The sequence below is a fragment of the Sarcophilus harrisii genome, chromosome X (genome assembly GCF_902635505.1).
Source record: "Sarcophilus harrisii chromosome X, mSarHar1.11, whole genome shotgun sequence".
Classification (NCBI taxonomy): Eukaryota; Metazoa; Chordata; class Mammalia; order Dasyuromorphia; family Dasyuridae; genus Sarcophilus; species Sarcophilus harrisii.
In genome coordinates this window covers 54827723-54970236 of record NC_045432.1, presented here as the reverse complement: position 1 = coordinate 54970236, position 142514 = coordinate 54827723, and the positions used below count along the sequence as shown (strand labels likewise).

The 142514-nt window shown below is 48.4% G+C and overlaps 2 protein-coding genes across 5 annotated transcripts in view; one reads left to right on the top strand and one right to left on the bottom strand.

Annotated features, from left to right (window-relative positions):
* RLIM (ring finger protein, LIM domain interacting) overlaps nt 1-16233 on the top strand; it is a 35166-nt gene extending 18933 nt beyond the window's left edge. The window contains exons 2-6 of one of the 3 annotated variants that reach the window (XM_031944953.1): nt 2515-2605; nt 2730-2783; nt 6910-7101; nt 8234-8317; nt 8856-16233. In XM_031944953.1, the coding sequence (XP_031800813.1) occupies nt 6933-7101; nt 8234-8317; nt 8856-10453 (1851 nt within the window). In that variant the 5' untranslated portion in view covers nt 2515-2605; nt 2730-2783; nt 6910-6932 and the 3' untranslated portion in view covers nt 10454-16233. Of the gene's footprint in view, nt 1-2514; nt 2606-2729; nt 2841-6909; nt 7102-8233; nt 8318-8855 lie in introns of all 3 variants that reach the window. The other 2 variants (XM_031944954.1, XM_031944955.1) reach the window with 2 other exon arrangements.
* Nucleotides 16234-38682: 22449 nt separating this feature from the next.
* SLC16A2 (solute carrier family 16 member 2) lies at nt 38683-139304 on the bottom strand. Of its 2 annotated transcripts, none has more exons than XM_031944888.1 (6): nt 138753-139304; nt 60469-60613; nt 55783-56230; nt 54823-54975; nt 49078-49306; nt 38683-44862 (listed from the first exon to the last, which is right to left on the bottom strand). In XM_031944888.1, exons 1-6 carry the CDS (start codon nt 139057-139059, stop codon nt 44642-44644), a joined length of 1503 nt encoding a protein of 500 aa, XP_031800748.1. In that variant the 5' UTR covers nt 139060-139304; the 3' UTR covers nt 38683-44641. The 2 variants fall into 2 exon arrangements, with proteins under 2 accessions (XP_031800748.1, XP_023362923.2); XM_023507155.2 differs by lacking the exon at nt 138753-139304 and adding an exon at nt 98444-98603.
* Nucleotides 139305-142514: the final 3210 nt, after the last annotated feature.

The window sequence follows — 142514 nt, the reverse complement described above, 5'->3', positions numbered from 1 at the left end:
GACACCCAGTGTTAAGAGATTAGTATTGGGTGGGGGGGTGTAGCTTCATATACATACATAGAAATTAAAGGATTCATTTAGCCAAGATTAGGATTGATGACGAAAGTTTCATAAATAAGACTGCTTTTCACTAGTTGAGGTTTAGAAAAGACAGTGGCAGTTATATATATGCTAGCAGTATTTTAATGCCTTCTTTTCTCATCTTCCTTGACTGTTCTGACATTTGAAGAACTGCTAGTTTTTGTATTGGTGAGAGAACTGCTATTTTGGAGAAAGAAGACATGCTTCTGGCTTGTTTTTTTTTAACCTGTCTTTTCTGGGAGGGAAAAATGTTCCCCTCCCTACCTGGCTTTAGAAAGAAAGGATAATGAGGGTGGTGAGTAGGTAGAAGGAAGAGTTTGAAAGAGAATAAGTAACTGATTTTATCAGATGCTCTGTGGTCTCTTTGATGTCAGTAACATTCAGTTCTTTGTAAGGATGGTGGTTCTGGAAACAGGAAAAAGTCCACACAAGCAGGATAAGATTAGATCATCTTCCTCCTCTCAGCAGTAGAACTGGAATATTTATTGGGTTATTATGCTAATGATAATTTGTGGTTTTGTTAGAATTAAGATCACATTTTTTTCTCCTTAGATCTTTCTTTGTTTTTTTCTTTTTTTGGGGGGGGGCAGTTGGGCTTTGGGTTAGTATAAAATGAATGTTTCTGTGTGACTTGGAATATTTGTGGAAGTCTCCTGCCATCCACATACCAGCTTCTACCTGTGAGTTGGAAACATTTTATCATGGTGGGTTTTTTATGTCTTTAGTTCATTTCAACTTGAATTTTTTTCAATTTAACTTTCTTGGTGGTCAGAGAGCAGCAAACCAGGAGTGCCAGACTTAGCTACCCTGCTCGTTAGGATGCTGAAGAACATCCCTGAATGTTATAGGCATTTCCCTTTGCCTCTGTCAGTGTTCAAGGTGGAGGAGTGCATTTAGTAATGTCGACCTGTTACTCTCTAGTTTGTATGGGCTGTGGAGGTTTCAGTGAAGGTCTTAGGAGCGTCATTAGCGTGCCTGCCCTCTGCTTCTCTTGGGAAGGAGTGCTAAATTTTGGAGTTGGTAAAAGGTACTACGGAATAAAAGGTAAAGGCAGTGGAGCATGAGTCAACCCATTTTACAGAGCAGGAAAATGGAGATAAAGGCATAAGATGAGAGTAATGACAATAAGAGGGGGCGTTTGGTATCGAGGCTGACATTTCACTTCTTCTTTTGGAAGCTTCATTTTCTTGACAAATACTCTAGTGGTTTTTGGTCTGTCTCTTAGGTAATCGGTACATCTGAAGGGAACCTTACAGATGACATCTAGTCTGTGTCATACAAATAAGGAAATTGAGGCCCAGGGAAATTTGGTAAATTGTTCAACCCCCACAGCTGCTTCAGATTGAGCCTTTTGACTCACAATCTAGTTTGATTTTTTTTTTTAAACAAAAACCTGTTCTATTGAAAAAAATAGCACAAAGTTATAGAAATACTTAGTTATCTTTTGGAGGAAACAGATGAGCGTCTTGCATGATATGTAGTCTTATGGAATGGCTTGAGAGAGAGATTCACTGACTCTTCCAGGGGGTCCCATCATCAGTGTTGTGTGTCAGTTTCAGGACTTTCACCTAGAACTTCCTGGTTTTTCCAGCCACTGCCATGCTGGCCTATTAAGTAGAAATGCTAATTAAGGCCAAACCATTCAAGTGTTACCATTTGGGTACTGAACAAGCCATCCTAATTGTCAGATAAGAATTTTTGCTTTGGAAATAATTAACATTTGGGTGCTTTAGAAGCTGGGAGTTAAAAGATGTTTCGTGAAGCTACCATAAATACATAACAAGTCCCTTAACCTCTGATTGCCTGACAAGATGGGGAGATGGCAAACCACGCCCGGTATCTTGCCAAGAAAAGCCCAAATGGGCTCACGAAGGGTTGGATGGGACTGAAACAGCTGAACGATAACAAAACACACGATCGGGAGTTGTGTTGAAAGGTTGAATCGGGTCTCATATGCAACAGGATTTCTACTTTTTGTGCCTTTTTATTATGTTAAATATTCTGTATGCGTGTATATACGTGTAACATGTTCTCGTAAAAGATACTCTTCATTTCTGGTCTAGCTATGTTTTTCTGTTTTCTATGGATAAAGTTTATATACTAAAATATTGAAGTCATCTGGGATCTCATCGTTTAGATGGTCTTTCCAATGCTACAGATTGCAACTCCTCCGTGTTTCCCCATCCTCGCTTGTCCGTCTGGGCCCTTCCAGAAATTTCTCCTGTAGTCTCTCTCAGTGTCTTGCCATTCAGAAGATACAAGTAGAGCACCCAAGCTATCCACATGGTTGTCTCAGTTCTCATTAACTCCTTTCTAAGCTTCCGCCGCAAGGAGAATATTGCTTGTCAATCTGTATTTGATGAGTTAACTTTCATGTTTTTTCTTGTGAATTTTTTAACAACTCTGACCTTTTCTGTTTTGGATAAATTCCAGATTTAGAACTTGGAGGGAAGAGAAGCAAAGTGCACAGTGTGTTGTGGCAGCTGAGTGATGCTAAGGTTACCTTGACTTCTTATTTTCAAAGGTAATTTCTTCCAGACTTTACAAATATGCTATGCTCTAAATGTTTGTTGAATTTATTTGTACATGTTTTCCAATTCTGTTTACTAAAGTTTTTGTTTTTATATTTCTATTCTGTTTTACAACAGTTTTGGCATGTTTCCTGAGTTTTGGAACTTCAAGCATATTGATAGTACTTTAAGGTTTGCACAGTAATTTACAAATTTTACCTCATTTTACTCCTACATCAACTCTAGGAGGTAGGTGCTGTGATTAGGACCCATACACCAAAGCAGGCACAGGTTAAGTGACTCTGCCAAGGCTAGTCAGTTTAGCAAGTGTCCCAGGCAGGATCTGAACTCAGGTCCTCCTGCCTTCAAATCCTGTAATTTGTTTCCTATAGCTGCCTCCATTCTGATCTCACTTCCTTCACTTCAGTCTTAACCCGTGAGCTGACTGTTCAACCATACGCCATCTTCTAACCTTGAATCCATTGCCCCTCTAGCCTATCACCAGTCATGCTTTGGAAAACCCTAATCCTAGATTAACCCCACCATCTGCTTTATCATTTCCTACTCATGTGCTCTTGAATGGCACTAGACAAATTCCTATGATCGTGCCATTTAGACCCATTACAATGCCCTTCAAACTGAGTTTTTACGTGGGATTATCAGAAATCTGAGTATCAGTGATTCAAGGCAATTCCGATAGACTTGTGATGATGGAAAGTGCCATCCGCATGCAGAGAGAGAACTATAGAGACTGAATGTGGCCCAAAGCATAGTATTTTCACCTTTTTGTTGTTGTTTTGTTTGCTTGTTTTGTTTTCCTTTGTGTTTTTTCCCCTTTTGAGCTGATTTTTCTTGCTCAGCATGGTAAACATGGAAATGTGTTTAGAAAAATTGCATATGTTTAACCTATATTGGATTGCTTCCTAGCTGGGGAGGAGGAGGGGGAGTGGAGAAGGAAAGGAGAGAGGAAGAAAAATTTGAAACACAAAGTTTTGCAAAGATGAATGTTGAAAGCTATCTCTGCACATATTTGGAAAAATAAAATACTATTAAAGAAAAAAAAAGAATCTGAATATCCCTTTGTGTTATGGGTGAGGTTTAATTCTTCATTTATGTCTTATAGCTTGTTTATACCCTCCATTTCTCTGAGTGAACCTCATTTTTAATTTTTGAGGCTTGATTCACAGCTAAACACGACCGCCAGTAGAATATTACTGTTACAAAGATGAAACCTTGTTTCACAAAAACGTTGGGTAGCATTAAGAGAATTTTGCAGGTCCTCAAAGGCAGTAATCTAGCAGGTTTTCATCCTAATTGATTTTGGACCCAACTCTTCATTGTCCCGTTTCTGTGCCTGTTGAAGTTATTGATGAACGGACTGGTGAATAAGCTCTGTATGTCTCAGAGTAAGGAAAATGCATACTCTTTTTTTTTCACACTTTATTTTTAACATTTGTGTTTCTTAAATTTTGAGTTCTAAATTCTCTGTCCCTCCCATCCCCTTCCTACTCATTGAGAAGGCAAGATGATATCAGTTATACAAGCAAAGTCATGAAAACATTTCCAGATTAGGCGTGTAAAAAAATAAAAAGAAGCACAGTGAAAGCAAATCTGCTTCCGTCTGTTCATCAGTTCTCTCTCTTGAGGTGAATAGCAGTTTTCATAATGAGTCTTTTGGAATTTTCTTGGATTGTTGTCTTGATCAGGGTAGCTGTCATTCACAGTTGATCACCATCACCATTTAGTTCTTACTGTGTACAATGTTCTGGTTCTGCTCACTTGACTTTGCATCAATTCATATAAACTTTATCAGGTTTTTCAGAACCCATCCGGCTCATCATTTCTTGTAGTACAATAGTATTCCATCATAATCATATACCACAATTTATTCAGCCATTCCCAGTCAATGGGCTTCTCCTCAATTTCCAGTTCTTTGCCACCACAAAAAGAGCTGTTAGAAATCTTTTTGTACACAAAGGTCCTTTTTCCTTTTCTTTGATCTCTTCAGGGTACAGATCGAGTAGGGATATACAAGGTGCATTCTTGATCCTTTTATTTTTCATTAAGAGGAGAGGAGCTGTTTAGATCCACCTCTTTTGAAAGACTAGGAGCTCTTTGAGGAGACTCTGCAACCTTCTTGTGTCTGAAGCAATCACTAATTTACTGCATCAGCCCTAAAGAGAAGGATGTGAAGGAGCTCACTTTCTGGAGAGAATGCTTCTTCAGCTTGGATTCTGGTGGAATTCTGTGACAGTAGTGAACAGCTTGAGGGAGCAGACATTTCCTTGTTTTATGCTTTGCCTGATATATGTGGCTCATTAAACAGAGTTGTCTCTGCCATTATCATTTTCCAGGAATCTTGCTTGGTTTTGATGTATGCATAGGGAGGGAGATACCTTTTGTTAGTCATCAAACAGGCCCAGTGGGATCTTGTATTATGTATCTTCCTTAGTTATGTGATGATTTAACATGCCTCCTGTGGAATATTGCTTAAGAAAGCCTGCCTAATCTTTTCAAATGCTGTCATCAAGGATGCCTTCGATGCATATATAGATTGTTACCAGAAACATTTATAGATAGGAAAGTAGACCTGTAGATAGGTGATTGTTGATTCTCTCTTAATTATTCTTTAAAAAGAAAAAAGTCCAGGATCTTTTTCATGCCTTTAGTATTTTTCCTTCCTTCAGCTACCTTGTCAATCCATAATCACCTCATCTTGGTGTTGTCTCCAGGTGTTATTCCTGTTTTCTTTAGTGCTACTTCTGCCTCTGAAAGTACTTAAAAGAAAGTGAAGAGGCCCAATGACTTGGTTTCACTGTTCTTAATAGTGATGAAAAGATGTTTTTGTCATCATCTTTGGAAGTTCTTTTCCATTTTTCTTCTATTTGTTATCCTTCTGTTTTCATCCTTAAAAATACTCTTGGGATGATTTTAATTAGTGTCAGATCTTTTGCTTTGCTTTTTAAAATTTGTCAACCTCCATTGCCTTATTTTTTTAAGCAGTGCTTCTTATCTTCTGCTATTCTTCTCTTTAATACAAACCTGTTTATATTCGAAATTGGTGTAGTCTTTGGTTGCCATATCTCTCTCTACCCTTGGAAAAGTAGGGCATGTGTTTGCTAACCGGGATGTTCTTTAGGCTTTTTTGGTTTGCTTTTTATGGCAATTGATTTAAAACGGTTATACTTCTACATGAAGTTATTGGAATCAGTATCTAAATCATTCTATTCATATCTTATATCTTATTATCAATCATTTGCTAGTATCTTTTTCTCATTGGTATTCTTCTGTCTTTTTATTAATTTTGACCTTTGCTATAACAAATCCGGGCCACTTCCCACATCAACAGCAAGTCATATCCTGTTCACATGCTGTCACTGTGGTTATTTGGCTTTCTATGTATTCAGCACCTTCAAATTCTTTTAATTTTTTATTATTCTGAACTTGACATCAACAACTGGCATAAACATTTCCAGATTCAACACTTGGAGCTTCAGGAACTTAAAACTGGTCCCAGTTTTTGAGTCAGCTGAAAGTCAAGTTATTCCAAAAAAAGATTTCTTGCTAGTTTGTTTTTTTTTTTCCTTTTCTGTAAAGAGAAGTTTTTTATCTCTAGTAGTGCTGATTGCTATATGATCTTGGTACTTACAAACTGCTTCCATGTTCACATGCATATGAATCTTTTTTCTTCTTCCAATTTGTTTTGTCAAACACAACTCAAAGAACTTCTCTCAGCATCTTTGGTAAATTAAAGGAAACTTTACAAAGAACTGTTAATTCCATGCCTGTCGGAGATTTGAAATACTACCCGTCCCCTTCTTTTCCCCCCTCCCCACCATTGTTGGTTGCTTGTAGATTGCAGGCCGATTTTAATGTTGTTTTAATCCAAATATAATGAAGAGGGAAGGTGGAGGAGAGCATAAACCAAACAAAATTGATTTTTGTATCATTCACAGTCTTTAGATTCTATAAAATGTACACTTTCATTAGCATGGAAAATGGCTAGCTGACTACATAGAAACCTGGCAAAATATTCTTTTAAGGTCTTACAGTTATTGAATTTTCCTGGTGAGCTTCTGTGTTTTCTGAATTCTTACTCAGAAGTTTAATACTTGTACTTGTCAAGGGTTAGCTGTTAGATAGCTGATTTTGTTAGTAAACTTATTTTCTCACCATCAAATCTTGAGGCAGATTTCAAAGTCATATAGAATATATTTACCTACCTGATAAATTCTGTCAGTATTAATGGTAGAAGGACAGGTTGATCTAAATGCTGTTTTCAAGATGAGCAACCTCTTCTCCTCCCTCCTTCTCTTAGATAATTTGCATTCATCTGCCACAATGGACAACTCAGATTCTAACGATAAAGGAAATGTTGACCAGTCTGAATCACAACGTAGACGTCAACTGGATCGATTGGATCGGGAAGAAGCATTCTACCACTTTGTGAATAATCTGAGTGAAGAAGATTATAGGCTTATGAGAGATAACAATTTACTAGGTACTCCAGGTATGTTATATGCAATTTTGAGAATTTACATGTATAAATTATTGACTTGAAAATGTTTAATTTGGTTTTTCAACCTGATAGTTTCTTTAACCATTATATCGCTGTATTTGAATATTTGCAAGAATTTGCTCCTGTTGTTCATAGAATCAGAAGTTTAGATCTGGAAGAGACTTGAAAGTCATCTTGCCTGATCCTCTTATTTTACAGATGTGGAAGTCACGGTCCTGAGAGTTTAAATGACTTGCCTAAGATCACTTGGGTTTATATGAATTGACTAACCATTGCTTTGTATTATCTGATCTTATTCACAGCTGTGTTACCACCATTTGCCATGTACTGACTCCCAATGAATGTTGCTTAATTATGATTTTACTCTCATCCTCTTTTCTGGAGAGTAGTAGTAATGTGGACATTGAATTTGGACACCACAGATCCCCGAGTGCTTTGATTCACACAAAGCATTGCTTCTTGAGATGGCCTTAAATTTCTAGAATCCCTCTTACATCGGTAAATACATTTACAGATGTGTACAGATTAATAATGTTGTTTCTAATATGCATAGCCCACTTCTGTGAATATGGTTAGAGTGAAATAAGTGTAGGTCTTACTTGAGTTTTAGCCTTAGCTATCTAGCAGCAAGTGATAGATTAAGCAAACAGTTTATGAGCAAAGTCTAGACTAGGAATTGATACCTTAAGACACAAAATGAAGGTGGCCCAATGAAATGAGTTTGTGGAATAAAAAGTAAGGTGGGAATGGGGAGGGGGTGGAGGTATGTGAGTTTCAAGGCAAAATTGCAAAAAGTCTTTGGCCCCTTCTGGCTTTGCTGATGTGCCCAGACCCTTCCCTCCAGTTGCCTCTCTGCTGTTGTGTTTATTAGCTGATTTCCCGGTCTGCCAAAATGACTTTCTTCCTTGGAGTATTTGCATTTTAATTATGGACTCTCAAGGTTTTCTAGACCCCAAAGAATGAAGTAGTATGTTTCCTTTATTCTCGGTCCTTTCCTTCCCCTTCCCCGCCCCCCCCCCCCGGCGATTTTTTTTTTAAGGTTACCTCAATCTCATCCCTTTTAGGATTAGCATTCATTGCTTCTCTTTCCTCTATAATTGAGCACTATTTTCAAACTTTTCAGGTGAAATAACTGAAGAAGAATTACTGAGAAGACTTCATCAAATCAAAGAAGGTCCCCCACAGCAAAACAATGATGAGAATAGAGGTATATAATATTTGGGGGAGATTAAGAAAAGGGGGGACTACTTAAGTATTGAGTAGGGGCCATAAATCATACGTAAAGGGGGACAAATGCATATGAATTCTCAGATGAGTGAAATATTTGCTGTGATGTTTTTAGTGGACTGGTCAGTGTAATTTCCCCAACTACACTGAATTTTCCCATTGCTTGCTAGTTCCTTTCCAAAGAACAGTTACTTCCTCTCAAACACATTAAAATATTCTGGCCTTTGCTTCTCAGCTTTTATGGTGTTTCCCTGCAAGTGGGAGGTAGGGAAGCTGAAGCCAGCAATCCATTTTTTGTTTCTGAGCTCATCCACTTGTTTACTGTGCTCAAGTTAGGTGCTAATACTATGCATGTAAATCACTATTATTCCATCAATGTGAAATCTACTGTGAATCTTTTAAGTTCTCATTTTGTTTTTTTGGAATCTTAGCAAAATTAAGGAGCAGCATTTTTTTTGATAGTTCTAATTTTTGTAGTTCCTATTTTTCTTTTTTTTTTTTTCTTTTTTTCCTTATAGAATCAACAGATGATGTCTCTAACAGTGATTCCATCATCGACTGGCTTAATTCAGTCCGACAGACCGGAAATACAACAAGAAGTGGACAGAGAGGAAATCAATCTTGGAGAGCAGTGAGCAGGACTAATCCAAATAGTGGTGATTTCAGATTCAGCTTGGAAATAAACGTGAACCGTAACGGGACCCAGAATACAGAGAATGAAAATGAGCCGTCCGCAGAATCTTCCAATAGAGAAGATATAGAAAATAATAGCCCAAGTGGCATGGAAAGTTCAGCATCCGAGTCATCGTTCATCAGACAGCATGGATCCGAGAGGAATGCCCTTGAAGAATTAACTGAAGAAATAACTCTTCCCAGAGGCCAGAGAAGAGCAAGAAGCAGGAGCCCAGAGCAACGGAGGATCCGAGCGAGGACCGACAGAAGTAGGTCACCTTTGATTTCAGTAACCGAGCTTCCCCGAAGAGGCCATCACAGTGTCACATCTCAGACTTTTGACCATGCTATGACAAGTGACGCTGAGGGGAGTTCCAGAACCAGACAGCATGTGACATTAAGACAACACATGATGGGAGCAGAACTGTCGAATGAAAATGCCATTTCGTTTTCAGCTTCTGAGATGAGAAACATCCCTCAGGCTTCGGGTTCTTCAGAAACCAGTGGCAGCAATGAATCTCTGGCTCCTGGACAGAGACCGCCAACTATAGTCCTTGATCTTCAAGTGAGAAGAGTTCGTCCTGGAGAATATAGACAGAGAGATAGCATAGCTAGCAGAACTCGCTCGAGATCTCAGTCAACAAACAACACGGTCACTTACGAAAGTGAACGTGGAGGGTTTAGGCGTACTTTTTCACGGTCAGAGAGAGCTGGAGTAAGAACTTATGTCAGCACTATCAGAATTCCCATTCGTAGAATCCTTAACACAGGATTAAGCGAGACAACTTCAGTTGCAATTCAGACAATGTTAAGACAGATTATGACTGGTTTTGGCGAATTAAGCTACTTCATGTACAGTGATAGTGATACAGACCCTAGTGGCCCATCCCTAAGCCCAAGTCTCGAAGACTCAGATCTTCAGAATGCAGGATTGGGTAGCAGTAGCAGCAGCGGAGGTGGTGTCAGTGCTAGCACTAGTGCTGGCGGAGGTCCCAGTAGCAGCAGCAGCAGCAGCTCCAGCATTGAAAGTTTAGAAACTAGCTCTGAGTTATACGATGGTAGCAACGAAGGAAGCTCATCAGGTGTTAGACGGGAAGGTAGAAATAGGGACAGGAATTCGGTTACGTTTGAAGAAAGCGGTTCTTTACCCTTTCTCAGTCTAGCTCAGTTTTTCCTCTTGAACGAGGAAGATGATGACCAACCAAGAGGACTCACCAAAGAACAGATCGACAACCTGGCCATGAGAAATTTTGGTGAGAGCGATGCGTTCAAAACCTGTAGCGTCTGTATCACTGAATACACTGAAGGCAACAAGCTTCGAAAACTGCCTTGCTCTCACGAATACCACGTCCACTGCATCGACCGCTGGTTATCGGAAAATTCCACCTGTCCCATTTGTCGGAGAGCGGTCTTAACCTCTGGAAACAGAGAGAGTATGGTCTAACTGAGATCTGGACTTTGAGCTAGCTGTTTGGCTGTTTAGAGCAATGGGCAAAAACCGAACATAAGATGTCACTTGTTTTATGGCCACTTTTTGAGTGGTGTTAAGTGTAATATCCTGGAGTGCATCTTTGCTTCCAATAAAATGTTCACCCCTTTTCCCAACTCCTATCTGAAATAAAAGCCAGCTACTTTAAACAGCAACATTTTAGGGCCCGGAAATCTGACTTCGAATATCAACAAGTCTTGATTTTGTTCAACATAATTTTACCATATTTTTGGTTTCTCTTAATTATTTTTAAAAAGATGTCTTAGAGATGGGTCCTCTCAGTTTCCATTTTGATCTTGAAAGATCCAGCCCCATCCCATCCAGGAGAGAGCCATGTGAAATGGAAGCCCAGGTTGGAATGAGATTTCATGTAAATTTGTTTTTTTACATTCAAGCTCTACCATCTCCAGCCATTAGTTTAAATTCACCTAAATCGATCGTATAATTTGTTATAATTACAGATTAGATGGGCATGTCAGTGTAAATAACACTAAAGGTAGGGTCTTCTAATTGTATAGCTGTCTCCTAAGCCAATCACTGGCACACACTGTAGAGTGAACTATGATAGTATAATTGGGATATTTATCTTGTTGTGGAAATAATAAAAATGCCTATGCTTGCTTAAATAAAAATCACTGGGGGGGTGGGGTTAAAAATGTAAGGCTTTTTTTGTAGAGGCTCAATACTCTTTCCAGTTCAGTGTTGTATTCAATGAAAATTTAAAAAGCACTCTGCTTAGATGTAAAAACGATGACATTTCAAATGAGGGCCAGTATCTGTAGAAACACACAATGATACAAAGCTGTATTTGTTACATATATGATTGTCAAGAACAACTTATCTAGAATTACTCTTTATATGAACAGCTATAGTAACTTGAAATGAGCAGGGCCAAGTTCAGAACTTAGTCCTATGATTGTATTCAAGACCAATAAAGAGCATTTTTGCAATGATTGAAACTTCAGGAATGCCATCAGTAAGGAAGGAAGTGATGGGTAGCTTTGGGTAGGAGGAAGGTAAGAGGAGAGAAAGCTCTGAAGAGCTTAACTTGCACTTGGTCAGGTGTAGTCATTCCAATGTGCCAGTTTTACACGAAGAGGTCAACACAGGCTTGATGCCATTTATTCTGTTTGAGTAGATGAAGGGGCTGTGTTGAATTTTCAGCAACTTTGATTGCGTTTTTGGTTTTGTTTTGTGTTGTTTTTTAAACAGACAAACAAACAAACAAACAAAAGACCACCAGACCACACAGGACAGAACTGAAATATTCACTCTTTTCTCAATGTTACAGGCTAATCTGCCCCAAAAGTGATAGTGGCGGTGCAAAAGTTAAAAATCATTTTAGCCGAATTCTAGTTGCTACAGAAACGATCTCTGAGTGGAAGAGCCTCGAGGTTTTGTCACTTCAGAGTTTTGCTATTTAAAATTTACAACATGCTTAGTCTATCTTAGTTATTGTCCCATTATGTATGTATACACACACACACACACACACACACACACACAATCTTTTGTTTCTTCCTTTAAAGTCCATTTAAGAAGTTAAGCACCGCTCCCCTCCCCCAGTTTGTTGAAGTGTTAATAATATTGGGCTTTATTTGATATTTAGAACTCAAATGTGCTATTCTGTCCTGTAGTTGAAGATTTCACTACTGAGATTCCCCTTCCTCCACCCGTTGGTGGTCTACCACTAGCACACAAGCACACCTGTAGCTTGTTTTCTTGGTAGTGGGGCAGGATGTGTGATGATGCCCAACGACTTGTATGGTGCCACGTGTGACCAAGAGATGCGCCCGAGATCTCTGCCTCGGGGGAAGCTCATGGAACGGGATTTTTTTGTTTGTTTGTTTGTTTTGTTTTGTTTTGTTTTTTACAAAGAGCGACTTTAAACGGCTCAAAATGGGATCGAGCTCCGTGTCCTTGGCCTAGTTCTAACCGTATGGGCTGAGGGGGCCAGGCACATTGAAATGTCCTTCAAAGTAAACAATCGAATCTGCTTTGGACATTATCTAGGTACCTTAACCAGCATTAGCCTGGCAGTTTACTAAGAATTTGTGCTGCTATTGCAATGAAGGTCCAAAAGATCCAAAGTCTCATTTAAAAAAAAAAATGAGCAGAGGTCATTTTTGTGCTGTATCCATGACCAATTTTGTCCTATGTTTAAAAGTGAAATTGGATGTTGACGTTCCGGAATTCCATTCCGTTCCGGAACGGAGCCTTGCTGCCTTTTCTGAGGCTGCGCAAGCCACTCTGCGAGTCCACGGGACTGGTTTTCTGATTGGTTAGAAGTGATCTTCCCTCGGAGCATTACATTACATCGCCCGGGGAAGAAGTGGGACACGGCCAACCTCAGCCGCCTTTGAACCAAACCAAATGCAGCACGTTTTAGGCATAGAAGCAGTTCTCGTTGAGGACAGAGCACCTCTAGCCGTCTATCTTTACCTTCTGTGATGTATTCTTTTAGCAAGTATTAAAGAAGCGGCTCATATAGAAAGTTAACACTAATGAACGTGGGTGTGGGAGCTGTTCTCCATAGGCACTGGAAACAGTTTGAATTTTTATTTTGCGGTAGAATGCACATGACGCTTCTAACACAGAAGCACCTTTTTTCAGAAGCACTCATTACTCTTCTATTGGATTGTGAATGGGGTTTGTGACTTAATTATAAATACTTTATTTTTTAACTTTACAAATTTGTAACTTATGTATCTTACTGGGAATATGGAGATTGACTTAAGCCCCAAACATTAGCTGGGGTCGGATCAGATGTACAGTGGAGAGCAAAAATTTATATATATTTTCCCAACTTGCCTATTGTTTTGAAGGGCCTGTTCTCTCTCTCTCTCTCTCTTTTTTTCATTGTACATCTCTAGTGTTAGTTCATTGCATAACAGCTCTCTCTCTAAAGTCTGTGTGCAATGTAGCAACAAGATAGAGGCAGCATTATATAGTGGATAGAGAGCTGGCTTTGGGGCCAGAAGCCCTGGGTTCGAATCCTTTTTGACACACAATGTGACCCCGGGCCGATTCACTTAACCGATCTCTCAGTGCTTAAAGCAACTCTCTATGACTGTTACTGCAGAGGAAGAGGGGGAGTTCCATGCTGGAAGTTCCCTACACCAGTGGAATTGGGTCTTGGCTAACCAACGACCACAACAAAACACCCCGAGAAATATGATTTAACTGTTAAGTTGGGGGGGGGGGTTACTGAAAACCAGAAAGTTTTCTGGAGTGTTTTTATTTTAAATAATTACAAATGTTTTGAAGGATTTTTTGTTTGGAGACTTAAGCAGTTGCTAAACTCAACTGAGATTTGTTAGTGTTAGGTTCTACAAGTGCAAGCTTTCTCAGTAACACTTAATATTGAAGCACTTTGAATAACTGCTCAGAAAAGTACACCTCCCTCACTCTTAAATGAGGTTCTGGAAGGTTTGCTTGGGGGGGAGGGGAGAGACAGATCGTTCCTGTCACACTAGTAACAAGATATTTAGGCTTTAGAATTTCATTTGACTCAGTAATCTTTAAGCTGTTTTCTCAGATGTTGACCTTTATCTGAATCTTTAGAAACTGGTCGGGTATTGGCCTTAATTCAAGTAATTTTTCTTTTATAAAACGTCCCTTCCTCGCCCCACCTCCCTCCGTCCCCTCCAAAATAAATAAAAAATCCTTCAGGTGCTTAGTGTCAAGATTTCTGAAATTTTATTTACTGATTTGAATTTGATTTCTCTTTACCAAATGGGGATGGCTTGAAGAAGACTATCTTTAAGCTTAGTCATAATCCAAATACCTGTCTCATAGGGAGGGTAAGGAACATCACGGAGCTATTCTCTCTATGGTCAGTAATTTATTTGAACTGGCTCACAGCGACACCTTGTGGCCAACATTTTATCAACACTTGCAACAAGGGAGGATTTTCAAGTCTCAAAAATAAGATAGGTTTTCTGCCTTAAAAAACAAAAAACAACCAAAAAAAAAAAAAAAAAAGCTGTTAAAGGTTTTTTTTTTCCCTTAAATGATTACCTGTTAAAAATTTACTAATTTTCCAGTTCGAAAAAGCCAAAATATGCCTGGCATGGACCTAACCGATGACTATATCATCTCCTTAAACATACAAGGCACCTATTTTTAAGGTATAATGTATTTTCAGTATTTTCTTTTGGTAAATAATGACAGTGCTGTCATCTACCCGTCTGTGGGGTAGATGTAACATATACTTGTAATTGGGGTGGGGGGTGACCTTTGGGACGATAAGGCAGCGAGTCGCAGCGATCGGCGATCGCAAAGATTTGAGCAGAAAGACGCACGCGACTCTTTTTAACTCTTTGAATCCTAAGCTGATGATGATTTGCTGCCTGCCCTTTCTTTAACTTTCCAGTTTTGAAATCAAGGGCCTTTGGTTTCACAAAATTGCTAAACAATTATCCTTAGCGAGTTTGTAGCACTTGATTTCAGTGAGAACATCCACCAGTTTCTGGAGTTTGGGGTCGGCCATCTGGTGCGCTCCGTGCCATCTCATCAAGGCGACTCAGAAAGCATTCTGTTCTTTAACCTTTTTGATTACGATCTCTTGTCGTTTCTATAGGCACCAAATCAAGTGTCTCGAATCTGTTCCCGAATACAGTTGCAGCGAGGATTTGTTTTTTGTTCTGAAAACGGCTTTCAGAAAGCACACCCGTAGGTTGCATTATAGCCACCTGGGTTGAGAGAGAAATGTGTGTATGTGAGTATGTATGTCTGTGTATATATATACACACACATCTATCCAGAAACACATGTATAACATACACGCATATATACCTATATATATATAAATATATACATATATATTTGATTGAGATGCAGAGGTGGTTAACAATCCTATTACGCCACACTGTGCCTTGGTATTTTCAAGGCTCGTCTACCAGTCCTTGTCTTGTAAACTTACTGCAGTACCTTGCAAGGTTCCCCAGCCTTCATTCTAAATAGTTAGCGCTCCTTTACTAAAGATCCTTATACTGCTGTGCTTTGGTGTGGGCTCCTGCAGAGCCCTGACACTTTCTCTCCTCTTAGCTCCTGTGTTCTGGTGCTGCTTTAGGGAGTAGGGTCGAGTCATACTCTCGAGTATCTAGTCCAGTAGGTGTGCAATTGGCTTCTGTATCTGCCTGTTTTATCTTCTTCGGGGACGTGCTGCTATGGGTAGATGTTTACTTGGGTCTATGTGACAAACCTGGGAACTTTCTGAAGCCCATGAGAACCTGGGGGAGGGGGGGGGGAACTGGGGAAGAACAACTAACCTGGCTTTGTGTCTTGTGTCCACGAAGCCTAGAAAATGTCTGTCGTGTGAAAACTAACCAGTGCTTGTCATCCCGCGGCTTCCCGACCTGCAGGAGAGGCTCTCCCTTCTTTCATTCCAGAAACAGAATGGAGCTCAGAATGAATCTATTTGGCTGCCTTGCTTTCCCTGATTTCTCGTTTTTTTCCTTCAGTTTGATCTGAACTCAAAACTCTCCTCCAGCAGATCTTTTGGTTGGGAAGTCCTGTGTTTAAATGAGATTGTATTGCATTTCCTTTTTTTTTTTGTACAATGTTTTAAATCTGTTAAAAATGAACTTGTTTATTTCAAAGCAAAACCCTGAAGGGCCATATTAAAACAGTTTATTCTTGATAGTTATCTTTTGGGAGGAGTTTATTTCCTATGTAAATGTCATACTGCAAATTTAAATTATAGTCTATCAATAAAATGCATGAAGTGATCATTTGTGCTTGACCATCACTCCTTGGGCTTTTAAAACTTTCTTTTCAAGGGGAACGTTCCATTTCACTTCAACAAATACTTGTTGAATGGATGAAAGAAAACATTTGATTGGATGTGATAGCCATTTTATTTCCTACTTCCCGGTTCGATTGCCTGAACTTTAAACAAGTTGAATTGCAGTACGATGTGGGCTTGAATTTTCTTGCTTCTCACTGGGGGCTCAGTGGGACAAAAGGGTAGGCTGGTACTGGTTTGTGTGCCCACGGAACTTTAGCTCTCTTTGTGTATGGTGTAAAATAAATAGTTTCAACTTCAACAGTCCAGTTTTTTTTTCTGATTTATCAGGGGTCTTGAAACATCTCTAGATGTTACAGAACCTCTAGAGCAGTGGTCCTCAAACTTTTGTTCTCCATATCTTTATCCTATTAAAAATGATTGAGGAGCTGTCCAAAGAGTTTTTGCTTATGTGGTTTATAGTTATAGACATTGATCACATTAAAAATAAAAACTAATTATGAATTTGTAGACTCTCTGAAAAGATTTCAGAGATTCCCAGGATGCTCTGGACCAGACTTTGAGAACCACTGCTCTAGAGTCTTAACTCTTGCTGATGTCTTCTCAGTAATGAGCTGAGTGAGGCCTGTGTCCTTTCAGGGTGTTACTTAGCCTTAGGATAAAGCTCTTGATTCCTCCACTTTGCTGTATACACACACCCATCCCTGTTCTCTCAAATGTGCCCACTGCACCTCCTGTGGTCCTGTAGCACTTTTTGGTGATTTACTAGTTTTTAGGGAGCATCGCAGGTGAGGAGGAGGGTGCTGGGTGGAGTTTTAGGGAACATCTATTCCAGACAGTTCTAACTTGGATTCCACAAACTTATCTTTAACATTTTGAGGAGTTGTTTTTTTTTTTTTTTTTTTTTTTTTTTTTTTAATAAAATTGGTTTCCCAGTTTGATGGGGCAAGTCATTAGAGTGCTAGGCCTGGAATTAGGAAGAACTGAGTTAGATACCAGCCAAGTGATCCCGAGCAAGTCACTGAACCTGTTTGCCTCATTTTCTTCAGCTGTAAAATGGGCACACACACTTCATTAGGGTTGTTGTGAGGATCAAATGAACTAATGCTTATAAAAAACTCATCACACTGCCTGTTAACATTGTAGGCACTATATAAATGCTTATTCCTTTTCCCTTGTAATCCTCGTAAGATTACAAATCCCTGAACTAATTTTACAGAGTAGGAAACTTGAGAACACAAGAGTATCTACCAAGGTCATACAGCTAGTAAGTGGGCGAAACCAGTATCCAAGCTCAGGCCCTCTGACTTCAAATCATTACATCTCAGCAGCCTTTTCATTTTGAGGCTGGGGGGAGGGGGTCTTTGATGGCCAGGGGTGCGATTGGTGGGGGGAGGGTGCTATACATTTTCTCTTTGTGTGACTGGACTTTTCTTTCACATCACCTACTCAAGAGGGATAGATTGTGTGTGTGTGTGTGTGTGTGTGTGTGTGTGTGTGTGTGTGTATGTGTGTGTGTGTGTGTTCAGCTAAAATTGGGCCACTCAGCCACCTATGAAAATCTACCTGGTAAACTGGGATAGGAACTGTGGCTCAACACTTATTTTTCCCAACAAGGAGCAATTGTTTGTTTCAAAACAGTCCATTGAGTGGTTTAAGAAGGTGAACTATTACACAGTTGAAGCAAGTCTCAATGGTCCATTATTGGTATCTAGACAGTGACTTGCTGAGCAGATGAGAACTGAGTTGGGGATCATGGAACTCTTTTCCCTTTGGAGCCTTCATCCCAGGCGGTTTTTAAAGCCTAGATTGCCAAAGGGGAAGAACTCGTCCTTCAAGAATACACACACCCATACACTTATAGGCGATGATTCCGAGACAAATACCACTTGGACAAAGAAATCGGTGATGGCAAAGCTGAAGCGTTACTCAAATGGTAAGAGATGAAGAGTAGCTCCGGTTGCCTCTCAATACCTGACTGTTCTTATTGCCAAAGAGAAACGATGGGAAGAATAGCTTTGCTGAAAATAGTGTTCTACTGTGGACAGTACAACCCCATACATCCTAGAACCATGAAAATGACAGCAGTGGTAGGTCACACTCTTAAAGGGTTTTTGCTTACAAGAACGGGCAAGAACTATGACTATTTGTCCCAATTTTATGACCGAGGGAACTTAGGTTATTTGCTTTTCCCAAAGCCACACATCTAGTAAGAGACACTCAAGTTTTTTGTTATTTCTGCCACATTCTGGGTCTCTATAAATGTAGTCAGAGGGATGAAACTCAGATGGGTTTTTGGAAGCATGTCTTCTGGGATTCTGAGTGAATGCTAGAATTCAGCTAGTTCAATTTAACGTTTTGGGTTTTTTTCCCCCAATTCAAGTATCATGCACAGTTGATATAAAACGAGTATGTTCTAGTTGGGGCTCACTCTTTAGGGAATGGCCAGTTACCTCTGTCCTCAGAGGGGATGAAGTGTCTCCTCTCAAGCTAGTGGCTTAAGTCCTTAACGATTGTATCTCCTCCACCGTTGGCCATCAATGTCTGGTGCACACTGACTTCATTTTTGACATTCCACACCTCAGCTCTTTCAGTTGCTTCTCCCTTCTTATTGAAGGGTTTGAGAGCGAAGCAGTACACCGTTCAAACAGCCTACCTTTCTAACGTGGTCCAGGACTTCCGGACCTTCCCAAGTAGCCCCCTTCTCTCAGCATGTCAGCTTGGTTTGGGCCAGATTCCACCTGTCCACCCCTTTGCTTTTCAGCTTCCTTTTGATCATTGTCTTCCCCTATTACACTTTGGACCTTGAGGAAAGGGACTGTCTCTCATGTCTGTCCCCAGAACTGCACAGTACCTGGCATATAATAAGTGCTTAATATTTCTTGAACTGAGGTATCTCTTAAGCAAGGCTCTATGCTGGGTGCTCAGGATACAAACAAGGTAATAACAGGAACCGCTCACATTTATATAGCACCTTAAGATTTACAAAGTGCATCACATATATCTTCTTGTTTGAGCCTCCACCCTGGGAGGTAGTTCATTCTCTTATCTCCATTTTACAGATGGGGAAACCGAAGCCAGTATCACACAGTATCGTACAGCTGGTAGAAGTCTGAAATGCAACTTGAACTTTCTGAAGTCCAACATTCTAGTCACAATTCCCATACAATCCCTTTTTATTGCTAGTACCGAGGTATTGCATGAGCCCCCTGCTTGTAGATCAGTCATCATCTGAAGCTTTTGCTACTGCTTTACTTCTGGGGCTGTGTAAATTGCCAATATAAAATTGCCAATACACACACACACACACACACACACACACACGCACACATATGCATACACACACTCATGTGTGCGCATACACCCCCTAAAGTGTACAATGAGAAAAGGCAGTCTGATGTCTTCTTGAGCTCTGAATTTTAAATCACAAGATCCTTTGGACATACAGTTTGAATGGTGGATTGATAGGGGAGATAGGAGTGGTGGCAATTAAATCAGAGTTATCGCTCCCTTTTCCTGAGAGAAAAAGCAAATGAAGGGACTATTTGGATCCAAATAGCTTTAAGTGAAAAAAAAAATCTTCAGTTTTATTTACAGTTTCCCTATTTCCCCCCCAAAGCAAATAGCACAGAAAGAGTTTCAGGGACAACTAGAAAATTAGTTGTCCCTATAAAATGAGTACAAATAGTTTGTGTCTCATTGTGAAACAATATTTAGTTCTTTTTTGAAAAAATTATTTTAAAGTCAAATAGAAAATAGGAAAAGAAAAAATTACTATGTGCACAGTAGAACAGAAGAGATGATTCAAAATATAAAGCAATAAATTTCCATTTCAAGAAAGCACATATAATAAATACTACATATTGTGCTCAGAACTATCTTTTCTTTGCTTCCTTGTAAGCTTTTCTTTTATTCTCTGTTGGGCACTTTTTTTAACTATTTTTTCCCTCCCCTGCCCTGGAAGGTTACAATTAAGTGTGGATATATACATCCATCTGTATTTACATACATAGATATTTATAATTACACACATATATACAGATATACATTCATATGCATCTATATAAAACTCTGCTTCTCTGAAGATGAGTAATATCTTCCTTTATAAGTCTCACAAGAATATTTTTTTAACTCCACCAATTCATCATTTCCTATACCTCAGCAATATTCCAACCTTATACTTTCTAGTTAAATAGTCTAAAACACTATTGATTAATATGGCTAATACAATGTATTTTTCTCTTTTGATTAAATTAAAATCTATTTTAGCTTTCACTTTGAGATCAAGATTCCTACCTGTGCTTTGTTTTTTACATAAGTTCTCTTGATCTTTATTTTTGTGTGCTTCTCTCTTATTTCCTGTCCCTCCAGATTTCTCTGCTTTACTTCTACATGCTACTTTTCCTTCCTATTATTTAACTTCCCCCCTTCCAAGGATCCCTCCCTTGTCTTCTCCCCATCCTTTCCCCTTGCCCTCTTGTTTCTATCTGAATTTAGAAGCCTTCTGAATATATATGTTGTTCTCTCTTATTTCCTTCTCTCTTTCCCTCAGCTTCTTATTTCTTTGTAAATTTAGAAGACTTAGTCTCTTCTAAATGTATATTTTGTTCTCTCTTTACCCCTGATCTGATGTAGCGGGGTTCTCTCTACAAATCCCTCCCTTATCCTGTCCACCTCCTTATTTCTTTACCCTCTTATTTCTTTCTGAATTTAGAAGACTTTCATTACTATATGTACATGTATTGTTCTCTTTAATCCATTCCCCATGTCAGTAAGGTTCCAGAATTACCAGCCCTCCTCTCCCACCTAATTCCTCTGTCAGTTCTTCCTCTTGTACCTCATTTGTACAAGATAATTACTCTTTTTTGCCTTTTCTGTGAGGTTTTACTCATTTTTTCACATACTCGGCTCTACTTGAATCTTTCTTTTGAACTATCTAATTACTAATGATAATTTTGGACAGTTTGCATTTCTATGTATAAAAAATAAACTGTCTTCACTGAACCAATGTAATTAGTCTTTGATGTTTACCTGATATTTGTCTTGGATCTTGCATGTCAATTTTTTTATTAAGTTCAGTTCTTTTTGCAACAAAATCCTGAAAGTCTGGCAGTTAAGTAAATGTCCTTTTTTTCTTCACTCAGGACTGTTTAATTTTGCTAGGTATGAGCTTTTCAGCCATAACCCCAAATCTTTTGCTCTTCAATATATAGTGTTCTAAGACCTGCTAGATCTAATATGATTCTAAATGTAACTCCACCATGTTGGAATTATTTTTTTCTTGTTGCTTATAATATTTTCCCCTTGATCTGAGGATTTCAGAATTTGGCTATCATGTTCCTTTAAGATTTCCTCATAGGATCTTTTTCTTTATTTCTTGTATTATTGTAATTATTCTTGTTTTCTCTTCTTGATCTGTTCTCCAGATCAGTTTTTCTTATGAGATATCTTACATTCTTTTTGGGGTTTTTTTTCATTCTTTATATTTTTTTTTGTTATTTCTTGGTCTCATAACTTTGCTGGCTTTCTCTTGCCCAATTCTAGTTTTCTTTTTCTTTATTTTTTATTTTTTTAATAATAGCTTTTTATTTCCAAGTTATATGTATGGGTAATTTTGCAGCATTGACAATTGCCAAACCTTTTGTTCCAATTTTTCCCCTCCTTCCCCCACCCCCTCCCCTAGATGGCAGAATGATCAGTAGATGTTAAATATATTAAAGTATAAATTAGATACACCATAAGTATACATGACCAAGCCATTATTTTGCTGTACAAAAAGACCAATTCTAGTTTTCAAGGAGTTAATTTCTTCCTTAAGATTCTAGATCTTCAGGTAGGTTAACATTGTAGAGGGAAGCTAAACCCGTGAATGACCTAAAGAATGAAGTTTTGACAACAAAAATTATTCTAGTGAAAGAAGAAAATATCTAATGAGACGCCATTGTACGGGATAGCGACTCCCTATTTCAAAGGTGTGTACAGAAGATGGAAACAATGGCAGATTTCTTAGAATACACACAAGAGTAACAATATCGGGAGAAAATGCCAGAAATCCTGACAAAAAAGAAAAAAGGCATGTTAGGTACAGAACTGGAGTAGCTAGATTTTCTGCATTGTGATTCATTTACTTGAGATTAAAAGCTTTAAAACAACTTTAGTTGTTCTGATATTGAATATTAAATTTACAATAAATTCTTTTTAAAATGGGTCTGAAAAAAAAGATTCTAGATCTTTTCCAGTTTCTTTTCAAATCTTCTTGGATTGTTCTTATTTTTTAAAAATTTTTTCCTCACTCTCATTTGATTTTTAAAGTCTTTTCAGTTCTATGTATTATTCTTTTGGGCAGGTGACCATTTGACATTACTCTTTGGGGAAGAGTTGTTTTTTTTTTTTTTTTTTTTGCTTCAGTATCCTCCTCTGAGTCTTCTCCATTTTCACAGTAACTTTCTATGGTTGTTGTTTTTTTCCTATTTTGCCTACTTATTAAAAAAAATTGTAGCAGATTGTTGGTGTAAACCCCCCCCCCCCTTAGTCTTAGTGTATAACAGATGGTGTGAATTGAAGCACACAACTTGGTCCTCCTTGCCCTACTGCTTCTGCACTCACTGGGTTTGTGTTGATTCCTTCTCATCCAGGGCTGTGTCTTAACACAGTTAGGCCCGGCATTGCTTATTAGCTTATTATCAGGCAAATTATCAATTTTCCCCAACTCAGTGGGGGCTCCTGACTCCCCCCATATTGTCTGGAAGGTGAAAATTCCTGTGGCTGGGGCCAAGGCTACTTCCCAACCCAACTAGTTCCAGGGCTCTCTACTTGCTGTTTCAGGGGACCTAGCCTGGAGGGGTTTATATGTCACATGAGCCAAATCTCCATCCAGGTATCTTTCTTTGGATCCTCTGAGCATCCCAGGAGGACCACTCTTCCTCCCCAACTCTTGTTGATTTTTACTGTTCTTCGTTTGCTCTGAGGCATTATTTTGTGTTGTTTGTGGGGGAAATCTGGACTGCTTAGAATTTTCTGGCCTACTCTACCATGTTCCCAGAATCCTCTATTTAATTTTAAAATCTTATCTTTTCTGGCCTCCTTTCTTCCATGAGTATGAGTCACCAGAGCGACTTGGGCCACGTCTGCTGGGCCAGGAGGTAGATTGAAAGGAAGGAATACAATGAAAAGACCAACCTGCATATGTTTCTGTGAGAAGAGACATTCACCTCTTTGGGATCCATGTCCACACTGGAGATCCATGTAGGGCAGATTTTTCCATAGGAATATTGAAGAGCTTTGTGTCCTTTTGAAGAGAGGCTGATTCATGGCAGGCTAATCCAGAAGCATTTTTCTGACTAGACTTAAGAGTGTGTGCTGCCATCTTTCTAGCCACCCCTAAATTTGTAATCCAGGCCTTGGAGAATTGGGAAAAAACCATTTATGTGGGAGTTAACTGGCATCATGTGGTTATGCTAAGTGTTAGCTAAGTTTGTTGATACATGTACCATCTTTCAGCGGGCAGAAGAGGGAGATCCAATGAGAAGCTTCAGGACTTAGTTTTCGGTTGGTGTAAGTGCCTGATTTTTATTTATTTATTTATCGGCTTCACAAGTTGTGTTTGGCTTCTCTAGGTGTTCATTTGGCAAACATCAAGTGTTCACTGTATACTAGGTCCTGGATATACAAAGACAGACAAAACCATCCCTATCCTCAAAGACTTTGCAATTAGTACCCAGCTTCTCCCTGCCCCAAAGTACTCAGAGCCGATGTTCTGACATCCGAAATAGCCACGTGTGGATTAACCCAATGCAGGGAAATCGCTTAGGAACACCTTGAATGATGCAATTTAGCCTCCATGGTACTCTCGCCATTGAGGTTCCTTTTTAGATATATACAATAGATACTAACATGTTTAAATCAGCTTTGGGGGTGGGGGTGGAGCCAAGATGGCAGAGAGTAGACAGGTCTTTGGCAGATCTCTTCTTAGCTTCCTTTAGAACTAACACCAGATCGGTTTTGGAGTGACAGAACCCACAAATAATTGCAGTGCAACAAATTTCCAGCGGGATATATATTTTGTAAGAATTTCAGGAAAAGTCTGTCTAAGTCAGGGTGGGGGGGGTTGGAATCACACAGTGCAAGGAGACCTAAGGCAGAGATGCCTCTGCATGCAGGGGCAATCTTGTGGGAGGCGATCGCCTACTCGGTCTTGGTTCAGAAGACCAGCAGACTAGCTGTGGGACCTCCAATGCAACTACAGAAGGCAGAGAGCCCTTGAACACTGGGGTAACAAGCGGGACTTGGCCATGCCCACCCAGCATGGGAAGGAAGCCCCAGCCCCAGCCCCAGAGCGGCTCGAAGCACTGTCACTTGTAGAGGAGGCTGGGGCAATCTTCCTTTTGGCCTGAGAACAGAACTCAACCTTTAGAAATTGGCAAAAAAAAAAAAAAAAAAAAAAAAAAAAAAAAAAAAAAAAAAAGAAAAGCAAAAAGAACTCTTACCATAGATAGCTTTTATGGAGGTAGGGAACAGGGGCTCTCAAACCCTGAGGACAGCAAAGGCAAAATGGGACCAGATGAAGTCCCAGAGGGTGATATGAGTTGGTCTCCAACTCACAAGCTCAGCCTTTGATGGCAGGTCAAAATTTCAGAATGGGAAGCAGAGAACGCCAGGTAGTTTTGTTTTCATTTTTGCTTGGGAGTGGAAAGCACACAGATATGGATACTGTTCCCTGATGATCACACTTCTCACACTTCTCTCTGGTGTGCTTTACCTGGGAGGAAGAAATTGGAGGGCATTGGAGGGCACCTACTCAAACCTCAGCATTAAGGAAAGCAAATATTTCCCAACAGTAAACATCTCTGTTGACATAGCTCCAAGAAGGCAAATATAATCAATCCTTCTATGTTTGTCAACACAGAGCAAAGCAGTAACAGCCCCATGGGAAAGTGCCCTCACCAAGGCTGAGGTTTTGGGGAAAAAACCATGTTCTCATGGCTTGTCTTTGCTGTGGGAATACACCCATTTTTTTTACACATGCCTTTCCCCACGGCCTTATAAGTAAGTGTGCGAAACAACTTCTTAGCTGCACTTTGTGGATTGGGAAATCAAGCTCCTAAAATATAAGTGAAATTACTGCTCTTTTGGCCAGCACTCCAAAGCCAGAGGCATCTATGTGATGAAGCCACGGCCCGGTCTGCAAAGCATAGCTAGTCGCTTGAACACTTGGTTCCCCTCACCTCCAACTCTATGGTTGCCGTAGGAGGAGCGGGACAGCAGATATTTCTGTAGACTGGTATCGGCACAACTGGAACCGAGTCTGGCTTGGTCACTGGGGGAACAGACGGAAGCAGACGTAGCACAGAAACATCGGGGGTGGCCCAATTTTGGGGGGCAATCTTTATTTTTTTTTATTTAATAGCCTTTTATTTACAGGATATATACATGGGTAACTTTACAGCATTAACAATTGCCAAACCTCTTGTTCCAATTTTTCACCTCTTTACCCCCCCACCCCCTCCCCTAAATGGCAGGATGACCAGTAGATGTTAAATATATTAAAATATAACTTAGATACACAATAAGTATACATGACCAAAACATTATTTTGCTGTACAAAAAGAATCAGACTCTGAATTATTGTACAATTATCTTGTGAAGGAAATCAAAGATGCAGGTGTGCATAAATATAGGGATTGGGAATTCAATGTAATGGTTTTTAGTCATCTCCCAGAGTTCTTTTTCTGGGTATAGCTGGTTCAGTTCATTACTGCTCCATTAGAAATGATTTGGTTGATCTCGTTGCTGAGGATGGCCTGATCCATCAGAACTGGTCATCATATAGTATTGTTGTTGAAGTATATAATGATCTCCTGGTCCTGCTCATTTCACTCAGCATCAGTTCGTGTAAGTCTCTCCAGGCCTTTCTGAAATCATCCTGTTGGTCATTTCTTACAGAACAGTCATATTCCATAATTTTCATATACCACAATTTATTCAGCCATTCTCCAACTGATGGACATCCATTCAGTTTCCAGTTTCTAGCCACTACAAAAAGGGCTGCCACAAACATTCGTGCACATACAGGTCCCTTTCCCTTCTTTATAATCTCTTTGGGATATAATCCCAGTAGTAACACTGCTGGATCAAAGGGTATGCACAGTTTGATAACTTTTTGAGCATAGTTCCAAACTACTCTCCAAAATGGTTGGATTTGTTCACAACTCCACCAACAATGAATCAATGTCCCAGTTTTCCCACATTGGGGGGCAATCTTTCAAATGGGACCACCCATGTGGAATCATCCCGACATGGGAGTGGAGTGGGAATAATAAGTAGGTTAACTTGGAGTGAGAGGCATAGGGCTTAGGACACCGACCACATGCCAATTATTGGGAAGGGAATGGAGAAGGGTGGTTCAGATTGATGTGCATTTCACTAAAAATCATATGGGATGCACTGTTTGGTATGTTTAACATAGGTCCCTGAGGCGCTATATAGTACCATCCCTAAAGTCAGGAAGATTCATCTTTGTGACGTCCAATCTGGCCTCAGACACTTCCTAGCTGTGTGATTGACTCTGAGCACCTCACTTTATCCTGTTTGCCTTAGTTTCCTCATCTGTCAAATGAGCAGGAGAAGGAAATGGCAAATCACTCTAGTATCTATGCCAAGAAAATCCCAAATGGGCTCACAGAGAGTCAAGAACGACTGAAAAATGCTTGAACGATAACAACCACCGTAGGTTGCTGATCCTTGACTTGAGTTGGCAAGAATAATACTCATGTTGTTGATAAAAACCAAGGCTTGCCATGTTCACAAAATGGCAGTTTGGTCAGGAAGCAGTTTAAATTGATTATGTGAAGGATGAATTGCTTATTCTAAGCAATAAGGGAGTGGACCTTTTTGTGACTAAGTTTTAGTGTTAATAATAATTAATGTTTATTTCCGTAGGATTGTGGTTTACGCGTTGGAGACAGTCCCCAACAAGATTGCAAGATTGTTCTCCCTTATAAGAGTAATAGCTAACATTTCTATAACCCTTTAAACTTTGCAAAATGTTTTTCAAATATCATCTCATTTGGTTCTCACAACTCTGAGAGGTAGTTGCTATTGGTCTCCCCATTTTATAGATGAGGAAATTGAGGCCGACAGAGGCTAAATGACACGCCCAGGGTCACACAGTCAGTAAGTGTCTGGGGGAGCAATTAAACTCAGGTTTTCCTGACTCCAAATCCAAGGTTCTATCTGCTAGGATTTGGGCTTAGCCCACTGGAAAAAATCTGAGGTATTAGAAAATTATAGAACATTAGATTTGGAAGAAACCTTAGAGATCTGATGTAATCCTCATTTTACAGATGGGGAAACAGAGAGATGTGGGACTTGCTAAAGATCACGCTGATCTTGGAGTCACCTCGCTCTGGTGATCCTTCCATCGCACGGCCTCATATCCTTAGGTCTTCTAGACTGAAGGTAGCAATGCAGGAAACTCCGAACTGCTGCTTCCTGAATCCCTGTAGCCCTTTTCTTGCAAGGACCGTTAGGACCCAGATATATGTTTGGGTTTCCGCTGTTTGGATGGGAAACGTGGCCCCCCAAAGTCCCTCGGGGGGCCACCTTCGGAACTCTTAATCAAGAAGTTCCTAAATATCCAGCTGTGGCAGCATCCCTCCAGATGTTCTCAATCGACTTCGCCTATAGCCCATGATGCGGCTGCCTTTCCCCGAGGTCTCCACTAGAGGGAACTATTGTCTCAGGAATAGAACAAAGGGCCCGGAAAACAAAACAAAACAAAACAAAAACCATCTATTCTGTAGCATTTCAGGGAGTTATTCTAATTGCTTCTGAGACCCCCCCCCCCCCCGGCTCCTGGTGCTGTTCTCTTTCCATTGCTAATTCTAGGATTTTCTCACCAGGGCATATGACAAGTTCTCAACTTTCCTTGTGTCCCCTACAGTGAAGAGAATGACGGGACATGTGGGTTCGTGTTCGAACTGAAATGATTTTCTAGCCATGATTTTTTATTCAAGTCTTTTCTGGGCCTGTTTTTCCCGTAAAATTGAGATTTGGCTAAATGAAATCTATAATCTCTCAACTCTAAGGTATTATAAATTTTTTGGAGGACATTAACTGCATAGTCACAGCTCAGTTTTATAGAGGATTTATGGTATATTAAGCATTTTACATACATTCTCATTTTAACCCTCCCCACAATCTGGGATGAATGGCTCTTCTTCCCATTTTCTAAATGATGAAACTGAATCTTGAAGGGGCACTTGTCCAAGGTCACAATTAAGTACCTAAACTGTACTTGAGCTTGTAAATTCAAGACTCAGTTCTTAAAATCCCAGCATCACATGAGTAGGGATGCTGCCCCAGCTGGGTATTTAGGTATCAGGGGTTCTTAACCTGATATCCATGGGAAATGTAGACAGATTTCAGGGGGGCTGTGAACTTGAATGGTAAAAAAAATTTGTAATCATTTTCTAAAAAAAAATGTCATCGTCATCATTTCAATCTGATCGGTTTTCTTTGTAACCCTATGAATTTTATGGCTTTAAAGACATCATTATGAGAAGGGGCGCGTAGATTTCATAAGATTGCCCGGGGAATTTCTGATATAAGGTTAAGAATTTATGAACTAGTCTGATCCCTTCATTTAACATTTTACTGACTTCTTGGTTTTAAAAATAACTTTGATTCCCAAATATATCCCTTCTCTTTATCTTCTGTCTCTCCAATAAGGTATCCCTCGCAGCCAAGAACAAAGTTAAATAAGAAATAAGCGAAATTAATTAACATATCGACTGAGTTTGACATTATAAATGTTCTGAATCCATTGGAAAGAGGAGGCAGCTCTGCAGAGGGAAGGAAGTTCCTTCTCTCATCTCTTCTCTAGGGCCAAGCTTGGTCGTAATCATACTGAATTTGAGGCTCTCTGTAACTGAAAGTCTTCAAGAAAAGTCTGGATGAACACCGGTTGGCCATGTTCAGTTGAAACTTCTTATTCTGTCAGTTCTGTACTGCGCTCCCGTGATCACAAATCCTCCGAGGCTCCGGCTTGGCAGCCCCAGAGCTGTACTATGCAGTTCCAGATCTTCCGGCTGGCCGTCAGGTGGTAGAAATGAGCAAGGCCCACTTTGGTCCCTGACTGTTGCCTTCTTCTATTGTAACAATCACTAGAGCAAGGTAGTCTCTCCTTGATGGATGTGGCCTTGGCTTGGAGAGCCACCATCACCAAGCCGGCATGCTCACTCTGTTAGTTTGGTTAGGGAGTTCTCCTGACATCAAGCCCATGTCTTCCCTTTTGCAACTCGGAAACACCTTATCCTTTGAGAATGCAAGAAAAGTTGATGACTGCCTCTCTTAATGTGTTCCTGGATGAGAATGCAGTACTTCAAATATTCTCGGATCAGGGCTAAGGCAGAGATATCAGCAGCCCTCTCTTGGCCACCGTCTCCTTTGACACATGAGAGAGAACTGGCTCACTACTGACTCACATGGAGATTCCAATCCACTAAAACTCCACAATACCGAGTCACCCTCCCCATCTTGTCTTTGTTGCATTAAATTTGGAGTCTTAGATGATAACTTTGCCTCTGAGAAAGATGACTTTTGTTTGCTCTCCACACTCTCTTTTTCTCCCTCTCCTCTCTTCCTCTTCCTCTTCTTCTTCCTCCTCCTCCTCCTTGTTTATCTTCTCTTCCTTCCTGGTTCTTCTTCTTCTCCTCTCCCCCTCTCCCCTTTTCTCTCCCCCTTCCTCTCTTCTCTGTCTCAGTTTCTTCTCTGTCTCTGCTCACATGCCTATTAAGTAGCAGAGCTGAAATTTGAACCCAGGCCTTCGTGATTCAAATGCAGTTCACTTTCCATTCTATCATACTGCCTCTGCTTGCTGTGCTCCCTGGAGCCGGATTCAGAGATTCTGAAGGAACTCTGGGTCTCGTGTTTAATAAATAGACGGTTGTATGGAGCAGAGAGCTGGAAGAGGCCAGCTGGTGACCTGAGGGGTCCCCTGACCCCAGATGTACTTCCAAGCAGCACTTTTTAGCATAGGAAACAACCCTGTTGCCCAGGGGTTGAGAAATCAGCACCCTTGACTCCGAGAGTCTTTTGGAAAGCCACGAGTGGCACTGGGATCCCAGTAGCCATGTGACTTCCCTTGGACAACCAGGGGAGCCCGCCAGGTTTGTGGGGAATGAGCCCCCGAGGCAGACCTGGGCACTTTGAAACCAGACAGAGCCTGGCCATGATGACAACTGAAAAGTCCCAGAGGGCCTCATGTGACAGAGGACCCAAAACAAGGCTGAAAACCAGGAAGCATTAAATCAATGAACGTGGGATTTATCACTATGGCAACAGTTTTGGTTCATCCTGTGGCTACTCTTCTGTAACTGCAACAGGATCTGGTCAGGGAGATAATTAGATATACCAGGTACAAATAAAATAATCCCCCAAATGACACTGGTAATTGGTGAAGGAGCCTATTAAGCCAGCCTTTGAAACCTGTGAATGTCTGGGCGGAGACTCCCAACAGACTGATCTCTTCAAAGGAGGGCCGTTTTAATCAGTGGTAAAGATGGTGACTGGAAGGGGAAGGAGAAATAAGTGGGGGCACAGACCTGGAGAGAAGTATTGCTGGGAAGCTAGTGAACCCCCTTCCCTTCCGCCTTACTTTCCACCTCCTTTGCTGTACCCCACAATTTGGTGACCTTTTGGCTGTGGCAGCTAGTGAGCCCCCGTTCATGCTCTTTGAGCTGAGAATCGAATTCCCCGAGGGCTCTGGAGTTGAAGCCCAGAGATGAGCGTCAAAGTGGCTCCCGACCAGCGGCAACTAGCAAATGACCCCCGAAGCTGACAAAACCCAAAGGGACAGTCACTCTGGAGAGCTCCACTGCTCAGAAATCTCCCTAATTGGCCTTCTAAGGACTCAGGATTGTGGAGCTCAAGGGTCAGAGCTTCAGGAGCCTCACTACCTTGTAGAGAGGACACCTGTCTCTGAACAGCATGATGGTAGGGAAAGAAAGAGGAAGTGAGATTTGGAGGACCTGGGTAGCAAGCTGTGTGACCGTGGGCGCATTTAACTTCTTTCTCCTCTTGAAAATAAGGATGTTTCATTAGTGGTGTCAAATTCAGAAACGGGGGCAACACAGGGAACCCTGTGGGCCCCATCCAGTATTGACCTCGTCGTCAAAAGTAACATTATCTGTGTTTTACTTGTATTTGGATTTCTTTTATTGACTATTTCCCAATGCCATTTTAATGTGATTCAGTCCCACCAGGGAGGGAGTGTCGTGGGCCCCCTGTGGCTAGCAGGCCCTGCACCGGCCGCCTCTGAGCTCCACAACCCGGAGTTCCTTCTAGTTGACCGAAGGCTATTGAAGGCCCAAGCGGGTCAGAGAAGGGTAATTAAGGTGAGTTTCCCCAAGCCTGGGAGCTTCGTCAGCATGCTGTTGAAGGGCTTTGGGATTTCACCAGTTACAGCTGTTTATAGAACCGGTGAACTAGAAAGGATCCTGCATGAGACTTGGAAGTGTTCAGCTCTTCCCTGAGGGCCAGCCACAGAAAGCACCCACTAGGGGAATGGGGAGGGAAGCCCATCCTCCCACCTGCCCACCTCCGGCCTCCGCTTCTACCGGCAACACCCAAGGCCCAGTGTCTCTTAAAACTCCAGCAGAGGAGAGAGTGGCAGATGACAGCGGTCCCTACTGACTCAGCCTTTGGCTGGCCCGGCACTGTTTGACCATTTCTGGAATGCCAAGTGAGGATGTGGGCCTCAGGGGCCCAGGATGAAGCTGGCTGCTCACCTCCCATGGGCCAGGCTGTAACTACACATTGATTATTTTTTGGTTTTTTTTTAATTAAAGCTTTTTCTTTATAAAACATATGTATGGGGGGGCAGCTAGGTGGTGCAGTGGATAGAGCACTAGCCCTGAAGTCAGGAGGACCCGAGTTCAAAGCTGGCCTTACACATTTAAAGCTTCCTAGCTGTTGTAACCCTGGGCAAGTCACTTAACTCCAATTGCCTTGGGGGAAAAAAACCCCACAAAACAAAAAATATGCATAGGTAATTTTTCAACATTGACCCTTGTAAAACCTTGTGTTCCAAATTTTCCCCTCTTTTCCCCACCCCCCTCCCCTAGATGGCAGGTAATCCGATACATGTTAAATATGTTAAAGTACATGTTAAATCCAATATATGCATACAAATTTATACAGTTAACTTGCTGCACAAGAAAAATCAGCTCAAGAAGGAAAAAAAACTGAAAAAGAAAACAAAATGCAAGCAAACAGCCACAAAAAGAGTGAAAATGCTATGTTGTGCTCCACATTCAGTTCCCCCTGTCCTCTCTCTCTGGTCACTACACATTGACTATTGATTGCCATTGATTTTGGTTGTCAGAGTCAGAAGCAACCCCTCCCCGATCTTGTGCTAGGAGCCCTTGGTCTGTCGAGTTCCCTGGCTCCCCTGCGTGGTCTGATGAAGCCAACTGAGCTCTTGTCTAAATTATATTTTTAAATGCATAAAATCTGAAGGTTTATAAAATAAATCTATGAAAAGAAACTTATTTCCATCTTTTAAAAAGTTTGCAGACCCGAGGTTAAGAACCCCTGTCCAATCTCCTCGTTTTTCAGAGGGAGAAACTGAGTCTCAAGGGAAGTAGTGATTTTCCCGGAAGTCGTGTCCCCTGGATTCCAGCCCAGCTGACTGCTTTTTCTGCTATGTAATATCTCCTTTTGAGATTAGCGAGGCAAGTGCGCCAACATTCCTGGCACCGACTGCTCCCAAGAGCAGAGGTAGTAACAGCTTCAAGTGGAGGCGCCCTATACTGCACACACTCAAGTCCGTTCGGGAAGCCTTCGGACTGATGCTCGGTGCATCGTGCAAGGTGATGTGTTGCTATATGCAAAGTGGGATGTAGCTGAGAAAGAATAGAAGGAGCGTGTCCCAATTGGCCCAGTCCTGTGCTCTCCTATCATCAAGAATCACGGAATGTCAGTGTCGGGAGGGTCCTTGCAGGAGGTGAGCTAATCTAATCTAGATCTGAACGAAAATCCCCGGATGACTGGGCTCAGCTCACTACCCAGCAATCACCGCCTTCATCTTGTACTTGTGAAAAGAATTTTTGTCAAGTGATTTGTCTCTTCCTGTTCAACTTTGCATTCTACTATTTTCCCTTTTTTTCTTTTTTTTCTCTCGTGGTTTTTCCTTTTTGTTCCAATTCTTTCACAGTATGATTAATGTGGAAATACGTTTGCCATGACTGTACATGTGTAAACTCTATGCTTGCCATCTTGGGGAGGGGGAGAGAAAAGTTTAGAACTCTAAATCTTACAAAGAGGAATGTTGAAAATTCTCTTCCCAGGTAATTGGAAAAAACCGTATTTAGTAAAAACTCCCCAAGCTTCAGGTTATTAGATGTGATCCCCATTTTCCAACTCCAAATCCAGCATCCTTTCCCCATCTCCAGCGTGGGGGTCCAGTGGCCGTCTCCGGCGGAATGGCCCCCTCAGGCCTAAAGCCTATGGTGTTCACCAACAGAAGCCTGTTTGTGGTCCCCTTTCCCGGACCTCTCATTTCTAAGGAGTATCGTGGACTTAGCTGCCTTTCTCCGGGGTGGGGAACATCCGGCCTTCGGGCCGTAAAGGGCCCCAGAATCATTTGCAAAGGCAACCGTGGGAGATGATGAGCTCAAAGCTGGGTACAGCCACCTTGAGTTCCATAAGCGGATCATTTTGTACGGCCCAAGAATGATGTCATCAATATCCAAACGGCCGTTGGCAGAAGGAAGGGTCCCCGGTGCTGCTCTGTGGCTGTTTCTTGCCCTCCAAAGACCAGCCTAGCGCACTGGTAGCCATTCAGATAGAAGGCTCCTCAAATGCAACCCAGCCTTCATTTCCCCAAATTCCTTCTTTTCTTTTCATCTTGAAAGAAGAACATCAGTCTTTCCTCTTGAATTTGGCAGCTCTTCTTCTCTCCTGCTCTCCACTGAGGCAGATCAGGACTTCAGTTATTACCACCCAGTCCCAAGCCTAAACCTGACCCAGAGGCCCACTAATTTCTGTGGTTTGTCAAGACAGCTCCCTCCCCTCTGGCTTCATGTGGGAGGCCTCAGAGCCTGGAAGGAAAGCTTGGCAGGCACATCCTAAGCCTATTGGGGCCGCTCTTGCCTTGATACTTTCCCCGGGAGTGGGCGATCTTGACTCCTGCTAAAGTAGGCTAAGTGACAGCACCTGGACAGGAAACAGATGGGAGGGCTCATGGGAGGAAAGCCGAGGAGTTGGCCTCAGAATATGTCCAAACTTGGGGGGAGAAATGGATGGTAGAGAAGGACCCAACTCCCTTGGCTTTAGGGCCCCCAAATTATGGGGTGATGCCACTGGAGGAGGGTTCAGAGAATGGGGCCATCTTTTGGCAAATGCTGCTGGGCTTTGTCCGGTTGCTGCCCTGTGCTTTCTTTCCCTATCGGTGGCTGATTCGAAGGGCTCCCCACCCTCACACACTTTGATCTGCCTGAACGCTCTGGTAGGGTGACGTTGCCTTGATAGTGACAACAACCTTGTTGACTCAACACCCTGCCCCACATCTCCTGGAGGCCGTGCCAGCTCCGCTCCCTTGGCAGGAGCCGCTTTCCCTGTCTGTTCGATGGGTTCTCCCCGAGCTGTTCAGGATGCCAAAACTCAGAATGGTACAGGGGAGAGGGCTCTCTGGATTTGGATCCAGAGGGTCTGGGTTCACATTATAGCTCTGCCGCAGTAACTTGATTACTGAGAGCCTCGGTTTCCTCCTCTATAAAGTGAGAGGGTGAGATCGGATGGCCTCTAAAGTCTCTCTTGGTTCTGAATCTGTGAGACTGGGATCCAGTTGAGGAATAGTATCGTTGGTAGCAAGCCAGTGGAGGCAGTCGACTCAAGGTCTCCTTTGGGGGCTCGTGGGAGAGCAGCATTAATGGAGAACACTTAGCACCAGCCACCGTGGCTTGTGGAGAGAGAGCAGATCCCCCTAAGGAGAGAGCTGCTTCAAATTTACTTGGCACTGGAATGAAGCAATGTCAGCACACCCCTGGGGCAACAGGGGGAGAAACGGTGCCTTCTGGACCCTCCAGACAAGTCTCTGGGGCTCCCCCTTTCTCTAAATCCTAGTTGTACTTCTTCTCCTACCCTGGCACTCTAGCCTTCAACTTGGAGAGGAGCAAGAGAATGGGGAAGGAGGGAGAAGGGAAGAAAGCTGGCTCCGTTCTGCTGCTGGGTAGGAGCCGGGCTCACCGTCCTGGCGGTCAGGGGGCTAGAGAGGGAGGACCTGGTCCAAGTGCGGACCCAAGTCACTGGGCCTCCACCGTTTCCCAAGTCTTTGTGAGGCTGCTTGGCTTGCTTCGCCCCCGGGTCGGTGGGGCCCATCAGGTTGGGGAAAGACTGCCTGTTTGGAGGTATCCCAGTGTTCCTTGCTGCTTGGAGCTGGGAACTCTACTCATGGAGGCCAGCTCCCCCTTCCAGTCTTCCCCAACCCTGCAACTGGTCCCTGCCCATGTTTGGAAGTGACTTGCCCAATGTCACATATAGAACTAGAAATGACCCTTGAGGCTAGCTAGTCTAACTCCCTCATTTTCCAGATGAGAAAACTGAGGTCTGGGGAAGTGAACAGCTTGCTCAGGATATCTGGAGGTAGCAAATCAAGCTGGGATTCTAACTGAAGCCCCTGTTTCCAAGTTCAAGGTCTTTTCCATTGTATGACTTTTTTCCCTCCTGCTTCCTAATTAATCTTGAAAATGATGTGCAAGACTGTGGCCTTGGTTACTGGTCTACTCTGTAAGGAGGAAAAAGGTATGAGAGAGAAGCATCAATAGGAAAATAGGTCAGGTAACCCCCTCCCCCTTCCCAGCTTGCCCCAAAGCTGATCATCAGGCTTCTGAAGGCACCTTGGGCCCTCCTACCCCCAAGTTTCTGTTTTTCCATATTCCCGAAGGAGGTGTCTATGTGTGTGGGTAGGTATCTGTGGCTCCCCCCCCCACATGGGAGCCACAGGCCGGGAATATGGTCTGGCTCGACTCTCTCCCCACAGGCTTGAAGGGGAGGGTGGCTAAGTGATGGGATTCATGCAAGTTGATTTCTCAAACTCTTTGCGAGACTGGCTGGCCCATTTCCCAATCGTGGAGGGCTGGGCCAGTCTCGGGCGGGCCGGACTGTTTTGTTGGTTGTCCTAGCTTTCCTTGCCAGCTAGACCTTGGGTTCTTCATCACTAGCTCAGGGGCCAGCAGGAGTGGACGGGACTCTCCTCCAGCTTCACACTTTTGAACATTCTTTGTCCTCTGCTGCTGAAGGAAAAGGCGCTACTGGCTATGTGGTGGCCACAGTTAGCGTCTGTGCCTTCCTCTCCCCTCCCCCATCTGTGGCCCCACCCATGCTCCCCTCACCCATGGAACTTTCACAGCAAAGGGGCTGTTCCCCTGGTCCCTCCTGCCCGTCATCATCCGTGGCTAAGACCAGGAAGCCCAAGCCCTGGAGCCTCCGCTATGTTGCCCTGTGAGAGCATTCACAGTGAGGGTCTGTGGCCTTTTTAGAGCAGAGCATCCAGAGCTCAGGGCTGTCCTCCTCTCCTCCACTCTGATCACCCATGGCTAAAACCGGGAGGTCCTCAACCCAAACATCTGAAGCTAGGATACGTTGACTTCTGGAGCGTTCGGGCCCAAGGTTTGCCTACTCTCCTACGGTCCCAATGTGTACACCACATTCATGGCTAAGGTTTATTGCCAGTAGGTAGCCACGTCTATGTGGGATGGCAGCATACTTTCATGAGTCTCTTATCCTCCTATCGGCCATAAAAGGACAGTAGGGCAAGTGATGGTATTCCTATTGGTGAGATGGGGAAACCGAGGCTTGGAGAATCTAGTCTGCCAGGTAGGCTTGGGAGCGCCATCCCATTTGTATCGCCAGCTCAACCTAGACAGGCATAGGCTTATGCTGTGTCTGTCATCCAAGATCCAGCCCAGCCCAGCATACCCACCCCCCCCCCCAGGCCCCAGCTTTGGCTAGCCTCCTTGGATGAGGGCTGGCTGCAAGTGTACCCTAAGGTCGAGGACACATCCCCTCTTCTCCCTCCTGCTCAGGACCAAACTAGGTCTCAAGGCCCTGTTTTGATCAAGGGGGAAGTGATTGCAAAGAGTGTTTCAGTGGCACACACTGGAGGAGAATGGGCAGGGGAAAGGGGTAAAGGTCAAGATGGGGGGTGTCTATGGAGTGAATGGTGCTGACTGGTGGTTTTTGAAATTACTAGAGTGGCAGCAACAGAAGGATGGGCAGGGAGCCCTCCTGGCCCAGCTCCCAGGCCCCTAAAATGTCAGAGCTGGGAAGGAGCTCGGAGGTCAGCCTGACCAGCACATCCCCTTTTGTCTTTGGCCCAGTTTATGCAGCTAGGGACCGACACCGACGTGCCTCCACGCTCTGTCTCCTAGACCAGCGCGCTCTCTGCCCTGTGGATTTCCCATTTCCACTCCTGGACGAGAGGGGTCTGGCTGGAGAGAGCACCCTTTGTACCTGGTATTGGTGGGGAGGGTCACGCCTCCCCCCAACCAGCCAAATTGCTGTCATCGACCCTTCTTGCCTTCTCCCTTAGAGCGGGAGCCGGAGCTTGTACGCCCCTGTACTCCCAAGAGCAGGGCAGCATTGTGGCCTTGAGCTTGATTTAACATTTTCTTTGAGATATGGGGTAGGAAAAAAAAGCTCTGGAGTCAGAAGGCCTGAGTGTAAATTATGGTTCCCATGTTTTCTACCTATGTGTCCTTTGACAAGTCCAGCTATGGACATTTCCCAGTCACGTGACCCTGGGCAAGTTGCTTTAACCTCTTTTTGCCTCAGTTTCCCTCATCTATAAAATGAAGGATTTGGGCTCAATGGCCTCCCGGATTATTATCTTGTGATTCTTAGACACTGTCTTTCTGTGTAATCTTCTCTAAAATGAGCTGGGATGGGGGAGGTGGGGGAGTTGGCCCTTTCCAGCTCAGAAGCCTCTGACCCAAGTAAGGAGAGGAGGCGTCGCCCAGCAGCTGCTGTCTGACGGGCTTTGTCATGGTCATCCTGCCAGCTGGAGACCAGCTGGGTGGGTTGGGGTGTGTGTGTGACTGTGATCCTGGCCCGGATAAAGAGCTGAAATCCTACCCTACTGAAATCTCTTTGGGACCCTAGCCCCCATACCCACTCCTCCCAGGCACGGGTCACTTGTGGCTAGGAAGATGTTGTCCATGTCCTTCTACCACCTCCACAGTGGACAGGCCGTCCCTCCTATAGTTGCCACCATTCAAGCCCGACCTTCTGGGCAGTGATCCCCAGGGCCCGGGAGTTATACCACACGGTGTGGTGATCTGCACTCGGCACCTCCTCGCCCTCAGTTGCTCAAGGCAGCTTCCTGGCCCATTGCGGTCATCCACCCCACATCCCACAAAGTTCAGAGAACCAGGAGAAGGATTGTCACGTTTTAATACAATACTTGAGAGGTGTAGAATATAATCTCAGAATCTTCTGAAGGGCGGCTCTTGGCTGAGGAAGAAGGCCAATTTGTGAACAGCTGGGTTTTGCAAACATGACAAAAGAAAGCTCAGCAAATTGTAACAGCAGATTGAAGAAAAGGGAGGAAAATACACATGGCTACACAACTCTGTTTCTAGGCAGTCCAGACGAGATAGCCCATAGAGCAGACCCCGCCTCGATGCTGCCGAGAGCTCCCTCCGGCTAGGCCCGCTTCTGTGGAGAAGGCCGGCTGGCTCAGAGGTGGAGATGACCCAGGATGGAGGGCCTGGGAAGGATGCTGATGTGAAGGCTGCACTCTGGCCTTTCCTGGAGTGGAGGCAGGGATGGCACTCTAGGGGAACCAAGCCCGAGTGGCCCTCTCGGTGGGGCCAGCCCAACAGCCTCAGGTCGGGTGAGAGGCAGAGAGGGAACTCTGGGACCACTGGAATCTTTCTGCCAGGCTTTGCTGGTGAGCAGCCAGCTGCCGGAGGAGGAGGCTGAAAGGAGGAGAAGTAGATAGGGAGGACTCTTGGGACTTCAGAAGAAGGCAACGTACTTTGGGAAACGGTAGGCCAGCTGGGCCTCGGGCAGACTCTGAAGCCAGTGGAACAGGGAGACTCAGGGGTAATTTCAGGGACTGAGATAAGCACAAGACCAAGAGCAGGCAAGCTGAAAAGTGATCTTGGGCCTGCTCTGGACCAAGACGTGCAGATAATAGCCCTGTCCGGGAGAATCCGGGCTTGGGCTCGGGCTCGGGGCCTCCCTCTGGCCTCAGTTCTGACTGCTCAGTGGTCCCTCTGATCTCCTGGCCTGCAGCAGTCCCAAGTCTGGGTCTGTCTCCCTCCCAGGGAGAGTCACCAGGCAGAAGAGATCTTCTAAGATACCAAGCCTTCAGCCAAAGGCATCATTGACCCCCCCCCCCCCCGAGGGCTGGCCCCTTTCTCATAGCTCTCAATGGAGCCAGCAACTGAGGCTACCATGTGAGGGAGGTAGGTCTGTTGCCTTCTTAGAGATGAAAGAGAGGAGAGAAAATGCTCATAAAAATTATGGGATTCACTAGCTTTGAAATCTAATGATTTGGGGTGATCAAACACAGACTGGGGCCCGGGGGTTTTCAGGGGGCTGAGGTGGGGGTGGAGGCGAGCGCTTGGGTTGGGGGAAGGCCAGGGAGCAGCCTGTGACCTCGGGTAGTAGCTGGGAGCCGGGTGTTGGGGCTGAGTAATGAGCCCCAACAGGCAGAGCTGGGGTGGGGTGGGGTGGGGGCAGAATTAGTCTGGCACCAGGGTCAGACAAGAAACCACATTACCCTGCAGGGAGAGTGAATTGGAGCAACCTCCCAAGGCTTTGCTTTTTTCTCAGCAGGGACAAGTAGTGGAGAGATGAGGCTGTCTGTCTCCCACCTTCCAGAAAGCGGCATCTCCTCTGTGCTGCTGGGGGGAGGGGATGGGGACGGGGATGGGGGGAAGAGAACAGCGACCGTGATCTCTCCCTCCCATCCGGTACTCCTTCGTTCAGAGCTTCGAGGCACTGAGAGCCATCTTGGCATCTTTCATCCAAGGGGAATACAAATAAAACCTTAGAGGCTGGCCATATTGCAGATGGGGAAACTGAGACCCAGAGAGGACTTGCCCAAAGTCAGACCACCAGTAAGTGGCGGATTCAAGTCCAGGTCTCCCGATTCCCTATCCCGTGCGGTCATATATAAGGTATGTTGGTGGATTGTCGTGAAGCTGGCCTCCCCCATGCCATGCCTCCCCAGGTGCCTCAAGTTCCATCATTGACAAATCATTCCTTAAACATCACCCTCCTCCTATATCCTCCCGATAGCCAATCCTCAACAGCTTTCAATGAGGGTGGGGGAGGTAGAAGAGAAAATAAATGCTTGATAGTTGAAATATTTTAAAAAGTCATTAAAAAAAACCTCGTAAGTGAACTGAAGTTGGCCCCCGTCTCTAGCCCTATGGAGGCCTTTATTTACAGACCCTCTTTTTGCAGGCTTTCCCAGGAGTGGCCATTCGGGCGCACCAAGCCTTGAGGCTCGGGGTGGCACCGGGATTCGGGACCACTGTCATAATTGACCAGTTCCAACAGCAGGCGGGAGAAGAAAAGGTCCTCCTCACCAGCGCGTGGCCCCCGCATCCGCCACCTGGCCAAAGGAAAGATGGGATGCTAGCCGCCCTAGGCCGTTCCATTTTTGAAAGGAACGGCTTTTTCCACTTGAGTTGAAAAGAAAGAATCCAATCCAAAGCAGCCCAACCCAGCCCCCTGCACGGCTCCATTTCCAATTTCCGCTCTGGCAGAGAATAAGGATTTGGGGATTTCAAACAAGACTGTGGCCTCCTTGGTCCCAAAGCCAAACTTCCTGCGTTCACAGGGTCAAGCCTGTTGCACCCTGGGAGCCAGCGTACATACCGAGGCAAAGTTTGCACATTTGTTTATTTGTTCCAAACTCCTCCAGGATTTCAATGTCCACGGCCCCGAGCAGCAGGCAGCGAGGTCTGCTTTGACTTTCTGCTGAGGAGACTCTGAAGGGCCATCTTAGGAGTCCCTCTAAACCCTTTGCTGCCCCTGAGACTTCTACCCCCATTTTGCTGCTCTCGGGTCCCGGCCTTCGTGCGAGATCCCAGCCACTCACTGGACTCCAAATTAGGATTGTGCTCCCGTGGCCAACTTCCCCCAAAGACTTGGGTCACTCACACGCATTTGGGAGGCAGAGGCATGTTATATCACATGGCCTTGGCTGATGCCGGCAAAGGGGGGGTTCGGCCTTTCTGTCGTTCATCTAGACAGGAAGGGGGAACTTAGCCGATCACCTGCAACAGGGGAAACTGAGCGAGGACTCCCGTTTCCCCATCAGTCGGCAGGGCGGCCACTGGGCCAGCAGAAAGGCCAAGGGGGCCAGCCCTCTTGGTAGAGGAGGGATCAGGGTGAGACTGTTGTCCGTGAGGAATCTGAGATTAGCAACAGCCATCACTGGTGAGGCCCTAGGTATTATAGGTACCAGGAAGTCCGCCTTCTTCCCAGGTGGAAACAGAATGCCTGTGACAGGAAGGAAGTCCCCAAGCACTCCAAACAAAAGCCCGAGTTGTCTCATTCCTCCCGTGCCCACCCTTCTACTTCAGCAAGGCTTAACAGGTCTTAGGCTTTGGAATGTCTCTGTTGCTACAGATTATAGGATTTGGGAACCAGAAGGGGCCTTAGAGATCATCTGGTTCAACCCTCTCCTTTTAAAGATGGAGAAACTGAGGCCTGGAGCAGAGAAGGGACTCCGTAAAGGTCACGTGGTGACAAGGCTGGGATTCACAGGCAGCTTTTTGGACTCCAAATCCAGTGTTCCTTCCATGATACTGTGCTGCCGGAAAAGGGGCGGGAAGGGGTGCCTGGCCAAAGGGGCCGAGGGCCCTGGACCGGGAAGAAGCGAGGCGCCAACCCTTGTCCTGGCCAAGGCCTTCCCGGCTGCCAGTTTGTAAAGTAAAACTTCATGGTTTGGAAAACAAGCTCAGTGTGGGATTGTCTCTTCCCCATGTTTGGTTGAGTGATTTTGTTGCAGACAAGCCAGGGTCCAGAAGGAAATCTGGAGGGGGCTCACGGGATCCTTCTCTGCCCTCGGGGCCCTGGAGGGCAGAAGGGGCAAAGGCCCCAGCGGCCCCCATTCACTGCCACGCTAATGATTCCCCAGAACTGCGGCCGGCCGGCGTGGGGACCCAGAGATGTACACATTAAGACACAAAGCCAGAGGCCAGAGGCCCAAGTGGAGAGAGGCTGGGAAGGGGCCCTAGCGTGGCTGTTCCAAGCCTAATGAGCGAATCTTCAAGTGGCCCTGATGGTTTCCTTTGTTCTCGGACCAGGGGCATTTCGGGTGGTATTTAGCAGGACTGCTGCCCAGGGCCCAGGCAGGGGCAAGAAGCTGGCATCTGCTTCATAGAGAGAGGCCTGGGCCAGGGCTGTCTATTCCTGGCAGCTTTTGTGCCTGCATTAGCTAGGGTCAGGCTCCCGCCTGGGCGCCCCTTGCTGCTGGGGACACGCCAGCTCCCTCATTTCACCTCCTAAACAGAGCATCCCAGAGGGCCCCAGTGTGGCGGTGGGGTCAGGATGGAGGCAATAGATTTTCCCCTGAACAAATGAAGGGGGACGATGAAAAGATGGTTCTTTGTTGTCTAATGAAACCTCCCATCCTCCTCCTCTGAGCTGCTCCAGACATTCCCTCCACGTGACTGGGACCTGGGCCTTTCTCCATAACACTGACCCATCGCTACAGAGTCCGAGGTGGGTTTCTGGATGGGCCTGACAAGCGGTTTAGAGTTCATGTGGTTCGATGCCCCCGTTTTACAAGAGGGAACTGAGCCTCGGGAGGGCAAGGAATCGGACCAAAGTTAGACTGCCCGACAAATGACCGGGGCTTTGGATTTTGTGTTCCTAGTGGAGTCGGTATAGGACCCGGCTATGAGCGCAAAGTGACGTACGAGGGCTCCTTGTGGTAACTGAGGGAGGGAGGCACAGGGACCGAGGGGCAGTGTTTCTGAGGTCGGCTTACACTAGAGGAGGTCAGCTGTCTCCTGGGTAATGGGCTGAATCAACTATGGGCCTCCCTCTGCTACATGGTAATGGAATGGGAGGGACCAGCTTGGGGACGAAATGAGTGATAATCGCAACACTGGGCAGAAGTTTTGGAATGAGGCTAGCAGGGGCCTGGGCCTGCCTCCGCCTTGTGCGGGCCAACGTTCAAAGGTTTGGAACACCCAGGACCCCCTTACTTGCCGAGTGTCCTGGGGGTGGCAGATGGAGGAGCTCCCCATAAGCCCAGGGATTGTTGAACTTGAGATGAGAAGCGACAAGGCGCTCCTGGAGGACGGCCCTCTCCCCACCCCACCCCAAACTCAGATCCCAGCGTCGGGAGGATCCATGAGGATCAACGGACAAAGAATAGAAATATTACCTGTCCCCACCCTGCCCCATCCTCACCCTGGGAAAATAGGGTTTGTGGAATTCAAAGAGTGAGAACTGGATGAAATCTCAGAGATACAAGAAAGTCCAATCTCGCCTCGATTGGGATATGGGAGAAACAAGAAGAATCAGCCTCTACTGCAACTGATCTTGGTCCACCCAGAGCCACGTATGGCACTGAGTGGATTTGGCGCTGGTGGGATGGGATGGGATGGGACAGGATGGGATGGGATGGGGCGGACCACCCCGTACCTGGAAGGGCACGGCCTAGCACCTATAGCACAGTTCCTGGCACTTAACAGATGCTCATTAGTTGGATGGATCACTCCCCTGTCCCAGCACCCTGTAAGAAGAAGACACAGAAGAAGAAGGGATGGGGGGAAGCAAAGTAACAAGAAAAGGAAGAAGGAACTGCCTCCAAGGGAAAGGGGAGACACAGCCAGCCAACCATCAAAGCCCTCCCATTGGTATGGACAGAACCACTGGTAAGGGACTGCCAATAGCTGGGTGAGAGGTATCACTCAAAGTCACGGGCTACTGGAGCCATCAATGACAGTTGAATTTGCCGCCTCCCCACTACTCCCAAAGAGAGATGGACTGTGGGTGACTAACCTGTCAGCACTTGGGGGCCTGGGTCTGCCCCAAAGGCTCCTGGGACCAGAGGGACCACTACCAGAAACTAGTTTTCACTGGTGACCTCCAAGCTGGGGCCAGTAGGTTATAACCTCCCCACCCTCACTGGGAGATCAGGAAATCTCTGGGGTGAGTTCAAAAGGCAAGAGAAAAGCTACCGGAGATGCTGCCCATCTCCTGGTGCTGGAAAGAAACAAGGCATTAAGTGGGGAGAACTTGGCTAATGAACACAGAGCACCCAAAAGGGGTGCAGGAAATGCCCGTGGCTGGGTTGAGGGAGAGGTGCTGGAGGTCAGAGGGTGAATGCCAGGGGAGGCGGCGATGGGGGCAGGACATTAGATGTGAGCCTCTGTGGCAGGGGCCCCGGGCAGCAGATCTCCATTCATGATGGTGTCTGAGGCCAGCATCTTGTCCTTGCTGGAGTCCATCTCCTGCTTCTTGGGCATCTTCCGATGGAACAGTGGGACAAAGAACAGGATTATGCCTCCGATGATGGGTGGCACGCCGGCAAAGTAGAAGGCCACGTGGTAGTTCTCAAAACAGTTGTGGAGGAGACCTGCAAAAGCCAACAGAGATAAGACTGTCTGCCTTCCAGGTGCCCACAGGAACCATGTCTCCTGTTCAGATTCTACAGGAGCCAGGGCTTTGGCAGGAAGTGTGACTTGGGGACCTACAGGATTTAGAGGATACAGACTATTGGAGCTAGGTGGGTCCCAGGAATGGGGAATGTCAGAGCTGGGAGGGAGCCTGGAATAGGGAATGTCAGAACTGGGAGGAAGGGTGGAACGGGCAATGTCCGAGCTGAACAACTCGAGGACACGGAGCACAGATAATCAGAGCTAGAACAAATCTTCCAAAGGGGCAGTGGCAGTCCCTTTTAATTTCGGTCCTATCTGGCCTGAAAGCCCATGGATTCTTGATGAGGCCTATGGAAGTGTGACTGCTGGTACTTGTCTCCAGGTAACAGAATGTTCACAGATGGCAGGGATGAAGGCCAGATACTAACAGTGGCTCGTTAGCTGGGAAGTGATCACACGTGTCCCTCTGTCATGGCTCCTGAAGGCTACTTCCCTTAAGTAAATGAGTAGCCTGTGGTAGCTTTGAGGCCAGCTGTGGGCAATCTGGTCACTAATGGTAGCCTCTATTCATTGCCTGCCCACCTTCCCCCCAGCTTCCAAGATATAAGAGCTGCTCTTCTCTTCCTCGCTCTTGGAGCTGAGCTGGAGTTCAAATCTGACATCAGGTACTTTTAGCTGTGGGGTACCAGACAAATCACCTGATTGTTGTCTGCCTCAGTTTCCTCAAAGGGGGGGGGTAAAACCAGCATCCCATTCCAGAGTCATCGTGAGCATCAGATGTGATACTCTTTGGAAAGTGCTTAGCACAGTGCCTGACGCATAGCAGGCACTCACTAAGTGCTCGTTTTCCCCCTTCCTTGGGAGAGGGGCAATGGCCTAGTGGGATCAGATTAGATGGGGTGATCGCAGCAGGGCCTGTTTGTGGTGAAGAAGGCCCTTGCCACCTCTCAGGGCCTAGACTCTTTCTGATACCCTTCAAGAAAGTATCTGTTAGCAAAATAACGGTTTGGTCATGTATACTTAATGTGTATCTAATTTATATTTTAAGATATTTAACATCTACTGGTCATCCTGCCATCTGGGGGAGGGGGTGGGGGGTAAGAGGTGAAAAATTGGAACAAGAGGTTTGGCAATTGTTAATGCTGTAAAGTTACCCATGCATATAACCTGTAAATAAAAGGCTATTAAATAAATAAATTAATTAATTAAAAATAAAGTATCTGTTAGTCCTGACTTAAAGTGTAAGCTCTCAGGCGGGAACAGTGGAAGGAGTGAAGTGAGCCGGCAAATCTTTGGGCTTTCCAAGTCTAGAGCACTACCTACTACCCCACAGCTCCGTGCTGTGTGATAGTATCCTTCGGACTTTTACAACCTCTGCTCTCTGTTCTAAGTTCCCTTCTGGCCAAGACCTGATAGTTAGAACATTTGTATTCTAGCCTTGACCGCGACCTTTTTTTGGGGAAGGACCCTAAGCTCTTTCGTAAAATAGTGGCCCGAATGAGCACATCTTTGCCACTTCTGCTGGCTTGGATTCTAAAGGCCCTCCCAGTCTGGACCCTCCATAGTCTAAGGTCTTTGGGAGGGGCTCTGCTTCTGTGGATTAGTGGAGTGAGAGGGTGGCCCTAAGACCACCCCTAAGGTCATTTCAGACTCTGCCAGGGGGATTTTAAGAAGGTCCAGTTTCTTCTGCCAGGGTGTTTCCACTGCAGGATCTCCTATGCTGATTTACGTCACCAGAAATGCCCCCTTTGGATCCCAGGGATGGGCCCGGGGGAAATTCTGGGGTACAGCTGCACATCTCTTCTTAACCCCACTCGAGATCACCTGCGTTAGTTCCGGTTCACAGCCTGCCACTAATGAGGCAGATTCACCAGCCTTGTCCAGAGACTGGGAGGTTGCCCCGAGTCTCCATAATCCAGAGGCTGTGGCTGCCCTTCATCTCCCTAGATTAGCTGTGAACTTGGCCACTCATTCATAATGGAATCAGTGGATACAAGACCTATGAATGTACTGGTCCAGAGGGCATTTAGTTGCATCCCATCCTCCCTCAGGTATATCCCCGAGGATCTGTGGTACACAAAGGACCTGTGATTTCATCCACATGGACATACTCTCTACCCACATACATCCTAACCCGTATGGAAATAGAGACACACCTAGCTTAGGGTGACTCTAGTACCTTGTACCAGGGTGTTGACATTGAGAGGGACCGCTGCTGCTGCTTCCCGTCATTCAGCAACATAGAAGTAGCTTAGCTTAGTACCCAGTTAGAGTAGTTAAAATAGGAAGCTGCTGGAGGCCGGCTTCCTACTGCTTTCCCCATGTTAAATTGCTTGTTTGGCCCCACCTCACCCCACCGGCTCCGTGCCCCACAACATTCTCAGTGGCCTTAGCAGCAGTCGGCTATTCCTACTCCGTATTTTCCTCTTCTACCTCCCTTCCCCGAGTGGAGGCTATGGTTCATGCTGCTTGCCCAAGTGCAAAAATTACTGGGTATGGCTCTGCTGGGTCGGTGGTTCCCATCTGGGCAGTCATTCAGACCTGGCAGGAGCTGGCATCAGTGGCAGGCTTGAGAGGAGGTTGCTATTCAAGTATCCCTAGTCTAACATGGCTCCATCTGCCTCTCTGTCTAGTATTGCATGGTTAGTAAATACGACCAGGTTCCCTCCGTCTTTCTCCACCCTCCTCCCCATCCCCTTGTGCTAGTTAGACATTTAGGTGCAATAACCAGATTTCCTCTCTATCTCTGACTTTGTCTTTGTCCCCTGTGATTAAATAGTATTGAACAGAGGCTTCCTCGAGGCCTGCTGCTCTACAGTCAGTCCTTGGAGAAGCAGGGAGCTCATCTCCGTGGGGGCTCCCTGGCTTCCTTTGCCAGTGCAGGTCTCGAGGTAGCCCTACCTGAGGAGATGATCGAAAGAGTTGGGACAAACCCCAAACACATGGTCCCCGATGGGCTGTTTTCTCCCTCCGAGCCTGTCGGTACTTCATCAGACTAACTCTCCCATGCATCACCTACAGGCTGGAGCTAGGCTGGAAGTCTCCCTGGCTGGGGAGTAGTGGATGGTCCTCGGGCTCTCCTGGCACAGCCTCGGAGATCCCAAGGTCACCCTCGAGCGAGCTAGGATGGGGCCTTTTAGTTTTTTTTTTTTTTTTTCTGAAGCGATGGGGTCACACAGCTAGTAAGCGTGCAAGCATTTGAATTCAGATCCTCCTCACTGTGGGGTCGATCCTCTAGTCACTTTACCACCGAGCTGCCCCTTAGGATGAGGTATTGGAAAAGGGCTTTATTTGAACAAGTTTTGGGTGTGCCCAGGTGTTGGAATCTTTACAAAGTGTTAAGCCATTGGAGTTGATTTGATCTTTAGAAAGAGATATTTTGGGCCAGAACTTGAAACAAGGTACTAGGTGGAACGGATAGAAACACTGCTTGTGTTCTCACCTCTAGAGAGCTCATAAGTATCTAAGTACTCAATGGAGTTCACGTGTTTGGGAGGATGCAGGGCTTAGTAGGGCTTAGTCCAAATTCACACCTCCCTTAGGGCCAGAGAGCACTCTGGGAGATAACCCAGAATCCCTCTCCCTCCAGAAGGCGGAATTAACCTTGGGAGATCACATATATAGGGAGCTTTTGAAGCTTGAGCTTAGTTCTTCTTGTGGGACTTAGGAGACCGAGCACTCTGGAAGAAATCCTACAAGCCCTATCTTTGAGGCAGTTGGAGGAGAGAGCTCTTGGAACCCCCAAGCCCTATCTTTGAGGCAAGAGATCCATTGCATCTTCCACCTTGGTGCTGGCTGGAGGCTGAAGAAAGCAGAGGCAGAAGCCAAGGACAAAGCTGCAAGATCTCTTGGAGCCAGGCAGAGAGTTAGGCCTCAACTAACCGGGCTATTTTGGAAGGAGAAATAAACGTTCGCATTTTTACCAGCTGGCTGCATTTTGGAGTAATTATTGATTGTAACTGAAACTAAGGCTGCCTCCAGGAAAACTTTCACACCCAGGGTCAAAACCTGTGCCCTGTGATCTAAGAATTCTTAGAATTCTAACACAACTTAACTCAAAGTGGCGGGATCACTAAAGGTTTCCCCAGCATGGCTGTCTAAGAGCACACACCACAGGAAGAAATGGCACTAGACACTCAGCTGGGCCGGGAAGCTTCCCCTCACAAGCACTCTCTATGGGTGGGCAGCCTCACCTGCTATGGGGGGTCCAGCAGTCATGGGCAGTGCCATCATGCCCAGGAGGTAGCCAATGGCCTGAGATGCCTGCATGGGCCCAACTAGTTCAAAGGCAACGGGCGCCATGATGGTGGTGAAGAAGCCGTCACACAGGCCAAGGAAGAGGCAGACTACCACGAGGCCGCCAAATCCCTTACACAGAGGGATCATCATGCACATTAGGCCCAGGAGCATAAAGGCGATGACCTGGAGAAAGAAGGAAGGAAGGAACTGGGTCAGTCAGTGTAGAAAAGTTAGGGTCAGATTTAGTCCCTGCCAGATTAGCACCAATCACCAAGACCTTCCTGGCTCTGATACTCTCCCAGCCCTAAAATCCCTGGGCCCAGACTTTCCACTGGGTTCTAAGGTTCCTCCCTAGAATGGGAATGTGAGATCCTTTGAAAGATAAACGAGGAGGAAAGAAGCATTTATGAAGCGCCTAGTATATACGAGGCAGTGGGCTCATTACTTTACAAACATTATCTCATTTGAGCATTAGGGTTACTCTGGAAAAAACGTGTATTTCCTGTGGGTTGAAAGATGGGGGGGGGGGCCTGTTTTTTGAGGCAAGTTAGCACAGCTGGGCTTTAGTGTGCATTACGTCAGGACGTGTTCTTTCCAGGATATATGGGCTGGCTTTCTTGGCTTCTAGAGCAAGATGGCTTGAGTACTGGGAGCCCCCAAAGTCTGGCCATCTTTGTGCCTTTGCTGCTTTTGCAGGAAACAAACCCAGGAGATTTGGCACAAGCAAAGTGTGGCCCAGCAGGCGTTTTTGGTCAAGGCACAACCTAGCCACAGCGTGCCATCTCAGGGCCTATCTTGGGGAATTTGAGTGGGATTTTCTCCTTCTGGCTTTGGTGAAGGCCGGGAGCCTACTGTGGAAGCCAGTGACCAGAAAGACCCTCTGGGAGTTCCCAGTCGCTCCCAGGAGTCCGGGACCATGATGGGAAATGGGAAAACTGGTCAGTGTGCCGTTGTTCTGGGGCTGAACGGGGTGTCCCCCAGAGCAAAAGCTAAGATGGGGTGGCCATGGCCCCACGGTAATTTGTGTGTGGGGGAAAAATGTGAAAAATACTCGGGGGGTATTAGAGGCCTGATTGTTTAACACAATATGAATGAAGAGATGCAGTTGCCAAAAAACGTGAAGTTTTTATACAACGTATAACAGAGAGGGACGGAAATGGAGAGGAGAGTGGGGAGAGACAGAGACACGGAAAGAGCCGCACCCAGAGACAGAAACAGAGATACACAGAGCCAGAGAGAGACGGAGACATGGAGAGGGGATCGGCCGATGCTCAGGTCACATCTGCTGGACCGTTGCCCACTCTGGGCATCTTATTCTGGGCAAGCTAGAAGATGTGTTTCTGGAGGAAAACACCCTGGCCAGGGAAAGAAATGGCCGCCGTGCCATTGGGTGCTATGGTAGATGAAGTGGGTGTCTGAAGGAAGCTGTTCTTCTTGGGTCCTGAGGGCAGAGATGGAAGTGCTGAGTTCTAATTCTGAGGTCGAATAATGTAGGGGACAGCAGGGACCTTAGGGTCCCATTCAGATCCCGGTTCAGATATTCTCTAGCTGTATGATCCCGAGCACCTCGCTTCACCTCCCTATGCCTCAGTTTCCTCAGCTGTAAAATGAAAGAGGTGATGCAATGGTTTTTAAGTTGGCTTCTAGATCTGGGTCGGTGATCCATGGAGAAGAAGATTTTAACTTAATACAGATGAACAAGCTGGCACTGGAATGACATAGCTTGGAAAAAGGAGTGAGCTCTGTGTCCCAAGAAGTTCTTGAGCAGAGACTTTCGATTGACTTTCAATTTGACATCCCTTCCCTTTAAGCATTTTACTAAACCTCCTCCTGTGCCAGGTGGCACATCAGACTGGGAAACTGAGACAAATCAAGAAACGACCTTTGTCCCCAAGGATCTGCCCTTTGCTCCTTTGCTTTTAGGGAACACTTTTAGAGGCAGAGTGGTGCAATGAATAGAGCCCAGAACCTGCAGTAAGGAGGACCAGAATTCAAATCCAACCTCACATGCTATCTATGAGGTCTGAGCAAGTTACTTGACCTCTGTCTGTGTCAGTTTGCCCATCTGTAAAATGGGCACGATAATAACATCTACCTCACGGAGTTGTTAGGAGGATAAATGAAGTTCGCAAAGACCTTGGTCAACCTTAAGTTGCTGAGTGCTACTACTGTCCTCATCCTCATCATCCATCATCATTATCATCATGGGTAGAGAAGATTCAGATAGCTGCTACAGTTGGGTACAAGAACTCTGAGGTTCCTTTCGCCAAAGAGAGGATTGGGATTGTAATTGCCCGCCTCCTTCTTAATAAGGGGGTACAGGGCAAATGGGTGTGACTGCCCCCACCCCGAGAATAAAAGCCGTTTTCATCCCATATTTTGGGGTCTGCTTAGCTAGCAGAGAGACTGAGGGTCAAGTCCCCAGTCATCCGTGCAGTGCCAGCTAAGAGGGGTTCTTTTTTGTTCTATTTCTTCTTTTCTTCTCACATGGCAATAGGGTTAAGTGACTTGCTCAGGGTCACCCGGTCAGTCAGCGTGGTCAGTCCTCCTGACTGCAGCTGGGCGCGCTATCCACTATGCCGCCCGGCTACCCCCCCGCCCCCCCCAAACGCTTTTTCTAAAGCTGGGAGGGAGGAGTCCGGGGCTCTCCCGGGCAGCGGAGGCCCCCGCCCTGAGGCACTTAGTAAAAGTGCCCAGTCCGTGCCTGGCGGGCGCCGAGCACCCCGGAAGAGCCGGGCTGGGAAGCGGGGATCTCCCGGAAGAGCCCCGCCCTGTCCCGAGGGGACCCCCTCTTGTCAAGGCCTCGGCCTCTGCAGGGCTTTCTGGGCCCCTCCCAGCCCGGATTCCGGCGGCAGACCAGGTGAGAGAACGGGCTTGCCTATCAGCCAAGCCCATTAGGTCAATTAAGAGTTAATACCATTATATAACACAAAAGGCCTCATTAACTGACTTTAAAGAGTGTAATTACTGGCCCATTGTGTTTGGCTGCCTCTTAACATCCTCCCGGAGGCCTTGCCAAGGTTCCGAGATGAAACATCCCTCTTGGAACGGGCGGAAAGCTCGGTTCCAGCCGAGCCCGGGATCTTCCCGCGGGCACATGTGGTCCGGACCGCCCCGGGCGGGGGAGCCCCGGGGCCCCGCCCCGCCCCCAAGGCCGAGGAGCCCGGGCGCTCCCATCCCCCACCCCAGACGCCTCCCTCCCGGAGGCCTCCCTTGGCAGAAAGGGGGCCGGGATGAGGCGCGATCGTGGCCCAGTCCCTTCCCTCGCTGGGGCCCCGTGAGGAAAAGGAGAAAAAGTAGCCCCCTGCCTCCCGGGATCGCCGGCAGGCGAAAGGCCGGCAAACCTGGAAGTGGCAAAGGCATCTGGGGCTGCTGGGGGCCGGGGTGGGGGGGTGAGGGGTGGGGCTAACTAGGATTTCTATGGTTAAAAGCAACTTCTGCTGTGGAGAGTCCCTCCGGCCGGCCGAGCAGTTTTGCAACTCATGCAAGTGATCTGAGATCCAAAGGTTCTCAATCCCAGGGCCCGGAAAAATTTAGGAACATAAACTCCTGATTTTTCTCCACTTGGACTCTTTTCTTCAGTTCACACACTGCCAAACCCAGCTCCGAGAAGGGGGCTGCCGGAGGGGGCAGGGACTCCCCGGAGGGGGCCGGGACGCGAAGGGTGAGGAAGGCCCCCACAGGCTCGGGACCCAGAGCTTACGCCGTCTGTGGGCTGGGATCTCAGAGCCCCCGAGATCCCAGAACCCCTGAGCGGCCTCTAAACTCGCCTTCCTGGCTGCGAGGAGGCCCTGGCTACACAGCCTCTCCGATAGGATGGAGAAGAGCATGGGGCTCCAGCCCTTAGGTTTGTCTCAGAATTGATGCTCGCCATCCAGCGGGGAGGCTTTCACGTTGGGGAGAAATGAGTTCTTTATTAAGGTGTTGGGCAAGTCCCTTTCTTCTGCGCAATTGGATTTCCTCTCTAGCACGGGACGGTGGCAGTTAATAGAATTAGGACGATGATCAGAGCAATCATCATCTTGCCATTCTGGGGGGGGGCGCGTTGTGAGACTCCAAAGAGCCTCGGGGAGACCCTATTATTCTGTGGGGCGGATGCGGCCTCCCAGGGAGCTCTCTTGTCCTAAGGGACTATTTCTCCATTTAGCAAAGGTTTTTTTTACGGTTTCCTTGCTCGTTTCTCAGAACGGTCCATGATGGGATTTCTGAGCTGTTTCAGAGAGAAGAAAACTAACATGTGGAGATGAGCCATGGCTCGGCCAGCATGGCCCAGGCAGGGGATCTCAAACTGGGGCCTTTGGACTCAGAATCCAGGGCTCTTTCTATTCCAGTGGGTGAAGGGGGCGCTGCCGGGCAGCTCTTGGGAGTCCTGTGGGAAAAAAAAAGGCCCCTGGGGAGCTGGTGCTGGGCTACAAGGAAGGGGCCACCACCTCCCCACACTGCCGGGAAGCCGAGTGGCTCGGCTCCTCCCGAAAGGTCCCTCTCCAGCCAGCCCGGCCAAGGCTACTCCAACCCCGACGTTCCAATTCAGGTTTCCCCCCGGGAGACTAGGGAACGTCTATCTTTTTCTGGAGACCCCTCAACAACCTTGATTTGGGTTCAGAGCAAATGATTCCCAGGGACATGGGTATTGGACTGCCCACCAAGTCGGCAGGAGGGAGGATGGGAGGCCCGGGCCTCCCAGCCAAACCCTAGGCATGGAAAGAACATTGAGAACTTGGGCCTGCAGCAAATGGGAAAACGGAACTGCTGCGGCCCACCCGATGGTCAAATAAAGGTCCGGTCGGCACTGACGTTCACTGTTCTGTCTTGGCCCCATACTCCACGTTTCAAGGCTCCTCTCTGCCGTTCCATGTTCTAAACCTTCCCCACCCCTCGCCTTCCCCCCCAGCCCTGATATTCCCTGTTCAATCTGTGCTTCCCAATGCTAAAACCCTTTGCTGGTTCTTAAATTTTCTATTCAAAGGCCCCTCTTACCTCTGACATTCCATGCTCTAAGGACCGCTGCTCGGACCCAACATTTTCAGGTCCAATAATACCAATTTTGTTTGCCATCTGTCTACCATTTAAAAAATTTCAGAGTTTCCCCCCCATTTTGTTACCTGGACCTCCACCAAATCCTGCCAGGAAGTACAACAGGGATTTGACTCCCATTTTACAAAGGAGGGAACTGAGGCTCTGAGAGAATACAACTTGCCCACACTCACATGGGTAGAAAGTGTCACTGCTGGGATCTTAACTTGGGTCCTCCTGCCTCCAACCAAGATTTCCATGATCACTGGGGAGTCAAGGCAACTCTGATCCTTGTGCCTTCAGTCCCCCCAAATGGGAAGACTGATAATAGTAATTATTAACAATAACTTTCTTTGGAAGAGCTCAGAGAGGCTCATTTCATTTTTACACGCTCCCTGGGAGGTAGGAAGATAGCAATTTGTTGCCTCCACTGACTAGCTAAGATACCACAGACCTTGAAAAGCCCAAGGTCTGCGGCAGAGCCCAGAACCTCCCGCATTTTGATTGGAGGGAAGCTCTGACTGTTTAGCCACAGACACACTGCCTTGCCTTGGAGTGTGTGGGAATCTCCTCAGAAAAAGTGTGGGGGTGTGGGTCATCCTAAGATTGGGCTCTCCTCCCCTCATCACCCTTGTTCCTCCCAGCCCGCCCCGATTCCTCCTTGCTGGGCAAGGTCAACTGGGCACCTGTAGGTAGATCTTCTTTAGGCCGGGAATGGAGTCACTGATCCGGCCAGACACCAAGCGTCCGATGCCCGAGGTGGCCCCGATGCACACCAAGAGGACCCAGGTGTCCTTGATCATCTTCTCCCCGGTAAACTGCTTTTCCACGTACTTCATCTGAAATGAACAGCCCGGCCCCGGCCCCGAGGAAGCCACGGTGAACTGGTAGGCACATGTCCCGCCCGGCTTTTCAGGGGGAGCATCCTCATCTCTGGCCACCTTACGGCCTGGCACCAAGTCCCCCGGACTTGTGGATTCTTTAGCGGAAATGGCCTCATCAAGGGAGAGCTTCAAAGCAGGAGCCTGTTCTGTGAAGCCCTGCCTTGGTCCCGCTCTGCCACCCCAGCCCTCGGGCCTCTGCTTTTTTTGGATGTGCTTGGGGAAGTTGGCCCTTGGCTCCATTTTAAGGCATGCACAGAAAAAGGGAACCCTATGTGGTGCCGAAGGTGGGGATACTCTGGTTATTCCTTCCGATCTCCTTCTCCCTCGCCCCTATTCTTCTTCCCCTGGGATCCTCCAACCTCAGCCGTGGCTCCTTTCTCTCTGTGAATCTCAGAACTGGCAGCCAATTCAGATGCCATCTGAGTCAACTTGTCCCCGAGCAGGGTTGCCCTCGAATGCATCCGGCCTCCCCCTGAAAATGGCTAGTGAGGGAAAGGACCTCGCGACTTCCAAAGGCAGTTCCTTGCCCTGTGGGCCAGCTGATCATATCATACCCAGTGCCTCGGCTCCACCCTCTCTGGCCCCATCCCCCCCTTCTCCTCGACAGCCTCAGAAATCCCAAGAGACGGGGATTTGTTCTTTGCTCGAACTCCACTTGTTCCCCTCCTAGCCCTGGCTCCTTCCCTCCGGTCCAACCCGGGACAGCGCCCTGGCTCTGCCAGCCTGAAGGGAGGCTGGTTGAGGTTTAGGGAGACGGCTCACCAAGTGCACGTAGGGGATGAAATAGCCCAGAGCTGCCGTGGCGATGCCGAATGCCCAGATGCGGTAGGTTCTGTGATAGAAGACCCTCATGTTGCAGTAGTTGGTCAAGTGGCCCAGACACTGCTGCCGGAGGCTCCGGCCCACCTTGGCCCGGGGATTGTGGGTTGTGGGCAGGAGGGGCCGGTAGGTCAGCGACAGGAGCATGAGGACTAGCATGAAGATGCTGAGCACCTGGAGGGTATGTGCCAGCTGGATCTTGTCCCCCAGGATCTTCATCAGGAAAGGGAAGGACATGGAGAAGAGGCTGCTGGCAGCAGCTACCACCCCGTTGGCCAGCCCCAGGCGCCGCTGGAAGTAGTGGCCCAGGATGACCAGAGAAGGCTGGAAGGCAAAGGAACTCCCACAGCCAAACAGGATGCCATAGGTGAAGAAGCGGGCTTCCAGGGAGCTGGAGAGGAAAAAGAAGGGCAGTCCTAGGCATCTTGGGCTTCTCCAGCTCTGGGGCCATACACTGGCTTCCTTCACTCCTCCTCTTTTACCCTCTGTCCTTTCTTTCCTCCCTTTCCCCCTCTTTCCCTACCCAGAATCCAAGGGGCCACTGGCTGCTCCCCTCTCCGTTCCCACCCTCACGCTGAACACAGAGAGGACGAGGAGGGTCAGATGGTGATGAGGAAAGCCTTCCTTTTCAGGGCTGGAGACTCTGACAGGAATCTCAGCCCTGCTACTACCTAGCTATGTGACCTGAAGTAGAGAAATACCCTAAGTTTTCCTGATTTCTCACTTTTGTTCTCCTTAAAAATAAGATCCCAGTTGAGCAGGCAAGGTCAGAGTTCCCACAAGCTTGGAGAAGTATGACCTTGGGGAAGGGCAATCGGAAAGTCATTACTGAGGCCATTGAATTTTGCCACATTTTCCAGAGGAAAAAACTGAGGCTCCAAGAGGTCCGTGAGTTGCCCCAAATCCTACAGCTAATGTTTTAGGTAGTATTTGAATCTGGGTCTTTCTTACTCCCAGTCCAGTGTTCTAGCCATTACGGGTGCTGTCTCTCACAGAGCTGGGGTCATTGGTGAGCATCAGGCCAACTTGGAGCCCCCTGTGTTCAGGCCACCTGGGATTTGCTCAGCAGAAGCCATTCGATTTCCTGTGACTTGGGGGCAGTTTAAGCCAACAGAGCTCAAAGCCCTCTTCGATTCACCACAGCCCACTGTGGAGACCGGCTTGGCCATCATCCCTTTGCTTCTAGATGAGCCTGGTCAGCCTGGTCAGATGAGAATTGGTTGGGATTTTTTAGGCCTTTGAGGGAAAATTGAGCAACCCTTCTCATCTGCCTACCATTGGAAATTTAGCCTTCACCCCCAGACTCTGAAGTGGAAGGAACCTTAGGGCCACTGCCCAAAAGAAGAAAGAAGGAAGAGGAAGAGGAAGTAGCTGGGAGGGTTTCCATACCAACCATCACCGTGGCTCTCTATCTCCAAACATTGCCAGGATCGGGCCCTTGATGCAGGCAAAGTGTGAGAAGGAGATAAAGCCAAATGCCACCGGGCCCCTGTGGATACTGCCAGAGTGGGCACGTCAGCCAGGAAACCTTACGATGGCCGTTTGCCAAGTTACTAAGATAAAAGCCCAGAACTCTGGAGCTCAGTTTGCTCAGTGAGTACATCGAGGAAAAGCGAGGGGGCATTCTGGGCATTGATCGTGGTGACAGAGGGTATTCAGACCATCCCCGCCAGCATCCCCAGTCCTGAGGGACAAGACACCTTGGTCACCGTTTGGCAGACTTAGAGAGCGGCTAACGTGGATGGGAAGAGCCCCCAAATTGATCCGGAGCTGCTCCCGACTCAGAACGGTTCACGGCCTCCATCACCACTCCCCCCACTTCCTTGCCTTCTGAAATGACTGAAAATTCTGAGCGATACAACAGGAAGGACAGGTTTGGGCCTCCTGCTAGCAACCGAAGCTACTTTTCCATGGGAAGTGAAGCCAAATAACCTGGTCATTGGTGTGATGGAAAAAACATGAGTTTTGGACGCAGAGGACCTGGGTTCAGATCTCACTCTGCTACTTATTGCCCACAAAGTGAAGGCGTCGTATTTCATGGCCTCTGAGGACCTGAGCAGCTCTGACACCCCATGATTTCTGGCTCTGATGATGCATGTGTTCACAAGAAAAGCCAAGTTGTGGGGGCTTAAGGGCAAGATAGCTCCAAATGCAAGTTCTTTCATGGGGCAGTCCCTGCCATTGTACCCCACCCCCATTAGTGAACCCATGTGGACTGGAAGGGAAATGGGATCCTTATGTGCCTAGTTTGTTTACACTTTGCTGGGTCTTACAAAACAGCTCAGTGGCGAGCAGCGGAGGGGCCCCTCCTCCATCCTGTCAATGCCCCGGGCATGGCATTCCACTGGGGCACATGAGGCCGGATGCTGCAAGGGTCCTGAGAGGTGCAGGCAGCCGCCCCGTCTCCGGGGCGGGCTCCATGGGGGGTTTCCCCTTTTTTTCTGTCCCAATCTGATGGGATGGCGCCAAACCTTTTTCTGCCGGCCGAGTCTGAGCTTTGCTAGCAGGTCGAGTGGGAGCTCGGGTGGGTGGCCGGAAATGTTAGACTCATAAAGAAAGTTGGCTCGCCCTCAGAGAGCCCAGGACCATAAAATAAATGTTGTTTTTTTTTTTTAAAGCGATGACTCTTCTTGAGGCTACGAGTGCCAATGCCAGGTACCCTTCTGGAAAGAGATCGGTGGGGATGGGGAGATGAAAGACAGTACGCTACAGTGGCAAGAACACTGGATTTGAAGTCTAGAGAGCTGAGTTCAGATCTTGCCTGATGCTTCCTATCTGTGTGACCTTGGACAAGTTTTTCCCTCTGCCCAAACTGGGCCTCAGTTTTTGCCTCTGAAAAAACTGGGGTTTGGATTACACAATCACCTGGGTCCTTTCTGGCTGCGATGCCTCTTCCGACGCCCCTTGGATATTTAGCTCTGCTCACCTTTCTCTTGCATCACCGCCCCCATCTCCTCCATCTTCAGGCAGGTCGAGTCTCACATCGGCCCAGATTGATAAGGAATCCCCCTGATGACCCCACTTTCCACAACCCGAGGAAAGACTTGCTGATTGACTTCTTTCCCCACTCATACCCACTGGAGAGGGAGGATTTTGTGAGCCAGGAGGCACCTCTATCTCTCGGGGGGGGGGCAGATCCAGACTGCTTGGGGGTGACTTAGGGTGGGGGTGAGTCACTTTCTACAGCTGATGGACAGACCGGGATAGTGACAGGCTGCCACAATGGGAAGAGATTCGATTTCATCCTTTTGTTTGGTCCCAGGGGCCAAATTAAGAGCAATGGGTTTAGGTGGCAGAGGTTGGTTCTGAGGGAAAACTTCCTGCCAATGAGAGCTGTTCAGGAATGGAAAAGCCTCCCCCCCTTGCCTGATTTGTGGTATTCAGGCTTTCTGTTCAGCCTGGATTCGGTGCTTCTGCAGGAGTAGGACAGATGGGTTCTGTGGCCTGATCCCAGCCGGGCATTCTGCTAAATATTCCCATCTCTTCCTCTCTCCTACTGAAAACTGGCTCGGGCTGGCTCTGGTTCTACCTGGACCCACATCATTCAAGCCTGGAGGTGGCAATTGGAAACAATCTGAAGGAGGGCCACGGATATAAACGCACCTTGAGGTGAGTTCACCTCTTCATAGGGCTGATCTGTCCTCAAGAACAGGCTCAGAGGCAGAGAAACTGAGTTCCAGTGGTAGCTCTGCTACCTTCTGCCTGTGTGATTGTGGGCCGCTCCATTTCCTCTAGGAATGGTTTCCCGGCCCCCTATCGTAGGAGGATGATGATGACACAGAATGGGGTCCTAGAGGAGGCGGTGTGGCCCAGTGGAGAATCCTGGCTCTGGACTTTAAATTCTAGCCTTGCTCTGGCTGGGCCGGACAAGTTATCTTACCCACCAAGACTTCGGTTTCCTAAGTGTAAAAGTAAGGGATCTCTACTACAATCGCGAGGCCTTCATCTACAAATGTCAATAACTGTATTTCAGTGCAATCATCTTCCTTTGTAACCCAATGTACTTTCTTTTTATGCATTTAAAAGCCCTCTTTGCTAAGGGAGGCCAGAGGCCAAGGGTCTATTTCATAAAGGAGGTTAAAACCCCCAGGATTAGAGAAAGGCCTCTAAGATTCTTTCTGGCCCATGATCCTATGAGTCTGCCTCCTATCCCCTGAATCCCACCAACTGACTCCACGGGCACTCCCGGGAATACCCACGAGGGTAGAAAAGGAGAAGTGCCACCTTAGGCTGGCATGAGCATGGCTGGCAGCCTTTCCTCCCAAGTTGGTAGTTTTCTTTATCGGAAAAGGAGGACAACTTTCTTCTTAGACCCTCAGTATGGGCTTGGAGTGTCAACGTGGTGTCGGATGATACAAAGAAGTTAGATTCAACTCACTCTCTGTTAAAATGGGAATAAATACATTTGCTAGTCACCACACAGGACTGGCCAGTTTTGAATGAGCCTTAAAGCAATAGAGAAGTAGATCATTTGAGAGCTACATAAAGGTCAGGGTCCACGGGAGAACCAAGGACAGGGAAGATGGGCACCAAGTCGGTGACTCCTTGTACGGGCCAGGGAGGGCAAGAGGGCAAGGGGGAGGGGGAAGGGAAGGGACACGGACTGGGCTTGGGCAACCATGGTCTTACTTGGTGAAGGAACTGCTGAGGAGGCCAATGAAGGCGACAGCTGCCCCGGCCGTCGCTGGGATTCTGCAGCCCATCCGGTCGGTGAAGATGCTCACGATGGGGGAACACAAGAAGATCATTCCCATAGCCAGGGCTCCAACCCACGCTGTACAGAGACACCAAGGATAGTGAGACCCCCTGGATTAGGCGAGTGCCTGTTGGTCAGCTCCAGTTCTGAGAGCATCTCCCATATCATCACCCAGGCCATCCCCTCCCACCCCGGCCTCCCTAAGAGAGGCCTACCCGTGGCCACATAGTGACTTAGTGACCAGGACGTGGTCCTGGTCCTCCAGCTGCCAGTGCCCGAGAACCCAAACTGTCAGGATATTCCTTCCAAGACCTTTCCTACCAGTTCTTCAGGGGAAGGAGAAGCGGAACATTAGGAAGGCACTATGGGACAACGAACTTGGACGGGGAGACTGAGAGCATGGACTCTTGTTGCAATGCTCGATCACTCTCGAGATTGTGGGAAAGTCAAGACGTCATGGGATTTGGAACTGGAAGTTACCTGAGAAATCATCTATGTTCGGTTTCCTCATTCTACCAGTGAGGAAACTGAGGCCAGGAAAGATTAAGTAAAAATAAAAAGGAGAAGGTTGGCTAGATGACCCCAAGGCTAGGAATCCTCTTCTCCTCAGACTGTTACCACCTCTCTGTTCTCTCTTCTCCAGGCTACATAATCTTAGCTCCTTTAACTTTTCCTCCTCGGTTAATTGCCAGCCCTATAATTATCTTCCCACTTTCTTCTGAATGTGTTCCAAGTTTGCAGCAGCAGTAGCAGCAGCAGCAACAACAAGAAACACTACTCTGTTACGGGTAGTGGGATCGATCTCCTTTGAGTTGTGAGGGGTTGGATGAAACGGTGAAATACTGGGATTACTTTCTGGCCCCTCAAAACTCTGCTCCTCCTTGCAGCCTCCACAGAATCATGCTCCAACTAGATTACCCAATGGTTAGTGCATGCTGTTGGGGTGAAATAAGCTAGAACCCCATGAGGGCCAGTTTCTTTGATTCTGCTTCCTTGCTCTCCCCCCCCCCCCCACCCCAAACACTTAGCCCAAGCCTGGCTATCTTGCCAATGAGTATGGTAGGCCCCTGGAGAGACCAGGTGAGGGAAAGAATGGCCAGACTGTTTGGTTTAATGGAGAGGTTCACCATATTTGTGTTTTATGTTTGATATTTTCTAAACATAGTCTTAGGCAAGTCACACTTCCTCTCTGAAGGTCTCAATTTCTTTGTCTATTTTCAGTTTCCTTGTCAACCCTCTACAAGAGGGTTGAACTAAATAATCTCTATTCTGGACATTTCCAGTCTGTATCTATAATTTGATGATTACTAGAGTAACTCCATCCATGGTACTGAGAAAAGTAGTCCCCTGAGATGTGTTTTTTCATTGTTTCCCATAATTCCCTCCAAATTCAGAAGAAAGGAGATTTGCAAATAAGCAGCCCTATAGGATGACTACTGTGGAGTCTCCAGTTGCTAGCGCCCTCAATCGCAGAGATTGCTTTGGACCTACTTTTTCTATGTTGTCATGGTTTATCTGTGTATGTTGTTCCTCATTAATCAAATGTAAGCTCCCTGAGGAAAGGAGTTGGGTTTTCTCAGTCTTTGTATTCTCAGCATCTAACACAGGTACTGGCACATAGAAGGTGCTCCCGTTTGCTGAAAGGCACCAATAACTTGGGTACAAAGGACAGTGAGACAAGGGAACACGAAACGCTCAAATCCTAACATATTATAGCTGGAAGGAGCCTCGTTTATCATCTTCAACCTTTCTGACTCCCAAGTCCAGCCTTGACAACACTTCCTCTCAGGACTATGAAGGTGGGGGTCCAGGTGATAGGTAGGAGGGAGTCTGAGGGAAAGATCCCTTTTAGCTAGAGAGGGGGAGTCGGGGAAAGCTTCTTGGAAAAGGCGACATCTGCGTTTGGTTTTGGAGGAAGAACTTCAACAGGTGTAGACAGGTGTTAGGGTGAGTCCCACTGGGGACCTGTGTGAGTAGTAACAACCAGGACAGGCGATGGAGAAGAGTCTAATGTGGCTGGATCTTTTACTTGGTGAAGAGGAGCTAGGAAGAGCAGAACCAGATTGTGAGGGTTCTTGAATAGCAAGAATAAGAAATGATACTTTAATAAGTTGTGGGGGGCCTTTGAAGGAGCCAGATTTCCAAGGCTTGCCCTGACAATTAGCTCTCAAATGACACGTGGATTTGTTACCGGGTAGAAAAGCACTTTAAAAAATTCTCTTGCCTGTTAGAGTGCAAAGGTCATTGAACTTAGAGTCAAATCCCAACTCTTCTGCTTAATTACTGTGTTCCAGAGCAAATAAATGGTTTCCCTTCTCCTCAGTTCCTCTATTTCCTTCACTGTCAAATGAAAGGAGCAGGCGAGATTCTGATCTTCCTTCCTGTCCAAAATCTCATGATCCTTGCTTACTTCCAGCTCCCAGTGCCTTCCCTCCCCAATCAACCAATTTCTGAGGGAGGGCCTCATTCTTTGAGAACGCATGTTCTGCCCTGTGGAACTCCCCCCCCCCTTCTCTCCCCTTTCCCTTCCCCCTCAGGTCTTGAGGATGAGCTATAAATATATTCACACATGCGCACTCTCCAACTCTTTCATCCAAGTACTTCAGAGGAGACCCTCCTCACAGCCGGGGCCCCCAAGCTCCTCTGAGGATTGTCAGGGAAGAAGGGGGAACCCACGGGAGTTGACCCAATGTCTGCATTCCATAGGCACCCCTTTCCCTCTTTCCTCGGCTCCGATTAAGGCTCTGGGGAGCAGTAAACATGTCCCACCAGCCCTGCCTGCTTCCTTACCCATGGGGCTCCTTGACACACACACAGACACAGACATACACACATGCACAGAGACACAGACACACTCACACCCCTTCTTCCTCAGGCTCCCAGGCCAACGCCAGTGCCTTTGAAGTTTCTGGGGAGACACTCTGAAAAGAACCCAGGGATCCAGGAGGGGAGAGATAACAGAGACTCCCTCCTCCATCTCCCCCGCTAGGCTGCCGCCAAACGACTCTCCAAATTAATTACGGGCCTTCAGGAATCGGTGTATTCAAAAGCATTCTTGTCATAAGTGGGGGCCCGACGCACAGGCTCACGGGAGGGAGGAGTGGAGCAAAGCCAAGGATAAGGGAGACAGACCGGGAGGGGGGAGGAAGGAAAGGAGAAGAAAGGAAGGAAGGAAGGAGAGAGTGAAGAAAATAAAGATGGAAAGGGGGGGGGGTGAAATAAGGGAGAAGGACCAAGACAGGGGAAGGCAGGAGGGAGGGAGGAGGGAGAGAAGGAGAGAGGGCAGAGGGAGGCGGGGGTGGGCTGGAGGGCGGCGAGCGCTGTCCGGAGGCCCGGGCTTAGTAGCAAGGTGGGCGCAGTCCAGAAAGAACAGCTAATAGGATTAAGTGGTCAGGCACCAAGTGCAGCCATCCGAAACAGCTGTACCCAGCATCGGGGAGGGGGCGCCCCCACGCCGCCTCCGGAAAGTGGATACTGTGTCTCTTACAGTGTCGGCTCCCCTCTGCCAATCCCCGGCCCCCAGGAGCCTGGAGGGCTCTCGGGAGAGACGTTTCCAGGTGGCTGGAAAATAGTAGTGGGGGACCTCGAAAGCGCTGGCAGGAGCACCCCGGGGGGCTTGTGGCACCCATAGGCCCACATGGAGAGGCTGGGAGCCATGACTTGAGGTTTTAGTTTGTGTTTGGCTCACCCTTGGGATCCTGAGCCCGGGAGAAGCCGTGGGATGGGGCGTGGTGAAGAGGGCACGAGTTGGGTATCAGTCATTACAGGACCTGGATTTGAATCCCACCTGTGCCACTTTCCAGAGAAATCGCTTTCTCTTTCCAGTTTCCATCTCGCAAGTGTTAGAGCAGGTACTTTTTCAGAGCTTTAGGACCCTTAGAGACCAACCCCCTTTTTCAAAGCAGGAAAGTAAAGGCTGGAGGCTAAGTGATCTGGGACCAAGTCACAGTCCAAGGAGCTGACTAGGACCCTAGACCACCGAAATCTTCCAGTGGACAAAAACCCTCTAGGTCACAGGAGAATCCTTCTGCCATGTGGGAGTACCTGGAGCAGAGAAGGCAGAGTATAGAGTGTTGGTTCCAGAATTGGTGGAGGGCTTTGGAGGTCTGTAGGAGACAGCACAAGGACTCGGACCTGTCTGTTCCTCCCTCGGCTCTCCCTAAATTCACGCTGCCATTAGCTGCTGGACTCCAGGCTCAAACACGGGCTGCCAGAAGGGATCCCACGCAGAACCAAGTATGCTTTCATACAAAAACCCTGGACTTGAGTCTCCTCTCTTGGTTCACAGGCCAAGCTGTTGAGTCATCCCAAAGTGGAATTAGGCAGTGGCAAGCTCCTCACGCCAGCAACAGTGAACATACAGGCCCTATTCTCCCCCCAAAGATGACCACTTTGATCACATAATGGCCCTACTCAACCTTCTGAGTCCTTTTCATTTCCTTTCATCCTTCTGCTCATCCACATCCCAACCACCTTTCACAGCTCAGTGGAGACCAAGCCTCCTCTGGCAAACATGGCGATGGAGTTTTTCTCTGCCAGGTTATCAAGCATCTTTTAACTGCTAAATCTCCCAGTCTTTCTGCAATCTTATTCTTTTTGATTTCTTTCAGGCTTTTGACACAGTTTACCACCATTTCTTCCTACTGAGATACCTTTTCAATTGACTTTCATCTTGGTTTGACTCCTCTTTGCTTCCTCTCAGTCTCCTTTGCTGAATCCTTCTTTTCTTCCCCCTTACTAAAACGCTCAGTCCTTAGCCCTCCTCTCCTCTCTCTCCACTCCCTTCCTGGCGATCTCATCAGTTTCCATGAGTCCAATAACTAACTCTAGACAGATGACTTTGAGATCTCTATCTCTAAATATCCAGACCCAGTCTCTTTCCTGAGCTGCAATTACACATCACTTGGCCATTCTGGAGGCATATCAGATCCACCACGTTCCAAAGGAAAATCATAATCTTTCCTCCCAAATTCATCCCCTTTCCAAACTTGCCCATTACTGCTGATGTTAGGCACCATTCTTCCAGTCACTCGGCTTCAAAACCTCAGGATTTTCTTGATTTTAGATACATGATTCTTCCACCCCCACTTGGGATATATTCCATCCACCTTAATTCCCTTCAGAGCACAGCTCAGGGGCCATTCCTACAGGAGGCCCATCTCCATCCTTTGCAGACGCTGGCACTTGGCCTCCTTGAAATGACTTTATATGTGTTTTGTGTTTAACATATGTTTAACAGGTACACTTAAGTAAGTTCCTTGAGGGCAGGGGCTGTTTCATTTTTGTCTTTGCATTTCCACCGCCTAGCCCAGGGCTTTAATAAATGATTGCTAAATTAATCGAATGAGTATAGGGGAAAGTGCCCTGGGCTGGGAAGAGAGAACATTTGAATTTTCAGAATCAGTCAATCAACATTTATTAAGAGCCCCTTCTTTGCCAGGTACCATGCTAAACATTTTCTCTCTGGGTCTCCACTTCTTCATCTGTATAATGGAAATGTTAGAAGAGATGAGTTCTATGTTCCCAAGCTTTTCTTCCAATTCCATCGCAGTTCCCCGTTCCAAGGCCCTTCCAGTTCTCCAGAGTAGGTGTGAGGGAGAAATGATAAAAAAGCCCAAAGAATTTCAGAGTTGGAAGGGCCCCGGGAGGCATCTGGACCAATCCATGGCCACACACGCATCCACCCGTCGAGTGCTCATCCGGCCTCTAACTGGATCTGCCATTACTTCCCCAAGTAGCCCATTATTCTATTCTCGGCCAGCTTCAGTTAGATTTTCTTAAGTGAACCCTCGATGGTCATTTCTCTACCTTCCCACTGCCCTCTAGGACCAAGCAAAGGAAAACTAATTTTTATCCAAATGATAACCTTTCAAATGCTTAAAGATAATAATTCCATTTCCCACTCCTCCCCTGTGCTGCCAGGTAACATCTTCATCCTATACCTTGATTCTCTAGTGCTGCGACTTCATCCATAGCCTCTGTAACCCATCTCCAGGCTCTGCCCTCTATTATTGAATCTCATACCTAAACCTGCAGAACGCCAGACCTGGGAGGAACAAGGAGGTTTCCAATGACTTATACGAGGTCACTCGGTAGAGAAGGATAGAATACTTGGATCCTGTTTCCAGGCTGTTGTCCCCGGATGAGAACGAGGGAACAATTTGACTGGAAGGATGAAGAGTTAAATGGGCCTGGAAAGATACTTGGGAGCCAGACTGTAGAGCGTCTTAAATGCCAGCCTAAGGAGTTCGCCTTGTATCCTAGAGACAATGGGGAGCCACCGAGGGGTTCAGGGTGGGGGGGTGATGTTGTTACACTTATGTATTTATATAATATTTGGGCAGCTGTGTGGAGGATGAATTGGAGAGGAGAGAGACTAGAGTTCAATCGATTAGTTAGGAGGCTATTCCCATAGATCAAGGAAAAAGTAACAAGGCTCTGAATTAGGGTGAAGGTAGTGAAGGTGGAAAGGAGTTGAATATATCTCATGTAAGCAGGTTGACGAATTAATTCCGGTGAATTAAGCATTGCCTTCCTCGCCTCTCTTTTAAAATGGCAAAGCCAACCCCTAAGTCGGCAAGAGTTTCTCCGGTGCATTGCTTTCTGGCAGAAAGGAGAGACATGCAGCAAAATAGGGACTGGAGGTGAGAGAGAGGGGAGGGGAGGAGATGGGAGAGAAGGGTCACCAAGAAGGGACCCGGGGGCTCTGCGACAAACCTTACCCCTCTCACAAGTGGGTAGCTGTCACAAATGGGAGATCTTGGCACTCGGTCTAGGTCCCTCTCTGGGAAGAGTGAGCCTGGGCAATTGAGACTCGGTTTCTTCATCTGCAAAATGGATTAAGAAGTCTTGTCCCATCTATTCCTAAGGGTGGTAGTGAATGATGCTTTTGGACGCCTTTAAAGAATCAGAAGAGTGCCCATCATGCTAATTATGCTCCAGTTCTTGGGGGCTAGGCAATGTCAATGCTCTCAGAAAAAAAAAAGTTAATTACCTTTGAATTCCAAGGCCTTAAGGACTGCAGCTCTCTCACCCCCCAGCCCCCGGTGCATACCTTTGTCTTAACTCTCCTGGTTACATAATAGAAAATGATCCTGAATGTTTCTTTTCTAGGAAAGGAGACAAAGAAAACCTAATAGTTTTAAGTGAAGGGCTCCAAATTTCCCTTGGTATTTTCATTATTTTCAAGATTCTCAGAAACTCAGAGTTAAGACTCTCTCCACCTCGGGGATTAGCCCCAGTGCCAAGGTTTTTGGACCCCCTTCTGACCGGGCCCCCCCTACCTGGCCCCTCCTGCTCGGATCCCTTGGCTGGCCCCTCCTGAGAGGGAAGGAGGGCCCAGAAGATGTGTGTGGATTTGAATGGGGAGGAGGGAACTTTCTTCCCTAGCCTGCCCTAGAAACGGTGGGGTCAGTCCCCTTTTAGATTCCTGGTTTACAATGCTAGCAAGGCCTTTTGCTTTGAGTTGGAGTGTTTTATTCTCTGACTTTAGGGGGTAAGTCTATAGAGAGGCCTGGGAAGATGGGAAAAGTCCGGGGAGGCAGAGACCTTGAAGGCCAACTTTGGCCCCTATTCAGTTTCCCAGAATGAGTTTGTGAGGCACATTTTCCCAGTAATCTGTCCTCTCGTGGCCCCTCACCGAGACTCAAGCCGTCACCCTCCAAATCAGAGTTTAGTGTCAAACCATGCCGATGAATCCCTCGGGGATAATAAAATGATTGGGGATGGTCAGATGGGTCTTTATGATAATATGGCAGCTTTTTCACATCTGAGGTTGAGCTCCTGAAAAATTGTATCCCTGTTTCCATTTGTATCCCCGGTGCTTAATAAGTTCTTTACACATAGTAGGCACTTAAAAATACTTTTTTTTATCCATCTATCCATCCATCCGTCCGTCCATCCCAAATATCTGTTGAGTCCCATAACAGTCTTGTGAGGGATGAGTGCACAGACTGATTGTTCCCTTTTATAGATGTGGAAACTGAGGCTACAAAACTAGTCATTGATAAGCTCCAGTCTTTGGTTCCAAATCCAATTTTCTTTGCGGTATATAACACGGGACACTGGATTAGCAGTCACAGAATATTAGAGATGAAAAGGGCTTCAGAAGGCATCTAGTTCAACCCATGACTGAATGAAATTCTCTTCCAAGGCATGCCAACTAATTGGTTATCCAGGCACTGCTTGAATACTTTTAGTGACTGGGAACTCACTACCTTATCCCCCTCCTCATCCATTTCACTTTTGGACAATGATGATTGTTACTGGGTTCTCCCTTGCACCAAATTTAGATCTGGTCTTGGTTCTGCCCTCTGGTGCCAAGATAAACAAACTTCGCCCTTCTTTCAGAAAATATTTCTTCAGCCCCGGCTCTGAGCTATCTCAGTGCCAGTCACCCACCATGTCACCTCTCTGAATCCTGCACTGGTGTGGCTGCAGTGGGGCCTGTGAAACTCCAGTTGTGGGGGGTGGGGGTGGGACGGTTTCCTTAAGAAGTGTCTCGATTTTGGGGACTGTACCAAGGCCAGCTGGGAAATGGCAGCAACAGATGGGTTCTGGTAATGCAGAGTGGGTGGGAGCGGGGGCGATTTCTCAGAGCGTCAGCCTGCCATCAGCGATGGCGCAGTCTGCCAGGCTGGGAGGTGGAAACGGCAACGCTAGCAGACCCACCCCCTCAGCTCTCTCCTGCCTCTCCCCCCTTCACCATACATAGCAGCTGTGTGTGTGATGAGCGGGGGCCCCACCTTCCCCCATGGGAGGAGATGGACAGGCCTGGTCTGCTCTTCCCAGACTCCCACATCCAGCAGCGGCAGCTCGATAGCATCAAAGGATGCTGTGCTTTGGAACTGGGAGAGACCTTAGGGATCACTTATACCAACTCCATTTTACTTAAGAAAGGATCAGAGGTCCTGAGGGAGCTAACGCTGGGCTCGGGCATATCCCCAAGCATCCCATGTTCCTCCAGCCACCTCCCTCTCAAAGTCACGGTAGCCATCACCTTGCCTCCAGGCCTCCCTTCTCTGCCATTCCAGAGTAGCATTTACTGCCCCTACCATTTCCATGGTACTTATCATGGAATTCTTGTGATACTGAAAGGCATCATGGTCTCATAGAAAGAACATTGGGTTTAGAGTCAGTCACCCCTTCTGCGACTTGGGGCAACTATCTTCCCATTTATGATCCTCAGTGGTCCCATCTGTAAAACGGATGAAGACGGTAGAGCACGCTGATTCTCAAACATTTTTGGCCCAGGCCCAGCAGGGCGTACATAGGCCCGAGCACGTGCTTACAAGTAGAAGCTCCATAGAATTGGTGGCACCCCCTAGGAAAGGAAGCTCAATGGGCTTAGCTGGCTTTTGTATCTATGGTGAGACTAATACTTCAAACAGGCATCGGGCCAGCCCCTGAGCTGACCAGGAGAGAGTGAGTTGGGTTGCCTTTTTGGTGACTGCTTCTTGATACCGAAACTCGCGTTTCTAACCCCAGTGTTCTCCCAGTCATACTAGGAAGTTGTGAGTCTGGGAAGGCCACGAAACCTTGAAAGGTCAACAGTGCCGTTGGATTGGCTCGTGGTGGCCGTAAGGAGGCTGGGCCCATCGTCAGTGACGAATTTGGGGCAAGAAGACATCAAATATTTAAGGACGAGTGTAAGTGGACAACCAGGGGGATCGGTCATATGTCAAGAATGACTGGCCACAGATGGCTAGCTGGAGCAGTGTCCTTGGAAGAGATGAATGTGTTGGCAAGGGGGCAAGGAGGGAGATCTAGGGTGGATTTCCTGGGCCATGGGCAAGAATCACACAGGGTGAAAAGGAAATGGGGTGTAATCTGTACTGGTGAAGGCATCTCTGAATCCCAGAGCAAGAAGGGATTTCACAGGCCATCTAGCCCAAGCAATATCTGCCCAAAGGCGCCTTTTACCATTCCCTAAAGAGCTGGCACCTAGCCTCTGCTTGAAGACATCTAGTAAGGGCCAAATCTACAGTCTCCCAAGGCAATCTCTTTCACTTTGGGCCACCTCATCAGGAGGTTTTTTGTGGATAGCAAATAATTGACCTCTTTGCAATCACCTCACATGTGACTTCTCTCAACACCCCTCAGGTGCTCAGTCGCTGTCAGAGCTGGGGTTTGAAACGGAGGCTTCAGGGGTTTTGGATCGCTTGTCCGAGCCCCCTAAGCTTCTCCCCATAGAAGTCTTTGGATTCTGTCAGCTCCTTGTCCCTGAGCTCACGAGATGTTCTGCATTTGGAGCAAGGCCTTTTTCAAAGAACTCCCAGCACTCCCATTTATCATCTCATTTGATCCTCCCAGAAGCCCTTCATTTAATAGGCCCAGAAGCCCCATTTTCAGCCTCCCACGCTCTGTCAGAATACAGGCCTGTTCCAAATGGTTACCTAACTTCTTTCTTTCATTTCCACAATACTTTTCAAAACCCTGAATCCCAAAGAATAATGGGGCCTCTGGCTGCAAACACTCCACTCCCCTACTTTCTTCTTCCTTGGCTTGCTAATAAAAATAAAACCAATTCCTGTTTCTAGGCCTCTTGAAGGTTTACAAAAAAAAAAAAAAAAACAACTTTCCTTACCAAAGCCATGGGAAATAGTTGGTACAAGCTTTCTTATCCTCATCTTTCAGAAGAGGAAGATGAAGTTTAGATCAGAACAATAGCTTGCCCAGGATCCTGCAAGAAGCAACCTATTTGAACCCAGATCCAGCCTGCCAATCAGGGGCTTCTTTTTGCTCCAGTTCACCCCTGCCCCTTTCCTTACTTGCCAGTCCCTGGAATGTTAGGATTCTTCTGGAAAGTTGTTCCCCAAATTCCTCTTTGCTCATCTGCTGGTCTAATTTTTACTCGTTTTCTCTAGGACCCAGCCTTGCCATTTACTAGCGGGGTGGTAAGTCACTGGAGGACTTCATGGAGGAGATGAGAGGTTGGAATAAGTGTCTAAAGTCTCTTAAAACTCTACCATCCTCAAACTGTGCATACCCTTTGACCCAGCAATGCTACTACTGGGCTTATACCCCAAGGAGATACTACAGGAGGGAACGGGCCCTGTATGTGCCAAAATGTTTGTGGCAGCCCTGTTTGCAGTGGCTAGAAGCTGGAAAATGAATGGATGCCCATCAATTGGAGAATGGCTGGGTAAATTGTGGTATATGAATGTTATGGAATATTATTGTTCTGTAAGAAACGACCAGAAGCAGGATGAATACAGAGAGGATTGGCGAGACTTAAATGAACTGATGCTGAGTGAAATGAGCAGAACCAGGAGATCATTGTACACTTCAACAACGATACTGGATGGGGATGTATTCTGATGGAAGTGGATTTCTCTGACAAAGAGAAGATCTAACTAGGTTTCAATTGATCAAGGATGGACAGAAGCAGCTACACCCAAAGAAAGAACACTGGGAAATGGATGTAAACTGTTTGCATTTTGTTTTTCTTCCTGGGTTATTTCTACCTTCTGAATCCAATTCTCCCTGAGCAACAAGAGAACTGTTTGGTTCTGCACACATAGATTGTATCTAGGATATACTGCGACATATTTAACATATATAGGACTGCTCGCCATCTGGGGGAGGGGGTGGAGGGAGGGAAGGGAAAAGTCGGAACAGAAGTGAGTGCAAGGGATAATGGTGTAAAAAATTACCCTGGCATGGGCTCTGTCAATAAAAAGTTATTATAATTAAAAAAAACAAAACTATCATCCTAGCATTCTAGGTCCAAAACTGAGCTTTCAGCCTGTTGTCCCACCGTGCTGAACCTCAGCTCTCTTAGCTGTAGAGTAGGAATGATGCCATCCAAAGTACCTATCTGACAAATAATTTTACAGAAAAGATTTTGTAGACCTTAGAGTGCTAAGTCAATGTCGGCCATCATTTTTCCTTTTCTTTCTTATGTTTTGACTGTGGGCCTAGCCTACTCACTGTTTGGGGGGTTACCAGAGGAATATTATAACCAGTTGTGTTAATTTTCCGTTTTGGGAGTTCAGAAGAGGTTGAAAGGCCCTATGCCTTCTGCAGGCCACCATTCTCCAAAACACCCTCACTCTATACTCTGTTGGGCCCTCGCATACTTTGGGACTGAGCTCACTGGGGCAGGGCCCGGGGCAGCCCAATGACCTAGAGACACCCTGGCATGGGTAGGAAGAAAGGATTGCAAGGACATTGGTTCTCAGCTTTCCCTGGAACAGTCTTCTCTGCCAATGGGCATGGATTTCATCACCTGCCTCAGGCTCGCTGGAGAGCCACAGAGACCGAGCTGGGCCTATACAAAGGGAAAAGTCCCTTCCCTCCAACTTAGCCATGTTCAAGGCTGATAAAAGCACCTCAGTCAACTTGGAAGAGCTTCTTTGACCACTAGCCTTTGTTAAAGGGCTTCAGTTATGCCCCCTCCTAGAAAGTCATAGGGTATAGAGCTGAAAAGGTCCTCGGATGAAAAAAAAACCAGGAAGCCCCTTCCCTTGGCTCCAAGTTGGGCTGAACACCCTGTAGCGCCTGGCACATTAGTAAGGGCTTAATGAGAGGTTGTTGACTGATTGACCGAAGGGGCTGGGGCCAGTTTCCTTTCCCGTGTTTCAGGAGGGATGGCAGAATTTCCAAGCCTGTTATCACAGCCCTGTTTCTGGACACACCTAACAAAGGGCCTCTGGTAGACGAGAGAGGTTCAGGGATTGTTCAATGCCTCAGGCCCTCTTTCAGGCTCCAAAGGCACCAGCCAGTCTCTGACAGGGAGCAGCTGCAATTCAGATACTTCCCAGGGTACTTGGATCCCACATGTTGCAGCCACATGGGAGCCCATGGACTCGGCTTCGGGCCGAATCCCTTGTTGATTAATTAGGTAATTATAGTCAGAGTGGCCAGAACTTGACAAATCTGGCCCATGGGGGTGGGGGCGGGATGTGGTTGTTTCCTTTGGAAGGCAGTGGGGTATAGTGGGGAGCTCTTGGATCTTAGACTTTAGCCAGTCCATGCCTCTTCTGGTACCGAGCAAGAAAATGTGGCTGTGGCTGGAGGTCAGAAGACTCAAGTTGCCCCCTCAGCACGTGCGTGACCTGAGGCAAATCACTTCCCCTCACAGATCCTCAATCTCCTCATCTGTTAATAAGGTGGGGCAATCGTTTTTGCACTGCCCAACTCACTGGGGTGTTGAAGGAAAGGACTTTATAAACTACAACGCCCTATGGAAATATCAGCTACAATAGCCATGACGAGGGCGATGGCTTGGGTTCATATAGCGCCTTAAAAAAATCCTTTTTATCATGAACTTAAATATCAACAAACATGAACATTTCCCTATACAACAAAGAGCAGAAGAGGATTGTATTCACTTGGCATCCTTCTTCAAAGAAGCCCAAGTATTTTCATGTCTATTATCTCACATTCTCTCAACAGAAGTGGACATCCCCATGTTACAGATGAGGAAATTGAGGCCCAGAGAGGTGACATCCAAGATCACACAACAAAGTTAATGGCAGAGCCAGGAGTGAGACTCAGGCTTCCTGGTTCCCATTACAAAGTTTTATGAGCTAGATCATACAGCTTCCTGTTTCCGGAAGTCTGTCTTACAAATGGAGGGTGGCTCAAAGCCTTGCTGCAGGCTACATATACAGAATAAAGGTGGGAACTTGGGACAAAGGGTTGAGGTAGATGGAGATAAGGCATTGCCTAGGAAGGACTCCATCTGCGATTTTTTTTAATTTACAAATTTTTTTTTAGATAACAAGTATTTATTTTCTCTCCCTTCCACCTCCTTCCCCTCCATTGAGGGGAAGAAAAAAAGCTACCTGGAATTTTGTTCTTGCTTTTCCCCATTCTCTTGGAAAACAAAAGGATCTCAGAGAGCTGAAAACATTAAGCTGCCTCAAACCCAGATAATTCTCATGGGGTTTCTTTGCCAGAGATCTCCCCGAAATGGGTTTGGGGGCCCAAGATTCCAATAAGGGTATTAAATGGGAGTTACTGGGAATTTCTAATCTTGAATCAGATAGATGTCTGGCACGATGGATTCCAACTCGGTTCCATACCCAACAGATTCAAAGACAAATTAAATCCCTTCAGGCTTTACTTAGCTGGCTGGCTAGCTGTTCCGAGTTTCAAAAGAGTTTGGTCCTTGGAAGAGAAAACTCTCTTTCTAGAGAAAAAAAAGACAACCACAGTGAGCATTCTGGGAATTGGCAGGTTTCCCTCTCTCTGTAAGGAGAAAGCAGCTGAGCTTTTCCTCCTAGTCAAATACCGTGTACGTAAAGGACCTGCTTCTTTAAAAAAAAGTAGAACTCGGGCTTTTCGGTTCTATGCAACAAGAGAGATGGGACAATCAATATGCTTCTTATGGGAAGGAAGTAACATCTCAGCTGAATTCCCTAGCTGAAGCCAGAAACCAGAAGGTGGAAACAAAGAGAGCCCCACAAATGCCAGGGTAACGGAGGGATGTCAAGCGTTCATCACCAGACCAACAGAACATTTTCCGGCAGAGAGTACATGCCACTAGGAGCCAGGCGGTCACTGAGCATCTATTAAGCATCCGCTGTGAACAAAACACTATGGTTACGTGCTGAAGATCCAAAGGAAGATAGAAACAGTTCCTGCCCTCAAGGTGCTCAATTTCTAATTGGGGCAAGAACATAAAAGTAATTTAGTCCATACAAGATAAATATAGGGTTAGATGGATGGTAAGCTCAGAAGGGAAGGCACTTGTAGCTACAAGGATCGGGGAGGCCAGGGAAAGGTATCCTGCAGAAGGCAGAATTTGAGCAGAGTCTTAAAGAAAGCGAGGGGAACTAAGAGGTGGAGGTGAGGAGAAAGAGCATTCCAGGGATGAGAGACAGCTTGTGCAAAGGCACGGAGGTGGGAGATATAGGGCCCTCTGCAAGGAAGAGTTAAGTAGACTGGATTGCGGAGTGCATGGAGGGGAGCAAAGTATAAGAAGACTGGAAAGCTTGGAAAAGGTCATCTATGAAGAGTTTTACCAAACAGGGAACTTTATATTAGATCCTAGAGGTGTAATGACCAGTCTTAAAAGGAGCTCAGTGATGTGTGACTAGAGCTCGGGAAAGAAGCTGGGCCTGAATTGTGTCGTCTGAGGAATCCTTTGCATAGAAATGGTCACTGAAGCTATGGTGGCTGATGAGATCAATTGAGATAAGTATAGAAGCAAAAGAGAAGGCCCAGGATAGAGCCTTGACTGGAAAGCTGTTAAATATTTACCTTATTTAAATAAAAATCTATCTCTGGGTGGTTGAGGTTGACCATCTTTCTAGCCTAAGAGATCCTAAGACATCCCATCAAGGTCAAGACAGGAGTCCATTGTGGGGTAGGGTCAAGACCCAAAAGAGTGGTCTGTTCTTGAGTTCCCTCTGAATCCATCTTGGGCCCTCACCTTGTGTCTGACGGGGAGCAACTGGCCCATGCCAGGGTCATGTCTGACGCTGTCTCCATCACCCAATAGAAGAGCCCTGCAGCTGGTTAGTCGTTGTCCCCAGGAGGGCAGGCAAGGACAGATCATAACCTGACCAAGGCAGTCATATGATCCGAACTTTCTCCCCCACCTCCTCCCGACAGGTCAGGGTTGCTGACTGGTCATTACACAATGGCTCACTCTGTCCTGAATGTTAATGATTACAGAGAGGAGGGGATTCACCCCAGCCTGTGGCATCTGGTCCTCCACAGCAAACTCCAGCCCTCCAGGAGACAAGGCAGGATTGGGCTTGAGCTCAGCGTACCCACTCTAGATAAGCTTCCATGGGGCACGGGAAGCCTGTGGAGGGGGAAGAGATAGAAACAGGAACATATGTAGCTAAGCCCATCGACATCCAGTCCCCCAAAAGAGTGGGTCGTGGTAGCATCAAGAACAAAAGGAATATCTTTCTCCAATATATCTTCCATATTCCTACCTCCGTTACACTAACTATGCTATTTTCTATCAGAAACCTTTCATAGCTCTATATTACCTACTTAATTAACCTAGAAACCAGGGCAGGGAGGTGATAAGGTAAACAGAATGCTGGATCTAGAGTCAAGAAAAGCTGAAATCAAATCCGGCCTCTAGGTACTTACTAGCTACGTGACCTTTGGTGAGTCACTTAACCCTGTTGACCTCCAGTTTTCTCATCTGTCAAACAAGCTGGAGAAGGAAATGATGAACCCCTCAGGTATTTTTGCCAAGAAAGCCCCAAATGGGGTCATGGAGAGTTAGATCCTACTGAAAGAAAATTAAAATCTAGAAACCCTTGACTCTAGCATTCGAGGCCCTCCACAATCAAGCTCTAGTCTATCTGTCCACACTTATTTCCTATTCCTTTTTTCCCCACAAAATCCACGTTCTTATCAAATTGGAGATTCCTTATTCTTGTTCTGTTCTCTCTGAGCTCTGCTTTTGTTCATGTGGTTCCCTTGGAATAGACTCCCCACCAGCCCTCAGTAATAGTCTGTCCCTTCTAGCCTTAATTCATATGTCCACAAATCCTTCCTTGTAGTTTGGCATCAGAAAAGGCTGTCCTCCCTCCTGTGGCACTTTGGGTTTGAATGAGTGAATAAAAAAGAATTTATTAAGTACTTATTGTGCCAAGCATTAGAAATCCAGAGAGAAAAGTAGACCCGATCCTTGTCCTCAAAGACCTCACGTTCTACTGGGGGACACAACCCGCAGGAGAGCTCGGCGGCTAGGCGGATGGAAAGTTTCCAGGGTCTTAAGGGAACCACAAATGCTGAGGCCTTGCCTTTAGGGTCATTTCCACTGATAAACCAGTTTCTGATGTTGAACCACTGGACAATGCTAAGGCCTTGAGCATTTCTCTCACTCTTGAACCAGGGTGAGGATACCAGGCACATGTCACATAGTAGGTACTTAATGAGTTAAATTGAATTGAATTGAAGAGGGCCCAGAAAGTCAGAGGCTGGGAAGCTCCTGGGGAGCGGGGGCCGCCAATCTCCTCTGAATACGAATATGATGTACTTGGTAATTCCCCACACCCCAGTCCTCTGTTAATAATAATAACTAACCTTTCCGTGACATTAAGGAAAAAGCATTACCATCTGCTTTTCCTCTGTATCCTGTGGTCTAAAGGACTTTGGCATTTGCCTCATAGCTGAAAGAGCTTTTCTGTGTGTCCACTGTGTACAAGTTCCCAAGAGCAGGGATGCTCTTACTTTTCTATCTATATCCCCAGTGAGCCCTTGGTATAATGCCTTCTTTGCCCACAATATTGTTCTTAATAAATGCTTTTTCATTCACTCATTTCCCCTTGAGGCCTATAAAGTGTTTTCCTCACCAGAGCCCTGAGGTGGGGAGTGAAGGTCGCCTCATTTTACAGAAGAGGAAACTGAGGGGAAAAAGGGTGACGTCACAAACCTGTCAGATGACAGAGCCTGGATGAGGACTCAGGTCATCCTTCCATTGTATCTGGCTCCCTGGGCCCATCTGAGCTGAAGCACTTCCTAAATAAGGTAGTTGGGAGGAAAAAACATCTTGCTGGCAGTCCCCATCAAGGCAATGATGAGACTGGGTTCTTCCCATTGCACTGCCCTGGCTTTCCTCTCGGCTCTGTTCCTCTGGGATTCTGGGCCCCGAGCCTTAGTACACTTCCAATAGGGTAAGCTCTGAGGACACCCTTTAAGGGCCGATTTTATTTCAGAGTGATTATTCTGTCAGGGATCTGCAGATGAGGTAAACAGTCGGGCTCCCCTGTGTAGCTGTGGTAAAGAAATTCCTAGACATTCTAGACTCTCAGGCCTGGGCTTGTCTTGGTTGGGTAGTCTTGCCAATGGGTTCAGGGCCCCAAAGAAATCAGGAGGTAACATCAGAAAAATCCCAGAAATCCTTGTTCTCCTGCTGGGAGCTCTGAGGTGCAAAGACTAGAGCATGAAATGTTAGAGGTGGAAGGTTCCTGAAAATGTAGAGGCAGCAGGTTCTTGTCTTGCTGGTCTAGGAAGGCAGAACCAGGAGCAGTATGGGATGTGGGGAAGACACCGAGGTAAGACTCTGGTTCCTGTGGGTCATAGAGAATGGAGATGGTGAGGAAAAGGGGGTACAGTAATTTTAAGATGAGCCCAATAGCACCGCAGGATGGGCGAGAGGAGGAAGGCCCTGAAGTTGGGGCAGGGATGCTGGTGGGAAGTGATGAGGGTGGTGGTGACTGAGAAGAATTCCAGAACAATCACTAAGATTGAATGGGCAGGCCCTGGATGCTACATATTGGGGATGAGAGAGGGAGGAGAGTTTTGGTCTTGGAAGCAGAGCCTCAAACCCTGGGCCCGGTAATTTCTATCTGCCCCGGACTTGTCTGGGCACCGTCACCTCACCCACCTCGGCACACCTAAGCCGAGGCTGAGGGACCAAATGACAAGTAGCCACTGAAAACTCATTTGAGGCTGTAGAACTTCCTTAAACTGGCCGGCTCAAGAGGTAGGCAGTAGCCACTGCCAATGGGCCAATGATGCCATCTGCCTCTGTCCCCCTCTCCCAAGGCCGCAGATCGGATCGGAGTCAAGAGTCTGGTTTCTCAAACTGGCCCTTATACTGGGGCTGCAGAAGTGAGTGTGTTCTAGATCCCGTCTAAAGGACTGGAGTAGGCCTAGGAAGTGTGGGCCTTTCCCAGGGATCTTTGTCAGTGTTCCTAAAAAGTTCTGCACATCCTTGGGGAGAATTTCGTGAACCGGGCTGTGCTGTAAAGTGTTGAAGAGAATATCAGAGAAGTAAAAGGACTGACTATAAAGTCCACTTCTTTGAAGTTTTCCTGAGCCCTTTTTCGTTCTGGCCAAGGGGCCGGGGGCAGGCCACCTTGGGTTCTAGACTGCCTCTGAGGATGCTTTAAGGCCAGAGGAACAGGTACTTGGAGAGAGACTTGCTCTCTCCCTCTCAGTGTGTGGCATTCCCTAGAAGGGGGCAGGGAGTGAGGCCTCCAAAGTTCTGGGGAGGGAGAGCAGAGAGAAGCAAAGCAGACGCTTTCTGTTGAGACATGTGCTTTTTGGAGGGGGTGTCCTTGGCCTTGCCAAGGCAGACTCCTTCGGAAAGAAACGCTCGACACAAAAGATTAATTAACAGGTTGGGCCTTGGTGTCTAGCAGGAGGGAACTGAGCTGGATTCAAGCAGAACTTTCAGAACGGAGAACCAGGCTACAGCAGGCTGGGGCAAAGATGAGGCATTGTGTGAGGTGGGCACCAAGTCCCATGACCCCTCTCCCCTTTCCCCTGTGGCTGGGAGGCTATATTTATCCATAAGGGAGCAGGAGAGGTGTTTTTTTTTCCAAAGGGAACATGGGCACTGATTTCCTGAGTATTCAAATCTCCTGGCCCTGGACCAAAGCTCTTTCCATAAAGAACAGGAGGGCACGATCGAGAGTGGTGGAGGCAGAAATGGACACAGCTGATGGGAACATCAGGTTCTTACCACCCTAGGGACCCTTCCTAACTCCACACGTCATGCTCATCAGCCTCTCCGTGCTGTTGCTATCGATACGTCAGTTCTGACTAGATTGTGTTGTCCCCTAGTCTGCCCGCTCGCTATCACACCCCCTCATCTTGTCCCCATGCCATCTGCCTTTTCGAGTCAGGATCTCCAACTGAAGATGAGCAGGAGGCCAAGGAGAAGGTCTACAGGGAGGTGAGGTTGAGACGTTTTGCTCTATGGGGGTAGCTTTAACCCAAGCAGTCCTTGACGTTCCTCATGTCACCAAAGCTAAAAGCATGGTCTATTGGGTGTTCTCTTCACATTTCATTCAGGAGCCTGGCAACTAGTAAATTGCAGCAGAAACAGCACTGGGGTCAGAAGGTCTGGGTGCAGATCTCACCTCTGTTGGCAGCGGTGCTGTCGGGACCAATGACATCACAGGGTGACGTCTTGACTCGCTCGTACGCTGGATTCAAGTGAGGCAGAATTACCCAACGCTGTCGGCCTCACTCTCTCTTCCTGTGTCACTGAAGTCGAGCAGCAGGACAAAACTCGGGGCAACTGTGGTGATGGCTCGGGACGCGATGGGGTCTTTGATGTTTGACTAAGCTCTGCGGTCTCCACGGTACATGCTTTAGTCGCTTTCATGGCTCTTGGAACTAATTGTTCTCATCTGTCTCTTCTGTCAGGGGGGAAGTCGTCATACGTTTGGGGAAGACATCCCCCTAACTCACTGAAAGCTTTGAGTCCCATTGGTTCTCCTTGGCCTGATTTGGCCTGTCTGCTGCCCCCCGCTTTAATGGGGTGTGGCTACTGCCCATGCTACCAGGTAAAAGTTGGGGGACAGGGAGACAACCAAAGTATTTACTCATCGTGACCTCTGTTATTCGTTAGCTGTGTGATCTCGAGCATTTCCCCCTTTCTAAAAAAGAGGGGTTTGGGCTACATGGTCTTTAAGGTCCCTTATAAGGTGAAAGCCTGTGATCCTGGAAGTACCTAATCACAGAGGAATTTCAAGATCATTAATTCCAAACTCTAATTTTTTTTTAATAAAAAAAGACAATCGAGGCCCAGAAAATGGAAATTATTAGTTTAAGATCACCCATCCAGCAGCAGGGATACGACCTCTCCCCAAAAGCTTGAAAAATTCCCAGCTAACTCGACTAACCTATGCCCTAGCTGGCCTGAGAAACAGCTGGAACCAGATGCAGAACAACTGGCAAATCACACGGCTAAAATGAAGTACTTCCTGACTTACTGTAGTTTTCCTTTTGAGACCTTGATGTGCTTTCTAACCGAAGGAATAGGGGATGCTTATTTCTGGCTTTACCTCCTACACACATAAAAACAAAAGGTGTGGCCCAGAGAGAGCAATGGTATTGGCCAGTGACCAGTCAGTCCCCGAGGCCACTTTAAACTGGATTACAAATACAGGTCACAGGAAGGAAATGCTTCTCTTGGGCAGAGAAACGGAACGGAACGCCATAAGGTAGAGGCCTTGCTGGCTCCCTGGCAGGCCCCAATTCCAGCCAAGTCGAGAAACACCCATGAGGCCCATGCCGTGGGTCAGATGCGGGGCTGGGCCTTGCCAAGCTAACCCCACAAGCACCCACGCTCTGGGCCCTGTCCTCGAGAGGCTTCCGTTCTATTGGGGAAATCAAACACGGCAACGGATAAATGCGGGCATGATGACTGGAGGAGGGAAAAGAATGCTCATCAGAAGGCCTTGGAAAGGCCTCGCTTCAGACACAGCTCCGGGTATGAGGCTTCAGGGGAGCTAAGAAGAGTCTCAGCTGACTTGGCAGAGCCTTCTAAGACATGAGGATGGCTTAGGCAAAGGTGTGGAGGAAGGAGATTGAACACTAGGGAGAAAAAATAGGGAACAGGTCAGTTTTGCTGAAACGGCAAGTGTGTGAAGGGAAATAACATGGGATAAGCCTGGAACAGTATGGTGGCTACAGGCTGTGAAGCTCTTTACGTGTCAAATGTGGGAATTTGTCTCTTCCGGAAGCTTTGGGGGCACAAGAATGACATGGCCAGCTTCGTGCTTTAGGCTACACTTGGGTAGAAGATGGGTTATTAGGGAAGAGAGACTGAATGTAGAGTCCAGTTAGGAGGTGGGTGGTGGCGGCGGGTTTTGAGCAGGAGAACAGGTTAGATATAAGAAAGGCTGATACAGAATTGAGGAGACATGACAAGTGATTGGCAGTGGGAGAGAAGCAGAGAGAGAGAAGAAAGTTAGGTGGTGAATCTGGTGATTGGAAAAATGGCAGTCCCCACCACAGAAACCGAAATGTGGAGGAGGCTTGGGGAGACACCTCACGAGTTCTGCTTTGGATCTGTTTGAGAGATACTCACGGGACATTCAGAGGGAACTGTCCAGTAGGAAGAGAAGGAGGCTGGCTGGCTAGATTTCAGTCATCTTCCTAAAGGTGATAACTGAACCTGAGGAAGTCACCAAGAGAGATGATCTAGAGAGAGACGAGAGAGGACATCTTGGGTCCTCTTTCTTCCCTCCCTGGGAAAGGATGCCAAATTTGAATTCAAGATTCAGACCCGTCTCCCTGAGGGCTCTTTCATTCCTTAAGGCTGCTGTGCTCCAGGTCTGCTTGGGGAAAGAAGGAAAGGCCTGATCTCTGCTGCTTCTGTCTCCGCTGCCATTCCCTTTGTCTGGTTTTTGGGTCACTTGGATTCTCCTAGCTGAATATTCATGGCAAGGTGGAAAGATCTCTGGATTGAGAGTCAGAAGAGTGCTCCCTGAATCCCAGCTCTGCCATTTGCTAGCTATGTGACTCTACACAAATCATTTTCTACCTCTGGGCTGCAGCTTCCTCATCTCTGAAATGGGTAAATAGTTGTACTAGCTACCTTGTGGGATTGCTTTCTGCTTGTGAACTTTCTAGAACGATTCAAATGGGAGATGTTATTGGTTCCTCACCTAGGCCTGAAGAGCTGGGCTAATTTTTCTGTGACCTTCAGTTCCTTTTTTGTGCAGTATGTGTGTGTGTGTGTGTGTGTGTGTGTGTGTGTGTGTTGGGAGCGGGGTGGTGATGAAAGATTATACCAACTGATTTCTAGGATCCTCTTCCTCTCCAATGTTGTAATCTCTCACAGAGTCCAATAACTTACTTCTTAATGATGCATAACTTAAACGATTAGTCCTAAAGAAAAAGGAGGCTGGGGTGAGCCATGGGGATGCTAAATTATTTACAGGAAGGAGTGTGCTCCTTCCCATGTCAAATTTTCTGGATGAGCACTTACATCTTGGAAATGGACGAATCGCAACTTGATTGATTGTTCTGCTTACTCATCTAGACTTAAGTGAGTGAAGGAGATTATGTTAATGATGCAGTCTAAACTTAGAAGTATGTCATGGGTACAGTCCCCTTATTCTTCTCCTCCAGAGCCAGTTGTTAAACATTTTACTAGCAGACCCCTGTTAGAGAACAGCAGGGGTAGATGAAATGGGAAACAGACAAAACCTTCTACTTTTACAGTGAGACAGACAAGACCTCTTATGGCGGAGTGGAAAAAGCTGAAATGCTGTGGGGATTAAGAGAGGGGAAGGCTGGAAGGGATCTCAGAGGACATTTGGCCCCATGTGTACCCAAAGAGCAATGACATGTAACTTTTAGAGCATTTAGAGAGGTGTCGCCTCTTTGGAGCATCCTCATCGAATACTCATGCAGCCTGTGCTTGAATACCTCTAGTGAGGGGAAGCTCACTACCTCCAAGGCAGCCTCGTCCACCTTAAGATCTAAAATTAGGGAGAATTGGGGGAGGATTTGATTCCCCTGAGCTGAAATTCATCTCTGCATTTTTTTCTTCATTCCACCAAGCAGAAGAAATCTAATCCTCTTGCAACGGAGGCTTTTCAATTTCTTGAAGACAATTCTCACGTCCCGAATCTCGTTTTCTCCGGGCTAACTGTCCTCCTTTCCTACAGATAATTTGGAATTCCCTGATTGTCGAGTCCCCATGATGCTGACTGATTTCCTCTGGAAATGCTCCAGCTTGTAAAATTCGGTGCCTGGAACCGAGCCCAGGAGCAGGCTGCCCAGGACATGGGACCCAGGACCGTGGCCCTCTTCGTTCTTGGAGGTCAACGTGACTAGGCCGGGAGACAAGGAGCAGGCAGGCCCGGAGAACCCGGGGAGCTGAGAAGCAAGGCAGGGGAGGGGGTGGGGAAGGCAGAGGGGAGAAGACAGTGGGAGGCCTGGGCTTGGCCAGGCAGACAGCTGTGCTAGTATGACGCTGAAATTACATTTCGAAGTCATTAAAATTAGTAATGGGGGGAGGGGAGGGGAGGGAGACGAGAGTCATATTTCCAAACAGTCATGAAACTGGAAGATCTAGAATATGTTTGCGGAGGGGGAAGAGCACAATTGTGAACCCCATCCTGAGGCCCAGGGCAGAGGCCCGGAGGGTGGGGGGCATGGGCTGGCCGGAGAGCTTTGGGGCAGCTGTGTGGGTGGGGAGCCAGGCCTGTTTGCCATTACTCTCCATGTTGACAGCCTGCTGTCCACCCCATTTCCCTCCCCCTGTCTCCACAGTGGGGCACAGCCATGAGACCAGCAATACATGTCTGAGTGGCCCGTCCCATATGGGGGGGGGAGAGCCAGCATTCTTTCCTTTCCTCGAGGCGTCACAGAGCCTTAACCAGAGCTAGAGCCAAAACTCCAGCTTCAAATCCTTTACCAGTAACTCCCTTTGGAACCTTGGCTCATTTATTTGAGCTCAGTTTCCCCATCTGTAAAATGTGGCTATTTGCCCAGCTGACTTCCCGGAGGCATTTTTTTAAAAAAGCAAAGCACTATCCATAAATGTAAGCATTACCCTTCATTCATATTCAGCAAACAGCTGAATTTACAACTGGCTCTGGATGGAGGGTCCTGGGTCAGATGCTGGGGAAAACCTAAAGGTGGGTTAAGATACACACAAGTTGCTCACAAATGATAAAAGTCCCTTCCCTTCTTTAAACCTTAGTTTCCCTGCCTGTCAGATGAAGACCTAGGAATATGTGACCTCAAAAAATGACCTCCCTTTTGACTCTAAAGACAATGATTCCAGGCCATGTTGACTGATAAATATTAGAAAAAAGAGAGGCTACACAAGAACACTATCAAATGATCTGAGTTCGGAGGAGGGAGGGATCACTTTCAGCTAGGGGAAGAAAGACACTCACTTGCCCAGGCCGGCTTGATTCAGCCCGGATTGACAATGAGTCCTTCTCTTTCACTGGCTGACTATGGCCGCCTCCTTGTGCTATACAGCAGTCACTATTATCTCGTCCGGGCTGCCATTGCTTTCTAGGGGGACAGATGCTTTGTTTAAGCCGTGGGAGATCTGCTTCTTTCCCTGGCTTCCTTCTCGGATGCCTAAGCTCCCGAAGGCTATGGCAGTGGGGCTCCAACCAGAAGGGTTTGAAGTATAAGGCTGGCAAGGCCAGACCTAGCCTGGAGCAACGAGGGTTTTGCTTAAGGCATCACATTGGGGAGGCACCCGACGACGTGCTTCTTCTCCTACCACCTTGTCCATTGGATTACCAACTATTACCTGGTCTGCTGTCCCACTGTAGCCAGCACCACTCCCCCTCCTTTGCGAGCCTTAGCTCTCCTTCGTCCCTCCAGTTGTCCTGCACCTCCCTTTCTAATGGGCTCTCCGGAACCTTCCTCATTATCCCTGATCTCTTCCCCTCACGTTGCTTCTAATGTTCTGTAAAACCTAGTTTTCTCCCAAAGACACCACATCTCTTGGCGCCATATTGAAAGCTGGATGCTCCTTCCTTTAAAGTCTCTGACTACCCCAAGGGCCAAGAAAAGTACCTGGGGTCTCCTTGTTCCCTCTGTCACTCTCGGACCCCCATTCTACCACTATGACACATCAATAATGACCTCTCTCCCCTTAATTTCTCTCCAGTCTGTCCAGTTCCTTGTCGATACCCTCCATGGAGCTTTAGGTCCCTGTTCCCTCTTCCCCAAAACTTCAGTCCCTGGTTCACAACCTTCTGCACTTCAATTCTTGAGAATTCTCAACCTCTTAGAATATTCTGGCCTCCCAATTTCCTCAGTCTCCTTAACTTCCCTGGCCTCTGTTTCCTGTCTATCACAAATCATGGGGGGGACCATCACACCATCACTCTGACCCCAGTTCCTCTTGAGCCTACTGCCTCCAGTCTCAGAATCCCTCATTATGGCTCTGGGGCCTAATCATTGCCAATCTACCTCCAAGAACCATTCTTTATCCAAGAGAGGCCATTTAGGAAACAATATCCAAAGGTACGGAGGGGGGTCCCCCTGATGAGGTCAAACATGCTCAGTATGGAATACAAAGCTCATGGTAATTTTTTCCCCCCTCCATCAGTGACAAGTTCTTTCTTCCCCTCACCAGGATCAGAGCTATGTTGTGGCCAAATCACAAAGAAGCCAGAGGCTGGGCCTTCTTTTCCTAGCTCTTTAGTCTCATCCACCTCACAAGTGAAATACGGTTTTGTGACTGTCTGCCCAAGTCAGGGGCATGGAGGAGTCTAGAACTTTGAGGAACTTTCTGCCTCCTAGACCGGTCCTCTAAACTAACAGAGAAACAGGCTTTGAGTCCAATAGAGCTTCCATGTGAAGGTTACTGTATAACCTGCTCCCCACTTCTTTCCCTACAATGCCTATTCAATGACCCTGAAAGTTTTCAAAGGCCCCATTCAATCCATTTCTCGAGATCTGGCCTCCTGGGCCAGGCTCTTGAGTACCCAGCTAGACCTGGCACCTGTCCCAATTCCCCAAGGAATGTTGGGACCTCCCTGGGTCTGGGATCCTGAGGCTGAGTGGGAGGTGGGGAGGACATTGAGAAATTCATTACACAGCGAGTGCCCTTCTGCAGGTTGGGCACTGGAGGGGGCAGGCTCAGCTGCCAGCGCCCCAGAGGACAGATATCCCAGAGGCCCCACTGGCACCGGGCCCACAGAGCCTTGGGCCACACAGAGCAATGTCATGGCAAATCACTTGAGGCAGGGAAAGAAGGGGTCTCAGATCAGCTAGTCCTGTCTCTTCACTTTACAGAGGAGGAAATTCAGGGCCAGATAGAGGAAGGGATACGTCCAAGTGAGTTAAGGGGCAGCAGGGCCAAACGGTGGAGTCCTGGGAGATTTTCAGTGGTGACCTTTCTGTCTCCCTTTCGATTTGGAAGCATTTGTCCAGGACCTATCGAGTGCCAAGTCTTGTGCTTGGCACTGAGGGCACAGAGATGAAAAGTGAAATCACTTCTTCCCTCAGTATCAAGGAAGAAGATGTGAACTCTCATAGAGTTTTTTTAACCGTGGTACTGACATTCCACTTAAATGACGTGTGCACAGTGGAGGTCAAACAGAAGGGACAAGGGGCATCTGAGCCGAGTTTTGAGGGAAGGACCGGGAAGGGGAAGACTACAGTAGGTACAGGTAGGCCGGGGTGCATATGATCCGGGCCTATGCAAATCCAGGGAGTATGAGACGGAGGAAGGGCGACGGGGAAAGGGTCCATCAGCAAAGCCAGCGTCAGCATAGGCAAACGAGCCAGTGGTCTCCACACGTGACCGGCAATGGGTCTGCGGCTTGTAGATTGCAAGTCTCAGTATCCACAGGCAGAAAGAGAAGAGCCCCCAGACCCTGAGATTGAGGATTTTGGAAGCCCCAGGGAGTAGCAATCATCAAAGCAGCTTCACTGCCTTTTAGAGATCCTAGGAGATCCTAGACCCAGGGGCCCCAAGGCCACCTGAGACACTATAGAGGGTGCTGAAGATCCAGTTCTCTGACCTTCAAAGACCGAGAGGGGCTACCACTGGGAGGTGGAGATCAACACAAGAAGCCAGCAAACTGAGTGAGATCAAGCAGGGCTGACCACCCTACTCAAAAGTTCACTGGGGACAAAACCTAGTCTAGACACAAAGCCCCAGTTCAGGAACTGAAGCTGGAGAGATGAGTGAATAAAAGAAAACACCAACCGGGACCAAAAGTCCTTGTAGACTCGGCGGTCCCCCAAAAGAAGGCGCCATTAATTCTATAACAAACGAACTTACATATTCAAAGGAAAAGTGAATTTTCTACAAGGATGACACAGATAAAATTTAAGAAATTATACAAAAGAAAAAAGCTCTGCAAGAAAGAATTGGAGAAAGAGTAGACGGCTTAGAAGAGGAAATGGAAAAGCTTACCCAAGTAAACTTGGACACCTGAAAAACTAGGCCAGGGCAAATGGAAATCAATGACTCCTTGAGACACCAAGAAATAATAGATCAAAATCAAATGATAGACAAAAAACCAGAAGACATTATAAGAGTTTGGATTGAAAAAACGAACTGACCTGGAAAACGGGTCAAGGATAGGCAATTTAAGAATCACTAGATACCCTGAAAACTGTGATTGAAAAAAAGAACAACCAAAAAAAACTTTGAACATTTAAGTCATAAATGAAAACTGCCTAGATCTATTAGGACAAAGTGAAGATAGAAAGAATCCATTGATTGTCTCCTGAAAGGAACTCTAAGAGGAGAAATGCCTGTAATGGCATAGCCCACATCCAGAGCCCCCCTGTTCTTTCATCAGAGAAAAAGTACTGTAAAACATCTAGAAAAATCGTGGATAGTCAGAAGACCCTGGTTCTCATCTCATCTCTATCATAGTCTAGCCCTGGAAACTGATGTCAAACACCCTCAGGGCTAGTTGCTTTTTCTTGAAATGAGACAACAAAAAGCCTTGTGGTGCAGTGAGTGGGAAAGAGTCCTGGATTTAGGGTCAGAGGGCCTGGGTTCAAATCTTGCTACCTATATAACTTTAGGCAAGTCCTTTCTTCCTGGAACTCAGTTTCTCCATCTGTAAAACAAAGGGGATGGACTAGGTAACCTAGGATCTCCTCCAACTCAAAATCCGAGCCAGCAAAAGGCAATCCCAGGCCTCTCCACTGCGGGACAATCTAATCACCCCAACAGCAATTTTCCCTCCACTCCCATGATGGTAGCCTGGAAAGTCTGATGTTCTCTCTCAGGATGCAGCTGAGCTAGAGTAAGGCTGGGGGCAGGGCTGATGTGTACGGAGCATCCTTTGGTGGAACACCAGCCATTTTATTCCTGCGGGGAGCTGTTGGGACATATGGTGACCCAGGTCAGCCAGGGCAGGGAGGGGACTATCTCCTGACTGAACATCCGCCCCTTGGAGTGCTCCACTTTGGAATCAGTAATGTACTTCCTGTTTTGAAACACTCTCTAGGCCCCTGAATCTCAGGAGAGCACATCCTCATATTGTTTCTGTCAGGATGGGGACCCACAGGAAGCTTTACCTTTTATTAACAACCCGAACAGTCTGTTCTGAGGCAGCCTGCTGTCCGAGTGGGACACGGCCCAGAAGGCACACCCAAGACTCATCCTTTACTAAGCATCTGGACTCACACGATGACTCTAGTGGGTTGGGCCACCAAGAACACTTGAAGCACACAGAACCGACTACGGGTCTCCTAGCGGGCAACTTGTCTCTCATCCTCAGGAAAAAAAGAGAAATGGATAAAGGCAGAGAGCCCTATGTCTGGGGCAGACAGCCAAGAGCTCAAACTCAATGACAACTTTTGTGAGGAAAATCCAAGAGAAGACAGGGCCCCACAGTCACAGGCCACCCGGGTGGGATCGCTCACTCGGCAAGGACTCTCCATGTGCCCGGCACTCTCTGTGCTGAGCTCGGGGACACCCTCAAGTAGCTTCTGTTCTAATGGGGAGACAATATGCAAATAATGATATGTGCAGAGTATATAAAGTATAAATAGAAAGCCTTCTGAGAAGGGAAGGGGGGAATTTGAGTGAAGTCTTGAAGGGGGCCCAGGGGAAACTACGATGCAGAGAGATCAAGTGGGAGAACATTTGAGGATGGGGCACAGCTAGAGCAAAGACAGAGTGGGGAGATCGAGTCAGGAGAGTGAGCCAGGTTGGGCAAAACTCACTAGGGATACAGCTCGTTGGGGGGTGGTACAGAAGCCAACATGCTTCCCGGGCACTTCCTCTTTAATCAGTCTTGCTGACTAGATGCTAAGTGAGCCCAGTTACTTGTTGGTGAATGTCTCTGAGATTCTCAGTGGCCTTGAAATATGAGTGCCCCGGAGCCAAACCTTGCTCTCCCCAAGCCCCAGCCAGACAAAGTTTGGCTTGGCATCCAAGCTCCACCGCTCGCTACCTGTGTGGCCAGAGGCGGGTGCTTTTCCCTCGTTAGGCCTTGATGTCTCTGGAAAATAGAGGTGGGACCAAATGGTCTCGGAGGTCCCTTCAAGTTGGAAATCCCAGGATCACACTTCTAAATCCTTAAGTGGGAAACAGGAGGTGAGGCAGAAGGCCAGTCTCCAGTTCCTCTCTGCCTCATTTCTTTGCACTTAAGTCCTTCAAGCTCCAGTGCCGGCTCCCCCCATCCAGCATCTGTCGACTCTAATGCCCCATGGACACTGATCACATACTGATCTGTATGGATATGCGATCTCCCCCATTAGCATGGAAACTCCTCGATGATAGGGATTGTTTTTGCTTTTTCTCTGTATCTCCACTGTCTGGCACATAGTAGGCACTTAATCCGTGCCAAAGTTATTTTCTGACTAATTTGTATTTCTCTTCTATTCCTTTGTATTTACAGGTCTTCTTGTTTAGAATATAAATTCCCTGAGGATAGGGACCATGTTTTGTCTTTTTGTTTGTATCCCATCCCCTAGCACATAGTAAGTGTTTTTAAAAAATCCATCAACAAGCATTTATTGAGTAACGTTTATATATTTCTTGGCTCTCCACTTGACCATAAGCTCCTTGAGGATAGGGTCATAGGATGTAAAAAGGAGAAAAGATCTTGACCATCTACTCCTACACCTTAATTTTCCATGTGAGGACACCGGGATACAGAAAAGATGGGCGATTACTCAAAGTCACACAGCTATTCGAGTATAGACAAGGAATTAAGATTCCAGGGCTCTTTCAAATGCTTTTTTATATACCGCATAGACTACCATATGTTATATTTCCTTGCACCTCCATCCCTCCCCTCCTCCTCCTGCCATGGAACGATGCCTCAGAAATAGGTGTTCAAGAAATGCTTGTACATGAAGATGACGATGTCAAATTTTAGTTTGAGAGGCCCTGGCCACTAGGAGAGTCTAGGTGGAAGCAGAGAAATTTGGAGATGATGTCGACAGTCCTAGGTCCTGGTCTTGACTCCATTTTTTCTTAGCCATGTGATCCTGGGCAAGTCCCTTATATTTCTCTGAACCTTAGTTTCCTCATCTGTCAAATAGGGATAATGGTTTTTGCCTCACAGGGACTATTTTATAAAGTTAAAAGCACTTGAGAAAACAGGAATGGTCCTTGTCAACTAGTCACCCAACAGACAGCCTGCCCTCGCTCCTGTAAACTATTTGACTGGTTCGGTTCTTCTTGGACATCCCTTCCATTTTTATCATTGTCTTTCCTGTAAGGCTAATTCACCATGTTGAAATGGGGCCACCATTTGGTCCAGTGCCAGGGTCCCAAGAGGGCATGGGACTTGCCTCTCCTATTGGGTCAATCAGGTGATCACTTCTCTATGGCAAGAAGTTGGAGGGGGGCTGTATCATAGTCGGGCTGAGAGGCTGGGTCCCTTCACCATAAGACTCTGGACAATAAGGAAATTGGAGAATGTTAGAGCTGGAAGACATCTTTGAGAACGTCTAGACTAGAGCTTCTTAACTACTGTTGTGTCCCGGATACCTATGGTAGCCTGGGGAAGCCCAAGAGACCCCTTCTTGGAATCACAGTTGCAAATGCATCAGACAAAACATGAGTAGAGGGTTCCAAAGGAAACCAATTCAAATGAAAGTTACCAAAATCTTAGAAGAACACATTTACAGACCCGTGGTCCAACTTCTGCATTTTATAGCGGAGGAAACTGAGGCCCAGAAAGGGCTAGGCCACAGCAGAACTGACATCAGACTCCAGGTTCCCTCAGAGCACAGCCATCCAGGAACGAGGACCAATGAATGCCCCAAGATGCACAGCAAAAGCATTTTTGCCCTTCACTCATGTCTGACTTCTCATGACCCCATTTGGGATTTTCTTGGCAGAGATACTTGTGTGGTCTGCCATTTCCTTCTCTGGCTCATTTCACAGATGAGGAAACCGAGGCAAGCAGGACAAAGTGACTTGCCCCAGGATCACATGGCTAGGAAGTGTCTGAGACTGTATTTGAATTTGGGCCCTCCTGACTCCAGGCCTAGGGCTCTATCTCCTGAACCATCTGGCTGTCCCCCATAGGCAACCCCAAGCAGAGGGCAAGATGAAGTGAGGGAGCTGAAGAGCTGTGTGTTTGGAACTGGAGAGAGAAGCTGTGATGACCTCAGATCATGTTTTTCGCTTTCATCTCTTTACAACTCATAAAGGTGGCACATCTGGGCTCTTTTGCTCCCAAGCCAGACCCATCTGGGTGTGGTTGGTCTTCCCACCCCTAACTCTTTGGGAGAGGCAGCCAGAGCGCCCCCGAAGCAGACGAGGATGTCCGGTTATTCCTGGTCAAGAGGACCTAAATAGTTCTCATTCCCAAAGGGTTGGGAGGGACCTGGAGAGGGGAAGTTCCGATGTTTGTAGGCAGCTCGGTCTGTGCCTCCCCACCCCTGTCTCCCACCTCAGGTCCCCATTCCTGTCTAGAAGGGCCCTTAAGAGCTCGTTAGAGGATCAAAGAATCAGAACAGGAAGGGCCCTTAGGTCATCTCATTGCAACTGTCTCGTATGATAGACAAAGAAACTGAGGCCCAGAGAAGGCAAGCCGCTTGCCCCTTGCTCCTAGCCCGACGCTTGAGCTCTGGGTCCCGCCACCCAGAGAAGGGCTCGGCGGTGAGGCCCCCAGCCCTGGTTAAACTCCGGCACTATTGAGACTGGTAACTCGCGGCCCTTCAAGGAAACTAATACTCCCATCAGCCCCAAGCTTTGCACGTGGGTCCATTTCCAAGTCTGCCCCGGAAGCCTTGGAAAGCCAGGGCCTCTGAAAGCCCTTTCACCAACCCCGTCCCCACTCTGACAGCTGTTTCCACCCCACGCTTCCCACTGTAAGGCCAAATCCGACGCTCACAGTGGGCTGGATACTGGCTGAAGTCAGACACCCCGCTGTTGCCATCTCCCTTGACTCAAAGATGGTGCAATAAACCTGGAACACACTGTGCCGGAATCCATTCCCCACCCACCACCCCTCGCTAATATATTCACAGGCTCACAGAACATCAGAGCGGGAAGGGGACGGAGGACGGCAGAGTCCGACAACACCGTGGAACGGCAAGCCGGAAGCGTTGGAAGGCGACGGCGGTGCCCGGTTTGAGATCAGAAGACCTGGGCTTAAAAACTTGGCCTGGTATTTGCTCTCTAGCTACTTACCCTTGGGCAAATCATCTCCCTTCTCTGGGCCTCAGTTTCCTCCTCCATAAAATGAAGGTGTTGGACCGACCTATCTCTAGGTTACGACATCTCTCGCTTTCCAGATGAGGCCCAAACAAAGGGAGAGGGGGCAGATGTTGGCCCAAGGGCCCCCAGATTGTGGTGGAGACAGTAGGTCCGGTCCCAGGATCCAGTTCTCCTTTCTCCCTGCCTGGAGCCCTTTCTGCTACTTGCCTTTCCCCCCTTCTCACTCCCACTCCCACCCCAAGCTTCCCTTCTCTCTGGCTAGAGTCCCTAATCTCCACACTGTTGGGAGGGAGGATTTCTGCCCAAAGCCTCCTGGGGAGGAGGCAGGAAAGATGGAGAATCCAGCCCCCAGGGTGTTCAGGGAAACCAAGAGCCAAGGCTTTGAATCACATCAAGCTTTTCCAAATCCCTTTATTTTGATAAAGATCCCAAGACTCCAAAGCCCCCAGCAGGATGTTTGTGCTCTTCAGTGGCAGCTCAGCCCAGGCAAGAGGCGAGAGGGAGTCGGGGAATCAGAAAATTACCTCCTTGTAAAAGTAGGTCACCATGTGCGTTGCCTAGCACCGCATGCGAAGGGCCCGCCAAGCCCATCCCGGCACCAGTGGCCTCTTTCAGCTTGCCCTCCTAGGACAGGGGATGGATTTGGAGGCAGAAGACCTGGGTTCGAATCCTGAGCGCTAGCTGTGAGCTTGGGCAAGCAGTACAGGGTAAAGAGTCACAGGACCTCTGCATTCTGCTACTGACTGCCTGTGTGACTTTGGGCAAGCCTCTCCACCTTGTTAGGCCTCGATTTCCCCAACTGTAAAATAAGGGAGAAGTTGAACTAGATGGCCCATGAGGTCCCTTGTAGCTCTAACTCTATGGGCCTGAGACTTATGGGGGCTGGATTCACTAGCTCTGACAAGCTCTCCCAATGGGCTTCCCTCCCCGGCAGTGAGGTGTGAAGAGATGCTCACACACTCTTGTAAACACTTCTCTTTTGGCCTCTGAGAGGACTAGGAGAAAAAGCTCATGGAGGAAGAGGCAAAATGGTGTTGGATTGGGGAGACTTGCAAGGGTTGTTATAGGAGATAGAAAACAGCTGCTCTCTTATCTTAGCAGAGGCCCGATTAGGAGAAGAAAACCTTACCATGGAGAAGGAACGGCTGAGGTTAAGACATAAGGTCTCTGGCCAAGCATCTTCCCCTCTTCTACCTCCGGAGCATCCCCCACACTTTAGCCAGGATATGTTTTTAAAGCTGAGATCTGGGCGTGTCACTCCTTGGTTTAAAAACCTTCAATAGCTCCCTACTGTTGCCTAAGCATAAAGTTCAAACTCTCCTACCAGGCATTCAAGGCCTCACATTATAAGGCACCACCTTATCTTTCTAGCCTTATCTCATAATTATTCCTCTCTGTGCTACACTCCCGACACCCTGGCCAGGCTCCCAGTCACTCCCGACAATCCGGGGGGCAGCCCCCAGTCCACTCTTGGCAGCCTGAACAGGGCCCCCCCCCGTCCACTCCCGCCTCCTTGCCTCTATTCACGGCACTGCCTGTACTTAGCCCTCATACGCCCTCTTTAGCTGCTAAGTTCCAAGCCATCCTTTGAAGCCCAACTTGGATTTCACCTCGTCCAGAAAACCTTCTGGAAACCCCTCCTTGGTAATAACTTGACCCCTCCGATCTCACCCAACCCTTGGCCTTATCCAACTCTGAGGGGCTTACCATATGTGTGTTTCAACTGTCTGCGTCTGTGTCCTATCGGCTCCAGGAGGGCAGAGAACCGGGCTTAGCTGAGCTTCCTGTGGGCAGCTAGGTGGCACAGTTAATAGAGCGCCGGGCCTGGAGGTGGGAAATTCTGAGGTCACATCTGGCCTCTGATACTGACCAGCTCTGTGATCCTGGCTGAGTCACGTAACCTTCTTTGCCTCAGTTTCCTCATCTGTAAAAATGAGCTAGAGAAGGAACTGGCAATCCACTCCAGTATCTTTGCCAAGAAAACCCCAGTTGTACGTGACTGAAAACGACTAAACAAGTTTTCTGTGTCTGCCAGTGAACAGCACAGCATTCTGTATACAGTAGGAGCTTAATACAATTTTAGCATCATATGTGTGCTGAAGAGCCATCATTGAACTCCTGCTCCTTAACTGCCATCAGCACCGGTTCTGCCTTCCCTCTTGACTACCCACTTGGTTTCGAGACCTTGGCCTTGCTCTGGCCCACAGCAAAACAACTTGGCCCTTGTGTTGATGTCCTCACTCTTTCCGTCCTGATGTGTGTCCAGTTCTCTCTTGGTCTCGGTCCCCATATTTAACCAGGCCTGTCCCGTTCCAGCCCAGAGTCCTGACATCCCCCCTCTTACTGCCAGACCTGAGGAAAACCGGCCAGGTTTCTGTCACTGGCGAAGTATCCTAACTCTGCCCTATAACCGGGATGCTAAGGGGAGACAGGAATGGGAAGGGATGAAAAGGAAGGGGAGAGGGAAAAGTGCTGAATTAGGAGTGCGCCCTTGCCTTCTGTCCCAGCTCTGTTCCTTGCTCTCTGGGCCATTTGGCCAGTCCTGTAGCCCTGATGGTAAAATGGGCGATTGGGTTTGATAGAGTCTAAGTCCCTGAAAATCCAAGATTGATCTTACGGCTGGAAGTGTGGTTGGGGCGAGACACGAACATAGAGGGTCTGAGACCTTAATGCTTAAAACAAAGGGAAAAGGCTCACGGGGGACACAGGCCGATCTACTGAAAAACCCACCGTCCTCCGGAAGATCCTCAAAGAACAGCTACCCCAGGTGATACTGAGTTCACCCAAAAGACCCACCTACTTTGTCATCAGCATCCGCCCATAGCTGGAAAGCCCATAGCTGTTGGTTTTCTTTTCTTTTCTTTTCTTTTTTTTATAGCCTTTTATTTTACAAAACATATGCATAGGTAATTTGGCTGTTGGCTTTTGAGCCAGACAAAATCTGGAACATGGCTTAGTCCACTGGCTCTAAGTGAGGAAACTGAGGCCCGGGGGGAGGAAGGTAGAAGAGCCTGAGATCTGAAGCCCTTTCCTTTGACTGTAATCATTTGGGAGCTTTTTTCACTACCCTGCTCTTGAAAACTTCCCTGTAATCCACGCAGTGGTTTCCCTGTAGAGCCCTTCAGCTCTGACTGTCCCCTTTCCGGGACAGAGGGAAGGCTCTCACATGGCCACTGAATGGAGGTGTCCCAGGAAGAGGAAGGCCAGATGGGTGGAGATAACAGAACAGAGCCCTAGGGGCTGACTTCCTTCCTGCCCTCTGCAAATAGAAGGAGTTCTACAATATTCTCCCAGGCTTCTCGCTTTCTAAAGCTTTGATTTCACATGAAAAACCACACACGCACCAGTCGGGGAGACTGTACAAGCACATTCTTGGGCGCTGACTCACGGGTTGGGGTGGCGGAGGCAGCAGGGGGTGGTGGTGCAGGGGGAGCAGTGTCGGGAATCTGAAAAGACCAGCAAACAAATGGAGGCTGGCGGGAGACTATTCTATGGGAAGAGGGGAGGCCACGCCACTGGCTTTGCGCTCCCAAGGGAACACCTGGCCATAAACCCAGGGCCAAAAAGGAACCAGCCGGCGGCCTGAAAAGGACATCGGGCTGCCCTCCATCCCACTCATGCCGCGTGTCTTAGGGAGGCCCGAGGATGCGATCAGACCCAAAGAGTGGCGCACTGGCACTCAGGAGACCAGGGTCGAATTCCCAGCCTACTTCTTGCTCCCCGCATTAACCTCGATCAAATGATTTCTCTCGTTTCCTCTCAGTAATCACCTAATCCCTGAAGTCTCTGCCATTGGAGAGAACTGGTGCACTTCTGCCATGACCTCCTCCAGAGTCTCCTTGTGGGGTGGAGGGCCCTCCCCACTCAGGAAGACTCTGCCAGTTTCTACCCAATCAATGGCTTCCGGAACCACGGTGGTGACATTTGTCTGGGGCCCAGCCGAGCCAGGAAGACTTAGTTTATCCCCAGTGAGTTGGTCCATCACCAGTAGGGTGACTACTTTGTCAGGAATTCTCTGGCTCACAGTAGCCGGGCCATTTTAAACAAAGCAGAGTTCCTTAAAGTCAGAATATTAACTGTTCCAAGGGCCCTTCTGGAGCGAACATTTTACAGTCTGCATTCTAAGGGTTCAAGAGTGCTGTTGGACTCGGAGTTAGGAGAGACTTGGACACAAAGACCGCCTCTGATGCTGACTAGCCGGGTAATCATGAATATGTCACTTCGATTCCCCGAGCCTCAGTTTCCTCATCTGTAAAAGAGAGAAGCAGAAGCCCTAGCATATCTGTCTCTGCCACGGTTGTTGATGTAAAGCTCTGCTACAAACCCAAACCTACTATGTATATTTTGGTGTCGGCCATAAAGATCACGACCTTGGTGCAAAAGGTGCTCCAAAGTGCATGTGTGCTCACCCCTGGGCATCTCTGTGTAATGCAGCTCTTCCCTTGGGGGCCTCCAGGAGGAGGAAGAAGGCACTAAGGAGGCCAAAACCAGGCCACAGATGGGATGGGATGATGGCATCCGGAAGGGATCCGGAATAGGGTTGAGGACAAGCTGGGGGAGGGGGGCAGGAAGGAAACTGGACTAAGAGGCAGCAGGACCCAGGGAGGAAGGCAGCAACCTCATGAATCACTGCCCACAATACTGAGAAGACCTTGCAAAATCCACTGCTGCCTCAGGTTGGAGGAGGAGGTGTGTGTGTGTGTGTGTGTGTGTGTGTGTGTGTGTGTGTGTATGTGGAAGGACAGGGGTGGCTAGGAGCCAGGGAGTGTGTGTGAGGGGGGCCTTCTCTGTCCCAAGAGCAGGGCTCGGCCTCCTGCCAGCTGGAGAAAGGCCGACAGGCACGGGAGGTAGAAGCTCTTTCCTAGCTTTCCTTCTGCAGGCTAAGGGTGGCAATGAGCATCGGGAGAGCCACAGAATGGCTTGGAAAGGGGCAAGATGGGAACTCTAGATCTGCCTCAAGGTCTACCACTCAGGAAACTACCATGACTCCCTAGTGCCTTTAGGATCAAATATGAACTCGACTATTTGCCGTTTAAAAGTTCTTTATCATCTAGTTCCCAAACTACCTTTTCAACTCAGTTCTGCACAAATTCCCTTTCTGTACTTACTGGTCCAGTCACGCCAGCTTCTCGTTCCGCTTCTCGTACCATCTCCCATCATCCATCTCTGCCTTTGTACTTCCTGGAACGAACACCCTCGTCACTTCCACCATTTAGAATTTCTTACTCTCCCAAACTGGGAAGGTGGGACACAAGCTAAGTCTGCCCTGCCGCTGGTACCATCCTCTCAATTCCTTTATGTGTGTTCCAGACACATGTACGTACAAAATCTCTCACTTCTCAAGCCATGAGACCCTAAAAGTAGCAGAGAAGGTGCCAGCCCGCCTCAGGAAAGGGACTGGGAATATCCTTCACCAGTTAAATCACAGGGCCGGGAAACAATTGCATATCCATATGGGGATTTGTAGCATGTCTTCCATGATAGAATGTAACCTCCTTGAGGTCAGAGAGAATTTCTTTTGCATATCTGGATCGCCTGGGACAAAACTGGGTACCTGCTGGGTACTTAATATATGCCTGTTGATTCATTGATTGGGCCGGGGGCTTCCAACCCGAGTTCTGCTTTTTTTCTTTGTTGTTTGTGGTGGTGGTAATTTTTTTTTTTTGCAAGGCAACTGGGGTTAAGCGACTTGCCCACGGTCACACAGCTAAGAAGTATTAAGTGTCTGAGGCCAGATCCGAACTCAGGGCTCCTGACTTCAGGGCCACTGTTCTATGTCCTGTACCATCTAGCTGGCTCCGAATATATCTTCTCCTCTCTAGGGCTCAGCTCCCTCATGTGTAACGTGAGACGTTGGACTAGATGATCTTGGAAGTCCCAAGTTTAATCTTCGATGATCTATGTCATTCCTAGCTCCATGCTCCCTCCCAGCCCTGACATTCCATGTTCTAAGATCTTTCAGATGTGATATTCTCTGTTCTAAGGACCCTCCTGGCCCTGGTTCAATGTTCTAAGGTCCCAATTCAGCTAGAACATGTATGGATGTCGCAATATTTCAACTCTAATGCTCTCCATACTGTGTTCTAAGGTTCCGCCCAGCTCTGACACTGAACGTGGTAGAGGTTCTAGGCTTCTGTTGGGGGGAAGGGGAGGGTAGAGTGGGCTTGGCCTCTGGGACCATGACACATGCTGACCTTGTCCTGCAGAGGGAAGGGAAGAGCGTTGCCCTTCAGAGTTGTCCAACGGGCTGCCCTGGCTTTGGGAGTCTGGGTATAACCCCAGGGTCAGGAGCCAAAGTGAGATGGGATTTCTTTTGTGCTCGCTTTTCAGGGTCACTCGTGTGGAGTTTTCTAAGCCAGTGAAACCCCGGGGCCAGCCTTTGCCTGGGAGAAGGCCCCAGGAATGGGCTTCTGCCACTGCCGCCTCTTATTATAATTCGACTTCCTAACCCATAATCACAATGACCTGAATTTATCAAAGGTTGCATGCCAAGGATCTCCAAGCACCTCACCCACATTCTCTCCTCCGAAGCCGTTATCTTCCATCTTGAAGATCTAGATGACTGGCCCTAGAGCCCACAGAGGGATGGGATGAAAAGCCATTGTTAGAAGCCGAACCCTCCAGAGTCCCAGTGAGGGCCAGGATTTCCGCCCTCTCTGTTGCCCTGGAAGGGTGGTGAGAAGGATGCCCCACCTGATCTCACTGAGGTATCTAGCCTAGTCTAGCTGGGGGAGAAGTATGAGACAAAAGACATACCGAAGGAAAGTGACTTGACCAACGTCTCTGCTTCTTTCCTCCTCTGTGACCCAGCCTAGCATAGAGCCGAGTACACAGTATGTGAGCCATAAACACTTGTTGATTGATTGACTGATGAAATATAATCCCTCCTGTTTTTTATCCCCTCGGGGCTTTATCGTCTGTTTGCCAGGATGACAGCTGGCTAATCTGAGAAACCAATCTGTGCTAATAGGTTAGTAGGTGCCGAGGGCCTAATGTGAATGTATGTGGCTATGGCATTGCCTTAATTTCCAAAGAGCTTACTTAAGTTGTAGGCTTTCCCATTTTCCAGATAAGCTCATTGAGGTCTAATGAGATCAAGGGCTCTCCTCTCCTCCGATCCGATCTGTCGTCGCGACCCAAGTCATTGCTCCACAGCACAACCTCCGATCATGGTAGTCTCCTACCCGCCCGACATCCCTACCCCCTGGGAAAAAAATCCACACTCCTGAACTTGGCACCCAAGATCCTCTACTTCGACACCCCATCCCTATACTTTTCCAGCCTTATAATATCCAGAATCATAAAATGTTAGCGATGGAAGGGAACCTTAGAAGTCATCTAGTTCATCTCTCTCTCTTTGTGAAAAACCGAGGCCCAGACCTAACTTCAGGTTACGTGACATCCAGCTCTTCTGACTCTTCAGTCTAATGTTCTTATTGCTAGAGCACACCACATACTATGAGGCCCAGCTCCCGGCCTGAAGTGATCCATCCCTTTTTCCCTGGAACGCTCATCCCACCTCGTTCGAGCCCGTCGACCCCTTCGCTTTCTGTTTGGTACCATAGTAAATTGTGCTAATCTCTCTCCTGGCTGCCTGGAAGAGTGCCCGGCTTGATGTTTCACCCAGCCTTGCCATTTTTCTTCTCATTGCCTTTGCCATTGTACCTGACCTGTTTCCAACTCCTCAGGAAATTAAACTGCTAATGGATTCTGGGCTCATGTCACAGTAGATGTCCAAGGGTTAATGTCACCCTCTCCCTTAACACATGGATCTTGGATTTATTTGCTGAAAAGAGAGAGACTGGGGAGAAGGGGTCGGACCTTTGAATGGCCTTCGTCCTCCATCCATGGTAGGGCTGACCTTGGGCCATGAACTTTGGGACTCGTGACAGAGCTGTCATATGTTTCTTGTGAGAGTTTGGGGCCTGGGCCCAAGTGACCCTGACCTCCTGGATGGGCTGTGGGACTCAGGGAGAGAGGAAATATGGAGAGAGTCACAGTTTTTCTTAAGCACCCATTATGGGCCTGAACTTGTTACAGGTGAGATGGGGGAGCCACTCAAAGTCTAAAATAAGGGAAGCAGGTGGTGTAGACTAGGGGCCAAACACAGGAGTTGGAAGAGCTGAGTTCTAATCCTGCTTTAACCATGTGACCTTAAGTAAGCCATTTATCTTTTGTGCTTCAGTTTCCTCACCTATAAAATAATATGTTGAGATCAGATGGCCTCTAAGGTCCTTTCCAGGATTAACAATGTATAGAATTTGATGCCTTTGTTACTGTTTGAGTGGTCGGCCCCATGCTTCTGTTAGCTGAGACCGATCAGATTATGCCGAGGGAAACTTCAAGGAGGATGCGTTGAGCAAGGGATCCTTTGGGTTGCCAGTTATGATGGAGTCAGGGAAATCAGGCTGAAATATGCATAAGAATGGTAATAAGTGGGATGTTTAAATGGCAGCCAGGCTATTCAGCATCCCTTCTCCTTGGCTTAGGGAAAGAGTACAGGACTAGAAGTCTCTCAGGTTCTCGTCCTGTACAGGCAGACCTCGCTTTATGACTCCCCTGACTGGCCAATCCCATCCCTCTCCACGTCTTTGGGCCTTCCCATCTCCTGAGATACAACAATATTGAAACTGGGCCAGTGAATAACCCTACACTGGCCTCAATTAAGCATTCAAGAGCGAGGAAAAGTCGATCGACTCGGCAAACTTCATCTTTGTCTTATTTTAAGAAATCGCCACAGCCGCCCCGACCTTCGGCAGCCACCACCCGAGCAGTCGGCAGCCGTCGGTGTCGACTCGAGACCCTCCACTGGCAAAAAGATTGCGACTCACCAATGGCTCAGATGATTGCACTTTTTAGAAAGAAAGTATTTTTTAATTAAGTATGTGCATTGTTTTTTTTTTTTAAGACTGAATGCTGTCACAAACATAATAGACTACAGTACAGTGTACTGTACTGTACAGGTACAGTGTAGACATATCTTTCATATGCACTGGGAAACCCAAACATTCTCGAAATTGGCTTTATTGTGGTGGTCTGGAACCAAAGTCACAATATCTCCAGGGATGTGTGACCCTGACCAAGCTGTTTCCTTTCTTCAGACCTCAGTTTCCTCCTCAGTAACATGAGAGGCTTAGATTTGAGGATTTCCAAGATCTTTTCCAGTTCTGGTATTCTGTGTTCCCCGAAGGTTCATGTTCTCTGTCTCCAAGCTTTGACCATCTGTGCTCTAAGACCCCCGCCCTGCTCCTGGCTCTGAAAATCTCTCTATGCTAAAGTCCTTTCTGATATTCTCTCTGTTGTACATCCTCATTTCAGGTCTGCCTTTCTCTGGGTCCCCCCACTTGTGACATTACGTGTTCAAAGATCCCTAAATCCTATGATCTCCTGGATTCAGATCCTGGCTCTAATGACCACAAGTCCTTTTCTCTTTGTGGACCTCAGTTTCCTTCTCTGTAAAATAAGAAGGTTGGCCTCTATAGGCTCAACTCTAAATGGAGGCTCTTTTCATTCATCTGCCACAGTGGCTCCACACAAAGCAGGCACTGAGATTTTTTTAAGCTGCCGTGGAAGTCATGTCTCTCCTATGAGACCCAGATGAGGGAGAAGTGGAGTTTTATCACTGTTCCACATAGAGGCAGCACTCCTCTGGCCTCTCCCCCACCTGGTGGCACCGGCCTTGGCTTTCGGGAGGCCTGCCCACTGATAACATCGTACTCCTGTGCCTGCCAGCACTCATGCTAATTGGAGCCAACGTTCATCCGCTCCTGTGTTCGATACGGGGCACCTCCAAGCCATCAGAAGCATCTCATTTTAGCAGTCTCAATCTCTTTCCGGAGCTCCCCAGATACAAGGATTTTCCAGTGCCCAAGGCAGCTGTGCCTGATGCCGAGAGCAGTTTGCCCAATCTGGGTCCTAGGGTACCACAGACTGCCCGGTATAGAGGCCAGAGATCTGGATTTGCATCTTGACCTTGACGCAGACTCGTGGTGCCATCCTGGGCAAGTTACCTCTTCTCTGAACCTCCCCTGGCAAATGGAGATAAGTCTCTGTGTACCGTCATGTAGGTCACCGATGTGAACCATTGCAATCGGCATCAGGACTGCCCACATCGATTGCTTAGTGCTATCTAGAGAGGCAAAGTCATTGTGGTCATAACCTTGAGTCTGCTATGTTCTCAAGATCTGACTATGAGCAAGTCATTTGCCCTTTGAGTTGCAGATGGGAATCTGTAAAATGGGGATTATAAGATCCTCACCACTTACTTCCTAGAGTGTTGAGAGAACCCATGAATAACTCCATTTCTGTAGTATGAAAGATTTCACTGGTACTTTCCTCCCAACCCCAGGCACTCCCACTGTGAGTCTGGCATTACCCAGTCAGACCCACTCATCACTTCGATTGTTTCCTGCATCGGAGCACTCAGAGTGGGCAAGATAGAGAAAAGCCCACATTTGTCCTCCTGCTGGTTCTCCTCCTCACTCCACCCTCACCCGGAGCCAAACTCTTGGCCCACAAGAAGCAGACAGTCATGCCAGCAGGGGCATGCCGGGGCCCATGGGCCTGTGATGAAATTCGGGCCTGTGACGCAGAGGATAGGTTGCGACGTGGGTGTGATGGAATGGCCCAGGGATTGTGTGCCCCCTGGCCCCAACCTACCCTGCCGTGACCCAGGTCTGAACTTTCTTCCGCATCATCAGACCGAATGGGCCCTGGGGTCCGGGGTACCAGTGGAGAATGGAGACCCGGGTTTGAGTCTTGTTTGGGTTTGTGTGTTTAACAAGGTTGGGGAATACACGTCCTCATGAGAAAAGACACGGTTTGAAGAGATATAATAAAGATGCTGCAACAGAGAGAATAAGGAACAGATCGCATCTCTATTCTGTACAGGGCCAAACTTTAATCAGGGCTATTTTCTCCTTAATCAAGCCTTTTCTGTTTCTGAGGGGGAAAGAGCAGTTTTGAGGGCTAGACAAAAGGTCTGGAACCTACCTATTACCTATTACCTATTACCAGTTTCTATATTGACCAACTCACAAGGTGGTTCCTCAGTTTGCTTCTCTGTGAAACAATCACATTGACAACTTCTCCCTGATATCCTCTGTTCTAAGGTCCCTCTCTGACGTTTCATACTGTAGATTCTCTCCGGATGCTAAAGTCGCTTCAGGTTCTGACACTTTGCAAATCTATCACACTAAATACATAGGTCAAAACCACATGTACTTGACACAGGCAGTCCTTGAATCCTACGCTGGTTTACATTGTAAGCAGACATGATAAAACTTGCATCCATAGAAAGAATATTATAATCAGAGGTTCCTGACGGAGGGGCAAAGGACCACACACGTGAAAGGTAATCTGCGCTAAGTGAGATTCTCAAGGCACTACCTGGTCCCGTGACCACGGAAGCTTTCCAAAGTGGGGAGGCAAACCAGAGAAACAGTGAACAACCACGCAGACTTTAATGTGCTCCAGGATTCAACTAAATGCTACCAAGGCCCAAGCAATTTTTTTATTCTCATATATCAGAAGGCAAAGGAATAACAACAGGGTGTTCACAGACTTCAGAAAGGCTTCTTGGGGAAAACTTAGGAGCAGCTAGTCAACAAATCGGAGAACGTCAAAGCCGGAAGGGAGCCGAAACGTGATCTCAAACCCAGGAAGAAAATGACTTGTCCAAAGTCTCGGTGCTAAAGCCAAGATGGGAGCCTGACTCTCAAAATGATGCTCGTCCTACCTTGCCCAATGGCCTCACTGTATGTTGATAACAAGAACTCATTATGGGGAAGGCTGGATCAGTCAGATGTTATGGGTGGCTGGTGAATGGGAATTCTGGGGTAATGAAGAAAACTTTTCTGAGGGAAATAAGTACTGACAGAGTAAGACCTGCTCACTCATAAAAATGAAACGGAGCCCAAGATCCTACATCCTGAACACTTGAACCCAAAATGAAGAGGAGGGAAAAGGCGGGCTGGATTCCTGTTCTATCCCAAATCTCACTGTGCAATGGCTCAGGGACAGGGACCAACCTTCCATAAAATAAGTTCAAGAGTCAGCAAGCCAAAAAACCCTTCTTAGTCGTTTTAATGCCCTTGGATCCTTCCCACCTGGTTATTCACGGTTATTCCCTTCTCTTATCACCTTCTTCACTGGCCGGTCCCACCGCTGGCCCGCAATTGGAATACTGGTAGTCTTGGCCCAGGAAGAATCCCAGAACCTCTTAGTTTGAATGGCCCACATCTAGTCCTTCCCATAATTAACAAACCCTTCCTCCATAACATCCCCAACAAGTGCTCATCTAGCCTCCCTGCTTGAAGACTTCCAGTGACAGAGAACTCACTACCCTGAGGCAGTCCATTTGACTTTGGACAGCTGTGATTGGTAGAAAGTTTTTGTTCCTTATCCCAAGCCTAAATCTGTCTCTAAATCTAAATCTAAATCTGTTTCTCCTACTACTCTTGGTTCTTTCTGATGGATCCAGGCAGAGTAAGGTCAATCCCTCTTGTAATATGACAGACCTGACAGGTATTTGAAAACAACTCTCATGTCCCCCGAGTTTTGTTTTTCCCAGTTCCTTCGACTGATGTGGCCTACTACCCATGTGACCAAGCATGCGAGTCACTTATCTGGGCCTCGGTTTGCTCATCTGTAAAATGAAAGTTCTGGACTTCTGAGATCCCTTTTAGCTATGAGCTCATTTCCGTGAGGGTATTTCTTGGGGGGGGATTCTAAGTAGGAGGAAGAAGGAGAGGCTAAGTTTAGGTGGGAAGGGTATGGCCCAAGGGCAAACTCAGCCGCCAACCCCAGGAGTTCCCCTTCTTGGGATAAATCAAGGCCCTTTCAGTCTGCCTAACCACAGGCTGCTGGCTCTGGGCCTGTTCTAGCAGGTGACCTAGTTAGAGGGGTGTGTAGCTGAGGGAATCAGAGAGCTGATGAGCCCCACCGGGAGTTACAAAGCATGCCAAGAGGGATCCTGAAAAGCAGAGCAAGAATGCCCTTGGGCGCCCACATCTCACAGGAAGGAGAAGTCACTTGCTCGTGGGCTCCACAGAAAACTGAAAGCCCATGGCTGGGGCTGAATGGGGAGTCTCTTCGGGTGGGACCCAGCCAGGGGAGCAGAGGGCAAAGAGGCCTGCATGCGCACCCCGAATCATCTGAGGTGGAGCTTAGAACGGACGGAGAAGGGCAATGCTGGGAGGGAACTTGGAATGAGAAATGTCAGCAGTGACAGGAGCTTAGAGCAGGGAATGTCTGAGGTGAAGGGGACCTTGGAACATGGCATGTCAGGGCTAGGATGGGGAAGATCGGGGCTGGGAGGAACCTGAGATCATCTAATCCAACCTATTAATCTTCCCAAGGAAGAAACTGAGGCCCCAAGAGGAGAACGTGATTTGGCCAAACTTTCCCAGTAAGTAAGTGATGGAATCAGAGTTTGAGCCTGGGTTTTCTGACTTCTAGCCAGGGCTCATATTCTGCACCAGGACAAGAAATGGCAGGATGCTCTTGAGCTCTATACCCAGGCTATCTTGAAGCTGGAGCCTCACTACTCACGGCTCCCAGAATAATCCTTTAAAAGCAATTGCAGGAGGTGAGAGGTGAGGACGAGGTGGGGGGGAAGGCAGGGGGCCAGGCTTGGGCAGGGTGAGGCCCGGCCTGCAAGAGCAAGAAGCATGTCTGATGGGGTGGGCGTGCAAGAACAGCTCCCAGGGGCTGGCTTGGAGCTGGATAATTGACAGGGGGAGGCATTTTTCAGCAGCTGTCATTATGCTTCCATTCAGAGTTGGTGAGGCTGGCATGACAAGAACAGGGCCCCAAATCCCCAAGACAAACAAACCCAAGCCTGGCCCTGGTCCTGGCTTGGGGTTACCTGCAGCTGCTTAATCCGCCTTGCACAAGGCTGATTCCCCCCCAGCTCCCAACTCAGGGGAGAAAAGGGTGAAATCCCATAACCGGAACCAGTTAGTTCAAAAAAACTAACTTTCCGGTTTACAAATGTTCCCTTCTCTCCCTGAAGCTATGCTTTGTAGGAAGGGAGTGTAAGCATCCTGTCCAGTTCATAGAGCAGTTCACTGAGGCCCAGGAATTGTCTCGGGTGCCAACTGGGCTTCATGGAACCCAGATCTCCTGAATGAGTCTGCTTTTCTCTAGTTCTAGCTTTGCTCCGCTTCACTGACTGCATGAGCCCCCCTGCCCCACCGGCTCATGGACTGTGACCTGTGGGGAAATTTAGAATCAGCTATTTACTTTCTTATTTGACAGAGGAGGAGACTGAGGCCCAGAGAGGAGAACCGACTTGCTCAAGATAACCCAGAGAAGAGGAGGAAGAGGCCAGAGCAGAAGCCAGATCTTCTGATTTCAAAGCCATGGTTCTTTCCCTTCCCTTATGTTGGGTTATAGGCTGACAAGCTGCTCTCTGCCCAGTCTCAGAGATGTAAATTGGACAGGAATCACTTCTGCTCCCAAGTTTAGTCCCCAAGAAAAACTGAGGCACAGACACAAAGGTATAATTCATACTGGCAAAAGAGACCGGTAAAGACAAGCTCAGATAGAGGTTGTATGTGTATGTGGGGAAGGCTGATTGGTTGTTGGTCGGAGCAATAGAAGTTTCTGAAATGAAATGATATTGGTGGGTTGGAAATCTTTTGTTTTTTTATTTAGCAAATAAGGAAATCAACACAGGTGACTGACCGGGGAGTAGGAGTCGCCATTATTAGTGTCCTTGGCAAAAAGCAGCAAGAATTTCCTTCGTCAAGCTTCGTGCCATCATACATTGATAGGTCCTGTCTGTGTGGCCAAGAGTACGTAAGGGAGCAACTAGGGCCGGTCACTCACCAAGGGGAAGAATCAAGCTACCAATCTCAGTACCATCTTTGCTCACTCTGTCTCATTTCCCCATAGCCAATCCAGCATTTTGACCTTTGCAACATCTATTTTTTGCACCCCCTCCTCTCCTCTGATTCAGCCACCTTCTGGTGCGGACCCTCCAGCAAGAGCCTGACAACTCCAGTGGCTCCGTACCCTCATCTCTCTTCCCCTCAACTGTCAAAGTGATCTGAAAGCACAAGTCTAAATACATGGCTCTCCCCACCCCGACTCAGCAAACTCCAGGCACTCCCTATTTCCCCTGGGATCCAATACAAAAATCTTCTCTGACTTTTCCATTCCTTCACCACCTGCCCCTTTTCCATTCCAGGCTTCGTACATCTGGAGCACGGTGTACGTGCTCGAACCACATATCCCGAGATCCAGTGCAATGGTCTGCTCGCCTTTTCTTAAAACGGGTGCTCCATCTCCAACTCTAGACATTTTTGCTAGCTGACCCAATGCCTGAGATGTTCCCCTTCGTCACCTCCAGCTACTGTTGCCCTGTAGATCTCTGGGAGGTGCTTCTCTGTGGGATGGCTGGGAACCGACTGTTCCCTCCTTGCTCTCCCACCTTCCCAGATATGGCTTCTCCAGCCTTTATCAACAGATTTCTCTTGCTCGCCTCATGAGAACCATCGGAAAAGACCAAAGTGTTGCCTTTAACTGAAAAAGAACCTCTAGTGACTTCTGTGCCTTTCAGAAAAGCGGCCCTCCCCTTCTCTCCTGAGCCAAGTGTTTCTGCTACTCACTAGCTACCTAATGAGCTCCTCCGGGAGTTGGTTTCCTTATCTGAAGGCAATGTGGGAGCATTTGAAGAGAACTGAGGTTGGAGTCCAAGGCCTTAAGTTAGAATTCCAGCCATGCTGTGTTACCTTGGACACACTCCCAGGGCTTTCTTATCTTCTGGTGCATTGGAGGGAGGCCCCTTGTTGACATTATGCTCACGTCCTCTGGGTTCTTCCAGCTCCCGAGTTCCCATTCCCATAGAACATTAAGGTTTCCAAAGTTTCCTCACAACAGCCAGAAGATGGGGGCTGTGAAAATATCACCCTCCTTTTGCAGATGAGGAAAGCGAAGCTTTGAGAAGTTATGTAACTCGCCTAAGGTTGCATGGCTATGAAGCATTGGAACCAAGATTTGAATCCAGGTCTTCCCATCCAGAGTTAGGTCTTTCCCTATTCACATCTTGGCATTCGGAAAGTGCCGAGAGTACGCGGTTTGGCCCCTGCCGGATGGCATCCCGCCTCCTCCCGTCCACGGGAGAAGATGGATGGGCCATCAAAGCCAGAGCCAGGTGACAGTACGAAACGAACTCATAATTTATGCCTTCATCTGGTGCCCCTGTCTCCTCTTCCCAAGTACCTCAGGCACCCGGGATCCTCTCCTTAACTCTCATCACCTCTCTTCTGTGGCCAACGGGAATCCCTGTGGACCAATCTCGGTGTGGTCACAGAAGGGTGGGGGGGGCAATCATCTTTCCAGTAAAAGAGCTCTGGCACTATTCAGGCCAGTGGAGAAATGGTTGACTTCACTCTGTAGACAATGGCTCCCATTTCTTGGGCACTTTAGAGTTTCTGTGGCACTTTGCTCAGTGTTTCCTAAGTTTTGGATTCTATATGTATTTCTATCATGTCACAAGCCCATGATATTGGTGAGACAAGGACTATAGTCACATTTTACTGAAACCGAGACCTGGAGATTCCCCATCTTGTTTTACTATTACTTGTTCAGAGTCACTGAGCTAGCAAGAGAACTGGAATTAGAGAATGAATGTGAGCCCATGGTCTACATAGGGCCTGCTTGTCAGCATAGTAGGCAGAATAGGGCTCCCAGAGAGCTAGAGTTAGAGAGGAATTCAGGGGATCCTTTGTGCCTAGGACCGTGCAATGTCATTGACCTGAAGGCACTCAGAAGTATTGGGGGGATGACTAAATTGGATATTGGCTGATGGGGTCACCATTTCTAGCAGGGAATCTGAGGAAGTCAAATAGGAAGAAGGGGCTGATGAAACACAAATTCCCCCACAGGCCAAAACGTTGGATGAGGAGAGGCAACATGAGAAACAGATGAGCTGTAGTTGGGCCATCTGTGTTATTTGGGCCTTGGCCTCTGACTCTCGTGTATTCCTTGTGTTTGTGTTGCCTGGAATCCCGGGTACATGCACGGTTTCTGCCAGCTGTGACTTTCTCTGGTAGACCAGGAAAAGGTGGACCTTTGGAGGTGCCACATCGCCCAGGATGGGGGTGGATGGGAAACAATGTGCCCTCAGGACAGGAAGAGGTGACAAAGGATGTCTGGGCAGGGACGAGGTACGGGGAGAGAACTTCTTAAAGAAGCCCAGCCAGTTTGCAGGTGTTGCCTCCAATCAGCTGGCCTGGGCAACTCCCTTCCCAGCCTTGGCCAGTATCTGCTCGAAGCAAGCTGGCTAACCACATGGCTCCTCGGAGTCATAAGACCTAGAGCCCCCAGGCCCTACCCAGCAGTCACTAGATACCCCTGCCCATGGCCCGGACTTCCCTTCTTCTCCCAGTCCATGAGTCATAGCAGTCAGCCCTCAGGTTGTACCAGCTTCTGCTCTGTGCCAGGGGTCAGACTGGCCTCTGCCTAGTCGAGGAAGGACTGATGGGGGCGAGGAGGGGATGGTCTTTCAGGAGGGTCATGGATAATCGAGAACAAATAGCCACACGGGCCCGATTTCTCCAGCCCTGCCGTCTCCGCAGCCCCCTGTAGGCATGTGAGGCAGGGACGGCAGCTGCCCAGGGCCCCTCTTACTGGGTTTCCTCATTTGCCAATACCAAGGAGACGTTTCCTGTTTTTACATTGGGAAAGAGTTACACAGCCCAGGCCCAGAGCCCAGAGCTGGCTCTTGCCTGAGGTCCGGAAAGCAGCTCACCTAGGACCTGGAGCCAGGAGCACAGGGGAGCCCAGCTCCAACCCAAGAAGGGGGCAGTTCCTCTACCCCTATGCTGGGAGGGAAGAGTTCAATGGGAGAGAGAACAGGGCTAGGGGCCAGGGCTCAGACTTAGCGTCATATTGGCACCTTCTGGGCTCCCTCTCTGAGCTGCTTGCCACATGCCCAGCCTTGAATGGGACAGAAGAGAATAAATATGGTATCACAGGACTGAGAGCCATTCAGGAAACTTGCAGACCATCAGGTCAAACCCCATGGACAAAACTGAGTCTCAGACATGGAAAGATACGTTTCCAAAGCCACACAGCAAACCAGTGGCAAAGGATGGAAGGCAAAAAATGTTTGTGGCGGCCCTTTTTGTAGTGGCAAAGAACTGGAAACCGAGTGGCTGCCCATCTGCTGGAGAACGGCTGAATAAGTTATGGTATAACAATGTTATAGAATATTACAGCTCTATAAGCAATGACCAATAGGATGATTTCTGAGAGGTTCAGAGAGACTTATATGAACTGATGCTGAGGGAAATGAGCGGGACCAAGAGAACGTTGTACACAACAACAAGATTATGTGATGTCAGTTCTGATGGACATGGCTCTTTTCAACAAGATTCAGGCCAATTTTAATAGACCTGGGATAGAGAGAGCCGTCTGCATCCAGAGAGGGAACTATGGGACCAAATGTGGATCACAACACAGCATTTTCATTTTTTTGTTGCTTTATTGTTTGCTTGCCTTTTCCCCTCATTTTTTCCTTTTGGATCTGATTTTTCTTGTGCAGTATGATAAAGGTGGAGATATGTATAGAAGAACTGGACACATTTAACCTGTACTTGCTGTCCAGGGGATGAAGGTTGGGGAAGGGAGGGAGAAAAATTTGGAACACAAGGTATTGCAGGAGTGAATGTTGAATATGGAAAATAAAACTCTATTATTAAAAAAAAAAAAAAAAAGAATGATAGACAGGAAGAACCTTGCTTGGGGATGCTGGGAAGAGAATTCCTGCTTTGGCCAGTGGGTCCAAGTGGATGCCCTCCGGAGATACATCCAATTCTAGGCTGCTCTGAAAAGGCTTTATTGACTGTGAAGAACTCGTAGTCTAACCCAGGAGATAAGGTTAATCACAGGACCTGCCAGCTGATCCACAGATGGAACCATCTGTCTTGCTTCCTCCTATTAGAACCTGAGTGCCTCCAAAGCTGGGACTGCTTTCCTATCTGTATTTCCAGCATTTACACAGTGCTTTGTACATTGTGAGCATTGGCTAAGTGCCTTTTCATTCCTTTATTCCTCCAAAAAAACTTAAAAGCTGGAAGGGCCAAAAGAAGGGAGAGATTAGGGTCGGCCGATGCTGTCAGGGAAGGCCTCGTGGAGAGGAGGCCACTTGAACTGGGCCTTGAAAGATAGGGATGGATTTGCATATATGGGAAAAGGGAAACAGCATTTGATGATTCCTGAGAACAGCAAGACAAAAGCTTGGAAGTTGGACTTAACCTCAGCATTAGCAGGGAAGATGAGGAAGGGCCTGACTGCAGCAAATGTGACAAGTTGAGAAGGAAGGGGGAAGATCCGGTTCAATAAGGGAGTGGAACCATATCATATAGGGCCTTGAAAATCATACAGAAATACTCAGACATGATCTGTTAGGCAACAGGAAGCCATTTTAGGTTCTTGAGTAGAGGGGTAGTCCATTAAGTAGTTGTCTGAAACTGTCAAGCTTAAAATTTCATCTTCTGTCAAATGAATGTTGAATGAGATGATTTCTAATTCCCCTTCCAGCTCTAACATTTTATATTCTACTGGTTCTTCTAGATCTGCTAAGTAAAGACATGCAAATGGTCATCTCATTTCTGGGTATTCTGCCTTAAAGCAAATCTCATCTCTTGCAAGATGAAGCCCCAAAGGCCAGTGTGTGACGCATCTCCTTTGGACAGAGAGATAGATGGCGGAAATATAGAATGTGAGAAGGGGAAGGGCCCTTAGAACAGAAGACATCCAAGTCCCAAATCTCTTTCTCCTGTCCAACTCCAGTCTGGCTTGGCCAACTGTCTGTTGGACAGCTCCACCTGAATGTCCTGCAGGGTAAGGGAAAGTGAACAGGTGTTTATTAAGTGCCTACTATGTGCCAAGCGTCGTGCCGTATACTTTACAAATATTATCTCATTTCAGTCCTGAGGTACCTCAACCCAACATGTCCAGAGTGACACTGTAAACCTGCACCTCCTCCAAACTTCCCTACTTCCACCAGTTACTGCCCATCTCCTGGTCTTCCAGGTTCAAAATCCTGGACTTAGTCTTCCTTTTTCTCTTTTTTCTACCCCCAAGTCTTGTTCTGAGGTCCTGCCTATTCTATTTCCACAAGTCTGATCTATATTTCTTTCTCCCACCACAGTGTCCTCATTCCCCAGCAGAAGTATTAGAATGGTCTCCCTTCCTCCTAGCTAGAAATAGAAATGTATAGATAGTTACAGTATATGAATAGATGTGTGTGTATATGTGTGTATGCATATATGTATATAACTGCCAAATTGATCCTCCTATAGATCTTTTCCCAGTAAGATTTTATTTTCCCATTCCATGAAAAGGTAGTTTTCAACCTTCACCTTTGTAAAATCTTGGGGTCCAAATTTTTCTCCCTCTCCTCTTCCCCCTCCCCCAAACAGCAAGCAATCTGATATAGATTCAACATGATACACAGATCCTTCTATCGTACGTCTCCAACTTTCAGTGGCTCCATATCACCTCTAGAATGAAACTCAAGGTCCTCTGCCTGGTGTTTAAAATCATCCATACTCAGGATCCAGCCTTTTTTCCCATAATTCCTCTCCATTCTAGGAAAACTGGGAAGATAGAAATGACAAAACTTGGCAACTGAGTAAATAGAGGAAGTGAGAGTGAAAACTTGATACTTTTAAGCAATGAGGCTGTTGACATTTATCCATTGTTTAGCCACTTTTTTTTTTTTTTTTTTTTTTTAACGCTACTGTTGCTGAATTATTTCGGTTGTGTTCAACTGTTTGTGATCCTACTTGGGGTTTTCTTGGCAGAGATACCAGAGTGATCTGCCATTTCCTTCTCCAGCTCATTTTACAGATGAGGAAACTGAGGCAAATAGACTTAAGTGATTTGCTCAGTCACGTAACCAGTAAGTATCTGCGACCAACTGTCTCCTTTCTTAGGCTATTTATGGATCATGTTGAAGTGAAGAGAGAGCTGGCTTTGACCAGGAAGACCTACTGACTGTGTGATCCTGGCCAAATAACTTAACCTTCTCCCAGCTCCAGTAGGCAATTCTAAGATTGGAAATTGGCAGAAGGTATCCCCCCGCCCAGAAGTTCTGTATCCCAAGGAAATCACAGGCCAATCCCCAATCTCTACCTCCATTTGGGATTATAAATGAAAATCAAAGGGGCAGCAAAGATTCTGTTCCTATTAGATTGTAGCAAGTAAACTGAGGCTGGGGATGAGGAAGAAGAGAAGGAGGAAGAAGAGCAACAACAGCAGCAAGAGGAGGAAAAGGAAGAAGAGAAGGAGGAGGAGGAGGGGAGGAGAAGGAAAAGAAATAAAGGGGAGGAGAAGGATGACGGCTAGTTCTGAAGATCCCTGTAGTAAGCTTTGGATACCATGTAAGCCATTAGTTATGACTACAGGAAGAGGGGAGGGAAGAAGGCATTATGGGAGACAGCTCCCCTCCACCTCCTTAGCAGAGATTTGAGGGGAACCAGCACCTTACCCCCAACAACTAGAAGGAGAAGGAACCAACCTCAGACACTAGCCATGTGACCCTGGGCAAATCATGTCATTGTTATCTATCTTAGTTTCCCCAGCTGTAAAATGTGGCTCATAATAGCCACCTGCCTCCCAGGTTTGTTGTGAGGATCAAATGAGATAATATTTGTAAAGTGCTTAGCTTAGTGTACAGTGCCCAGCATGTAGTAGGTGCTTAATAAATGCTTGTTTCCTTCCTTCCTTCCTTCCTTCCTTCCTTCCTTCCTTCCTTCCTTCCTTCCTTCCTTCCTTCCGCATTTCCTCTCTTCTCCCCCTGGGAACTAGCTGCTGTGGCCCTTCCTTCTTTTACCCTGAGCACCAGACTGGAGACACTTATAACTTGCCCTGCTAAGTCCTCCTTTAGTTTCTTTCCTGAGAATGAAGCTTTGTAACCAACCCCTGCCTCCCCATCCTGGGCCCTTTGGGAGAAGTCTGGAGATACAGGTCATGCTTGAAAGATAATAATGATTCCTCTGGACATCTCCCAGGCTCTCTAAGATACTTTGTCCCCAGTGACCTTGACCAGCAGTGGGTATGCTCAGTACTTGCGTTCATTTGACAGATGAAGAAACTTATGAGTTTGGAGACTTAAGTGACTTGTTTGTGGGGACCCAGATAAAGTGGGGAAGGCCAGGATCCAAATTTAGATGTCCCAACCCCAAAGACAGAAAAGCGTCTGGCTGCCCCACACTGCCTTTCCAAGGACAGCAAGAGCCCTCCCTAACCTGAGGCTCCAAGGGGGGGTTGGGCCTGGACTTCCTGGCACCCACTTTCTGCCTTGGGCTGAGGCCCTCCATTAGCTCCAATGCTTGACATCCCTCGGCTTACTCCGAGTGCAGCTCCCCCCTTCCCTCCTAACACCCATTGTTTACCTAAGACTTTAAGAAATAGCCGGATTAAGAGCTGGCAAGGGCTCAAGAGGCATTGTGGGCATTGTGACTGTTGCTATTCCCTTGGCATCCAGAGCCAAGTAGAGGAAGAGTATGCATGACTCTGTAGGCAAGTCTCAATTTCCTCCATTGCTGACTGAGTTGGACTAGATCTCTAAGCTCTCTGACCTTTGACACTTGCTGTTCTAAGGACCCTCCCACCTCTGCCATTCCCTGTCCTAAGAGCCCTCAAAGTCTAACATCCCCCGTTCTAAGGACCTTCTCAACTGTGCCATTGTCTCTTCAAAGATCCCTCTCAGTTTCTGACTGTGTTCTAAGAGCCCTGCTAGAACCCTCTGGAACATCCAAAGAAATGGAGGTACCCAAAGAAGACCTGTCAAGGAGAAAGAAATGCAGGTTCGAACTCAGAGCAGCCGAGCTCGAATCCCAAGGCTGAGCTGTGCAGAAACAAGTGGGACTGAGACTTTCTGGAAGCCAGGAATCCCAAGAAAACAGAGTGGCCGTCCTCTTTGAAATAGCTTGGCTCTGACCTCTTAGCGAGGAGCCGGCCAACCTTGGGGATGGTGACTGACCCTTTGTCTCTAGCCAGACTGGCACTCACTCCATTTAGTTGTGCGTCAAGGAGTGTCCAGAGTGATGTGCAAACTTCACTCCACCCACGCATCGGCCTTCTAAGCTCACGGTCATCCCGAGCCCAGATGCCAAGAGCTTCTCCTTCCAGCAACCAAAGCCCAGGCTTCTCTCTGGCTGAAAGTCCAGGGAGAACCTGGCATGTCAGTGAATCAACAGGAAATAAAACACACAGAATGGGAGTGAGCTAGAAGGGGGCCTAGAACGTAGCATGTTAAAGTCAGAAGAGAACTTGGAGAATGTGAGCTCTGGAATGGCAGAGGATGAGATCAGAGAATGGCAGGATGGAGAGGGACTTTAGAACCTGGAACAGCAGAGCCAGGAGGGACCTTTGACATCATCTATTGCAACCTTTCCCTCTATATGGGTAAACAGAGGCCCAGAGAGGGGAAAGTACTTTTCAGAGCCTTGCCTCCAAGCCAGAGATTCCATGTTTTTCATGCCCGACTTTCATGAATTTGGCCTCCGATTTCTTCTAAATGCATTACACATGGGCCAGAGCCTATTTCCATGGCTGGATTAACTGGATTTTTTAAAAAATCATCTCTCAATGCCCCCGTTGCCTTGTAAACGGAGCTATAAATACTTTGGGCATGCTATAGCTGTGGCTTTATTCATGCTGTCTGTCAGCTCGCTCTTTGGGGCAGCTGAACTGGGCTCCGGGCTTCCCAGACATGTGGATGCCACCGGCTGCAGCTTTGATTATGGCAACGCCAACCGTCCAACAGTCGGAGGGGGTGGGGGAAGGTGGGGAAGGGGCCCGGAGGGGGGTTGGGGGGGACCATGGCCGGCAAGTTCCAAAAGCAGTGGGAAGGAGAGAGATCTGGGAGGTGGGAAACTTGGGTTCCAGCTCCAGCTCATCTGCTCACTCTCTTGTGCCCTTTGGTACAAATGGCTCTGTGCTGCTGAGTTTCCTTAACTTTATAATGGGGAGTTTTAGCCAGGTGATTTCCAAGAGTCTCTTTAAGCTCCAGAATCTTAAGGTTATTTAGCTTTCGTGGTCTCCTTAAAGAGCTGGTTAGGGGCAGCTAGGTGGCACAGCGGATAGAGCACCAGCCCTGAGTTCAAATCCATCCTCGGACACTTACTAGCTGTGTGACCCCGAGCAGGTCATTAGCCCCAACTGACTCACCAAAAAAAAAAAAGAGCCGATTAGTCTGGTATCTCTGGGTTTGGGTATCTATGTAAGTATGTGGGGGAGAGGGGAAGAGTATATAATTGAACATGCTAGTCCCTGCACACATGTGTTACACATGCACATCTTGGAATGGAGTCACACAACTCTGTGAACACATGTTTGTGCACGCACAAGCAGAAAGGGGAGCAATGATTAGGCTCCATGGGACCTCAGTGGCCGTTGAGTCCAACCCCTTCATTTGATACATGAAGAAACTGAGCCCAAGGGACACAGGAAGTGACTTTGCCAAGATCATACAAGTAGGATGAAGCAGAGGAAGGATCCAAACTCAGGGCTCCGACTCCTAAGCCCGTGTTCGTTGCCCCCGTACCTTGCCTCTGCTTGTCAGCTAAAGGTTTTGGCAAAGGAGTCTTCGAGTGTGGGCTTCTTCAGCTAGCAAATGGAGATAATGATCCTTCCGAGGATCAGATGAAATCTTAGATAGGAAGAGCTTTGTAAACCTCCAAGAGCTGGGGAAATGTCATCAGCCATGATAAGGGTAATGACAGTGATTGCCAGCAGGTTCCCATGGTGAGGCAGACAAATGCAAGGGAGGGGAAAGGGAGGCTCCCAGCCCTGGAAACATTAAGGCGCTAGAGAACCGAGTAACTGCTCTTCCTCATCTTGGTGCAGAGCTGGGCGATCTCGGGAAGCATCTTACCTCTTGGAGTCTGTGAGGAATTCTAATAATCGTAATAACAATCACAATAAATTCGAATAATCGTAATAAGCCATTTAGTTAGAACTTTAAAAGTTGGTAGCGTTCTCACGTACGTTCCCTAGCAACTCTGTCAGCTGTTATCTGGGGTGGCTGTTGCAGCTAAGTGACTTGGCCACGGTCACTTGGCTGGAAAAGAGAAGAGACAGGACTGATACGAGCCACGGGCATTCATTAGGCACCTACTATGTACTTAATATTACTCTGTAAAATGGTTCCTGCCCTCAAGCAGCTCACCTTCTACTTGGGGAGACAACATGTTTGCCAATGGGTAAACACAGAGACAGAGGTTCCTCGGGATGTCATCGGGATAGCGAATGCCAGATGAGGAAGCTCCCTGCATCCTTCCAGGTTGGCACCTTCTTGACAATCTATCGTCTTAAATGGTGGCCCAGAATGCCGAGAGGCTGTCGTTTGCCCAGGGTTATCAGTCAGTATGTGCCAGAGACGATACTTGGCTCTACATCTTTCTGGCTGGGAGGCCAGCTTTTGAGGGACAGGACACATATTAAATAAATACACGGTGATGAGAGCAAGACACTAACGACTAAGGAGGAAACAACACTTGGGATGAGCCTTGAAGGGAGTAAGTCCAAGGGACAGAAGTGAGGAGTGTGCCAAGTCTGGAAGATAACTCCAAAACAGGCGGAAGACGGAACAGCATGGTGGAGGTAAACCGAGCAGGCCGATCCATGCGGCGGATTGAATGCACGAGTGGGAATAATGTATCAGTCTCAAAAAATAATAATCAGCCTCAAAAGAGACTGGAGTGAGGCTGTAAGAGCCTTGAAATGCCAAACAGAAGATTTTCAACTTGATCCTAGAACCACTGGAGAACCACTGGAGTTAGTTGAGTAGGGGAGGACACAATCAAGGTAAAAGCTTGAGGAAAATCCCTTTGGTGGGAAGATGGATGGATAGAAGTGTGAAGGTACCAGAGACCCTAAAGTCAACAGGGAGGGCCCCAAGGTCAAAAGGGAAGCCCAAAGGCCAATTAGAAGGTCCTGGCCAGGGGAGAGGTAACTAATAGGAGTTCTGGACTAGAGTGGCTGCCATGTGAGTAGAGCAAAGTGAACAAACGTTGAGGAAGTAGGATTTTCAAGACTTAAGAGTTTGCTGGGGTACGAGGTTGGGGGAGAGGGAAGGGTGAAGGATGGCTGACTCCCAGGTTGCCAATATGGGTATCCACAGGAACTGAGATTTTCTTGAATTGAAATGCCGTCTTGCCCTGAAGTGCAAAGCTACCTCCCGAACCAGTGGTGACAACATTCCCGTCCCCGACCTCCTGTGCCAGTTTTGAGAGATGCAGCCAGGAGAGCCCAAAGCAGAGGAGGAAGGTGGCAATGGTTTGTTGGTGGCAGCAGCGGTGGCTGCGGTGACTATAGGCATCCCTGGAGTTCCTCTCTCTTTCTGTGTTTCCCGGTCACCTAGTCAGACCGGTTCCGTGAGAGCCTGCCATGCCTGATGATATCACCATGGAAAGAGAAACTGACTAGGGTTAGGGGGAGGGGGCTTGTGATGCCCAAGATTCCCTGGAGTTGCAGGTAATGGGGCAGCCCTGGCATCCTTGGGCTTCGGGATATAGTGAGAACTCCCAAGTCCAAATGACAGCTCTGCTGCTATTTGACTCTGTGACTTCAGGCAAGTGGTTCAACCTCTCTGACCCTCAGTTTACCCAGTCGTAGAATGAAAGGGTTGGCTTAGATAAGCTCTAAGGTCCCTTGTTGCTCAGCACCACGACCCCCACCCAGATGGGCCCTGACCATCAGATGCACAGACCTGAAGATACCTCTCTATCAGCTTGTCTTTCCATGGGCAGAATCTAGGTCAGGGAGAAAACACTATGACTTGTGGAGAACAGAACTGCCCACATGCTGAGCTAGACAGGGTAAGAGACGCCAAAAGACCCCAAATCATTGGGTAGCTAGATAGTCACCTGAGGACCCAGCTCATCATCTGCTAGAAATGCCCCCTCTGTCTCTCCCTTGTGGTCTCAGTGTAGAATCAGAGGATATCGGAGGAGAGACAAATATCCTAGAATGTGAGAAGTAGGAGGAACTTGGTCACAGAACATCACAGCCGGAAAGGACCCTTAAAACATGCAACGGGGAATTCCAGAACTGGAAAGGACCTTAGAACGCAGAACCATAAACTCAACGAGCTGGATGAGACTTTTGAACAGAGAATTTCAGGGCTAAGGGAGACCCTTAAGGACCATTTATCCAACCCCCCATTTTCAAGAAAGAAAAGAGTCAGCGAGCCCAGTGTCTAAGCCAAGCTGACCGAACCAGACCTCTTTGACTACCTCCACTCCAGGACACAGAACTTTTCCTTGTTGTTCAATGCCACTGACTGATTTCCCTCCTGGGGCAAGTGAGAGGGAGATTTCCTCCTGTCCTTTCAGCTTCACTTGGGAGTGAAAGTGTGGGGCCTGAGGGAGAGAGAGAAGCCCCCGGGGCTGGAGAGCTGCCTCAGCAGGCTGATCTGTCAGGGACTGAGACACGGTGTTCATTGCAGTAGGTTGCGATGCTTAGGTCCAAAGTAGTCATTTTGGTTTCCCTGCGATGCAAGGGTAGCCTAGGCTCACCCGACCTGGAGTTGGGCTGTCCACATGGACGCACAAACACACACACCTTTACTGGTGCGCACCGAGCCTAGTTCGAGGGTCACAGGTTTCACCGGCCCTCTCGAGCGCAGAACCTTCTAGAATCCTTGATACGAATCGCCCAGGGGAATCTGGAAAGGCTCCCCTTGGGTTGGACTCTAACTGGCAGTTTGCTCATCTGTAAAATGAAGATAATAATGCTTCCTACAGTATGGGCTGGGCTGGACAGCTGCCAAAGTCTTTCTCAGCTCTCAAATTCTATTTCTGTGAAAGTCACCAGGATCGAGAGATCCCTGTATGCTCAGGGGAACCCGGGAGCTCATGTAGTATGTGTCTTACTATTCCACAGCAGGGCCCAGGGCTGGTCACAGAAGGCCGGAGCCCTCTCTGTCACTCGCTAGTTCTGGGACCTTGGCAAAGGAGAACTGAGCCTCCCTTCCCTCCCTCACTAGTCGAGCGGGGCTAGGAACCCCCTCCCCCCAAGTGGCAACATGAAGGTTGAAAAAATGGTTCCCAAACCTTAGAAGCAAAAGAGAAATCGATGAGAATGACGGTTATCGGCCCCGAAGCCGGACCCCATCTCGGCCTAGGGAACAGGGGAAAGCCCAAACTCCTTCGCCTTCCTCCCGTGCCCACAAAAGCCGGAGGGGCTCTTCTCTCCAAGTCCAGGACCCAGAACTCCAGAAGAATATGCCTGCCTTCAGTTCCAGGCATTCTCCCAGCTGCTCACTTTGGGCCCCTGGGGGCTGTGAACGCCTGCTTTCTTTCAGAGCACTCCCTTCAAGTTCTCCGGGCTCGGTGCCAGCATGCCAACCTATTCGAATCAAATCGTAGGAGCTAAAGCTGGAAAGGGTCACAGGGATCATCCATTTCACCCCCTTCATTTTTGACAGAGGAGAAAAATGAGACCCAGAGAGGGCCATGGGCTTGCTCAAGGTCACAGACAGAGTTAGTAAGTAGGCCCAGGCCCTGGATCCTGACCCAGATCCCTGGAGCCCAATTCCAGAGGTCTGGCCACACACCACACTCCATCTCCTGAAAAGGTATCTGGGCTGCTGACTTGATGGAACAGGTGCTGGACAGCATGCTATTTCTTCCCCCCCCTCCCCTTGGCATGGTCCTAGTTTCCTGGCCCAGTGCCTATTAGTACCCCTAGGCCCCTGGGCCCCTTCCCCAAATGCCCCTCCGGCTCACTTCCTGAGCTTCTCCAGGCTCCTCCCCTGCCCTCCCTCGGTCAGGCAGAGCCGGCCCAATGGGGAAGCATGACTCACCGGGGCATGTGTCTAAGCTGACTGCTTCTGGAGAGTGTCCAACAAGCACCTCTCCCAGAGGTGCTTCTCCCTTTAGCTGAAGCCTTTAAGGCACAGTTCTTGTATCACCTCCTCTGGGTCTCTCGAGCAGTTCCTCAAGCCCCAGATTCTAGATGTGGCTCTCCTGCTAACATGCTATGTGACCTCATCTGCATTGAGGCTGGGGGGGGGGTGATGGTGGGAGGGAGTCAGACTCCAAGCTGTGTAAGGTTCTGGAGATCGGAATCCCATTATCTGCTAAAAAGTCATCCCTGACCACTTATCCCACCCTCATGATGCACAGAGGCTTGGGAGTCAGGAACCCCACTTTGAATGCTGGACCTGCCCCTAAGTGGCCATGAGATTCTGAGGAACAGTAAGGGCTCGCCTCTCCCTGGATTTCCACAGCGACCCTACGAGGTCGGCGGGTCAAGTGTCTTCATCCCGATTTTGGTGAGAAATGAGTTGCCCTGGGTCTCTTAGCTAATAAGCAGTAGAGATGACCTTCAAGTCCAGTTCTCTCTTCATCTCCAAGACCATGGAGCCACTTTCTATTACATCATCCAGACTCTTGTCTAACTCTCCAGACCTCAGTTTCCTTTTCTGTAAAACAGGGAGGTTGGACTCAATGGTTTCAAAGTCCCTTCCATTTCCACATTCTAGAACCCTCTGAGTCTCCAGGAAGGTTGCTCTCCTTTACAGTCTCTTCATCCTTGTGTGTTAAGAAAGACCCTTCATTTAGATGCCAAAATACCCATTTTCTGATCCTCCGGCTCCATCCTTCATGGTCAAGTTCGGGGCAACTTCCTTTAGGAAATCCTCCATGACCAATCCCTACCACAGTCATGGCTCTTTAGGGGCCGGGAAACCGAAGACTCAAGGCAGTTAGATAGCAAAGGAGACAGAACGTCGGGAAGACCTGAGTTCAAAGCCAGCCTCAGACATTTCCTAGTGGGGTGACTCTGCGAAAGTCACTATCTCTATTTGCCTCAGTTTCCTCATCTCTGAAGTTAGGGGTAATAATAGCACCTTCTTCAAAAGGTCATCGTGAAGATCAAATGAGATATGATAATAATTGCAAAGCACAGTGACTGGTACATAGTAGGTGCCATCTATTATTATAGTTACTGCTCTCGCCTCTGCTATACCATTTCCTTCTCTGGGCTTTGGGGGCCCCGGCTAAAGGAAGGGGCGACCTTGCTAAGCTCTAGTAAGTGTCCTTCAACTTGGAAAATGCTCCCTTCGTTTCTTCTCTTGCAGACCACCCACAGTTTTGGGGATTTGGCATTTGGTCTTAATTGACTTAGCACTTGGTTAGACAGTGTTGTCTGGGGTATGTTAGTTCTCTAACTGGATAATGAGTTCTGGAGAGCAGGAAGCACAATTTCTCTGGCTTATTTTTCACTGGATAGTAAAACACACAGCTAGGTACCCAGTGGGGACACAGAAAAGACTTCAATTGAATATAGATTTTTTTCCATGGAGATGCAGGTAAAGTACTCCAGCTTTTCCTGTCCGCCTCCTCCTCCAAAATGCCGGGAACAAGGGACCCATGACAAAGTAGTTCTCATTTAGCTATTGACCTCTCCAGCCAAGTACAGAGCAATCGGGACTGAGTAATTTGGGTAATTGTCCCGCTCAGAGACTAGTAGGTTAGCTCAGCTGGGAGGGCCCTTACAACTGGGGATGTTGGGGCTGGGAGGGACCTTAGAGCAGAGACCATGGCACAGGAAGAAGGAAATTTCTTTGGGTATATTCTATTTGATTTTGATCTCTATGTTGTTTCTCCGCAGTAAGCCCTTTGAGGGCAAGAACGATTTTATGCCTTTGTCTTTATCATCTCCCATATCTAACACAGTGCCCGATCCGTCCTTATTAAACATGCATCAAATTAGACCGAATTGAACAAAGAATGATAGAAAACTGATTGGGTCCTTAGACAGCATCTAGTCCAACCTTGTCCTCCTCAATTCTATCCCCCCATTCAACATAGAAGGAGACTGAGTCCCAGGAGGTCTTGCCAGTGCCAGATGAATTTGATTGAATTTAACTTGAGGATCCGGAACTTAAATGCTACAAAATTCTACTCCCTTCCATTATCATTTCCTAAAACACCTCAAGAGCACTAGTACCCTACAGCCCTTGGGGTTTATGAGGGCTCATCTTCCAGTCTGTTTCTCCTCAGATTTGAGTAAAAAGTGCCCTCCTCTTTCCTCCCCCCACCCAGTATTGTAGGGGGTTGATGAATTCCCTGATCAACTTAGCTGAAGTGAGCCTTCGTTTGGGACTTGGAATATACCTTCCTATGGAGTGTGGACATGTGCCTGTGGCACCTACTTGTGAGGGCTGGGGACATCTTAAGTCTGTGCTGCTGCTGGTTAGAGGTACCCTTTTGGCTGAGATTCCTCCTGCCCTTTCTGGGAAGTTCGGAAGAGATCTGAGCACAGGCCAGATGGAAGCTAAGATACAGGGCAGAGGCAGGTGATTGAGAAATCTGTGGAGCTACTTCCCCTTCCCTTTCCCTTCTTCCCCCCAGTCGATAAAGGTGGCCCTGGGGCAGAAATATACCACAATTATCCATTCTCTTACTTATGAGGCTGGAGAGATTCAGGGAGTCCCTGGACCAGGCCGTTACAGACAGTGACGGATGCTCTTGGTCCCCAGAAGGAGAAAGAAACATGGAGAAGAAACCATGTTAAACCTCAGCCTTTTGGAAGTATCTCAAGAATTTCTAAACTCCAAGCCTCTTTGAAGAGTGAAACTGTAGGAGTCATGACAGGAAGGACAAAAAACCAAGAACTTTGCCTACTGCTCTTCCTGTGAGATATTGGGAAAGTACAGTTTATGGAAAAGTGAGCTACCTCCCAAGCAATCCAAAGAATTTTCTTTCTGGGGCTTATACTAGGGAGGGATGGAAGCCTAGATGGGTCTCGGAAGTGATTGGGATAGTCAGAATGCTGAGTGGGTCACCTCCCTAGCAAACTCGAATTTCTTTCATTTTCAGGGGTCGTAATCCCGAGCCGAGGATGACACTTGGAGTCTGGAAGACCATATAGGTCTAGGGGGGAAGGTGCACCGCATCGGAAAGGGAGGATAATTGTTTATGAACATCCTGTTTGTAGTATGGAATAAAGGCCGTCCTTCACTTGGTGAGCACTGTTACCTTGACTGTTGAATGGGAACTGAGGACCCTTTTACTCATGTGTGTGGAAACGAAAGTCCAAGCTATATTCTGTGCTTTCCCAAAGAAACTGGGGAGGAGGGAGAACAAAGAGATGCTTTTTGCGAACCTTGAAGATCGAATCGGGTCCGTGTAAGCTTGGAGCGCTGGGTCCCAAGTTAAAAGTATAAGTAAGTCCCCTTTCTGGACTGTGAATGTAAGTCAGGTCCTTCATTTCATGAAGAGCTCAAAATGCACCTCTCTTCTCGGCGGCCCTCCCGAACAAATCCCACTTCCGGCGTCTCTCGACATTCTGGCAGTCTCAGTACAGCTGGAACTGGTTAGGTTGGTGTCGATGGGTTTCAATCATTGGGGCCTCCATGTTGGATTTTTTGTTTTTAAGTAAGAGTTTGTCCCCCTTCCCTCCCTCTAGACTGCAGAGTTCCTGAGGACGAGGCCCACATCCCTGTGGCCCGCCAACCTCCTGTCCCAGCTTCCACTTGGCACCAGAGCTTCTCCCTCTCCACCCACCCCCCTGTTGATGGGGATTAAGATGATAGGTTTGAAGTCTTGCCCTAGCAGGGGAAGAGCTCCAACCACTAGTCCTTTGTTCTTTGCAAAGAAAGGGAGGACTCTTTTTTTGTTTGCCCATAGCCTAGCTCCGACTGTGTGGTGGGACCTCCCCAGACATTCCCCTGAGAAATACTTGATGAAAGTAGTCTGGAACCCCTCCTCCTCCTCCTCCTTCTCTCCTTCCTCCTCCTCCTTTGTTTTCTGGGAACCAAAATCCCTGGTTCCCAGATTCTGGCTCCCCAACATTCGGGGACTCTAGAGCCTCAGCTTTAGGCCCTATATTCCTCAGGCCCTATATCCTGTTTAGAGCACAAGGAAACCCCCAGAGCTCCAAAGAAGAACTACAAAGGGCTTGATGCCCCCCCTGTGCTTGAAGAGCGACAGCCCCTGGGCCTTTAGACTCTAAATATCCCTTTCCTCCTTCCCTAGTACCTGCTGTTGAGCTGAAAGTTCAGTGAGAGACCCCTGGGGAGAAACGGACACCCCAGGCCCCCCCTCAAATCCTCTCCCGCCCTCTCCCCCTCTACCTTTGGCAATTTGTAGCAAAAGAACTCAGTCGTCGAGTGGAGGTTTGCTGGTTCCCTGCCAAGCACTGTAAATATTTCGCCATGCCTTGTTTCCGTGACTGTATACAGTACAGACGTCTTTTTTTTTTTTTTTTTTTTTTTTTTTTAAAGCTTGCCATGTGATCCTAGAAAAGTCACTCTCCTGTTCTGGACCCGCGACTGTGAAGAGAAGCCATCGGCCTCGATGCTCTTTCGGGCCTTTCCTGGGTCTAACTACTCTCCCAGGTCCCTCCCAGTTCTGACAGTATAGGATTCTGGATTACCCCAACCGGCCACATTAGTTCCTTTTGCTGGGTTTCCTGGGAGCCCAGATACTAAGCAAAGGCAACCAGTCCTCTCCTGCCTCGGGGCCCTGGCTCTTGTTCCCAAAGAATCCAGTCGAGGAAGTGGTGGGACAGTAAGCAGGGGCAGGGCAAGAACAGACTGGCACAGCAGCGAGGGGATGCCGCGTGACAGCAAGAGAGAGCTGGGGTAGCTCCTCTGAAGAACTTGCTCAAAGGAGAGAGGCTCAGCTCGTGTGGTCATAGTTTTAAAGCTTCTCATTTAACATTAAAGGAAAGAGGCCCAAAGAGGAGAGGGACTTGTTCAATAGGAAAGATAGGATTTGAATCCAAGTCCTCTGACCAGGTCTATGCGTAAGACATGAACGTGGCTCTGCTCCCAAGGCTGAACTGGAGTGGAAAGGCCACAATAGTACAGATCATCAGCAGAATAAGGCCGGGGGTGGGAAGTGGTCCAGTGCCCACAGTTCTGTCTTTTTTTTCCTGCCTAAATGACTGGGCGGCGGTGAGGATGGGCGAGGACTCTCCTCTTGGGTTCTTGAAACCCGGCTCGGAGACTGTACTTGAAGGAGCCCGGGAGGCCTAGATCCCACTCCCCACCCGTTTGGGGACGACCTTGTGGCCGTGTCATCCAAAGATGGCTTACATTTCTGAGGTCAGCCACGGTTTACAAAACACTCTACATTCCTTTATTATCTCATTGGGCCTCTGAGGGATGGAGGGAAGGCTGCCTTAGCCTTCTTTTATACATAGGGAAAAGAAGGGGCACAGTAAGTGGCAGAGCCAGGCCTTCCCCGGCCACGGTCTTGGAAGAGATGACTTCATTGCCCCCTTCCTTCTCTTCCTACCGCTGAGGGGCTGGACCAGCAGAAAGGACCCCCGGGCTCTCCGATGGAAAGAACCCTCTCTGTGGTCTGGAGTGAAGACCTTTACTGTACTCACTAAGCCAGGAAAATCCCTCTCCCCACACCTTCCATCAGATAGTCCAAATCCCCAGCGACCAGGCAATTCTCAGAGCACAAGAGGGCACAGTTCTGGGGAGAGGGGGGGAGGCCAGGGCACAAATACAGCACTGCATCTGGCAGCGCGCACCTGTGGAATCTCAGCTCTCGAACTCATCAGCTGTGGGACCCATGTGACTCTTCACCTCCCTGTTTCCTTCTCTATGAAATAAGGCCGAATATATTTGAATTACCAGAGGGCTGATGTGAAATAAAGCGGGCAGTCAATGAGAGATTAAGCCATTACTGTGTTTCAGAGATTACCCGGAGTGCCGGCAACACAGAGAGAGGCCACAGTCCTCAAGGAACTCAAACCCCACGGCACCAGACGAAGGGAAACTGAGGCCGCTGTTCTTCTAACCCTCTCAATCGGGACTTGAGATGCTCCACTGGGGTAATGGGGTTTGGAAATTGGCAACTTCCCCCCAAATGGAAGCCCTAGATAGGCCCTCTTGACAGTGGCCATAAAGGAGCCCTTGACATGTCCCCTCTGGGCCCGGAGTCAGAAGACCTGGGGTCGAGGCCTGGCCATGACACTAACTTGTTAGATGTTGAGTAAGTATTCACTTCCCTGGGCCTCAGTTTCCTTACTTGTAAAAAGAAAAGGGGGGTGGTATATATGTTAATTCTTTTATTCCCTAACTGATGATGTTACAGGATCATAGATTTTGAGTTGGAAGGGGCCTTAAAAGTTCATTGAGCCCAACCCCTTGCTTTTTACCGATGAGGAAACTGAGGCTCAGGGACAGGATGTGAATTGCCCGAAGACTGTCAGGAGGAGGACTAGAACTTGGGTCTCATCACCATGCTCAGAACTCTCCACTGTCCCTCCTCCCCATACTCCCATGAGTTGGAGTCAAAAAGCTCCATACCTCAGTTCAGGTGCTGCTGTTGCCCCACATCTGGCACTTAGGGCACACATGTACACACACACACACACACACACACACACACACACCCCTTGCCCTGGCAACTCTCTTTCTGTGTTCATTTGGACTTGTGTAGGTAAGGCCCCAGGGGCCCTGCCAGGCTAGAGGGCCTTGTTCACAGTTAACACTCTGCACATGTTCTGGGTTCAGCATCCAGGATTCCAGCCGTGTGGCCACGGGCCAAGCATTTCTTCCTTCATTTTCCTCATTGATAAAATGCCAGGGTTGGCTTAGCCGGGCCCTGCCTATGCTGTGCTTACTTCCCATCTTCGGTCTCTCCTGTTCAAACACAATGACCTATTTCTGCCACGTTTGAAGGGTCACAAAGTACTTTCCTTGCAGCAATCATGATAGGAGGGAGGGCCCATTACACAAAGGAGGAAACTGAGGGCCCAAACTCCTGACCTAGTAAATGCCAAGTGTTTGGTCTCCTGCTTTGTGTTGTGTGCCTCTGCTGGGGGGTAGCTGAGGGGCACCAGCTACCAGAAAGCCTACACTCTGGAAGAAGTCAGCTTGCCTCTTGGAAGAGCTCAGTAAACCTTTTTTTGTCGCCAAACTGATGCGCTCAGTGTGCACATGGAAGTATGTTTTTATTCTCGTTGGCTTATTTGTTTGCTTCCTCACCCCCACCCCCACCCAGAGCATGGCTAATGTGGAAATTTGTTTTGTACCACTCCACATTTGTAATGGGTTTGGGATTTCTTGCCTTTGTAATGGGTGGGGGAAGGGAAGAATCTGGAACTAAAACTCGAATTAAATTGAATTAAAAATAGATTATATAAAAAATAAAGCTACAATAAATCCTAAAACAAAACAAAACAAAACAAAAAAAAAAAACAAAGGAAGAAACCACATTTTCTGTGTGGAGCTGTGTGGATTTGCTCTGCCGATTGACCTGAAGCTCGAAGGCCTTGGAGCCCAACGCCATTTTTTTGCAGAAGAGGAAGAGCCGATAGTAAGTAGTGGCACCGGAATTCCAAGTCAGGTTTCTAGGGCCTCCCAGTTGGGTGCGTTTGCAACGATCCTGTGACTCCCTCCGGCTGGCGGTGGGGAAGGGGAGCCCGGGAGTCTGGTTTAGTGCCGCTTTCCGGGCATCATACCGGTGGGTTGCTTGCAACAATTTCCCTCGGTGGTTCGAGGGGCCTTCCCCCTATTCAATAACCTGACTCTGGTACCTCCAGAATCACACAGCCCCCTGTCGGGAGCCCTTCCCCACCTCCCCAGCTCCTCATTTTTGCAGTCTTTACACCTTATAGTGAAATCCAATGACGCTGGCTTCCTCCTTCCTCCCCTCCATCTCTCCAATCTGGGAATATTCACTGGCTAGCTTTCCCCCCATCCCCGGCCCAGTGAGCTCTCTCTCCTCATCTCAGCCTTCCTGCTTCCCTCAAGTCCCAGCTCAAATTCCACCTACTATAGGAAGCCTTGAAGGGATGTTCCTTAATCCCAGGGCCTCGGGTCTATGTAGCATTTCCAATTTATACTGTGTATAATTTGTTTATACATAGTTGCATGTCGTATCACCCTCCTCCCCAACCATGGGGCTCTTCCAGAGTAGAGACTATATTCTCTGTCTTAGCACAGCGCTGGTATATATTGGGTGCTTAATAGGTGTTTGCTGCCTAATGGTCATCTAGTTCTGGCTTAACCTTGAGTCTAGGCCCCGGGGACTGCGCTTCCTGCCCAGCTACTCTCTGGGACCCCTGGGGCAATGTGACACCTCTGTTATGAGCAAGGTGTGGGAGAGATGAGGGGAGGAATGGGAGCCGGACAAGTGGAAATGACATCTATTCGGTGGCATTTGTCCCGGTACTGTCCCTAGTCCCCTCTCTGTTACACAGGGAATGGGGAGCAAGCCCCGGTCATTGCAATGACCCTGAATCATAGAAAATGTAGATGTGGGGGTGCCTGTATTAGACCGTTGCGGGGGTGTATCTGTTTGTATACAGGGTGATATGTGACAGTCTATAGAGATCCATCAAGAGAATGGAGGCCATGTCTGAGAAGGGGCGCAAATGCTAAAAGGGCCTCTCTAATGGGGGTTCTCTCTTGACAGAATCCTAAACTCCAGCTGGAAACTGGAAAGAGCGAGGCAAGTAGAAAAGGGGTCCCAACATTTGAGTCATCAAGTCCAACCTCTTCATTTCACAGAGAGGGACACTGAGGCCTAGAGGAGGGGAAAGGATTTGCCCAAGATCACACAGCTAGTGAGTTCATGGCAGAGCCAGGATTAAAAGCTAGATTCTCTGTGTGATTCCACATTCAGAGCTCTTCTCAGACTACTGAAGGTGGAACAAGTCTGTGATAAACAGGACCCGGGAAGGAACCCAGTTGTGGAGGAGAATGTCCTTCTTCCAAGGCCCTGCCCTGCCCCTGGGAACCTTGGAGGGGTCCCCAAGAACAGGGGAGCTGCCCAGAGCTCAGCCCAGGCCATTAGCGCCCACAGCGACACCTTCAGAGCAGGAAAGAAAACATCTTCCCCCTCAAACTCCAAGTACTGTGCAGGCATCTCGGGAGGCCAGGAGCTGGAGAGTCCTGAGCCTTGCCAGACCACTGTCCTCCCAGATATAACAGGGGAGACCTCCTGATGCAGGGGAGAGAATGGGGAAACCATCTTCATCATGATGGGAATTTCACCAACCCCCTCCACTATGTGTGTTTCATCAGCTTCCCCCCCCATTCAAGGGGGTGACACAAGATTGACCAAATCCCCTTGTGGATCTAATAGGCCTCATACTCAATCCTTTTGCGTTAGCCTCTGAAGATATAGAATACCCATCTAGGAAGAACCTTAGGATGCACGAGATGTCAGAAACGGGAGGGAGGGATGGCAGAGGCTCAAGAACCCTTAGAAGCAGAAATATCCGAAGTGGGAAGACTGTTCAGATGGACAAGGTAAATGTGGAAAGGGGCCTTAGAACAAAAGAAGTTAGGCCTTGGGAAGGGCCTTGAGCATTATGGGATCCAATCCACTCTGGAAAGAGCACAGGACTTAAGAGTAAAGAACTCTAGGTTTAGATCTTGGTTCTGCCACTTGCTAGCATAAGCACTCTCGTGTGTGTGTGTGTGTGTGTGTGTGTGTGTGTGTGTGTGTGTTTTAACAAAGCCCACTGTTGTATTGAGCTTAATGAGTAAACCCTCATCCCTTTTCAGTATGAAAACCTATCTGTTTGTTTAGTACAAGCCAAGAGAGGAAGTGATTTGGGGAAGGACATCACAGGAGAAAGAAGAGCTTTTCTCCTAGGAAGCTGGTGTGGACACAGAAGACCAGAGGGCCTTATTCTTGCACACCACATACAATAAAAATCACCGCTAAATGCCTTGGGGGAGCAGGAAGGGCCACAAGATGTTCTTTTTGGAGTTGGAAAGGACCACGGGAGTCATCCAGCCAACCTCCTCATTTTACGGAGGAGGAAACCGAGGCTCAGGACAAGTCACTGGTCCCAGATCATGCTAAAAGTCAGTGACGGGGCCAGGGCCAGAATCCAGATCTCCTGGCTACCTGCTCAGGGCTCTTTCCCATATGTCGGAAAGCCAGAAGCTTATGAGTGTCCAAAAAATCTCAGCTCAGAAAGCCCGTGGAGTATTTGAAGATATGCCACATTAAAACACTGGCCTTTCAGGCACAAGAGCCGAGTTCAGATCCCTACTCCTTGCTTACCAGTTGTGTGAGTGGGCAAGTCACCTTCCTTCTGTGGGCCTCAGTTTCTTCCTCTGCAGAATGGGGATGGCTAGCAATCTTAGAGCACTATCGCGATCATCAGTGAGCAAGTGGAGGCAAAGAAAAGACCAAGAATCACTCGAGCACTTGTAAGTTTAACTAGACTTTTTAGGAAGCGGCTCCCAGACTGAGAAAGAGCCATGTAGACACACCCCACCGAGCAGCCCATCTGCAGAACCTCTGCCACACTGCTCCTTGCGGAAAGGACCCACCCTCACACAAAGGCCGAGGTGGCGGTGGCAGCGCCACCGGCTCCCCACACAAAGGACAACAATAGCCAGTGTCTCCACGGTCCTTCCTCTGCTCTCCTGCTGCCCCCACCCCCAGCCCTCGGGCATCCTGACACGACGTCATTCGCCTACGTGGGTGAGTCACAGCTCCCGCCAGGTGAGTGGGAAAGAACCAGACGTCACAGAACATACACCGAGACATAGACTAGCAGAGCAGACAGGCAGAGTGGGGAGGGACCTGAGAAATCAGAACTCGCAGCCTGTGGCCTTCCCGGATGGGCCTCTCCCAGGCCTCCAGCCCCTCGGGATGGATAGCTGGCCTTGGGGAGGGGACGGTCCGGAGCTTGGAACCCACTCCAGTCGATAGGCCGGCCTCCTCGGAGTCAGGAAAACCTGAGACCAGATCCTACCCTAGTCACTTACTATATGTGTGACTCGGATTTAACTTTTCTCAACCTCAGCTTCCTCACCTGTAAAAAGGGATTAATCATAACACACACATCCCAGGATTGTTGTGAGGATCGAATGCAAGTCAAAAACAGGCTCCCTGGAGTCCTTTTTAGCCTCCCCCGGGATCCTCTACCTGATCCTCCTTTCTCTGAGTGGCAAACAGCCTAGACCTCCCACTAGGTTGGCATTTTTTAATGGCCCTATAAAAGCTGCTTCTTCTTATGCCCGGTCAGGGGTCTACGGTTGCCTAATTCTAATAGCTGCCTCATTCTGCCTTTCTCTCCGGCTCCAACTAATTGAGGCTGCTCATAACACAGGTCGGCACCATCATTAACTTCTTGATCCTGGCCTTCTGGAGCCGCCTCGCGCAGCCCACTGGGAGCCCACACTGGGCCTCCCCGTGGGCCCCCGTCCAAGTAACACTGTGGAGTTCCGGCGGCCGTCGACCCCATCGTACAGACCTTATTTAGTGCACCAGATCTCAAGGTGTCAGGATACCAGAAAGGCCACCCCATGTGATGTGAAAGGCTAGCTTCTGCCTCTGCTGTCCCCTTCATTCTCTGGGCCTCCCTCATTTTCCTCTTCTGGAACGGGAGTGGAGAATCTGATCACTAAGGGCCATCCTGAGGCAGCAAGGAACAGTGGTTAGACAGCTGGCCTTGGACACACACACTGGCTTCAAGACCCTTAGCAAATCCCTTAATTTCTCAGGGTCTCAGGCAAGTCTCTAAGAGCATAGAGGTTTTAGATGTTAGAGATGGTGTCAATCTGTATTCCTAGGAAGACTTTCTTCCCGTAGGAGTCCCATCTTCATTCCTAAGGTTCTTTCCAGATCTGGATTCTCTGAGCACAGTCAGATCGGCTTAACTTGGACTAAAGATCACAGAATTTACACAGAAGGGACAACTGACCCATCCCCTCACTTTTTAGAGGAGGAAACTGAGGCACAGAAGGGAAGTGACTGTCCTAAGATCACACAGGCAGCAAGGCCTCAGACCTCTAGAGACAGTGTGGTATTACCACCCCTATTTCTCTGCAAGCCTGGAGCTGGGCTGTTTGCCATAGGGACAGAAGCACCTAAGCACCCTCCATCTCTATCCCATTGAGACTGGCTGGGAAGGGGGAGAAGAATGTTTTTTTCTCCCAGGGGCCACTTGGGGAGGGGAGCCCAGCAACAGCAGATGCAGTGATTTCTATGGGCTTCATATTGCTATTGCCAGTGGGGGAGGCAGCCTCCTTTTTTCTTTGGGTGGGACCAGTCTTTCTGTCCCCATGCCCCCTCCACACACACACACACACACACACACACACACGCACACACACACACACACACACACACACACACACACACACTTACTCACACACTCACACACACGGGATCCCTAAGGACACACTGGTCTCCTAACAACTGGACTGCCTGTTCTGTTCTCTTGGGTTTGGTTCCATGAATCTCCTTTAGAGCCTCCTCCAGAATGGGCTGAGGGCCAGGCCCCAGCCTGCTCCCACCCCCCTCCCCACTCAGCAGAGAGGGCACACCCAGGGGCTGCAGAGGCAGCCCATTTCACTTCCAGGTTATCTGGCGAGACTTCAAGTGGACAAACGGACGCAGGCCTAGGGCCCTGAAGGAGTGAAATCACAGAGCCATAATAATAACTCTAGAAGCTCCAAATAACATCGCTAAAGGTCTTCCTCCCTAGCAGGTGACATAGGCAGGACAAGTTCTATTACCAACCTCAAGTCCCAGGATGCCATACGATGTTTGGAATAACTGAGATAAAGGGTCTTGCCCAGACTCCTGAAGTTGGCAAATTCCAGAATGGGAATCCGAAGCCCGTTTTTCCTGACTCCAAATCCAACCCCTTTCCTATCGTGGGACACTGCCTCCTTAAATCGGGTGCAATTAGAATCATAGTATTTTCAGTCTGCAAGAAATCTCTGAGACGTGAAGAAAAATGGGCAGGGGCCACCCTCCCCCATGCCTCCAGGAAGCGGAGGGAGACTTTATTTAGATCTAGCCTCCCGCTAAGGGTCCAAACACAGAGCCGGTGGTCTGATCATTGCTGGGTCCCCACAAAAATGGTAATGGCAAAATCTCTTCTGCCACTGGTAGCCACAGGGCTGGAGGAAAATGAGTAAGAGGGGGTATCACGAGTAAGGAAAATGAGGAGGAGGAGGGGAGCACGGTGGAAACATTGTTTGACTTAGCTGGAATCAGGACACTGGGTTGGAGGCTTTTTTAAATTCAGTTTTATTTTCTTATCAATTTGGAAATCTCTCTCCCCTCTCTTCCCCCTCCCATTGAGAAGGCGAGAAATCGGAAAGCCATCATCGTGAAGGAATCCTGGGCAGTAGTTTGGGACTCCAGGCAAGTCACATGGTCCCAGGGGTTTGGTTCTCTAGCCTTTTAAGAGGCCAGAATAGAGCATTGGGCTCTAAACCCTATTGTGCCAAGGATATTGTGTCTGGATACTCCTGCCCTTAATTGTGGCTTGCAAGCACACAAGTGAATGTGGGGGTTTTGAAATTATGATTTAGTATCAGTCAGTATTTGATTTGTTTACCTTTTCATATACCTCTAAACTAGGGGTCTTCAAACTAAGGCCACGGGCCAGATGCGGCAGCTGAGGACGATTATCCCCCTTACCCAGGGCTAGGAAGTTTCTTTATTTAAAGGCCCCCAAAACAAAGTTTTTGTTTTTACTATAGTCCGGCCCTCCAACAGTCTGAGGGACAGTGAACTGGCCCCCTATTTAAAAAGTCTGAGGACCCCTGCTCTAAACTAAGGGTCACATAAACATCTCTCTGGCTAAAAGGAGCCGTGAGTGGAAAAAGTTGGAGAAGCCCTGCACTGGTGCAACTTGGGCATTCCTTTTCAGCATTGTTTTTAAACTATGGAAGAAAATGCCATTTCAGAGTTGAGTGAAAATTAAAGGTGAAATTGTTTTCCAATCTGAAGTCACAGCCCACTTCTAATCTAACCACCTGCTCCCTTAAGGGTCCTGGGCCTCAGGGTCACAGCCCCCTAGTCTAGAAGATCCCTTCCATGGTCTAAGATCTCTTGGGCTCCCAGTACTTGGAATCCTTTGCCCCTTCAGACTCTCACATTCTCTGGGGGACGGTCCCTGGCTGCACTGACGTGCTGGGACTCCATGAAGGCCGTGGAAATCCACAGAGAGACGGTTTGGAATTTCCAGGGTGGCCTCGGTGGGAACACCAGAAAGAACTCATTCGTTGTGTTTGGGGGTCTGGGGAGAGGCCACAGAGGGACTGGACCCTTATTTGTTCAGGAAGAGCTAAGGGGAGAAATTCTGTCCCTTCTGAAGAGCCAGTTCTTATGGAGGAATTTCCATTTCAAGTTACTCTGTGCTAGGCCCAGGGCTGAGTCCTGGTGTAGCCTCTCCCTTCTCCCACCCTCAATCCCGGCTATCTTCCCCCTGGGCACAGCCCCAAGGGGATAGCGAGGAAGGGGGTTTCTGCTGCCCATCTGCTGCCAGCAGCTGTGCTGAGGTTCATCCTCACCCCACTCCAAGCTCCCAAGAATCCTGTCCAGGACAGCTCTCTGATCACCAGCTATAGATAGCTCACTCTTCTCCAGCACCTTAAAAGTCTTCTTCCCTCATATCTACTCTGAAAAGTCCCCATTTGAGAGATGAGGAAACTGAGGCTCAGTGAGGAAAACCAAAATCATTTATTTGGCCAGCCCCCCCCCCCAAAAAAAAAGAAACAAACTATAAAAGCTCTCTGCTGCTGCTGGAGGGGGCGTGTGATGGCGGGGGAGGAGGAGAAGAAAACAAAGCTTAGCTAAGGGAGCTGTCCTCGGAGAGTGGAAAATATCTACAAAAGATCGCAGGTCCACCAGTGCACCCAGCTAAGGTCCCGCGGATGGGCAAACCCGGGTCTCTGGGCACTACAGCTGCTTTCCACTGCACCCCACGGGCCTTGAGCTAAGGAGACCTCGGGGCTTTCAGCTGGAGGTCCCTGCGGGGTCCCAGGGAACTTTGGAAGTGGGACGGAGTTCTGGCTCCCACTCTGACACCCCTACAGCTTACCAGTTAGCACACTGGGGCCCTGGAGCAGGCCCCAAAAGTGGCAGGGGTTGGGGGGAGGGACACTGAAATAGGTCACTTAGGAAGGGGTTTCTGCTCCGACTCCCATCCCCACCCCCTGCCTAAGGGTAATGAACTGGGTGCGCAGTCTGGGAGCAAGGCCCCAGTCATGGCCTCTTGCAGGACGCAGGCGGACCCCGTCTGTCCACTTCATCCTTTGGAAGCCCTTTGCCCATTGGGACAAAGGTCACCTCTGGCCTCCTAGGTGCATCTCTTCCCCCCCTCCCATCCTCAAGGTTTCCCCTGGGGGCAAGAGGGAGGGTGGCCTGTGGCTCCAGGCCAAACCCAGCCAGTTAAGTGAAGGCCAAAGTCAGCTCTAGTGTCTCAGCTGGGCATCCTAGGTGCCCTGGGCGGAAGGATACTTTCCCAAGCCTTCATTCCCTACCCTGGGCAGACTTCTCCTCCACGTGCTCAGCAGGAGGCTTAGGCCCCTTTGGTTTTTTGCCCCCTCAGAGTCCACGTGTGGGTTTAACAGCAAAGGGGCTAGCAAGCGGGCGCTGGTGATCGTGACTCTGAGGTTTGATCGTGTGCCTGCGAGAATCTCTCGCATGTGGTGACTTAGGAAAGAAATGGAGACCTTTGCCCTGCAGCCCGCAGCCACCGGGAGGATCGAGTCCCCACGACGGCCCTGTGGTGGGTCCCCGCGATCCGCTCGAAGTCCGCAGCCCCAGCTCCTAGTGCGGGCCTGGGAATGCGGGGGAGGGGGCGAGGCAAGCCGCTGCCGGCCCCCCCGCCCCCCGGCAACGGGGTAGAGGGGGGAGGTGGAGGGCACGCTTTGCTTTGACTGCCCCGAGGGCAGGGGGGGAGCTGGCAAGGCAAGCTGTAACCGGGCAGAAAAACCAGACGCGCGCCGCATACACACGCAATACAGACACGCGTATATACAGACACGCGTATATACACACATACACACCCGTACACACGCACGCCTGCCATGTGCCCTTGTGCGCGCCGATCCGCCAGAATTTCTAAAGCATTTCTCAGGCGACTGGCCCGCGCCGAGCCACGCCGTGCCCACAGAAGCGGATTCCGCTCTTTGGAGAGCTCAGGTACCCGGTCGGGGCTCACCTCCCCGCCCCTCGTCTCCACTCGGGAAGAGAATTAGGTGGAAATACTGTCCCTCCCCGCCCCCACCCCCAACACACACGCACGCACCGAGTATTTGAAACAAACCCCGGGAGGTGAGGATGGAAATGTCTGCGAGGAAAAAGAAGTTCAGGGCTACCAGTGGGCCGGCTGCTCCGAGCTCTGCCTGCCCCGGGGGACCTCGGTCGCCGGCCGCAACGGCCCGAGCCACAGGCCCTCTGCCGGGAGTCCGCAGAGACCGGGGCCGCGGGGGTCCCCGATGTCAGGACCGGGCGCGGCAAGGGGCGGGCGGGGCGCGCAGGTGGGTCTCCAGTCTGCCCTCGGGGGGCACAGACGCACACCCCAGCCCACACCGGCCCCCGGCCCGGAGACCGAGACGGGGGCCCGACAGGCCGGCCAGGTGAGCGCCGCGGAGGCGGCGGCGGGAGTGGGGCTGCAGGGCGTGGGGAGCTGGGGGACACTCACCTGCCTTAAACTCTTGCTGGCTTTTCTCCCCTCCCTCTTCCTTCAGCAGCATTGTGTAGATGATCCCGAAGGAGTTCTGGATGCCGAAGATGGAGCCGTTGCACCAGGTGGCGGCGAACACCACGAGCCAGCCATAGCCCCCCTCGGGGGGCTGGAAGCCCGGGCCGGGGCCGGAGCCGGGGCCGCGGGTGCTCACCGTGAGCTCGGGCTCGGGGCTGCTCGCCGCCTCCTTCTCCTCCTCCTCCGCCTCTGCCTCGGTCTCCCAGGGCCCCTTCTCTCCTCCAGACTCGGGGCTCCGCAAGGCCATCGCGATCGCGATCGCGGGTGCGAGCGCGGGGTGCCGGTGGCTGCACGGCGCGGCACCGCTGGGCTGGGCTGGGCTGGGCTGGGCTCGGCGCGGCTCTCGGCGCAGCTCGGCTCGGCGCGGCGCGGCTGTTGTTGTTGTTCAGGCTGTTATTGCTCCTGCCGCCTCCTCCCGGCCCAGCGCCCTAGCTGCCCAAACCGTCCCGCGACAGACGGTCCCTCATACTCTCACTACCACCACCACCTCCTCCTCCTCCTCCTCCTCCTCCTCCTCCTCCTCCTCCTCCCTCCTCCTCCTCCTCCTCCTCCTCCTCCTCCACCTCCTCCTCCTCCTCCTCCTCCTCCTCCTCCCTTCTCCCTCCTCCTCTCCCTCTCCCCCCTGTCATCCCTTTCTCCTCCTCCTCCCTCCTCTTCCACCTCCCTCCTCTTCCTCCTCCCTCCTCTTCCTCCCCCCTCCTCTTTCTCTCCCCCTGTCATCCCTTTCTCCTCCTCCCTCCCCCTCCCACTGTCTGCAGTCGCTACAAGCTTCTCACAGCTTCTCCTCCTCCTCCTCCTCTTCCTCCCCCCACCATATCTGGGGCCCGCCCCCTCCCCTCTATAGCCAAACTTAACCGCCCTTAGCCTCCAGAGGCTGACGAGAGCGGGAGACGAGGTCAGAGGGGAAAGGGAGAGGTCGGACTGACCCCTAGTCCCCAGTCCTCCCGGTGGGTTAAGGGCCCGGATCCCCTGCGGGCAGAGAGGGGTGGTGGTGGTGCTGGTAGGGACTGTGCTCCCCTAGGCTCGGACTTATGACCAGGCCCCTTCTCCCCCGATCCCCAAGCACCAGCCCAGAGCAAGGGGCGCTCTTTGCCCACCTCTAATGGAAAAGCGAGAGTTGGGCGTCGGACCCCACCCCTGCCTTCGAGGGGCACCCCCTACCCCCTTGTTCCCAGGGCTGCCCCGCCCTGGCCTGGCTCCCCGGGAGGTCGGCCCCGAGGGGGTCCCCCGCGCCCGAGAATAGCGCTAGGGTGGGTGTGGGGCAGCCCCTCCGGGCCCCAAAGGCGAAGCCCCCACCCTTCTTGCCCCCCAGAGCGCCCGGGGCCTGCAAATCCGGGGGCCGGGCGGAGGCGGCCCCGCAGCGCCGGGCCCCGCCCCTTCGGGAAGTCAATCAGGGCTTTGTTTGCGCCGAGCCGGAGCCCGAGCCCGGAGCCGCCGGGGGCCGAGCTGGACGGGGGCCGGGGCCAGGGGCCGGGAAAACGACGCCCGGCGGCCGTGGCAGAGGTGGGCACGACGCTGGGGGGCAGGGCCGGCGGGGGAAAGGGCTCAGCGCGGGCCCCTCCCCTCTGCTCCGGGGCCGGACCGGACCGGAGCGGGCCAGGCGGGGCCGGACTGAGCAGGGGCCGGCGGTTTGAGGAAGCACGGGACAGGCCAACGGGAGCCCCGGCCTGGGGTCTCGGGCTGGCCTGGCCTGGGGCCGCAGGCAGGGAACGGAATAGATCGTGTAATGCGGTGCCATGCCGGAGTATGCCCTCTGGTCCCTTCCCGGGCACAGCCGCGCCTCTCCCCGGAGCCCGGAGCCTCGGATGCTGCAGTCTGTTCTCTTTCCCTCGCCCCAGGGCGGGAGTTCCGCCCCCCATTGTCTCCCTTCCTCCTCTCTGTCCCCTGTTGCCCTCCCCACGGTCCTAAAGAATGGGACACCACCAGCCCCTGCCCAGAGTTGGCAGGGGTCCAGAGAAAACTCCCCTCGCCAACTCTGGGATCCTTCTCGGAAGGCTAAAGGGCCGCGAAGGATCGTTGGGGATGGAGTCCTGGGTCCGGGATCAGTCTCTCCTCAGTGGATTTCACGATCCCAAAGTGCACCTCAAGCCTGGGGAAAACCCAGCCTGACCTGCCCAAACCTACTCTCGGGAAAGTTGGGAAAAGAAATGATGCCTCTGGTACACTCGCATCCCCCTGTCGGTGACGGCAGGGACCAGGTCTCCTGGGCGGCACATTGAGACGGCCAGGGTCTTCGCCATTGCCTTCCCTGGTCCCAGGGGACTCATCCTGAGACCCCTTATCCCTAGGGACAATTAGCTAACGGGAGACCTGGATCAGTGCGAAGGTGTTTAAGGAGGGTTTACTAAAAGCTGGCTTCCCCATCAGGGGATGTTTTTGGTGCAGGGGGCCGAATATCCCAGCTCCCCCTTGTCCCCAAGGGCTTCTAATTCTCAAACTCTCTTTGCTTGTTCCCTTGGAGAGACTGCTTGAAAGTATCCCCCTCTGCTCAAGTTAGGCTTAGGGTTAGAGCAGGGGAGATGGAAGCCAGAAGATACCCAGACACACCTAATAGTGTTTCGCCCCCCACTCAGCTCCAGAATAGAAACCCAGGTTATAAACCAAACAGGTTAAACAAATTACTCGGAAACGGTTCATTTACTTCCATCGAGCAGAATGGGACAGAGGGCATAGAGGCTAGAAGGAATTCAGGAAAACCTGTTTCCAATCCTGCTTCAGAATCTGTGTGGCCGTGGGGAAAGCACCGAACCACTGAGCCTCAGCGACTTGTCTCTAAAATGGGGATAGCTATAGCACCTGCCTTATCAGCTTGTTCTAAGGACCAAATGACATGATGTATGTAGACTGCTATATAATAGAAGCTCTCATTATCCTTATCCATCTTTCAAGAGAATCCTCTAGGTACAGAGGTAATCTAGATCCACCCTTCAGCCTTCACTCAGGTACCCATGGAAACTCTCAGATAGTTGTTCATCAAGAAAGTTTCCAACTCCCCTGGAGATAGTAACTCCTTAACTCCTCACTCTCACCATAAACCTCCAATTCTCTTGCCAAATCTTGTTATTTCTACCTTCCAATCATCTCTTCCTCCTCACTCACAGAGTCCCCACCCTAGTTCAGGCTGCCCATCACCCCTCTCTGGGACTAAGGCATTATCCTTCTAATTGGTCTTCCTGCCTTGTCTCCCCTCTCCAATCCATTCTCTACTTGGCCTCGAAGATGATTCCTAAAGCACAGGTCTGATCATATCCTGTAACCCCCCCCCAAAAAAAAAGGAATTTTATCTCCAGGATCAAGTAAAAAGTTCACTATTTGGCATTTAAAATGCTTTAGAACAGAGCCCCTTCCTACCTTTCCAGTCTTTTTACACCTTACTTCCCACCGCTCACTACAGTCTGGTTGCAATGGTTGTTATTTCAACATGATATTTCATCTCCCCACTGTTTTGGGTAGTTTGATTCCCCCTCCCCTTCATGGAAGGTTCTCCCTCTTCACTTGTTTGTTTCGCTGGCTTCCTTCCAGAGTCAACTCAAATCTCACCTTCTGCACCTGGCTTTTCCCACTTTCTTCATCTGTTAGTGCTTTCCCCTTGCAGATTGCCTTCCATTTACTCTATATTATGTACACACCTAATTATTGATGGGTCATTTGTCCCATTAGAATGTGAAGTCCTTGAGAGCTGGAATTTTTTTGATTATTTTT

Bases quoted from the DNA above. Each gene is read 5' to 3' on its own strand.
- SLC16A2 (XM_031944888.1), bottom strand. From the start codon at position 139,059: ATGGCCTTGCGGAGCCCCGAGTCTGGAGGAGAGAAGGGGCCCTGGGAG. The intron at 54,976-55,782 runs GTGAGCCGTCTC...TGTTCATTTCAG, and splicing joins TCATCCCCTACGTGCACTTG to ATGAAGTACGTGGAAAAGCA. The intron at 44,863-49,077 runs GTGAGGCTGCCC...TGGCTTTTGCAG, and splicing joins TGCTGGACCCCCCATAGCAG to GTCTCCTCCACAACTGTTTT.